Below are 144,179 nucleotides of genomic sequence, written 5' to 3'. Positions count from 1 at the left end.
TAACAGTTTAGGGCAAGGGCTGCATGGACATCACTAACAATGTCTGTGCAGCCCTTGCCAAATGATCATCGAGTCATGTAATAGGCTCAGTAAACGAGCGCATATCTGCTAGATTGTTTACAATATTGAATGGGCCACAATTGGCCTGTCTAAAAAGCCTTATACTGGTGTCCAAGCCATCCCTCCTACAATTAATGCTTGATGGATGTTTTCAGTCTGGACACTTCCTCTGTAAAGTCCCTATTACAGGGGGCAATGCAGAGGAGCAAGCGAGCGCTATCAGCGCTCACTTGCTCCTTGTTCCCCACTTGCTATTACACACATTGGCAGTGAGTGGGTGACCGCAGGGGGGGCTGCTCGGGTGATCGCTAGAGCAGTCCATAGAAGATAGCAGCTGTCTGCTGCTGTCGCTCCTATTTCACGGAGTGCTGACAGCATATCACTGCTATCTAGGTCATTTGTTAAAAGACAACGACAGACAACAATCAGCCGACATCGTTCTTCGTGGTCTTCTATTACACGTGACGATGATTGGCCGAATATGTGGTGGGAGTCTGCGGGGCTCCAAATTATGGTTCAGGGATGATTGCTTTAATATTTCAAAGAATGTACAAAAAAGACCAAAATGTTTTTGTTATTAAATGGTACATACTGTGGAAGTAAAAGGATTACGATTGAGATGACAATGTAATAAAGTATTAGACTTTGCAACATTTTTAAATCTGTTATTTTTTCCTCCTCGGGAACCTGCTGCGATCTGCTTTGAATGCCGTCTTTCAAATATCGTTGGAGACTTTCATGCTGGGTGTATGTGGAAACACTTTAACAGGCTGTATGGGTTTGTTTCTTTCTAGTGATGTTTAATGAGCCAATAAAGCTGAGTGTCTGCACCAAAGAAATTACCAGCTTCCCCGCGGCTGTCTGTCAGGGGAGACATGTCAGACTATTGCAAGGACACCACAATAAACCAAATAAATTTGATAAACTGTGCGTAGGCAAGGTTCATAAAAGGTAGTTGATGTATCTAAATTATGAGCACTTGTTACATTCTTATTGCTGCTCTTGTTTCAAGTGAATTTTGTCTTTTTTGGCCTGATGCGATTATTAGACTAGAACAACTAACATACAGTAAGTTACTTATCTGTTCCCTCTTCATATATCATGACATCATGACTACGAATATAACTTGTTAAAGAAAGAAAATCATTGAGGCTGGTTATATATAAAATCATTGAGGCTGGTTAATTATATTTTGGGATCTTTTCTAGAGTAAACGCTTTGAAATGTATGGCTTCAGGCTGAATGCCATATTTATGATGCCCGTGTGCTTTCTTCCAGTAACACTGCAACATTGAGCAAAATACTACGTACAGGTTGGACTATTTTTAAAGAAAACAACTAAATTCTTCCATCTTGGAAAATGTTTTTTTATTTCATTTTTCAGCCGAGCCACTTAGGTGCCCCTCCAATTCTGACTTCCTGTCCCATCCAACACCAGGCTTGACATTATTGTAAGCTTGGCAACTATACCAGCTTTAGCATTAGCTAACACATTTCCATGACTGATGTCAGAAGGGTTGGGAGATGAGAATTAGGACCCACAGTAATCTCAAGCATAGAGGTTCTTGAATGCCCTCTGTGAAAGAAGTGGCAGTCCTTGGACACCGCTCCAATCCTTGCTATGGAACTTCATCGAGAATAAATAGAGCCACTGGTTGTATCAAAACAAAGGAGCCTGGGGCCAATCTGGAGAAATGGATAGGGATAAGTAAGTTAATCGGAGAACCTCGTTAAAGGGGTTATCCAGTGCTACAAAAACATGGCCACTTTCTTCCAATTCCCCTTAGACACTTGATAAAGAGACCGGACCGGTCTCGAAACGCGTTGTGTCGCTGGCATTATTCTTTTAATAAATTTTATGATATTTTATATCACTATTACCTCTTGGACCTGCGCCGGTTTTAGCCGCCTTGGAGTGGAGGAGGATACTGACTTTATTCCAGAGACAGCCCCACTCTTGTCTCCAGCTTGGGCTAGGTTTTGTTGCTCAGTTCCATTGAAGTGAATGGAGCTTAATTGCAAACCGCACCTAAACTGGAGACAAAAGTCGTGTTGTCTCTGAAAGAAAGTGGCCATGTTTTTGTAGCACTGGATAACCCCTTTAAGCTTTTCCTGATATGTTTTATGCTTCAAATTGTCCCTTAATCATCTTTATATAGATGAGGTCCCCAAAACTGGACATAGTATTCCATATATATTCCATATGGTCCCACAAGAGCTCTATACAGCGGTATCACAATCTCCCTCTTCCTGTTGGTTATACCTCTAGCTATACAGCCCAGCATATGAGTTGCTTTCCCTATTTCTGGTTGCACTTGTGACTTATTTTAAGGGGGTTAGAACTCACTAACTCTAAATGCTTCTCTTCTAAAGTCTTTGCTAACACAGAACTGCTAGTATGATACTCTGATAGAGGATTCCTCCTCCCCAAGTGCATTTATTGGCAACATAGAACAGCAGTTTCCATTGTTTTGACCTTTTATTTAGTAAAGCTAAATGATTTTCCACATTATAGACACCTCCAGGAATATCAAGCCTTTTGTACACTTTTGTGTCATTAGCAAAGAGACAAACCTTACTAGAGATGAGTGAACCGGGTTGGAGTCCATCCGAACCCGAACGATCGGCATTTAATTAGCGGTGGCTCCTGACCTTGAATAAAGCCCTAAGGCTATGTGGAAAACATGGATATAGTCATTGGCTGTATCCATGTTTTGCAGAAAACCTTAGAGCTTTATGCAAGTTCAGCAGCCCCCGCTAATCAAATGCTGACCGGTTTGCTCATCTCTAAACCTTACCTTCCAAACCTTTTCCAATGTCACTAACAAACATATTAAAAAGACCTGGACCCAGAACAGGTCTTTGTGGCACACCACACTGCTACAGGCAGTGATTGGCAGAGCAGGCAGTTCCTGTGTGCGGAGACCTGTAGCGTAAGGGGCCTATTCCACGGAGCGATAATCGCCCGAATCGGAGTGATTTGGCCTCTTATCGCTCCGTGGAATAGTGACAACGATCAGCCGATGATCGTGTCATCGGCTATTGTTTATTTAGGTCAAACCTAAAATCATCGGGCACCCACCGCGCATCGCCGCATGGACTAGTGATGCGTGGTGGGTGACCGACCATTCCACAAGCACCATGCTTTACCTAAACATGTTGCAGGTCTTCTCCTGCGCTCTTCTTCCTCCCGGTCCCGCACACAGCAGCAGCTTCGATGCGACCTGTCTGAGCTGACAGACCGATCAGCCAATCACTGGCCAGGACCGCACAGGGAGGACAGGGAGGAAGAGGAGCACAGGAGAACACCTGCAACATATTTAGGTAATGTATGGTGTTTAACCTTCCTAAATAATTATCTAGCAGATCGGCGCTCGTTTACATTAGTGATCGGGCACTGGTTGGCCCGTGGAATAGTTCACTAATTTGGACCAGGCACAACAACACACTGTGGGGAATTGGGCAATATGTGGGGGATTAAGAAAGCCCGAGCTCCTTTGAGAAATGTTCTCTTGTTCTGGACAACGTCTTGGGGAAGCAAACTAAAAATGGATTTATATAGCTTCCACTGAAGTAAAAGAGCTTGTAAAAAATATCAGTAACCAGTGTGCTTCTTGTAGTGATGTAGATGAACATACTTAGGACATATAGTAATAGTCTCTGTATCAAAGAAACAGAGCTGAGAATTCAACTACCATATAGTATCACATAAATTAGCATAGACTGGGGCATTCATTTCTTTAATAAAAAATGTAATGAAATGTAATGTATGGATCTTCAGTGGAGCAACAACTTCAAAGGATCAATGAATTCCGGCTAACTCATACATTACATTTTAAATTCATTTTTTCCCCTTGCTTTCTTTTGGGAATGTCGAAGCTTCTCAACTATCTGACATTTATTTCTGACTTTTCTTCTAAAAATGCAAGGTGAAACTGCAATATAAAACATAGCACGTGAACAAGCCTGGGAAATCAGGACCAATAGCATGGGAATTAATGCGCACTAAATGATCGGATATTAACATGCATTATATGACATTTATAGCAAGTTGGCTACACGAGGAATGTTATTCCGTTTACTGCAATCTGGAAACAATCATAAAAAAGTTCCAGTTTATTTCAGTTTCTGAGAATCGTTGCCTATATATAGAAAATTGTGAATATCAGACAACTCATGAGGAGTGAAGCTTTAAAAATTGTTCTTCATGAATTATTCTAAAGGCTGAGAAATGGCCAAGTACGGGGTGTAGTGGAGGCAGTGAAATCATAAACACCGCATTTTATTTCTGGAATTTCTGAAATATTAAACTTGAACAATCATGATATTGCTTCATTTTATATCTCTAACTAAAAGTAGGAGAGCAACCTAAGCACCAAAGTTCATAAACTTGGTGAAGGTACTTTCAAGGTAAGGTAAAAAATAATCGAACACTTCAAAGGTCAGTAAAATAAGATCTCTGCTAAAGGATATTTCCATATCTACTAATAAAGTATAGTTATACTTGTAGGACTTAAATATTTTTGCAAATACATTCATTTAGAAAACTTTTTTTTCCCTCATATGCGGCTCTTCCCTGCCCATTGTTGACAGCTCATTGTCTAGGTTACCACCCACCTCTCTGCTCTAAAAGCAGAGTACTTGCTGATACATATAGCTATAGTATACATAAATTATAGAGTGTAAATGCACTATGAAGAACAGTTATCAAGACTGGTGTAACTGTGCCCGGTCTTATAAAGTCCCACCCCCACTCACCCTGCCGAATTCACTAAGAGGTGCACACCTGCAATTGGGCAATTTACACGGCATAGACCTTGATAAATGAGGTGTGGGAGGAGGCCGTGCTACCTCACTGCCTTGCCACACAGCCCCTGCCCATCCAAGAGGCGATCAGGTTATGGCAGGTGTACGCCATGGAGAAGGCCACAATATGTGCCTTCTCCGTGGCTTAAGCCAGGGGCGTGTGTTTGTTTTACATCATGATAACAAGAACAAAAAATATTGAATGTATATTGCAAACTTGCTTCATATCAAATTTACTGTTGTTTTAGATTTTGAGAGTTATGACGACGGGTACACTTTAAGCACTGTGTTAAAATACTAGGGCTTCTTCTTGATTTTGATACCGCACATGTCTTCTGATGCCACACAGCGCCTGGAATCGCCATTCATTTTCTTGGGTTCTCCTTCTTCATTTAGACATCCTCATCTCTGCAGACTGGAAATAATACATTTCCTGCACGACATACAGCAGCTGAAAGGTACTAGAAGACTTGATGTTTTTAAATAGAAGTAATTATCAAATCTGTATAACTTTCTAACAGCAGTTGATAAAAAAAAAATTCTTCGGGCATTTGATGTCATGACATCCAGTGAATTCTTTATAGATGGGTTACTTTTTTAGTTGCAGCCTAAGGAATCAATATGCCTAGCCACAGTGATGTGCAGTATAATTATATATAATATATGGCATGGTAAATATAAAAACACAATTAGAGGGGATGTACATACTCATTTTTCATTTGCCCCAGGTGAGTTCTGTTTCTTCTCCTTGGATAAAGTGCATAGATCAATGATCTCAACAGAGTAATAAGCAGACAAAAAAACTATGTATACAAAGCAATCTGGAAAAATCTATTATTTTGTCACTTTCATCATGCTCATGATATGAGCTACATCATGATCAATAAAGCAGAAGCAATGAGAAAGAAGAACACAGCACTGTGAAATAAGATTTTTCACAATGAATAGTTTCTGATCTTTACATGAGATGTAAAATAAGGTAAATGGAACCGGAGTAAACAGAGTCTAGGAAATTATTCCTGATCTAAGGCTAGGGCTTCACGTAGACATCTTATCATCTGAAAGCTGCTGTAAAATCACAATATTACCTTAACCTGCTAAACCTAAGTGCTTCCTATTGTGAATTTATATTGAACCTTACCAGAAAAATATGAAATTATTTTCATCAAAATATCATTATGTCTTGATTAATGAAAATCCTCAAAAAGGGAAGGAAAAAGATGTTCAAATATATGAACCTTGTAATGACTACAAAACCAATTCTAAAGGTCTCGATACACTTTCAATAACTGTTGGCTCAATGATTGACCTCCATACATGAGTGCTCGATGCGGCCATACGTTCATGTGGTCTTTATAGGGAGGGCTAAAGCGTCGCCAGTGGCTTATCTCTCCAAGGACAAAGGGCAGTAAAAGTTCATCACGCCCCACCTCTATTTTCACCAATATCATCTTTTGTTGCAGGCACCCATACACTTTATACTAATGTCTAACTTCAGTAATAAGTGTATGGGGAAGTCCAGTGTCAGATATTTTGTATTCAAAAAAGCCATAGAGGAGGTAGTGGCTGAACATAACAACATGCACTTACCTCTCCGGCTCCAGCGCAGGGGTCTGCTGTCTCCCACTCCGGTTCCCAGACCCCTGGCCGGACCTGGATCATGATGTGTCAGCCCCGCTCAGAACAGGACAGGGGTCTGGGAACTGGAGCAGGAGACCCCTGTGCTGGAGCCGGAGAGGTAAGTGCATGTTGTTATGTTCAGCCACCTCCTCCTCTATGGCTCTTTTGAATCAGTCAGCCAGTCCTCTACACTTCCACTGATTTGCCAAAGTGGCCAGTGACTAGCTAGGTGTGCAGGATCAATCCATTACAGAAAGTGGGAAACAGCGGTGGGGGATCAGAGCAGGTGAGTATGCTTTAAAAAAAAAAAAAAAAAAAAAAATTAAAGGACAACTCCGGCGGGACCCCCCCAAAAAAAAAAAAAACACAGACACACACAGACACCATACTCACCATCCCTCCGGTGACGATCGCCACTCCATTCGGCCGCCGGCCGCCTCACCGTCACCTGCGTCCGCCGTCCAGCGATGTCTCCTTCTTCCGGGTCCATGAGAGAGAAAAGGCTGCCAGCGCGCTTGCGCACCGGCAGCCTTTTCATTGGCTGGAGCGCATCACATGGCTTCCAGCAAGCTCAGCCAATCAGGGCTGAGCAAGCTGGAAGCCATGTGATGCGCTCCAGCCAATGAAAAGGCTGCTGGTGCGCATGTTTCACCACACTTTGAATTTTTTTCTGGTTTCGCAGTGTACTTTATGCAAAAATTCAGCCTGTAATTGCAAAGTACAATTAGTGACGCAAGAAATAAGGGGTCATGTGGGTTTCTAGGTGGAAAAATGCAAGTGCTATGACCTTTTAAACACAAGGAGGAAAAACCGAAAACGTAAAAACGAAAATAGGCCATGTCCTTAAAGGGTTAAAGCATTCCAACCTCTTTATAAAATATGATCATCTTAACAGAAGTAGCTGTCTAAAAAGTTATCAAATTGCAATGTAAACAATTGCAGGTGCTTAAATCTTCTCGCAGATAACAAACTCGAGTATGTGCAGTATGACTGACAAAATGTTTACATGTTTAGGCAAATTAATAATAATCATGACCATCATTAGAAGCAATTACTGTGGAATAGTAACTCAGAAAACAAAACCTTAATTAGTATTGGATGTCATTATATCCAAATTCTATAAATAAGTTTCAAAGGATCTTTACATACGTATCACGGTGACAGCGGGCGCTCCTAGGAATAGCTAACAGACAGCATCTATCTGGATTAATTCCCCTAATTAAAAATAAGTTAATGGGTTTTGTAGCATAAATATTACATTTAATATTTTTGCCAAACCTTACAGAGTTCTATTGGACTAAAAGAAGCTGGTTGACAACCACCAATGGCAGCTTTCCATAAGCCCTAATGGCGTATAATTCTGACTTGTGCACAGTACATCAACTACTGTATTTGGCCAACACAGTAGTGTTTGATACAGTGCTGCGGGGTATGGAATTGTAGCTGGACACATAAAGATAACATATTGTAAATCCAAGGACCTGACAATGAGAGACAAAAGAACACAGGAAAATAAAATGTGCACGTGTAGACCAGTCTAGCACAGATCACGCTCAGTATCTGTACTGTAAGTGTCAATCACAGATCACGCTCAGTATCTGTACTGTAAGTGTCAATCACAGATCATGTTCAGTATCTGTACTGGGTTAATCAGATGCTTTATATACAGTCATCATCTCCTTGAAAATTTTCACAAGGTCATGATATATTGACCTGATCTGGGTATACAACCTAATACAAGTGTAATTCTTTACATAGGTGTTTTGGTTTCTGACATATATTGCCTAGCTATAAAATGAATAGATACTTTCTTTACTCCCATACTTATGATTAAATTTTATCCACACATACACAATTTTAGGAAGGCCCATTGTGTTATAAAAGTGTACTGTCAGGATTGTGCTGTAACCTGGTGTGAACCAAACCTGTTTTTGCTCCCCACTCCTAATCCCTCTGTTTTGCTCGACTTGATACCTGACCTCCTGCCTGACTTTTTGACTACCCGTTTGCTTGCTGATTTTGTACTGCGCTGCCTGTTTGGATTTTTTGACCGGGCTTGTTTGACTATTCTTTTGTGTTGTTTGTCCGTCTTGTTCCGTGTGCACGTATTTAGCGCAGGGAACGTCAACGTGGTGGTCCACAGCCGCCTAGGGCCGACTGAGGCAAGCAGGTAGGGACAGTGGGTGGGTTCAGACCTAGGGCCCACTGTCTTGTCGTGTCTGTACCTCCCTGTCCTGACAGAATAACCAGCCCAAACTGCCTTGGGGTCATGGACGCCCTGACAATGATAGTGGACCGTATGCAGCAACTCAATACCTCAGTCCAGGAGCTTGCTGAACGGGTCCAGGTACAAGAGACGGTTCCCCGAAAAAATAACCATGACCTCCCCGGTACCTCCTGAGCCTCCCGTCCAGCTCCCGGAAAAATTCCAGGGGGACAGGAGAAGCTTCCACGCCTTCCGGGAAGGTTGTACACTATTTTTTACACTGCGTCCTCGCTCCTCAGGTAAAGAGGCTCAGAGAGTGGGTATTATGTCCCTTCTCCTGGGACCCCCCCCCAGGAGTGGGCTTTTTCTTTGTCACCTGACTCCCCTGACTTGCAGACAGTCGACCGGTTCTTCTCTGCATTGGGACTGCTTTATGATAGTGACGGACAGTGCAGCCAATGCTGAGCGACACCTGACTATGCTAGGGCAAGGTGACCGACCGGTTGGGGACTATCCATGTCGAACGACTCTGCCCTCCGGTTCCAATTCCGGGCCGGGTTGAGCGACCGACTTAAAGACATGTTAGTGGCCTACCCGACGCCTGGCACCCTTGAGGAAAGCATGACCCTGGCCATTAGGGTAGACAGACGATTGAGGGACCGACAGCAGGAAAGGGGTACTTTAGACCATACCAGAACCTCCTTCCCTAAACCTTTCCCACCTGTGATACCCACTCTAGGAGAAACCATGCAAGCAGACACCAAGACCAGACGAGCTCACCGTCTTCTGAGCAACCTCTGCCTATACTGTGGCAAGGCTGGACATCGTGTAAGAGGATGTCCTTCCAGGCCGGTGCCACCACCAGAAAACTCCAGGCGCCTGAGTGACTATCGAGGGGGTCACTCAGGCGCACAGGTAATCTTCACCAAAAAGAACAAGCTCTTATTGCCTATTTCTCTGATGTTTGGGGGAAGATGTATTTCTGGGTATGCCCAGGTCGATTCTGGGTCTTCTGCAAATTTTATTAACCCCATTTTCTGGTCAGGTTTAGAGGTATGTCCCCTGCTGCTCAAGTGTCCAGTAAATGTCACTGGAGCAGACTCTGCCCCGTTTGCTCAAGGGAATGTACAGTATGTTACCCCCTGCCTTGAAGTTAAGGTGGGGTCTGTGAAACCCTGGATTTTCTTCTCATGCAAAATCTTTCTTCTGATGTGATTTTAGGTTTACCCTGGCTGGAAGCACATAATCCTGTATTCGATTGGTCCAGCAAGGAACTTGTTCGATGGGAGCCTAAGTGTGCCTCCCATTGCGTTGCTGTGTCTCTTGCAGAATGTTCCCCTGGGGAGGGAGAAATTCCTGAGTTCTTGTCTGATTATGTGGATGTGTTTGATGAAAGTGCAGTAGACGGATTGCCTCCCCACAGACCATATGACTGTTCGATTGATTTAATTCCTGATGCCAAATATCCCAAGGGTCGTATCTTCAATCTGTCTTGTCCTGAGAGGGAGGTCATGAATGAGTATATTAAGGATAGTCTCCGTAAGGGCCACATTCACCCATCCTCCTCTCCTCTGGGGGCGGGATTCTTTTTTGTGGGTAAAAAGGATGGTGGGCTTCGGCCCTGTATAGACTACCGGGAGTTGAACAAGATCACTGTTAAGAACCAACACCCGCTACCCCTAATTCCTGACTTGTTCAACCAGATAGTGGGTGCTAAATGGTTCTCCAAGATTGACTTGCGGGGAGCATACAACTTGATAAGGATCAAGGAGGGTGATGAATGGAAGACTGCTTTCAATACCCCTGAAGGGCATTTCGAATACCTTGTTATGCCTTTCGGCTTATGCAATGCCCCAGCAGTCTTCCAGCACTTCGTAAATGATGGATTTTGAGAGTATCTGGGTCGTTTTCTAGTTGTGTATCTTGATGATATTTTAACTTTTTCTCCCAATTGGTCCTCACACATCCTACATGTCCGTACAGTCATGGAGCTTCTGAGAGCCAATAACCTTTGTGCAAAGCTGTCGAAATGTCAGTTTGGTATACAGGGAGTTTCATTTTTGGGGTACAAAAATAACTTCAAACTCGTTTGGTATGGACCCCCTTAAGGTCATAGCCATCGAAAACTGGGACCGACCCAATAACCTGAAGGCTCTGCAGAGGTTTTTGGGGTTTGCCAATTATTATAGAAAATTCATTAAGGGGTTTTCGCTTATAGCCAAACCCCTCACTGATTTAACCAGGAAGGGAGCGGATCTGGTAAACTGGACCCCAGACGCTATGAGGGCATTCAACAAACTAAGACAATGTTTCTCAGAGGCTCCAGTACTGGCACAACCGGACTTTGAGCGTCCTTTTATTGTGGAGGTGGACGCATCTGAGGTGGGGGTAGGAGCAGTCCTGTCTCAAGGGTCAGCTAATCTTACCAACCTCCGGCCCATTGCTTTCTTCTCTAGGAAGTTCTCTAAGGCAGAGTGTAACTACGATATTGGGAACAGAGTTACTAGCTATAAAAATGGCATTTGACTAATGGAGACGCTTCCTAGAGGGGGCAAAACATAAGGTGGTTGTGCTTACCGATCACAAAAATCTAGTATACTTAGATAAAGCTAAACTTCTCACACCAAGGCAGGCTAGATGGGCCCTGTTTTTTACTCGCTTCAACTTCAAGATCACTTTTAGGCCTGGCACCAAAAATGTCAAAGCTGATGCTTTGTCTCGCAGCTTTCACCTCGAGAGCACTCATAGGGACCAGCCCGATACTATTCTGAACCCTGGTGTAGTAGTGGCCGTCTTACAACCTGACCTGGTGATTGCAGAGTCTCAGTCCCTTGCACCCCAGAATACTCCAGAAACTCTATTGTTTGTACCCCCGAACCTTCGTCTCCGGGTCTTCGAGGAGATTCATGGTTCAGTGTTGGCTGGTCACCCAGGGGTGGCAGGAACTAAGTATTTGCTCGCGCGTCATTACTGGTGGCCTTCCTGGGCCCGAGACGTAAAGTCTTTTGTTGACGCTTGTGACACCTGTGCTTGGTCTAAGGTTCCCCGTAGGCCACCTGAGGGTCTCTTACGTCCTCTGCCGGTGCCTACGAGACCTTGGACACACATTTCAATGGATTTTATCACTGACCTGCCGCTGTCTAAGGGAAAAACTGTAATTTGGGTTGTTGTGGATAGATTTTCTAAGATGTGCCATCTCATCCCACTGTGTAAACTGCATAATGCGCGCACCTTAGCTACATTGTTTGATAACCACATTTTGCGCCTTCATGGTATCCCTGAAAATATTGTGTCTGACCAGGGCGTTCAGTTTGTAGCAAAATTTTGGAGAGAGTTCTGTGGGCGGTTGGGAATCTCCTTGTCCTTCTCGTCAGCCTTCCATCCACAGACAAATGGGCAGACCGAGAGAATCAACCAGTCTCTAGAGCAATTTTTGAGATGTTTTGTGGTTGATGCCCAAGACAAATGGAGGGACTTTATCTCTTTGGCAGAGTTTGCCTTAAACAATCAGGAACAACGTTCAATTAAAATGTCGCCGTTCTTTTGCAATTACGGGTTTAACCCTAGGTACTCTTCTACTCACTCCGCAGATTCAGTTAACCCTTCGGTTGAAGCCTTGTTCACGAAACTGTACATAGTTTGGACCCAAGCTCATCAGAGCTTGGTTAAAGCCCAAGAGTTATATCAAAAACATGCTAATAAAAGACGCATACCTGGCCATCAATACGTATTGGGTGAAAAGGTCTGGCTCTCTACCAGGAATCTAAGGTTAAGAGTACAGTCTGCTAAACTAGCACCCAAATATATCGGTCCGTATACCATTGTGGAAGTTATTAATCCTGTGACTTTTAGATTAAAACTGCCTGCATCGCTTCAAATTCACAATGTGTTTCATAAGGCTCTCCTAAAAAAGTATGTTCCTCCAGTGTCTCCGTCATCCCCCCCTGCTCCACTTATCATCCAGGGTGAGTTGGAGTATGAGGTGGAGAAGATTCTGAATATTCGTTGGGTACAAGGTTCACTGCAATATCTAGTCCACTGGAAGGGCTTTGGGCCAGAGGAACGAACGTCGGTTTCTGTCAAAGACATGCATGCTCCTCGCTTGGTTCGGCGATACCACGTACTAAATCCTTCCAAGCCTGCTCCATTGGATAAGGGTCCTGAGGCCCCTCGTAAGAGGGGGGGGGGGGGTACTGTCAGGATTGTGCTGTAACCTGGTGTGAACTGAACCTGTTTTTGCTTCTGTGTGCCACACCCGCTTGCTTCTCAGCTATCTGGCAATGCAGGAGTTAATCTGATTTTCTATGAGACTTGATCTTTCCAGCTGAGCAGGTCATTAGACTGACAGGAATCTCTGCCTATCTGGAACCTGGAAGATCTGAGCGCCGGTCCAATGGGGATTCGGACTGGGCTCTGGTTCAGTATAAGAAGAAAGCTAAGACAGAGTTCCAGTGCTGGTTATTAGCTTAATACCCTAATCCCAGCTTCCCTTGTCTACTCCTGCGATCCCCACTCCTAATCCCTCTGTTTTGCTCGACTTGATACCTGACCTCCTGCCTGACTTTTTGGCTACACGTTTGCTTGCTGATTTTGTACTGCGCTGCCTGTTTGGATTTTTTGACCCGGCTTGTTTGACTATTCTTTTGTGTTGTTTGTCTGTCTTGTTCCGTGTGCACGTATTTAGCGCAGGGAACGTCAACGTGGTTGTCCATGGCCGCCTAGGGCCGACTGAGGCAAGCAGGTAGGGACAGTGAGTGGGTTCAGACCTAGGGCCCACTGTCTTGTCGTGTCTGTACCTCCCTGTCCTGACATGTACACTGTATCAGGGCTGAGCGATATTGCCAAGAAATTTAATTTTTTTTAACATTATGGATGTTTCCTGATTTAAAACTTGTGTTTGAGGCAGCAATGTTATTGCTTTACACAGTACCAGTGTCCCCATATAGGCAGTTATATCCAATATGTGCCTCCAAATAGTATTCACAACATTCTGTGCCCCCATATAGTATAGGTGCCCTCTGTGTCTCTATTTAATGTAGGAGTTCTTCTCTGTGCATCTTTATAGTAGTTGGGCCTTCTCTGTGCATACATATAGGTAGCCCCCTGTGTATTCCCCGGGCAGGTATTCCCCCTGTTGATCCCTTCTGTAGGCAATTCCTCCTGTAGCTAATCCTCCCTTTGGGGTGGTGGACAACTAATGGTTGTGGAAGGAACATACAGTACTTGGTATCAATAAGCAGGATATTCTATATACAAAATGCATGCTGAAAAGTGAAAGTACACCACCTGCATTACAGAATCGACAACCCAAAGTGGTCTGTCCAAAGCCCAACTTGCCGAACTTCAGAGACTTCAAAGTTGCCCTTTGACTCTCGCACACTTCCTTAAAGATATAAAGGGTAGCGCACATTTAGGCCTGAAGCCCGAGGTTCCCTCATTGATGACATAGACCACAGTTATACTGTGGTTAGTAGTAAGGGGTGTCCCAGCCAAGGTAAAGCCCTTAGCACACCGGCCTGCAACGCCTCCTAGCCAGCAGAATGTAATTCAGTTGCTAGAATCCTGACACCACTGCAGGGTGCTGCGGGTGCCGGTCCCCAGCATGGAAAGTAATAGAAGGAAGGGAAAATGCAAGTTCCTCTGTCAGAATGAGCATAGCCCTTGGTCTAGATAACATCCTCCAGTCTGGTCCAGGCCATGCATGTCCCGCCTCTGTCCATGTCCTTTGCATCGGTGCACACACCAGCCCGCTACTACATTGGGCAGCATACGGTCTATTGAACCAAATACTTGGACAGTACTTGCCCTCCCGCTCCTTCTAGCATCCTGCTCTGTAACCCTTTTTGTGCTGGAGGATTAGTAAGTGATCTCTACTGTAAGAGAGGCATGGTTTGGGAGCACACATATCTGCCACTGAAGTGGTTAAACTGTGTCTGGTAAGCCCTGTTTGTCTGCCACATATCTGCCACTGAAGTGGTTAAACTGTGTCTGGTAAGCCCTGGTTGTCTGTGTTGGCCATAGCTAACATAGACTGATTGTTAAAATACGTACAGGGACCTGCTTTTTCTGGAGTGAGTGAGGTTGGCAGTGGGACGCTCACTCCACCCGGGCTTCGGTCCTGGGCTTCCATAGCCCACAGCTGGGGGTCATCAGGGCCTTAAAAAGAAGCTCACTGCAGTGCTGAGTGTGGCCATACCTGGAGAACTGTCTGCTGGAATACTGAAGGTATTGCATGGGGCACACCATACTTTGTTATTTGTACCCGTGGGCTGGATAGCTGGTCCCACGTATAGTCAGGGATTGGTTATGTACTAGTAAGTGCTCAGCCGAGCAGGGTTGGTTTGTGTTTAAGCCTTTGTTAAGGTTTGCTTTGTGTTTTGACGCTAAGTGTGAAATAAAAACAATTAAATTGGACGTTATCCTGTCTGTGTCCCTGCTTACTGCACTGCTACCTAGGATCGACCAGAGCTATTCCCCACACTACTTACAGAAAAGGTTAAAAGCCAGGATGCTACATTTATGTCCAATGGCTCCTGTCGTACTCCCCGCACGATCCTGATCCTCCTAAGGGCAAATTATTTGGAATAATTAGATTAATCACCCAGCCCTACACTGTATAAGCAAAGAATTCTTCCATATTGTAGCTGCCTCATCTAAAAGTTCATCATACAATGTCTCTCTGCAGGAAGTACTTGTTTTTTTTTTTAGCTGTGGAGGAACTTCAATGTCATTGTCAGGACTTAGCTCCCACTAAAATTAAGTGGCCATTTTTTTCCCCATAAAGAAATATATATATGACATTATAGCAACTGGTTGGGGTCTCAGCACCCAGACATCCTGCAATTAGACATGCCACTATGAAGTCAAAAGTTTTATATATACTTTAACTGACAGCATCTAGTGGAGTCCTTCTTGGCAATACACAGGGGGTTAGTATTGTTTCTGTTGAACAGAACCCCAAATTTCTGTTTCAGATACAGAGTTGCTGACAGGCACCATATGGCCATGGATATCTATCACATTGCTCCGGCTTCTAGAGGTAGTAAGCAAATATTACTGAATTTCTGCAAATATTCCTGTGCCGAAACCGCAACTTTATCTTTCAGCTTCATGTTCCTGTTCTGCAATCTTATGTTTCCTAGTAAACTATATCTGAAGAAGGCTCTACCTCCTCAGTGAAAATGACATAAACAGAATAAATTTCATTTTGCTGTTGGCAGAAGCCTTGTTTATGACCAATAGCCCTGTTACTCCATGATACATGAATCGAGTTACCAGAGCAGTTGCCTCGGGGCTTCCTAATGAATGTGTCACACAAGCAGCAGTTCATATATTAAGTTGCTGGAAGCCGCAGCATTTGGGCAGAATGAGGGAATTTCATTGCTGTTAAATGACTGCAGAGCTCCCACCAAGCCCGAGTTACCCAGCAGGAAGCTGCAATTATTTAAATAACGCACAAATGACTTGTATGGCAACCAACAAATGGAATATTTAATATTACTATGGAAAATAAAATGATATGACTACGTTTTTACAACTGTCTGGTTTAACTAGGAAGGAAAACCTTGACTGATTTATTTTTAGGTGATATAGGACTAGGGCTATAGAGGAAAAAGAGGGGGGAGAAGGGGGCTTCCTCGTGTATTATCGCTAGCACAATAATTATCCGCTGGAGAAGTTCTTCACCATAAATCGCACTCACCGGGTATGGCTGTACAATGTGAGTAGGCACAACTTTATGTAGCATTTGTCTTAGTATATACCGCTGCTCAACCAAGTACCGACAGCATTTAACTCTCCAATGCCTGGAGCAGGGGCGTAACTACCACTAAAGCAGCCATAGCAGCTGCTATGGGGCCCACCGCATCAGGGGGGCCTGTTGCCTGCTCCTGCAATACACTGAGCCCCCTGAGTTGTCATCATATGCAGCATTAAGTGGCCAAGTTGGCCTCCAAGGTTCTGCAAATGCCCCTTTAACTGCAAGCACTCCTGATAAGCCCTTGCAATTTTTACTAAACTTGACGACTTAGTGGTCAGTCAGGAAGGGGGGGGGGCAATCAAAAGTTTGCTATGGGGCCCAGCCATTTCTAGTTATTCCTCAGGCCTGGAGAGATACAAAAAGTCTTTCAGGGGGTCAGCGCAGGTACAAGGCACACTAACCAACAGCTACTTGGAGACGTGTAGCAAAAGTAAGCATGGCTTGAATCCAATGAATGGCATAAAAATGTATTAAAATATAAACAAAGTAAATGTGTTTCAGCAATAAATTGCGAGGAAGCCTTTCTCAAGCGATAAACACTACCAGCACATAGCAGCTTAAATAGTAACATGTGGGAGAGGAGTTCCGCTACGTCCGCACCCTCCATGCTTTGAACTACTCACATCCCAGGTTAACAATCCAGTATCCAAACCATTTTAGGGTGCGTTCACACCTACAGGATCTGCAGCTGATTTTCTGCAGCAGATTTCAGTTAAATAACTGAACACAGCATCAAATCTGATGCTGTGTTCAGTTATTTAACTGAAATCTGCTGCAGAAAATCAGCTGCAGATCCTGTAGGTGTGAACGCACCATAAATAAATTTTTATGGCATTCATTGGGCTCAAGCTATGCTTCCTTGTGCTACATGTATCCAAATAGCTGTTGGTTAGTGTGGCTTTGAATATTAGTGCCCTGTACCTGTGCTGACTCCCTGGAGGACTTTTTGTATCTCAATGGTCCTTCGAGAGTTAAATGTTGTCAGGAATAGGGCTATGAAATGAAAAGAGAATATGGTTGTATTTCAATGTAATAATGTGCTGCATTTAAATATATAGGGCATTGATCATCAGTGCACACACAGTAAAGTAAAACAACCGTAATTGAGTTCAGGCACACACACAAACACACACACACACACACACACACACACACACAAAAAGAATTTGTGAGGAATGAAAGGTAGAATCTGATTAGTTTCTAGGGACAACTAAGACAATTCTACTTTACACCAGTTTAATAAATCTCCCCCTAAGTGTTTAGTGGGTTTAACAGCGTAGTCTTCTATAGTATTCTACCCACTGAGAAGAAAGAAAACCATGGACGAAAATCCATTTAAAATGGACCCAGTGTGAATCTGTAAAACACAAATGTGGATAGAGTCCTTGATGTACAGTAAGAACATATGCAGTTTATTTAATATACTCCTTCAGCACCTGGACAGCTCATGCAATATTCAGCCGAGGACAAAGAGGCCAAGAACTAAATACACATAGAAAACAACATGGGGAGTGGTATCACCTTATGGGAATGGCAAACAACTTTTTATAAATCATTTAACATTTTCTTATTCCCAGCATCTCTGTGTGGTCAGATAGACCAGAATTGTTCCTTCTATTTAAAGACCCAGCATAAGTGCATAAGCAACCTCTCAAATTATTAGGAGTCTGTATAAGGAGGTGATGTGTCTTCTTGGGAAGACCACCAAGCTTACATAGGGAGCATTATATGCCCTGAAATTCTTCCTCTAGAAAATTTGGGGCAAAATTGGGGGCAGCTTCCCTGTAAGTCAGTGCTTGACTAACCTTGAAACACAATTAGGGATCATCAGCCATAGTAGAATCTTTAAATGGAGAGTATGCATAAACAGCTTTTTGGGGTTCATGCCATAGTCAATACAGAGCAGGGTGTTATCTGAAAGGAAAGGAGGCATTTCAGCTGGACTGTATAATATACAGTACTCTGAAATATTAAGAGCCTTATTTCTGAGTGGCACAATGTTTATGGGGTTGTCCACTTTGAACAACACTTTTTTGTGAAAATTAAACCTTGCAGAAAGTGGTCATTTACCCTAGGTACATAAAACATTAAATAGTACTCATTTAGATCAGTAGGTTGTCCATGTAATGCGTAGAGGTGCTGAACCCTACATAGAGAGAGATGCTCTTTGTATCGCCTCTTTGTTCTAAATAATTGATGGAGCTCCAGAATAGTATTTAAAATCTGCATGTTCAGGTGCTGTGCACCCAGGTCAAGGAATGTTCACTGAGTGTATGCCTCCTGCGCTGTATGTACTGCCACATCACAATGCATTACTGATTACTCTTCTTATAAAGGGATGTGACAATGCAATTTATTGCTACTTAACTCCTCACACTCGCTGGGCTGAGTGCTCTGCCAAGTGGGTGTATGGTGAAATACAAACCTCCTGAAACAAATTTTGGGATGTTCACTAGAGATGAGCGAATCCGCGAATCCGCTCTATACAAAGCGAATTGCTTTGTTTAATCAGCACTCATCAAGTCGGCAGCGCTGCTCCGTTCCCTGCCACTCCATCCTGGGTGCCAGGGAAAAGCTGGATCGAATCCTGGGAAACTGGGAGAAGTTTTCCAGGATTGGATCCAGCTTTTCCCAGCATCCTGGGAGGATTGGCAGGGAGCAGAGTAGCACTGACAGGCAGCCAACTTGATGAGCACTTCTAATGTTCACTCATCATGAATTGTAACTAGAGATGAATCGCTCATGTAAACAAAGGTAAGCGCTTCATTTGATCTGTGCTCCACTCATGAAGGCGACGGCCTTTAAGCTCTGCTCCACTCCCTGCCACTGCTCCCAGGATGGCGGGGAATCGCTGAAACCAATCCTGGGAAACTCTTCCAGTGTCCCAGGATTTGATCCAGCTTTTCCCCGGCACCCAGGGTGCAGTGGCAGGGAACGGAGAAGCTTCAAGAGGCCGGCGGCTTCATGAGCAGAGCGCAGATTAACCCCTTAAGGACCAGGCCTGAAATGGCCTTAAGGACCAGGCCAATTGTCACTTTTAAGTTTTCGTTTTTTCCTCCTTGCCTTCTAAGACTCATAACTCTTTCATTTTTCCACCTACAGGGCCATGTGGGGGCTTGTTTTTTTCAGGAGCAGGTGTTCTTTGTAATGGCATCTTTCAATCAGCCATAAAATAAATGACGGAACCCCCAAAATATCATTTATGGGGTGAATTTGGGTCAAAGAATGCGATTCTGCAAATTTTGGGAGATTCCGTGTTTACGTAATGCACTTTATGGTAAAGCTGGCATTTTTCCTTTATTCTATAGGTCAGTCTAAACACAGCGATATGCATGGTTACTAGGTTTCATCATTTTACCATTTTTATTAGCAGTAAAAAAAAAATTTTGCAAATAGATATATTTAAAATGGCCCTATTGTAACTCCTATACCGCTTCTATTTTTTTACCTACGGGGTCGTATGGGGTGTCATTTTTTGCATTATGATCTCTTGTTTTTATTAATAAAAAATTTTTCTAGATCAAACTTATTGATCGTTTTTTATTAATTTTTCTATACATAAAATGTCATTTAAAAAAAGCAATCTCTGCGGGGTTTTTTACCGCTTTTTGTTCACGCCGTCCACCGTGTGGGAATAGCATTGTTTTATTTTAATAGATCGGGCGATTATGCACACTACGGTATATAATATGTTAATTAACTTTATTACTTTTTTGTGTTTAATGTATGATACGGGAAGGGGGCTAATTTTCACTTTTATAGGCTTTGGGGCATTTTGTAAAACATTTATTTATTTATTTGTTTACACTTTTATAGTCCCCTTAGGGAACTATCACATACATACATTAGATCAGTAACACTGATCCCTGCTATGCCATAGCATTGCAGGGATCAGTGTTATCTGTGATCTTCTGATTCAGCCTGCCTGTGGCAGGCTGAATCAGAAGACCGATCCGAGGACTGCACGGAGGTAAGGAGAAGACCTCCGGCAGTCAGGAAATGCGATTGGGACCCCCTCAGATACGCTGCGGGGGTCCCGATCGCTAAGTGACCGGAGATGCTCTGGTCACTTATACTTAAACGCTGCCTAGCTGCAGATAGCCGCCGGTCCTCACCCACTATGGGGCGGGCTCAGTCCATGAGCCCGCTCCATAGCCCGGGACTGTGGCAGGGCGTACATTTACGTCTTCCTGCCTTAAGGCCCAAGCAGTGGCGGCGTAAATGTACGCCCGTGGTCCTTAAAGGGTTAAACGGAGCACTTTTTTTCCTTTAGATGAGTGATTTGCTCATCTCCAATTGTAACAAATAACCAGCTCTTGTTTATTATAAAGCATTTTCTATTTTCTATATTCCTCATTGGCCATTGGAACCGGCTGGCCGAAAGGTCTAGACCCCACCCCCTTTACGTCGGCCAACCAATGGGTGTCAAGGGGGCAGGCCAACGATTCCATTGAGGGCGGGGCTAAGTGGTGCTAATGATGCGAGGACACGCCCACTTAATACAATCTGCAGTTGATAAAAGAACACTTTTTACTTGAACAAACACCATGACGTATGATATGAAATAAGGTATGAAAAACGCTAAATTTGCCCTTTACACCTGTGTAGAGATGTCAGAATGCATAAAGGGGGTGACAGTGTCACTTTAAGAACAGCTGTAATGTTAGACACTAGAGATGAACATAACTCAAGCATGCTCAGGTCTGTCCGAACCGAAGCATGCGTCATTTAATTACCGGTGGTTCAAGAAGTTGGATGCAGCTTTAAGGCTTCCTGGAAAACATGGATACAGCCATAGGCCACCTTCATTTTTTTCAGGAATCCCTAGGGCTATATCCACCACGGGCAATTAAATGGCACATGCTTAGGTTCGCATGCTCGAATTGTGCTCATCTCTATCAAACAAGAGGTAAACCATTGACTAGTAAACCGTAACATGAGAAATGCCACTTCGAGAGATAAAGGGCCCTATTAATGAGTCTTTCTATGTCCACAGGATACAACTGCAATTGGACAAATGTTTATGTGACTAGTATGTACAGACCTGACTGGGGCACCACACACACATAGTAAGGCTTACCGTGCAGGTATTTATGTAACAAGGGCTTCCCAAACGATGGGCTTAATTATTTTTACTCTAAATTAATTGCAAATATTTATTCCCTTTAGTGATGTACTTGTGGTTGCTTAGGCAACATCTCATGTAACTTTTAGTAGGTCTATCTACGGTTCTGTATAATTAAACAGGCTTTATATGTGAGTGTATGTGTGCGGAGGGGGGAAGAAAATCTTGGTGGCATAAATAACATACCAGATGTTTTCACCATATGGAACAAATTTATGCTTTTGACATTAAAATTATCGGCTCAATAGGTCATAATTTTGCACGTTGCATTTTTGGAAGTAAAAACGCGGAACACAATAAGTGTTTTCTAAGGGAGAAGAAATTCAGTAGCAAGTTCACTGCACAATGAACAATGGTTATAATTTTTTTATTTTTTTTTGGCAGCGGAGATGGCCTAATCCATAGACTGTAGCATTTCTGTGGAGATGAAACAACTTGCATTACATCAGTACAATTTAAGCTCTCAAGGGCTACACATCATGGATATTAAACCAAAGAAAAGGAAGCGCTTGGCACAAATTGATTCTAAATGACTTATAAAAACTGTAAACGTAGCGTCTGGGTTTTTCTATCTCCTCTTGCATTGTAGCGCAACGTCGAAAACTTTTTCTTGTAATGAAGTATATACAAAACAATGATTTATTAAATCAACCATAGGCATAATGTAGAGAGAACGACAAGTGTTAGTGATGCTAAGATGCTAAAATTTCGATTTCAATTTATTCACCATGTTAAGTGGATCGCTGACGATCACAGAGAGATGTAGCTGAATTGGGTTGAGTTTTTCTGGTATTATAAGGCAAATAAGCTTCTATGCAAAATCCCCAGCAAATCAGTGGAAAAGCCACATCAACATCCACATAAAAGCCATGTAGATTTGGTGGTGTTAAGGCTCACCAACCCGTTAAGTCTTTCACCAACCCTTTAGTATATAGCATTTCTGCACTCCTAGATTCTGTGCAACTATGAGATTTCAGAAGGCTGGGAGCAGCAGAGCCCATCATAAATATGTATGGTGAGGCTGGAATTGTGGGCAGATGCACCAAGGACACCAATAAGCTCACAAGCATATTTTTTTTACCACATTTAAATAACAAAAGCACAGCTGGGGTTAGCATTGCAGCAGGTATCAGGTGTGTGCAATGTTGGTGGTAAATTCCCTTTAAATTTTATATGTGTGTGTGTGTGTGTGTGTGTGTGTGTGTGTGTGTGTGTGTGTGTGTAAAACCATCCAATAAAAGAGCAGTTGATAAAACAATGGGGTTATAACAACATATGGGGTTGTAATGCAGTCACTTAAGGACAGTGGCATAATAATAATATTATTATTATTATTATTATTATTATTATGGATTCAGTAAGGAGAGGGTGGGGGTGTAGATGTGATAGTGCAGTCAGCGGAACATTAAGGTATATTTAAAGGTGTTAGTGAAGTCAGAAGTCAGTCAGATAGTTGTGTGGTATGAAGGTGATGAAGGGCACAGCCAACGTGGAATGCAGTCTATGGCTATGTTCACACAAGGTATAACACCGGCTGTTCTGTGACCCGGCCGGGTTACAGAACAGCCGGTGTTACTAAGGATCATCCCAGCCAGTACTGCAGTACCGGACGGATTAGGCTGGGTTCACACTGCGTTTTTGCAATCCGGTTTTTTTCATCCGTTTTTTTTTTTTTTTTAATAAGCGGATGAAAAACAGATTGCAAAAACGGATGCAGGTGCATCAGTGTGCGCCCATATCCCAATTCCCCGCTGCACACAATGCTGGAGCCGCACGCTCCATTTTGTGAACTGACAGGTTCTGATATGTCAGTTTTTACGGGGCTGCTAGCGATCCCGGCCGGAATGTAACAAAGTAAGTTTCATATTAACCATGGTCATTGTTGCAAATCCGCAACAATGGCCATGAATAATATGAAACTTACGTTGTGTGAACATAGTCTATATGTGTATGTGTATATGTGCAGTGAGTTGAGAATAGGGGTTCAGGTGCGGTAGATGACTATAATAACAGTGATCAAAAAACAGTAATAGTATCTCCATTGGCCCTGCGGCCGTTCCTGTGGCTCACTGCCGGCATGGGGAGAGGTAAGTTAGTATTTGTAATCAATTTGCCCCTGACGGCTGCCAGAGTTTATAATCCGCCGGACTTCTCCTTTAAACCTCCTCTGTGCCCTGCAAAGTATCCTGACACCTTTTTTTCTCCCCAAAGTACTTAGCTCCCTTAGTGTCTCCAAACAGTAGTTAGCCCCACCCATAATTGTCCCCAAACTGTAGATAATCCCCACTGGTCCCCATCTATACTATCTATCCCCCACTGATTTGAATGTTATGGGATATTCTAGTAAACTTTCATAACATTCTATAATTGGAACACTCTTTTTAGGTTTCTATACACTAATCAGTAATTTATCAAAGCTTTTACTTTAACACTGGTATAAAAAGTGCAATGCCCTAAATTTTGTGCAAAACACAGCAAAGTCAATTTTTTTTTTGCACAAATAACCAACCAAAACATTTTTGATAAATTCCCCCTTAAGTTTTGATTAACTTAATGACAGATCTATAAACTGAGATTATTACTGCTGTTAATTCATCAGTTACATGTCCTAAAGTAGTTTCATCATAGGCAACAAATGCAACATTTCATTTCCATATGTATTAAACTAATGCTCCGGCTCCTTTGATCTCTTTTAAATAGGTATCTACTTTGGTACATTTTACGGCACAAAAAAGTACTTAGCTTTTACGAAACTGTGTCCAAAAAGCTTTTCCCTCACTTACCCTCCAAGAAGAATTGTGATGTCTTGCAATCAGCTTAATCCTTCACTTTTTAATGGTTTTCTGATTAGCGGGCCGAAGTCTTACTTAGCATTCTAAAGCCGACTTCAATGATGGGGCTGAATGAATCAGCACAAAGTGGGAATGCTACTAAAGCAACTTCTCAAGTTTAAAACTAGTAAAATGCTTAACGTGCATAAAGCAAGGTAATTTAAAGAGCATTTCCATTTATAAAAAAATCACCTGTGAGACAGCTTTTCAGTCAAGTTTTTAGTAAAAATCATTTTCGTGTTTTAATAAAGTTGATTGAAAACCAATGACTTTTTGTCCAGCTTTCTCAGTGCCCTGAGTAAGCAGTGGTAAACTTCAGCGCTCACTCCCTTCTGTACAAAGAATACATATGTCTGATTCACAGATCGTTACATTTGTATGCAATGGGCAATGGTTGTACAGAAGACCTGCTGTGCCACCCAAACCATTTGGCTTTGGGCCACACAAGGGTGTTGTCTAAGTAGCCCACCTGGTTTTCACCCTTTAACCCCCATATGAGGATGGTGACTTCACTGCAGATAGCTACCAGGTCACTAGCACCGAGAGTGATCCAACAGACTGTGGTAGCTAGCCCAGCAGATCAATAGTAACCAGTTCGAGGACAGACAGAAGCAAAGCAGAGAAGAGAGTGTTCATAGCCAGAGATGGACAGACTGGTCAGGGCAGGGAGCAACAGGTTTGGGTTTTACACTGGAGAGTCAAACTAGGCATAAAGGAGTAGGCAAAAACAGGTAATGCACTGAAACTAATCCACAATCAGAGATGCACTGTGGAACACAATGGAACTTTTAGTCAGTGGAGTAGGTGTGACTGCATGATGTAGCATGTGATTGGAAAAGCAAAAATCTCAATGCACACCTACTGGCCCTTTAAGAATCAAGAAGGAAGTATATGCACACCCTGCAGGTGAGGCCGGAAGCAGCAGAGAAAGGAGCAGATGCACAGCAGTGGAGAGGAGCACGGGCCGGGCAACACCACTGGCATTGCACTCTGATTATACCCTGATATATGTTTTATTGTTATTTTGTACATATAATTTATTTGTAAAACATTTTGCAAGTAAGCTGAAGGTTTTTTTTTTCCTTCAACTAAATGATATTCATGTCCAATGAAAGGCTTTAAAAAAAAAAAAACTCAGGTTCCCTATTGTTTTCGTCCAAGGGGCTGTTTTTATTTTCTTCTTGGAAAAGAAGAAAAATAAATTAAGTCAATGTTTTGCCCTTTTTCCATTGGCTTTTTCATAGCCAGGAGCCTGGCTTGTTTAAAGTTATGTATTTAGACACTGAGTTTAAGTGGCTACAGTAAATAAGAGGAAGTCTTTGTATATGAAGAGACATATCTGTACTAGTTATGTCCAAACCATGTCGTTGCAGTTGGGTTAATATTGTAGACAAATGCATTCATGCCCAATTTACCTAATAAAGCATAATAAACATCTCATTGTTGAACTGCTGATATTCCTGGAATAACAGAAGTGGTCAATCTGAAGGATGTGGCAATGTCAGGACCTCTATTACACGGGCGATTATCTGCTGAATCAGGCAGAATCAGGCAGATATCATTGTTGTCTTCAAACATGTTAAAAAAATCAGCGGCCAGCTGCCATGCTCCATGTAATGGCTGATTGCTGAGACCAGTGCGGGTGATTGTTTGCTGGCGGAAGGGCTGTCAACCAATCCAGAACCAATCCAATCTTGCCCCCAGCGTACCAGATCTACACCTGCTTCCAGCAGGCGTAGATCTGGATCATGTATTATGCCTGTGAGCAATAAATGCGGTGCGGGAGGAGGCCCCCCCACCCATCGGGCAAGTGGGGGATATGGCAGGTGTTCGTCAGGGAGAAGGGGTGAATCTGTATTACATACAATTCAGATAAAAAAAAAAAAAAAAAAAAAAAACACGTAAGGTAACAAAATAGGTAAAAAGCCAAGAGGGGTGAATACTTTCACAAGCCACTGTATATGACCAGTACCAAGTGTCTTCTGGACATAATAGCAATCTAACAGTTTGGAACATAACTTGCAGATGACAGATTCACAGGGTCCATTTACATGTACACAACAATACAGCATGTACTAGGCCTTACTGGTTGTTTTTGGACTTCAAACTAATAACAAAAGACAAAACATGCAGCATGCAGCTAAAAACACTGTACCTGGGAGTGGAGCTTAAAGCGACTCTGTACCCACAATCTGCCCCCCCCCCCCCAAACCACTTGTACCTTCACATAGCTGCTTTTAATCCAAGATCTGTCCTGCGGTCCGTTTGGCAGGTGATGCAGTTATTGTCCTAAAAAACAACTTTTAAACTGGCAGCCCCGTGCCCAAGGGGCATGGCCTAGGTTGTGTATGCATTAGGCTAGCAGAAGCTCTCTGTCCCTCCTCCCCACCCTCATCATCATTAGGATTGCTCCAGGCAGATTGTCTCCTATTCGTCAGCCGTGTGAATACTGAACATGGGCTGGATCGTTAAGGCACCTGTGCAATGTTCAGACCAGAGAAAATGTTCCAGTGGCATTCCTAATGATAAAGAGGGTTGGGAGGAGGGACGGATGGGTGGTGCAAAGTTAGGGCACAGATACTCCCTGGGCACAGGCTGCAAGCTTGAAAGTTGTTTTTTAGGACAATAACTGCATCACCTGCCGAACCGACCGCAGGACAGATCTTGGATTAAGCCACTTGTACCTATCCGAAGGTACAAGTGGTTTGGGGGGGGGGGGGGCGGTCAGATTGTGGGTACAGAGTCGCTTTAACCTCTTAAGGACATATGACGTACCCCTACGTCATATGTCCTCACTTGCACTTCAAAGCGGGGCCGCGCGGCGGCCCCGCTTTGAAGTGCCGCGATCCCGGGTGCCGCGAGTAGCCCGGGACCGCTGCTATTAGCGGGCACGGTCTGATCGCCGTGCCCGCTAATTAGCTAATCGGAGGCAGCTGTCAAAGTTGACAGCTGCCTCCGATTACCGGAGGCAAAGTTTCCCTGGGGTCTAGTGGGGGAGATCGCTCCTCCGGGACCTTGTCCCGGAGGAGCGATCTCCGTTACTGATGCCGGCCGGGGACGCGTCCAAGATGGCGCCGTCCTCGGCTCGGCACTCGTTCGTTTTCGGCTGCAGCAGCCGAAAGCAAACGAGTGCCGATCTCATGGATCTCTGCAGCATATCTATGCTGCAGAGATCTCAATGAGAGATCACAGTGTATATACTAGAAGTCCCCCAGGGGGGCTTCTAGTATATGTGTAAAAAAAAAAAAAAATAAAGTGTTGTTAATAGTAAAAAGCCCCCTCCCCTAATAAAAGTCTGAATCCCCCCCCTTTTCCCAGGTTTTAAATAAAAGTAAACAAATGAATAAATAAACATGTTTGCTAACGCCGCGTGCGTAATCGCCCAAACTATTAATTAATCACAATACTGATCTTGTACGGTAAACGGCGTCAGCGCAAAAAAATCCCAAAGTGCAAAATTGCGCATTTTTGGTCGCATCAAATCCAGAAAAAATTTAATAAAAAGCGATCAAAAAGACATATATGGGCAATCAAGATACCGATAGAAAGATCACATCATGGCGCAAAAAATAACACCTCGCACAGCCCCATAGACCAAAGGATAAAAGCACTATAAGGCTGCATTCACACTATGTATATTTCAGTCAGTATATGTATATTTCAGTCAGTATATTCCAGTCAGTATTGCAACCAAAACCAGGAGTGGATTAAAAACACAGAAAGGATCTGATCACAAAATGTTGAAATTGAGTGGATGGTCGCCATTTAATGCCAAATATTTGCTGTTATTTTAGAACAACGGCTGTTGTATTGAAATAATGGCAGTTATTTACTGTTATATGGCGGCCATCCACTCAATTTCAACATTGTGTGAACAGATCCTTTCTGTGTTTTTAATCCACTCCTGGTTTTGGTTGCAATACTGACTGAAATATACTGACTGAAATATACGTAGTGTGAACGCAGCCTAAGCCTGGGAATGGAGCGATTTTAAGGAACCTATATTGGTTAACAACGGTTTGAATTTTTTATAGGCCATCAGATACAATATAAGTTATACATGTTATATATCGTTTTAATCGTAACAACTTGAGGAACATGCATAATAAGTCAGTTTTACCCCAGGGCGAATGGCGTAAAAACACATTTCCCCCAAATAAAAGAAATGCGTTTTTTTTTTCAATTTCACCACACATTAAATTTTTTTCTGGTTTCGCAGTGTACTTTATGCAAAAATTCAGCCTGTAATTGCAAAGTACAATTAGTGACGCAAAAAATAAGGGGTCATGTGGGTTTCTAGGTGGAAAAATGCAAGTGCTATGACCTTTTAAACACAAGGAGGAAAAACCGAAAACGTAAAAACGAAAATGGGCCCCGTCCTTAAAGGGTTAAGGAGGTTATTATCATCTTGAGGTGATGACATCACTAGGACATGTGATTAAGTTATTATTGGTGGTGGACTGGTCTCTGTGATCCCCATCAATCCTGGCAGTGAAATATTTGCAGCATTGATTTAGCGCTGTGACATCTTCACTGGCTTCCCAGCCAGGCACCTAGCCTACAGTTCCTTTACATAGCGAGTGGCTGTATGCGCTAGCTTCTTCATTCTCTGGATTTGTGGGGGTTGCAATATGCCATTATTGTAGGAGATGGAACTACCGATTTAATGTTCACAAACTTTGGTAATACTGCCAATAAAAAAAAATCTTGTCTGATACTAGGTAGGTTGCTGTATGCCACACAGCTGGCACATAGGATCAGCTGAAGTGATACTTGCCTATAAATTTTTTTGTTTTTTGCTGATTGTTCTTACCCGTCTGCCCTACCATAAGTCCCGTAGGGATCATAGTGCTGAGTGCTTGTGAGGACCTAGGATAGGTAACTGCTATAACAAAAGGGATCATTTATTCCCAAATATTATAAAATGCCCAAACTATTTTCAGTGTTCCTATCTTCATTGTGTGAGATTACCACATCCCATAATAAATCCGTGTGAATCTTTATAAGTAACAGATGGAACTGAATTATATTATACATATTTAGCGATACATTTGTTCAGGAATATGGTGAAATTACTTAATCTTAAAAGCACTAAGAATGCTTAGTAACATAGCAGCTGTAAAGTGCAATATTATAATCAATATGATCAGTTTTCACAAAAGGAAATAGTTCATACACCTAAACTGCCCACATGGCTGTGACTATTGATTATGGTTACACTTTGAAACGGAATGCATTTAGGTGTATTAATAATGAATGTAGAACTGACATCATAATGGTAGTGATTACATGCTTAGCCCAAGAGTATGTAACTAATATGGTGGAATGGGCTCTAGCACACTTGACATGATATTTGTAGTAACTAAGCATGTTGAAAGCAATAAAGCTCCTAAACTGTTCCGTAATGTCAGCACTAATATGCGGTTTAGTGTATAGTGTAATAAATCTTCAGGGACTGATAACTGATTGAAATAATTGATTGGGTGGATGTTTTACATTTTCTTCTAGTCTCCAGACACCATCCATATGGGGAGATCAGTATAGGGAACCTCGGAAATACCCTCAGGTTAAGAGAGAACAGGTGGCGATTGGCACACGCTGTGAATATCCGGCCTTTCCGTGACTTCTACCGGGTCACAGAACAGCTGGTCTTTGCCCGGATCATCCCGGCCGGTACTTAAGTACGGGCATCAGCGCGTGCCCGCATCAGAGCTTCCCATAGCGCACAGCGAAGCAAGCGGCCAGAGCCGCTCGCTTCACTGTGTAATCTGACAGGGTTTCCTACGGCCGCAATTCATTGTCAGTTATTTGCGGCCCCGTGCGGGATCTGGGTCAGAGCGCATATGATGTGTATACGCTCCGGCCGGGATCCCATAGCTGAATAGGCTATGTTGCACTCCGCACAAAGTATGTACTTATACGTAGTGTGAACATAGCCATATAGTGATATAACAGCATGTGTAGTTCAGCAAAAAAAAACCAAAAAAAAAAACCAACAACAACTCTTTCAAATCAACTGGTGCCAGAGATCTGTAATTTACTAAATCTTAAGTCTTCCAGTACTTATCAGCTGCTGTATGTCCTGCACGAGGTGGTATTCTTTTCAGTCTGGAGAGCAGGAAAGGTTTTCTAGGGGTATGTTCTACTAATCTGGACAGTGCAGAGAGCACTGTGTCAGACTGGAAAGAATATACCACTTCCTGCAGGACATACAGCAGCTGGAAGTACTGGAAGACTTGAGATTTTTTTAATAGAAGTAAGTTACAAATCTCTGTCACTTTCTGGCACCAGTTGATTTTAAAGAAATTTTCTTTTGCCGAACTACTCCTTTAAAGTGACATGAGTCCTTTGCTAGAACACACATTGCCCTACCAATATGCCATGGGGGAGATTTATCAAAAGGTGTAAAATTTAGACTAGTGCAAACTGCCCACAGCAACCAATCACAGCTCCTTTTTCCTTTCAGCACTGCCTAAAGCTGAGCTGTGATTGGTTGCTGTGGGTAGTTTGCACCAGTCTAAATTTTACACCCTTTGATTAATCTCCCCCCCCCCCCATGACTTCTGTTATGTGACATTTTCAGTTAATATAACAATTGTGAATGTCAATACTTCCCGACTGAAATGTAATTGTGTCATTCAGCAGATATTTTTTTGGGTGGGTTACAAAAACACCAAGGCAGGAAAGGAGGAGAGAATAATTAGTGATTTCCAATAAAGTCTATCATGTAATATCCTAGCTATACAATAGGAGCCCTGGGAATTGGTAGAGAACGACTTCCTACTATTCACCTCAGCACTAAAAGCATATTACAACAGTCAGTTCTTTTTTTTCCCACAGACAGATCAGATTCTGAACCGGAATGAGAACATATTAATCTCACCCTGGGAGACTTCTGTGCCGGAGTTTGGAAATATAATTATTATTATGTTAAGCTCTGATATAGAATCGCTAACCTCAGGCATTATCAAAGCAAAGGGGAAGATTGACATTTGCCTGCTAAAATGAAGTTGCAAAGTTCAGTGATTTCACAAATGAACTGTGTGTTGTGAGTGGACTTGTCTCACAGATTATCTCAGTGGGAGGCTGGGAGAAATGTGCAGCACTGAGCCATGTTTCCTGGATAAAATCAAAGGCTCTTGTGATAAATAAAAGTTTTGAAGTCAAATTCACAAAGTAAACAGAGCGTGTTTTCCCGTCAGCAAATTGTAAATTTGTGCAACACATTTTTTTTAATCACACACATCTCTCCTAGAATCCTGAACAGCACCTTTCACATTCATTTAATATTACCAGATGTAAACCTCTACCTATATATTATATACAAAAGTACTATATACAAAAGAATCTGTCACTAGGTTTATTTCACCTTAAATGAGGGCAGAAATGCTGAACAGATCGGTGTATTACTTCCATCATTCTGTTCAGACGTTCTCCTAATGTGTAGGAGAATAGGATTATTGCCACACCCCACCCTCCAGCTGCTGATTGCCAGTTATCTATCCATGCTGTGTGGTAACCACTGGGAGAAGGATGTTATCAGTGGTATGATACAGCTCAGCCAGAGATGGTAATTGTCATGACGCCAGTGCTAGTCCAGCACGCTGGTGTGATGTTGGTACCTGCTTTGTAGAGTGGCTGACTGTATTCCCCTAAACGATCGGTGACTTGCTGAGCTGTGATTAGTCCCTTGGGCTCCCGTCACGTTAGTCCTGAGTAGCAATCGACCCACTCGGACTATTGGTACCACCACCCACAGAAAGGGGAAAACGACCCAAGGAGTGTGGCGAGTGTGTATAGGTGCTGGTGCGGATAAAGAGATGTGTCCCAGTGATAAAAATAGAACAGCTTTTACTGTGCAGTCTTTGAATAACATAAAACAATTTGGCAGCAAATAGATACTCTGGACACAGACTTTAGTACTCAACTTGGTTTGTGCTGTGGAGATACGAGGAAGAGCAGAATATAGTAGAGGTAGTTGTAGCGGTGCTTGTAGAGTTGAGAGTAGAGTGAAGCAGTGTAGAGGAGAGTAGTTTGTCAAGGGAGTCCCAACCTAATATAGTACTTGTGCTTTGCTGGAACTTTAGAGAAATACTTGAGAGTGAGAGATATACCTGTACCCGTCGTGTTTAGACTAATGTCTGACCACCCTCTGCCCCACAGTGTCGAGGTACTCATCCTGCTAGGGTGGTACAAGCCCCAGCTGTGGTTACCTGGGTGAAGCTAATTGTCCAAGACTTCCCGGTTTCACCTGCACTGCGAGATAGAATACGTAGAACTTCTGGTAGCTTTGTTCTATCCAGGCTAGTTCCTCTTGTGTTGTAGGACACTGCCCTGCACTTTGTAGAGTGGTTCTCAGCATGGGCTGGGTTTATAGTAGTGCCTAAAAGCTACACCTCCTCCTACACAGTGGCTACTTTCTAAAGGGATGTGCATGAGTGGTGGAAAACAATGTGTGCAAGAAAAAAAGAGAAAGTGATAGGTTATAGAGAGAAAGAGCATCTCTGTTGGACAATAAAAGTACATAAGACATAGGAAATAGTAACCCTTCATTGGCTTCAGCTGTGCAATACATAAAAGCATATATATATATATATCTCTGAAATCTTGTGGTGAAACCATAAAATACCTTCATGGCCACTTAACTTTGTGGAAACGCGACACCACATATGTATATGAAGTCAATCAGCAGCTGGTGGGCGGAGAGAAATTGGAAAAATTTGCATATTTCAAAAATTCACTGGTTGTAAGAGAAATAGTCATGCCACATAAATTAGTATTAATTCACATCTACAGTATGTCTACCTTGAGATGGCATTATTTGTTAAATGCACTTACTTTTTCAGGACATTTGAAGGTTCACCAGTTTAGCAGCAATTTGGCAAATTTTCGAGAAAATGTCTATATCAGATAAAGTAGTTAGTAAAAGCTAAAAGAGATGAGGGAACTTGCCACACAAACCCAAACGCTCTGCATTTGAATCCTGCTGCCTGAAGAAGGTGGATGCAGCCTGAGGACTGCCTGGAAGACATAGATAGAAGCTAGGCTTTCTCTATATAGGCTATGATAGAGAGATAGAGAGAGTCCTCGGGGTGCAACCCCCTTCTCAAGGCAATAGGATTCAAATGATGATTTTCGACAAGTTCACTCATTTCTTTTAGTTCTTTAGGTGATTTCCAGTAATAAAAGCAAAAGGAAGAATTTTAAAATTTTATTTTTCTAGCTATTCCTTTTTAGTTTTTTTTTTTTTTTGTAACAGTGGGTGTAAAGAGAGAAATAGGATAATTATTGACCTAATGAAGACTTTTTAGAAATATCCCATATGGCCATAGAGTGTAACATGAGTCACACACAGACCCCAGATATTAAGGAGCAACTACATACTTCATTTTGGGGCCTCCTATTACTTAGGATATATTATAGACATCAATTATTAAGGCATTGGGGTGACACTCTGATGGCATTTTATTTAACTTTTATTTTTATAACCTGCTATTTTTTACGTTCATGTTTTTGTGGTAACGTTTTTAAGGAGGAAGGACTGACCAATTAGGGTAAAAAAATGTTATGATATTCACTGTGTGGTATAAATAATGTGTTCATTTTCATGTCTACCTGGCAGTTCTACTGATATCTTTATCTGGTAGTCTATGGATGACTGCCTGCCACCACACAAGCAGAGGCTTAGGATGTTACTGCATAATTTCATACTCACCTCTTTTGGCTCCAGCGTATGGTCTTTGCTGGCGATTGTTGTCCAGGTTGTCATTTGTAACCTGACACTTTTCCTTCTATTCTAACCTACCTCTTCAATGTGGATCTGCAAGTCCTGGGCATCCTCTTAGCTCCCCCAAGAATTGCAGCTTCAACTATTTGAATCAGGGCAGAATGCTGAAGGTAAGTATGAAACAATATTAAAAGCCGAATAATCTCTTTAAGCATCCCCTTCATAATGCAGTGAATATAGAAAGACTCACAAAAGGCTAGGACATCTGTTATATTCCAGAGCTCTAGGTAGATAACTTATTCCCCCATAGAAGGCAGCAGAAAAATCTAGAAAACAATGATTTACAAGTCATCTTATTATTATTATGATAGACACAGGAGATGTACATGAAAACAATGTATCTCAAATGAAATTCACTATAAGTCTACAGGCTACAGGAATGCTTCTACTTTTTTAAGAAGCATCTTATATAAGCTTAACTACTGACAGATAGGGAGATGCTACAGACAGTAATAACTGAGATGTGCCTGAGGGCAGGAAAAACAGAGCTGAAACCGATAAGTGAAGGAAGAACAGCAGAGAGAAGTCAAGGGCAGCCTAACACAGTAACTCATCCAGCTTCACCTCAGACAATTGATTTGCAGACCCTCAAAGTCTATACAATAGCAAGGGAATGGAGAACATTAAATAATCACCAACAAGTGCACCTAGGGATATACAGGAGGGATGGTGTAGGGAGAAAGGTCATATGGAAGAAGCATATCCTGACATGTATTTTGCAGGTTTATGCTTTTAAATGGCTTTTAAATAAAAGAATCAAATGGGACTGTCTCACATACTTGGTGCAAAAATATCATTGTCAAGAGGGAATATGAAAGCATCTGACCTGATTAGGCTTCCAACATGGACTATACTTGATCTTAAATCATATACACACACAATCGGACCAGTGCTGATCTGATAGTTGCTGCCACTGTAGGTTTTACAGTCAATTACGTCCAATAGGAGGAATTTTCTCAAAGTAAAATTTTCCTTTGTCTTGTTACGCTAGTGTTATACAGCGACTTTGGCCCTGACGTGAATCATGCAGCCAGTGATTGCTACATTGGACTGCAAGGATTATGTGGTATCATAGCTAATGTAAGAAAATGGGGTCACAAATGGCAGTAACAGTGACTCATCAGGCAATGAGATTGAGACCTCCCTTACTTACAATAGCTGCAATGCCACAGGAAAATGGCAGTGGTAATCTATGACCACACAATGCCTGTCATAGTCACCATGTAGCCCTGGTCTTATATAAATTAGTTAGAAAAATTGACACTGATCACATAGTTCACGTTATGAATTTTGTTCAAATGTGTGTCCAAAATGGGACTGTCCAAGAAAACATTTTCAGGTGTAAAAGTGTTCAGGGTTGGGGGGCCAAAATAAAAAAAAAAATCACTTGCTGCCAATCCCTTACTGGTGCGGTCCCCGCTGCTCAGATCTCTGTTTCCATCCAAAAACTGGGGAAATGGCTGCTCAGCTAATCACTGGCTGCAGCGAGACCCACCCTAACCAGAAATTGGTTCAGCATGCGTTTTATGTGCTTAGAGAGAGAACAGAAAGGTCCAAGCATCAAGGATCAAGTGGTGGCATGTGAGTATATGTCTGTTTTTTTTTCTTTTGGCCCCTCATCCTGAGTACTTTTACAAATAAAAAATACTTACTTGGACAACCCCTTTAAAAGTTGTATTGCTCCACTGTAGTGGTGAAATCTCCACTCTGAAGAGTGCCACTTCCTATCAATGTTATGGGATTCCCCGTGCCTCTTTTGTAATAAAACTAATAGTTTGCAAAAGTGAAAAAAAGAAATGAAACATTGCCAAGAAAATTGCATTTATAAAAGAGTCAATTCAGACTGTGCAAGTGGACATGTGTTGGGAAGTTCCACTGAAACAACTAAAAAGAGGAGCTAAGCTTGATGCTTGCATACAGTCCATTCTGTTATCATTCTGTTCATACCAAAAGCAGTTTAGTCAGTTGCATTAATCTTGTTAAGCTGTGCATTATAATGGAAAGCATTACATAATGGTCATATCAGACACGGCTCAGCTGGAATGACAGCTATAGTGTAAGGGAACCTCGTGAGCGCTCGCACTAGGCCCTCCAAGACTGTCCCTGCCTACTTGCCAGACCCACTTTCCTAATTGGCAACAATTGGGCAATGATCTCTACACTCGGTAAGTAGAATGCAGAATGAAACAAGACAGACAAAAAGAAAAATAGTCAAGCAGATACAGGAGAAAGCACAACAGTCCAAAATGCCAGCTCAAGCTACAAGAGACTTTTTGCATGAGCTATTACATTAAATGACTATCAGCCGGAACGCTAAAAAATATGCACATGAATCACAACCAAAAGAGCAGTCTCGGCTGTCTAGAGGTCTGAACAGGCACGGACATAACACATAGTACCAGCAGGAACCAACAAATGTCAGTGGATTATCTACAAAGTTGATGAAGAGAAAAATAACTGATGCCAACAAATGATTAGTTTCAGCAAAAGAAAAAAAAAAAAGAGAAACCCAAGTGTGAACCCAACTTCACAATCACATTACCCTGTGATGGGTAAAGTTCAATATCACAATGTTAACCTAATTCGTAAAAGTGTGAAATGAAGCCTGGAATCAGCTTAATATTTCAATGCACTTCTCTATCTTCTAATTTCTTTAGCTTTAGGCAACAAATATGTAAATCTTGCCTTGACTGGCAGAGCTCCACGGAGTTAAAGCTCGGTGGATTACTTGTAAAAATTGTTTTACATATAATGTTAACAGGCTGCTCCAGTTTCCTCTCTGCTCGGGCTGATTGAGAAGTCAATAAAATGCATATTTTTTTGCTAATTAGACTCCCTGAGACTCTTAGCCCAAAAAAAGACTTTGTTCTTAATTTATCTTTAGATGTACTTTCATGAGGCTGCAAAATGATAAAGAAATCCAGCACTTAATTAGTATAAATGTAACACAAGGAACAGGAAGCTTCGGTAATTACCTTTAAAGTGATCATTCCTTTATTTATCCCAATATCATGGAATAGTTACTCTCCTGAGCAAGTCTGCAATATACTTCTTTAGCTATCTCTGCTTTGTTTCTGTACTTGGATGATTGCCTCCCCTAGGTTGCCATCTCTGTGGGGGTGTAACTAGCGGAACGGACTTATCTACATACTACTCCTACTTGGCCAGAGTATTCAGATGCAGGGATAGTGCAATGAATGTAATATCTTTCCAAGATGAAAGATGGCCTTGATGTTCTTATGCTTTCTTTACCCACTCACCATATGACTTCTATTAACTTACAAGTAATATAATATAGGACAAACTGCACTACCAGGTACAGCCACTGCCTGCTGTATGGCGCTGTGCCTCGTAAGCAGTGGCAAGATCGTAGCTAGTGCTCGCATGAGTGCCATAGCCTCTTCAATCAGCTTATCAGTGATGACATCAGGTATCAGACCAGAACTTCTCTCATATTGACATTTTATTAAAGGATAACAATTAGCATGTAAGATGCAAGTTACAGAAGGGCGCTGTCAGGGAGTCCTGGGGTCCGGGAAGATGGCAGTCCCTTCTCGTGACCCGCAACCCCTGTCCCTACCTGCTTGCCCCCTAGGCTAAACCCTAGGGCAGCAACTGGGCGACAGTCCCTAGCCTAACTAGGGACACAGGGAGGTAAACAGAACACACAGACAGGTATATACAAACAGGTCAGGCAGTCCTAGTCGGCAACAGGAGGTAATACCAAATCAGCAAGCAATGGGTTAACAGAGTCCAGTCCAAGGTCGAGCACAGGAGGTATCACAGTACAAAAGGATAAGGCAGAGGCAAAGTCCAACTCACAGTAACACAATAGACCGCTGGTGTAGCTGGAGACCAAACATACACTGGCAACTCTAAGGAGTAAACCACCAGCTTAAATGTTGCCAGAGCTCCTGCCCCAGCTGCTGATAGGAGCAAGGAGTCTGACAGCTGTGATGGAGACCAATGGCAGCCAGGGAGCCCTCCCCTGTCCTAATAGAGCAAGCCTCAGGAGGCAGTTAGCAACACCTGAAAGCTTAACCCTAAGCGCACCGGAGAAGAGGAATCAGGAGAAGGCATGAGACTGGGTGTCGGCTCCCTGGCAGCAGAGCATGAAGTGTGAACAGGTCAGAGAGAAATCGGGCGTCGGCTGATTCTTCCAGCCGAATTCACACACACAGACTGAACTCTAACAGGAGCTTTGTCAAATTGTAGCCAGAAAACTGATACGGCTGCCTATTCACTGGCAATGATATCATTAAATATGTATTTAGCTGTCCAAGTAATAAGACTACTAATAGTTATATAAGCTACGTGATGTGAAGCAGGTGTGTCACGCAAATGTAAAAAAAGGGGAGGCTCTAGATATTTTATTGAACCTTTGTATTGTTACCCTGTCCATAAACCGTCTGCTGCTGTACAGATCTGTAGCCTATTTGTTGCAGTTAAAATAGTGCGGACCCCTTGTTGCTGGGGACCACGTTGGTGCATCTCTCAACCTGCTTAAGTGGGAATTTTCAGCAACATCAATAGACTTTTATTTACCATTCACATAGGTTTCCTACGATTTGTAAGTAATTATGGAATAAAATAACAGAGAGTAATGACATTCGTCGCACTCGGACAAGACCCGACAGCTTTTTATTTAATTAATCCCCTTTTTTAGCCAGAGGGCAGGAAGACAGATTTTCAGAGAACCAAAAGCTATTAAATCTGTTCTGAAACTTGTAGAAACAAAAAAGATTCCTGTTATTTGATTTAGACAAAGAGTTCATATCCAGATGTAAGAAGGCCTGGAAGCATTTCAGGGACAATAGCATATTCTTCTAAAATGATAATCATAAAATATACCTTGTTGGGAAATCTCTTCTATTGGCCAAGCTCTGGACAATATGGTTATTATTACACTTCTTAATACCCCTGTGGGCTAGGTTCACACTATGTAACTGTGCGGCTGTATTTTTTATGCGGCTGTAAATGTGCGGACGAAACTACGGCCGTGGGAAAAAACAGACATGCGGCTCAAAACATACGGTCATTTACTTGGAAATCTGGTTCAACTAAAAATAACAAATAAAATCTTAAGAAAGTGATGCAAACACCTCTGGATGCATCTGGGAAAGCAGGGAACACAGTTTACATGAATCGCTATTACCGGGGTTTGCGATCCTCTGCACTAATGCCGATGTCTCTCATGGTTAATATATTAAAATAATAAAACACATTTTCGTTGTAATAAAGTCCCTTTCGTTGTTCAATAATTAAATTTAAACTAATCCATCATTTTGCAATTAAATATACTGTTAAAATAAATATATATATATAAATAAATGTATATTTATATATATAATTATTTTTTGACAGTATATTTAATTGCACAATGATGGATTCGTTAGAATTAAATTATTGAATAACGAAACTGAATTTATTTAAACGAAAATGTGTTTTATTAATTAAATATTAATTAGTACAGGAAGCTCCATAAGCCGTTAATTCATATTGCCGGCAAAAGAGCATTCTGTACTAATCATCACTTTACTTTAATGAAAACATCAAATGTTTCTTCTAATTATGTTATCACAATAGCATTATTAGAGGAAACATTTAGAATTATATGTGCGCTCAGCTGATTGGCTGATCGGCTGAGCGCACATATAAAGAGCCGGTCCGCAGTACAGTGACTTTATTGTGCTGCGGACCAGCGAAGAGGACACATCGGGGTGAGTATAGAGCTCTCCCCACCCCCTCCCCAGCACTGCACCCCTCCCAGCAAGGAAGGGGGGGTCACTTAACCCCTTCCTTGCTGGGATGGGTGCAGTCTGACATCAGTCTGGCCCCCAAGGGGTTAAGGGGGATGCAATACATCCTCCCTTAACCTCTTGGGGGCCAGACTGTAAGCAGCGATCTGTAAAGATGCTGCATACTGTAAGGAGCACAACACCGCTCACAATGATGGGTGTTGTGCTCCTGTTTGTGTGTTTTTTGTGTGTTTCTCCCTTTTTGTTTTTCAGATATCGGTATCCAGTGGATTACGTCGGATTCCGTGGACTATGTCGATGACCAGCGTTTTTTTTTTTTTTAATAAAATGGTCAATGAGGGGTGTGGGGGTGTTTTTATTTGAATAAAAAAATTTTTTAACTTGTGTCTTCTCTTTATTTCTTTACTTTATAGACTTAGTAGTGGAAGCCGTCTAATAGACGGAATCCATTACTAAGTTGGGGCCTAGTGTTAGCCGGTATAAAATGGCTAACACTAACCCCCTATTATTACCCCAGTACCCAATGCCACCAGGGGTACTGGGAAGAGCCGGGTGCCAGTGGTCCCGGAGCGTCAATATTGGCGCTCCTGGACCGGGCGGCAGCAGGCTGGTAAGATTTAGGCTGGGGAGGGCCTAAACCAATGGCTCTTCCCACCCTGGTGTTACCAGGCTGCTGTCGTTTGGTTTTTAACCCGGCTGGTTATAAAAATAGGGGGGACCCTATGCGTTTTTTTTTAATTATTTATTTATTTTTTTAAAAAAATGCATAGGGTCCCCCCTATTTTTATAACCAGCCGGGTTAAAAACCAAACGACAGCAGCCTGGTAACACCAGGGTGGGAAGAGCCATTGGTTTAGGCCCTCCCCAGCCTAAATCTTACCAGCCTGCTGCCGCCCGGTCCAGGAGCGCCAATTTTGATGCTCCGGGACCACTGGCACCCGGCTCTTCCCAGTACCCCTGGTGGCATTGGGTACTGGGGTAATAATGGGGGGTTAGTGTTAGCCATTTTATACCGGCTAACACTAGGCCCCAACTTAGTAATGGATTCCGTCTATTAGACGGCTTCCACTACTAAGTCTATAAAGTAAAGAAATAAAAAGAAGACACAAGTTAAAAAAATTTTTTATTCAAATAAAAACACCCCTACACCCCTCATTGACCATTTTATTAAAAAAAAAAACAAAAAAAAACGCTGGTCATCGACGTAGTCCACGGAATCCGACGTAATCCCCAGGATACCGATATCTGAAAAACAAAAAGGGAGAAACACACAAAAAACACACAAACAGGAGCACAACACCCATCATTGTGAGCGGTGTTGTGCTCCTTACAGTATGCAGCATCTTTACAGATCGCTGCTTACAGTCTGGCCCCCAAGGGGTTAAGGGAGGATGTATTGCATCCCCCTTAACCCCTTGGGGGCCAGACTGATGTCAGACTGCACCCATCCCAGCAAGGAAGGGGTTAAGTGACCCCCCTTCCTTGCTGGGAGGGGTGCAGTGCTGGGGAGGGGGTGGGGAGAGCTCTATACTCTCCCCGATGTGTCTTCTTCGCTGGTCCGCAGCACAATGAAGTCACTGTGCTGCGGACCCGCTAATTATATGTGCGCTCAGCCGATCAACCAATCAGCTGAGCGCACATATAATTCTAAATGTTTCTTCTAATAATGCTATTGTGATAACATAATTAGAAGAAACATTTGATGTTTTCATTAAAGTAAAGTGATGATTAGTACAGAAAGCTCTTTTGCCGGCAATATGAATTAACGGCTTATAGAGCTTCCTGTACTAATTAATATTTAATGAATAAAACACATTTTCGTTGAAATAAATTCAGTTTCGTTATTCAATAATTTAATTCTAACGAATCCATCATTGTGCAATTAAATATACTGTCAAAAAATAAATATATATATAAATATACATTTATTTATATATATATTTATTTTAACAGTATATTTAATTGCAAAATGATGGATTCGTTAGAATTAAATTATTGAACAACGAAAGGGACTTTATTACAACGAAAATGTGTTTTATTAATTTAATATATTAACTATTAGAGGCATCGGCATTCGGCATCATTGCGGGCTATTTTTGACGTACTCCGTACGGACCGCCTGTCAATCCACGGCCGCGTTTCCAGCCGCAAACAATGGTCTTGTTCATTTTTTACGGGTCCGTTTACGACAGGGCCATAGATTCATACATAGTGTGCACTGTGCAGCCGTATATCCTATACTTTCCAGCGTACGCATGAACCACCAAAAATACCGCCGCACAATTACAGCCGCAAATACAGCCGCACACTTACATAGTCTGAACCTAGCCTTAAAGTGAATGTACCACTAGGTACACCGTTTTTTTAACAGGCCAGCATTGGCAAGGGGTAGCCAGTGTCACAGTCCTTCTTTTGAACCACCGCCTGATTCCAGCACAAGACACTGGACGTGGCTCCATAGGAGGGGTCTCCCAGTGCTTGCTGGCCAGCCGCCGCTCGGTAATAGACCAGGGCAATGTATGGGAACCAGGTGGTTCAAAAAAGGACCGCTACACTGGCATCCCCGAGCCGGCACCAGTCTGTTCATGTACAAAAAGCCTAGTGGTATACCTAGTGGTATATTTGCTTTAATGATTTTGTGCTATCATAACAACTATTTTGAAACAGAAGGCTCATGTAAATCTTCACCTCCCCCATTTCTCATTTCTTGCAGATAAGAAGGTTCAGCCCATAGATTCTGCCTTCAATGTTTATTAATGTTGCCTACAGAAAGGCCTAACAGATTTTTGAAGCCAAAGCCAGGAATAGATTTGAAAAGAGGAGAAATCTCAGTCCTTTATGATCTGTTCCCTATTTATAGTCTGTTCCTGGCTTTGGCTTCAAAAATCTGTCAGATAAATCTTTCTGTGTAAACGCACCGATAGGCAGGTTGATTTTTCCAGAGAGATCTAGAGTGTCACCTCCACATCTTGCAAAATGTCTGCCTTTATAACATGTGCATGCCCTTGCTAATGCAAATAGATAATTGCATTAACATTACCCGGTTTAAACGCATTGTATCTGGTTAGGTATGTAGAAGCTGGGGGGGGGGGGGGGGTTCATCTTCTTTGTTGAAGGAGGGGAGAGTAATAAGGACAAAAGGCCAGATAAGAGGGAGGAAAAGTCCCAGCAAACAGAGGAATAGCCATATGAATAACAATCTATTCATTTCTTGAACACAATAATAACTGATGCTAGTCACTGCACAGTGGGGGCCCCTTAACAAAGTTTGCTTTGGGCCCCATGGTTGCTTATTACTTCTAGTTAGAATTTATCCATACTATTTTCTTCTACTGTTTTCTCTACTGGGAAAGGTTCTGCTATGCTGCGGAAATTACTTATATTTATCACGCTGACTTTGATCACCGGTGCATCCAGACAAACCAATTGTTTTGCTTGCAGCTGAATAAATAATTGCTGAAATGTTAGTCGTCTTATGAATATAATTATTAATGGAAATTATACTCTCAGTCAAGTTTATAATCTCATTATAGGTACATTTACAGTTTAAATGAAATGTAAGCGAGTCTGATTTACAGTCATTGCACTTTTCTATCAGTCGGTGCAGGCTCATTGTGCCCTTGAACAGTGTATTTATATTGTATAATTGCCACACGTGTGAGTCTAAGTTAGAAGTTTATGCCGTGATCATGATTGTTATGCGGAGCTGCATGGCTTACTGACTATAGGGAACATTTACTGAGAATATTGATGCAGCCATTTATGCAGTTTCATTTGTTTTCATGGTGTTTTTATACAATTGGCTTTCGGTGATGGGATTCATATTTCTTACGGCAAAGGTTTAACTTTCTGAGTAAATATTCCAGAAGTGTACACATGCCGACAAATACACAAAAAAAATTAGGCTTTACTCCTGCAGCGACCCAGCGGGATCAGGTGTTATGTGGCTGGGTTAGTTGTTGTAGTGTTGACGTTGAAGTGTTTACTGAAGAAAACTTTGTAGTTTTGTACAGATATCTATCTATCTATCTATCTATCTATCTATCTATCTATCTATCTATCTATCAAATACAGCCTCAAATATACGTAGTGTGAACATAGCCATAAGGTGCAAATCACAGTGACACCTGGTGGCAGGAGCAGCATTCTACAGGCTTCATTTCCCGGGCCTATAACACATAGTACCAACCTGTACGTGCTGCTACAATAGTAGTGGACACCAGCTCTGGGACACTACACTCCTCACTGCTGCCCCCTGCTGTCAGTTCTTGCCTACATGCCTAGGTCTGCAAACCTACATCTATGGATGCAACCAAATCTAGTTAAAAAAAAGAATACTGAAGCAAAAATATAGATAGTAACAGTATCTGACAATATACATTTTACATAAAAAAAAAATATCTGAATATCTTCCCACGATCCAGTGATTAAATACAGATCTCACTTGAGCGTTTAAACTATACAAAGGTCACTTTTCTTTCCTGTGTCACACCCAACACATGAATATTCCATTGTCTATATAGCCTTGGGAACAGTAGTATACTTCATTGACACTAGTAGGAAAATGCACTCATTTCCCTGCCTCTAATGAAGTCATCAATGAAAGCTATAGGGTATGTGCACGCTGAGATTTTTATGTCAAAATATCTAATGTTAAAATTCACAGAAATTCTGCCTCTAAAGTCTAGGCAGAAACATGGGAATTTTACATACACATTTCAAGCTGATTTAGTCTCCAATTTTTCAATCCGCTCGCAATGTGCACGAAAAAGTGACATGACAATTCTTGACACAGACTGTGTGCAAGTGGTCATAGAGTTCCCATCTATGCCATGTTCACACATTGTCTGAACATTGGCCGTTGTTTGACAAAGCCATGTCAAACAACGGCCGCTGTCTGACATGTTCACCACGCCGATACTGCAGTATCAGCCAGATGAACATCACTTGATTTTAATTGGAATGCGGGCACATTTGGGTGTGCCCGCACTCCAATTTGGCATTGAGCACAGTGTAAAGTACGGTCATGAGCCATATTCACACTGCGAGCACAGCCTATTTTGTACGGCCGCTCTTTACCGAACTGCGGCTGTACAAAATAGACATGTCAATTGTTGTGTTCGGCCGTGGAGAACAATGGCCGTAGTGTTTACAGAGTGTATACACTATGGCTGTTGTTCCATAAACTACTATGTATTTGAGCAGTGTTGTTAAACAACATCTGTTGTTGCAACCTGCAACAACGTCCGTAGTTTAATTACAAAATACAGTGTGTGAATGTGGCCTTAAAGTAAATGTTCCAATTCCAGTAGTAAAAATTTTTATATGACCTGTTAGGACAATTTTGAACAGAATAAATAGTTTTGTGGAGATTTCAATGCAGGGTTGGCATCAGCATATATGTAAAACAAACTCTGCATACACAAGCCCATTGTTCAATATTTTTTTATTCATAAATATTTATCTATATATTGGAATCTGTGATTATTGTAATAATAATAATAATAATAATAATAATCTGAATAATTTTTATGGCTAGGGCAATGAGAATTTGTCCCATAGGTCTATGTACAGAATGTTCAGAGCATTTAATAAGCTGTTGGAGGAGAACATACACACACAACAATGCACATAAACAATATTTGCAGAGCTGAAAACTTTTTTATGCATACAGAGTCATTCCCACTGTTGCAAAGATTTGCTTTAACAACCTGTCCTAATAGAGAAAAATATGCAAACATTAATAGGATCTATGGTCGGCTATAACCTGAATGTAAAATTATGCAAATAACGTTGACACTTTTACATCTTTTCATATCATACCATATTTTACTGTTATAAGGATCTAATTTTCTAAACTATCCTTGAATTTACAAATATATATATATATATATTTCACCCATCAGTGTTTTGATATAATTGTCATGTATAAAAATTGCTTGTAAATCTACAAAATGATGCAAGCTGTGTTATAAATTGTACTGCGATGAGGCTAATGTCTCTTTAGTCTGATAGTCTATCCTATTCTACAGCAACTCCTGGCATCAACTTTAAACCTTTAATACATATATTTTATTAACCCCTTAATGACCATGGGTACATTAACGCCCCCTCTGCCTGGGCCTTAACACAGGAGGGCATAAATGTACGCCCTGCCAGGGTCCCCGGCTATGGAGCAGGCTCAGGAGCTAAGCTCGCTCCGTAGCCGGTGAGGGCCGGCTGCTATCTGCAGCCAGGCCCTAAACCTCAATGGCGAGCAATTTAAGTGTAAGTGACAGGAGCATCTCCTGTCATCTATTGCAACTTCCTGGCCAGCACCCCTGCCTGGGTGTTTCCAAGTGCCAATGCCCTTTGAGCAGCTTTGTTAAGTGGCTGGGAAAGGGGCATGAATTTGCTCAAAGGGGTGTGTGACCCCTATATGTACCATATATAATTTAAGACTATGTTCACTCTTTGTTAAAACAGTGTCCGTTGTTTGGCATGGCCGTTGTTTGACACTGTAAACAAAGGCTGTGTCAAACAATGGAAACTGTTTAACATGTTCCTCTGACCGGTACTGCATTATGAGGAACAGCCAGAAAGTGTGGGAACTGTCAATTATTTGTGGCCAATGTGGCTGTTGTTTGCTACGGCTGTCGAAGTAATGATGATGTCAATTATTTCCGGCTCTGGTCTATAGACTTCAAGGCAATTTGCATTTAAAACAACGGCCGTTGTTTATACAGTGTGTAAACATAGGCTAAACCTGCACACAGGAGTCAATGGTAGTTTAAACCTATGCCAGCTCCAAGCTGACTTTGCATTCATATTTCATCAATATTTGTGCCTGCATCCATTTTTCCAAAGTATAATTCAATATCCTGACAGTACAGAAACGCAGATGCAATACTGATGAAAGGGAGTATATCCTTACAGCCATGTGACAAAGGTCTGAAAATATGTTCACATACAGTTGTGCTCAAAAGTTTACATACCCCAGCAGAATTTGCTTTCTTGTCCTTTTTTCAGAGAGTATAAATGGTAACACGAAAACTTTTTTTTTCCCATTCATGGTTAGTGGTTGGATGAAGCCATTTATTGTCAAACTACTGTGTGTTCTCTCTTTAAATCATAATGACGACCAAAAACATCCAAATGACCCTGATCAAAAGTTTACATACCCCAGTTCTTCATACCTTTTTATTGCCACCTCTAACATCAATGACAGCTTGAAGTCTTTTGTCCTAGTTGTGGATGAGGTTCTTTATTTTCTCACATGGTAAAGCTGCCCATTCTTACTGGCAAAAAGCCTCCCGCTCCTGTAAATTTCTGGGCTGTCTTGCATGAATTGCGCACTTAAGATCTCCCCAGAGTGGCTCAATGATATTGAGGTCAGGAGACTCAGATGGCCACTCTAGAATCTTCACTTTGTTCTGCTGTAGCCAATGACAGGTCGACTTGGCCTTGTGTTTTGGATGGGTGTCATGTTGGAACGTCCAAGTACGTCCCATGAGCAGCCTCTGGGCTGATGAGGGCAAATTTGCCTCCAGTATGGAATATTCAAGTAGCTTGCTGCAACTGCTGTCTGCCAATTCAGAGCCACCTATACCTATTTAAACTAGCTCCACCTACTCCTCCCTGCCTGAGCATTGTTGCATTCCAGCACACATAGCAAAGGTTTTCGTCTGCTCTTCCTGCTGAATTCATGTATATACCGGCCTGTTCTTTGGTTTACACTTTCTGCTTGACCCTTGTCTGTGCCGAATGCCTCTCCCGTTGCCGACATAGATCTCCTGTCTTAAGCCACCTGTCCTAACCTTTTGTCTGTCTGACTACAATTCCTGTCTACCCTGGTACTACGCTAACTCTCACATTGACTAATTGCTGACCAGTTTGCTGACCACCCTTTTCCCCGGTGCCTTGCTGCTCACACCGGGACCAGGCTTGTAGAGCAACCTGGTGTCCTCTAGCTGCAGAAGTCCAGCTTAGAAAGCACTTAGACTCCACTCCCTAGTGTGGCCCAAAGCCAAACTGGTTGAGCAGGTTTATTATTTGGACAGTTCTAATCCGTTACGACTGTTATTCTATGTAGTGTGTGCACTACCAGACCATTCCCCATTGACTTCAATAGAGCGTGTTATTATAGTGAAAAATACGGATGTATTTTTACCTCAAAACTATGGTTGTATTTTATCTTTATTTTACAGTGTGTGAACATAACCTTAGTCTTCTATACTTGTGTGATTTTATTTTCCTAGGGCTTCTGAAATCCCTTCAAGACCAAATTAGAAGGGAAATTAGACTGCAAACTCCAATGGACCATAGACAGGTGCTTTGATGACACTATATAAAGTGTCATTAAGTAGTAATAATAATAATGAAGACTAAAATGAAAAGATTGCCTATATAATAGAGATACCATAGTCCATGCATATATATTGCGGTTCTCAGTCTATTCTCTCCATAGTCGAGTAACTTGCCTGTGTGAATTATATAAGCATTACAATACCCAGACTATTACGGTGTATAGGATAGCTCAATTGCTTTGCAGCAATGCTGTGTTCATTCCTCCTCATAACATCTGGGAGCCATGGGAAGCACACAGTGTCTGCATACATTAGAATTTCAAGCAAGCTACGCCTGAACTTTTTACATCTCTACACTACGAAACCTTGAAAAACCAATGACTGCAACGTTCTAAGCACCTTGTAATTGAAGTGCTCGAAAATGGACTCCGAACTATTATATTGTCATATAATAAGAAGAGTTGGGTTCTGTTTCCTGCAGTATCTTCGCTTCTTATGCATATATGACATCGCCATAATGTCAATTTGCACAGGACAGATGTAGCATTGGTCTTATGGGTTAGGACAGGTCGGGTCAGGGCTGCACACTCACTTTGCACAAAGTAATTGCAATAACCTTGCAATGGACTTTTTTGTGTTCATCTATTTTCATCATTTGTTTTTCCTGTTTTTTTTTTTTTTCTATAGGAGTAAAGAAGAAAAAGACAGGTGCTTACACTCCAGTCTTGATCCAAGTAAGGCTACTCTCATACACAGTAAAAAATTGTCCGTTCCATGTACTCTATGGAGCATGTGACCGGAGCCGCTCGCACCATTGTGTGCACTGACAGGGTTTTCTGCTATTCAATGAATTGCGGCCGTAGAAAACTGGCATGTCAGTTGTTTGCGGCGCCACTAGGGATACCAGCCGGAGCATATACCATGTGTATATGCTCCACGCGGCCCCGCTCTGAACGCCCCCACCCACACGAGGACGTACAGGGAAAGGGGTTGTCCAGCAAAAATCTTTTTCTTTCAGATCAACTGGTTTCAGAAAGTTATATAGATTTGTAATTTACCTCTATTTAAAAATCTGAAGACTTCACATACTTATCAGCTGCTGTATGTCCTGCAGGAAATATTTTCTATTTAGTCTGACACAGTGCTCTCTGCTGTCACCTCTTTCCATGTCAGGAACTGTCCAGAGCAGCAGCCTATCCTCATAGAAAACCTTTCCTGCTCCAGCCAGTTTCTGTCTCAGACAGAGATGTCAGCAGAGAGCACTGTGTCAGACTGAAAAGAAAACATTTCCTGTAGGGCATACAGCAGCTGATAAGCATAGGAAGTATTTTTCATTAAAGTTAATTACAAATCTACATAACTTTTTAACACCAGTTGATTTGAAAGAAAAAGATCTCTGTTGGACAATCCCTTTAAAGAGGTTATTCAGGATCGGAAAATACACAGCTACTTTCTTGCAAAAACAGCCTCCTCTCTCCCCCAGTTCTCATGTGGTATGTGGTATTACTATTCAGCTCAATTCACTTCAATGGAACTGAGTTGCAGTCCCGCCCCCAGTGCACCAAAGGGTTAAACTGCTAATAGCATGAAGACTGCTCAGAGGATGAAGGTGAGAAACTTACCTTCATCCTTAGCAATAGGGACATGTTTCATCTTAACAGAAAGTAACTCATACACAAAGTGAACTCCATCATAAATGCTTCATCCATCTTGCTGTCGATGTACCTTGCTAGATTATTTACAGCTCTGACCTTAACCAGATTAAACTACTTTGTAAAGGATTGTATCATCGAACAGCAATGTTCACATCTATGCTCAGTGGATAGAACTGACAGGACATACTCTTTATAAATTATTTCAGATTAAGAAGTTTAGTAATTACATATGGATGTAGTGTTCAGTGTGTTAGAAGATCAGTGGTCATATAGTGTATTAGTCATAAAATTATGTAAACAGCTCCATCTAGTGGTAAGAAGTCATATTACATGTTAAACTACAATAAAGGGAATCTGTCAGCTGCAATCCATGTTTCAAATTGATGACACTGTTAAATAGCTGTTACATCAAGAATAGACATGAAACCATTCACATATCTGTCTGTGCTTCCAGAAAAATGTTTTTATTCTATAGTACAAACAGTCAAAGAAGCTTTTCTGAACTTGTGCAGCAAACTGTAACACCTCCCTACTCCATCTCCCATACCTAACCCTGCTTGGCACTTCTAGGCGTGATTCAAGCAGGGAAGGAAGAGAGGAAGCATTTCAGATAACAGATTTTCAGGGCCTTGGAAAAGAATCTTTGTACCAGAGAATAAAAGCATTTTTTTCTCTACATCCTGGAAGCAGGATCCGTGCAAAGCCGTCCGTGTTGTCATCCGTTTTGCATTCAAAGCATTTTAAATTACATTGATAACATGTTTTTCACGGATATCACATCCGTGTACATCCGCAAAAAACACGGATCTCATTGATTTCTATAGGGGAATCTGTTCCCTGCTTCCGTTCCGAGTTATGACATGTCTTATTTTTAAACGGAACGGATTGGAAATCTGTGAAAACGCTGAACATGTAAATAGCCCAATCCAAAGCAATGAGCTATACATTTATCCATGCACACGGAACGTGTAAATGCAGCCAGGGTGTGTTAACACACAGAGATATATCTGACAGATTATTGAAGCCAAAGCCAGGAACAGACTGTAAACAGAGAACAGGTCATAAAGGAAAGATTAAAATTTCTCCTATTTTCAAATCAGGTGTAAACACAACATAACTGATTTATACAGACACCCTAGAGGTCCCAATGATTTCAATGGACTTGAGCTGACTTCCATCTGGTGTCCATTTATTTTGCAAGATTTGGCAGACAAGAAAAATTAACGGTGCCTTCACACAGAGAGATTTATCTGATAGATTTTTTATGCCAAAGCCAGGAATGGATTTGAAAAGAGGAGAAATCTCAGTTTTTTCTTTATGACCTTCTCTATGTTTATAGTCTGTTCCTAGCTTTGGCTTCAAAAATCTGTCTAATAAATCTGTCTGTGTAATATCACCTTAAGGCATTTTTTCATTTTCTGTCTGCTCAGATCCAGCAAAAAAAAATAAAAATTAGCAAAAAAACAGAAATTTGGATGATGCACTGTGAACTGCGCCCCAGTGGAAATGTGAACCCAGCCTAAGGGGGTGAATTTTGGTCTCTAACTCTGCAGCACAAGTGGGCCTCCCTGAGATACATACGTATACCAGGCACATTCAACCACATATGTAAGAATGATGAAAAACATGTACAGATACAGAAACACCTGCGTAGGGTGAAACCCTGGCCTGTTTACAGGTGCCACACAGACTAGAAGCCAAGTGAGGGTTGTACTCAGTGTAATGTAAGGTAATAGACAGGTAATGCAGTTTAATGATACTAAATATAATTTGTCTTATAGGTTGGCAGTAAGAGTGAATAGAGGTGCATGCTTAACCCCTTCCTGTCGCAGCTAATTTTGGCCTTAGTAACACAGTCCCATTTTTCAAATACTGTGACGTTTTCAAGCATGTCTGAAACCATTTTTATGTGACACATTTTTAAATTTAGTTCATATATTCTCAGTCTAATTTTCAAGCCACAATTTATAAAAAAATCTTTATTTTTGAAAATCTTATTTCTCTGAGTCATAAGGCCGCATTCTGAGTTTCACGCCAAACATGGGCAGAACAGTGTGTTGTGTCCCGCCCCCCGGCATGGGCCGCATTTGTGATATGATGCTGGGAGCAGGGGACTGTATGAATATGCGCCGCGCTGTAATGACAGAGCCACGCAGCTGCTTCTTACAGAGCAAGGGGAGGGGGACCCCATTACACGCTTTCCACGCACATATTCTGTGTGAAGCACGGAACATGTGAATGCAGCCTTAGTTAGGGTGCCCCCAGACACAGTTTTTTTCTTTTGGCATTTTTGTGGCCTCCAAAAAACGCCAGAAAAAGTGCTGAAGATTATCCTGGCATTTTTTCAGGTGTTTATGACTTTAGGTAAAATTTGCCTTTTTTTTGCCGTTGGCGTTTTTGAGATGAACAAGAGAAATTCTATTGAACTCTATGGGAGATAAATGCCACAGGTTGCAAAAAACACCAAACTCTCACCATCCTGCGTTTTGGTAAAACTGCCACGGAGCAAAGGAACCCCCCCCCCCCCCAAAAAAAAAGCCACAAGTATGGCATGTCATAAAATTCAATTGACTCACAGCTACACGGGACGAGGAATGCCTGTAACAGAGTCTCCCCCCGCCCGGACAGCATCTGTAATTAGATGCTGAAAGCGTGGGGAACTGTACAGATATGCGCCGCGCTGTAATGACAGACCCGAGGTTTGATCAACTCTAGTAGTGACCCTTACGGATTATAGGAACCGCTACTAACAGAAAGGGGAATTGTCCCAAGGTTGCGGTGTGTGCTGTGTCGGTGGATAACGGGAAAAATCACACAGTCTCTTTCACATAAGTCTACTAAGTTTACTAATTGCAAATGTGCAACAGGTAATACAGAGTCGACAGTATGAGGTTTCTCTGGATAAAGCACTGGATCATACACTTGACAATAGTTCCGAATAAATACTTGACAATACAGCAACCTGATCTGTAAAGGTCCAATGTAGGATATAGTTGTGTTGACTGAGTAGTGCTGAGAAACAGAGTAGCAGAGAGGAGGATGCCGTGAGAGTCCCAACCCATGTAGTACTGTGCTCTGCTGGCATGTTGGAGGATGAGTTTGAATACTTAGAAGAAGAAGAACACCTGTGCCGGACTTTGAGTTAGTCTTCACACTACCTTATGCCCAATAGACTCGGCTGAACCTTCCTAGAGGGTGACACAGGCCCCAGATCTTGTTACCTGGGATCCCGCGCTGCGAGATAGAGTTCATAGGCTTACTGCAACTTTGCTCTATCTAGATCAGTTCCTAGCTCTTTGGCTTTTGTGGATACTGTCCTGCTCTGTTATGTCTCCTTGTCCTTGGCGTGGGTTGAGGTTGTCTCTGGCTAGTCCTCTCCTAAGAGGGGTTTAACAGTGCACAGCGCTGTATAGTGTTACTTGTAAGAAAGTTGTTAGAGGTGTACTGTATTGCGTCCTTCCCATACGGGGTTCTGACTAAGACTGACCTGAGGTACGGGGACCTGGCAGAGGGCCAGGGCCCAGATAGGACCACTGTGGAGAGCTATCTAGCTTGTGTGCTTCCTCCACAATGCCCAAAACGAAAGACCTTTGCTCCTCCTCCACCCATGTGACTTACTTCCTCCCAGCATGTAAGGTGCGCTCTAAGTGGCTGAAGATTGCAACAGAAGAAATAAAGGAGAGAGGTGATAGGACAGAAGAAAACAAGACTCCTACTGGTCTACAGATTCAGGTGACACATAAAGAAAAAATAACCCTTTACATCCTTGAGCTGTGCGGCTTCCAAATACACATATGCAATACAGCGACATCTAGTGGCGAACTTTAGTACTGCTTTCATCACCACACAAGTACAATAAATACAGACTTTTGCAAAGGGTGTATCTAACTATAACACCTGCGGTAGGACACCACAATAAGAATAGATGAGGTCACATGTACCAGGGTGAATGGAGCAACAATGCACATGCTTGACCACCACTCCATTCACTGTCTGTGGAAGCCTTGAAAATAGGCAAGCTTGCATTCTGCAATCCATTAGAGAATTTATGGAGCAATGGCTTTGCATGTGTGCTTATAAAGGTTTGTTAGCAATTTATCTAATTTTCTAGAAAAATTCAGGACTACTTCAGTATTGTAGTGGTTTTAAGACCTATATGTTACAAAGTTTCTCATAAACCACCTTATCATAACATGGGAGTTAAAGAAAAGTGGAAGTGGAGGAGGAGCTGTGGCGTGGCCCTTTACATGGGCGTGCCTTGTGCCAGTGTCAGCTCACTCTTAAGGCCCTATTCCACTAACAGATCTGATGATAGATTATCTGCCAAAGATTTGAAGCCAAACCCAGGAGTGGATTTGAAAAGAGGGGAAATCCAGTCTTTCCTTTATGACCTGTTCTCTGATTATAGTCTGTTCCTGGGTTTCGCTTCAAATCTTTGGCAGATAATCTGTCGTCAGATCTGTTGGTGGAATAGGGCCTGAAGGCTCTTTTCACATTGAGATCATGGCTTAAGATTATAAATTCAAGGTGTTTTTAAACCTTTTTTAAATTCTAAACCAAACTCCAAGGGATCCCATCAGGATTTCATTGGCATTTCCGCATTGTGCTGAAGACAATCATTGTGCTGAAGATTATCCTCTTCTTTCTGTAACACAACAACAAAGCCAAAAGAAAGGGAACAAAACCAATGAGAGAAGAGATAAGAAGTTATTAGCCAATATAAAACCAATGCTATTGAAAATATTTACCACCTCTCTTCCCTGGACTCATCCGCAGATAAGGATCGGCCAATCACTGTGACTCCATAACTCTCTGTACACTGTAGCTGTGGAGATGCCATACTGTATATATGGGCCTGAGACTCTGTGATAACATCTCTGTCAGCGATGCATGGCACAGGAATAATGCCTAATGCACAATATAATGAAAAAAACATTGCCATTGTGCAGTAAGTGATATTGATCGCATTTCTGTTTGATATTTTATGGGAAGATTAGAAGACTTTTCCGGCATCAATGTTGGATGTAAAACCTGCTTAGAGAGCCTTGGCTCGCAGAGGTACATCAGACATGCACTTCAGTTACTTATTTATAAGGGTGAGAGTAGAAAATAAATGCAGCTGCCTAGTGCACAAGCACATGAGAACTGCCTGGTGTGGTAGGCCCATTTTTCTTAGCTCTTGTTCACATCTCGTTTCCTTGTCTCTGTTTAGACTAAATGTGGAGAAAAGCTGCAGGAGTATATATGTTTACCGAGGCTGTGATGGACGCCATTAACTTACATTTGTGACTCATACAGTAGGCACTAATTCAAAGCATATGTCATATGAGGTATCCATTCAATTGAACTCTTTACAGGGGACAGATGCTGCTGTGTGGCATACATTACAGGCATCCATCAATCAAGTTATTGTGGCCTACATCTTTGGCCTCTTGCACACAGCCATGTTAAACAGTTCATAGTTTACCCTATGACACTCCGTGGACCATCCATACCCACTGATTTGTGGTTTTGCTGACCATGAAAACAATACGTTCATGTTCAGGATGCTTAATGAGTACATTTATAAAAACCACATGATTTAGGCCTTATCCCTGTGTTCTGTGCACCGTCCGTGCATGTGCTATGGGATGGAGTAAGGAGCTCTTGGCATCATCATTGATTATGATTAGAGATGAGCGAGCTTAGTGAATTTTGGGACAAAATCGTTAAGATTCGCTAATCGAATCTTAATGAATTTCTAAAAAACAGCTAAACTATAGTAGTTACAGTACTGGGACTCTTACAGAAGGACGAATTTGTTAATGTATGTTCTTGTAAAAGTGTCCTTTTCCAAACATATTTGTGTTTTTACCTAGCCCATAAAGTGTGGTTTGTTGCAATGCAGTACTTCAGGATCCTAGTAAAAAACATCTATACGCTGAGAGAAAAAGGTCCAAATGTAGTCACTAGCTGACTATGTCTGAATAATTGAAGAAAATGGGGCCCATACTTGTCTGTGCACAGATATGCTTGCATCCTATTTTGACAGAATGCCGACACGTACATGACATGGGAGGCACAAAAGATTGTGATCGGTTCCTGTTCGACGAACATTCACGACCGAATAACGAACGCACAGTAGAAGTGCAAGTTTCTGTGCCTACAGATGCAAAGCGTAAAATATGTAATAGCGGAGCAGTTACAAGGTGTGTATCATTATCGTATCTATTATTCGCCTGTGCATATATACGCAATGACATGCATACACATATCACGCGCAAGGAATGCTAGGCCACAGCGTATAGTCAGCTCAGCAAGTCAAGATGTCCCAGCGAGCCTTTTGGCCTTGGAGAACTCAAATACATTATGAAGATAATGGACAGGATGGACTATGATGGACGCCTGGTCACTACAGGGTTAAGAAATTAACCCTTATAGTGCTGAAACACTGGATTCTGTCGCTCTCCTTGCACTGACAATTTCACAACCTTCTAAGCCCTACTCGGTCAGCTCTCCCTCCCTACACTGACTAACTACCACTGGGAATATTTCTGCCTAACTAAATTCAGATGCTGTCCCTACTTGTGTCACTCTCCCTACCAAACGGCACAAGAATCAGGAAAGACTGTGAGAAAATTTGCCTCAGCATCACATTTTTTATTGCATGTACGGAATGTACTGTATGTAATGACGCTAATCGTACAGCTATTCCAAGTAAAGACAGTAGTGAACATGGCTACTACATTACCTGATGTGCCCTTCCTTCCCCACACGTTCATTGGCTCTTTTAAATTGGTGGGAGGAAACTTACACAGTTGTGTACTGGCAAGATAAACGTTCGCATGTTCGAATATGTTCAAAAATTATTATAAGCATTCCGATCATCGAATAAACTGTTCGTGATCGGCGAACACAATTGGTGTCATACGAACAATTATGAACATGTTCGCTCATCACTAGTAATGTGAACGCACCCTACTACATTGGTTTCCTGATAATCTGCAATGGCACAAATTTTTGTTCTCCGAAGGGTCAGAGAGTTTTGAGTTATGAACTATGGTTTCTGTCAATGATGTATTAGGAATAATTTGGCTGCATGCTGAATTGGTGGGAATACCAGACTATAGTGTAAGAGCTGACATGTCTCTCTGCAGAAGGACTCACACTAGGAGAAGGGCCACACTTTCATCTGTTAAACACTGTTGATCAAGGACTTGTCCGATATAGAAAAGAAACCATTAATGGAGTAAAAATTTCCTTCTCCCAGAACTCCCTCAAGACTGTATTAGAGGAAGATGATTCCCCAGGCTGCACTATTGATCTTGTAACATCCATATTTATGTAGTATGGCATACACAAACAAAAAAAAACTTTTGATCTTTCTGTTTTAACTTACAGTCCAAAAAGGCTCCAAGATAAGAAGGAATGTTATTCAGAACACACTTTATTATTGCTACTTTGAACCAAAGAAACAAAGAAACTTGTTTGTTTACTTTATTCTCTCTTCAAAAACATCTAAGGATGTACGAAACATAAAATAAGTAAAGAATATGGAGATAGAGGAGGGGGCTGGGGCATAAGGGGTTAATAGATAAATCTCACTATAAAGTTGGGGGGGGGGGCTGACCTTTCTAACTCCGAAGGGTCAGTTCTTAGTAAGCTCTGAGTAACTTCGACAATTCATTGGCATTATAGGTGCCTCTTTATAATAGCAGAGAATGAATACCACAAGCCCCGTGAAGATGTAATAAAAGTTATAGGTAAACGGGACTAGATGCTTGCTGGGGCTTATTTGGCTTGGTGGACCTCAAGGCAAATCAGCAATCCAGGTAAATATGGTCTATGATTGTCAGGATGAAGCAGATGTAGATAAGTGATCCATGGCGATTCTCTTGCTCAAGGGCCCAAATACACCTAGTAATGGCCCTGATGTAACGTACACAACAGCCTGAGTATGCTTAGCCATCAACACGATAGAGGATGCCCATTTCAATTAACATACCATAGTCATACTTGTAGGGCTTAATCGTTTATAGTTAAAAAAAATTTTTGTCTAATACTTCCTTAAAGGGGTTATCCAGCGCTACAAAAACATGGCCAATTTTCCCCCTACTGTTGTCTCCAGTTCAGGTGCGGTTTGCAATTAAACTCCATTTACTTCAATGGAACTGAGTTTCAAAACCCCACCCAAACTGGAGACAACAGTAGGGGGAAAGTGGCCATGTTTTCGTACCGCTGGATAACCCCTTTAAGTAAAATATTTTTGCAAATACATTTATATAGCACACTTGTTGACAGCTTGCTGACTTTCGTTGTCTAGTTTACCAACCACCGCTCTTCTCTAAACATGATGGTCTGGCTGGTATATATAGCTATAATGTATTCTCCACCGGTAGGAACAGCGGAATCCCCACGTTGACTGCACAGTCCCCGCAGGTCGGCCACCACCTGATTAACAGTTCAGCAAAAAATGGGGTTTGGAGACAGCATCTGTGCAGCGAAAAAAAATTTCTTTATTTTGCCATTTGCATATAAGAAGACAACGTTTCGGCTCTAAACAGTCCTGAGCCTTTCTCAAGAAAGGACTGTTTAGAGCTAAAACGTCGTCTTTTTATATGCAAATGGAAAAATTTTCACTGCGCGGATGCTGTCTCCAAACCCCATTTTTTGCTGAACTATAGCTATAATGTAGATATATAAGGATATAGGGGGATATTTACTTCATGGTGCAGATGGGCCAGATGCGCCAGGGGGAAGAGAGGGTCTGGCCTCTGCATGCACCACATTGGCTCTGAGCTAGCGTAGGTTTCCGGTGCACACAGGATATATGTGGAGGCATTGAGCCTCTACATAAATCCTCAGAGCCTCGGCACTGTGGGGACATTTTTAAGCCCAGTGCGAAAAATGTTGGACTTATATAAGTAAGTTGAAAGTAAAGATTGTGATCAAAACTCCTTAAAAATCCTACATTACATAGAGGGGGTTTTATTAGTTGCTGCATTTGACTTTCCTTATGGAGTGCTGCAAGTTCTTTATTCCTAAACAGTGGCTGTATTGGTTATTACACAACTCTCCTGTAATAGATGTTATAAATGATAGATTTAATCCTGGCAGCAGAGTTAAATTTACTGGAAGTTTTTGGACTAAAGCTCTCTTTTTCTCCCTCTAGAGGGCACCAAAGCTTAAAAGTCAATTCAAAGTTTTTGAAAGCATTGCGGAAGAAAGGTGATATCAGCACATGATGTGACATTGGTTAAAGGGATCTACCAGAGCATTTTCACTGGCTTTTCTTATAAGACACAGGTATGATGGGTTAGTGCTCTTCTCCCTGAGTAAAGCCGTCATATTACAGCTTTTACACTGAGGTATTGGATTGGCTAAGCATCCCACACACCGTGATGTCAGCAGGGTGGGATCGGCCATGATGTGTGCGGCAGCCTCAGGGTCCAAGACTCTCTGCACTAGGCAATCAAGCAACATCCGCTACTGTCCAAAACCAATGTTTCCTTAATGTTCCTTTTTGCCTACTTGTTTTTAAACAAGTTGGAAAAAAAAGGAAAATGTTTATGGGAAAACAGGGTTTGGAACACAAGGAAACACTTGTTGCCAAACAAGTTAAGATCCATAGCTACAGGCCATCCTGTTAGATAACTGGCAGAGCAAAAGCATCAAGTTCCAACGTTATATACTTCATCTGGCAGCAACTTAAAACAGATGAAATAATTACCACCTATCTGCATCCGCGGGTACATTCCAAATTTTATTACAAAGCCTGAACGAATGCTGTCAGGTAATTTGCACTAACTTTGGTCATGATGTTGAAATTAACCCATAAAACTGCCAGCAGGAATAGGAAATGCACTGCAAACAGGAAGTCTCTGTTTCTTTTTGTTTTTATTTATATTTTTTGCAAATTAAGCGTATTCAATAATTACTGAAAAGTTATGTATTTTTCTAATATACATTGTGTTGTAATTACTGGACATCTGTGTTGTACCAGCTGGTGGGCTCTGGTGTTTCGGGGGCAACTTGTCACAGTGGCCAGCAGTGGTAATACCCACCCCCGGACACACGGGCACTGGACCTTTGGTAGAACTGGTGTGAGGTGCACGTGTAGGTGCAAGGTGCAGCAACAGAGAGTCCCACTTAAACAAGTGCTTGAAGTTTACCTAAAGTCTTCAGTACTTTAGGTAATCAATGCAACAATACAATCAGTATCTCAAAAGCCAACTTGAGGTAGAGATGGAGTAGAAGTAGAGTGAAGAAGAAGTAGTAGATAGGTGCTGGATAAGATCTCTTGCCTAGTTATTGTAGTACTCTGCCGGGATGTGTGTGAAGTGTATCTTTAAGAAATCCCCATACTCATATTTAGATAAATCTGAGTTATCTGACCACCTTCTGCCTACACAGTATCAGAGACCGCCCTGTGAGGTAGTACAAGTCCCAGGCCTCTCTGGGTGGGGCTTACTAGTTAAAGTTTTCCCACATAGTCGAGCGTTGTCACAGATTGCAACTTGCAATCTGTGCTCTACTGCAGATCATTCCCTCTTCCTCTCTTCTTAGGGGGTGACTGTCCTGAAGTTAAGATCCTTAGCATAGGCAAAGGTGTTTCCTATTTATATGGTTACTCCAAGTCTAGGTTTAGTAGCACATAGCTACTAGTGTGAGTCTCTTAATAAAACAGGTGTTGCCTCTTGTCTAGCCAAACTGCAACTGAACTACTTAGGAGGTGTGTGGAAGAGAGAGAGGGTGGTGTACAGAGTGAAAAAACAGGCTAAACCTTTCTATATCTATGGCAGCTGTCCATGGGGAGTGAGACACCTGGTGGCCAGAGTAGGGCACAGCAACTAACTGCACTAGCTGTGGCCCCTGAGTGAACTAATTTTTCCTTGGTGTGTAAAGACAAGAAGAACCACCCGTAGTGGGACACTACAAATACCTTGTGCCACAGCTGTTTTCCAGAGCCTGGGCCCATATACAGAGTGGACAGAGCCGGAAGAAGACTGTGGCTGTGCTGGGTTAGTGCAGCACTAAAGTAAATGGGATCTGAGGTGCAGTAACGCAGCACAGACAATACATGATATCACCTATCACCCCTCCCCCTTCCCTGTATCCATCCCCTCCTTGGTTGAACTTGATGGACATGTGTCTTTTTTCAACCGTATTAACTATGTAACTATGTAACCATGTTCCTAGATTTCTGTAGCTCCCAGTGCCAACTTTCTAATAAATGGGGACGCAACTACATTTACTGGTCTGGTGGCAGGTCTAAGCTGCCAGACATACAGTGACATGACGTGTAAGCATTTAAAGTAGACACAAAGTTGTGGAATTTAAAAAATACTTAAAAAAAAAAATAATTTCTCTAATTCTCTTGTATCTCTTCAAGCATCAGGAAACAGTGGTTTTCCTTAGAGACATAACTTTACAGGATAGCTACCTGTAGGTGGCACTATATATTTTTTTTACTTCTACCAAAGAGCTCATTTACATAAATTTCCCAGGAAGCATTGCTTGTAAAGACTCCCTACACCGATACTATCTGAAAGCAGCATCAAAGCGATGTCACCTAGCTAGCCGGTATCCATCCATGTACTGATGAGGGGCAAGAACCGTCTATATGTGTAGTTATAATCTGGCCATTAATTTTCAGGGTAACTACCTATAGGTGGCACTACAGAGACAGTTTTTTCTCCTTGTGGAGCAGAGCTGATTTGCCTCACACAGAGTTGCCTGTTTCTGCAGATTATTACATCTATAAATATTCAAAACATTTCAGGAACAAATCAAGACAAGTAAGTGGAAGGAGAAGAAGAGCTTTTTTGTTTCCAGCTACACACAATTCCAAAAAAAATTGGTGCGTGAGAAAATTCAGGATTATCCACCCACACACAAGTATAGTGCATGTGTCAACTAATCATGATGTACTTAATAAAGTACTTCTAGTGTGTACCAGTGTGTATACAGCGAGGATTGTGCTTTTTATATTGCCATATTTTATATTCACTGTACTGGATTTCGTAAAATTCCTTTTGAAACAAACATCCCCAACAGTTTCATTTATACTTTTTATTACGATTTTCCCTCTGTTGTAGTGGGACAGTACGATAGTTAGCCAAGTTATGTTGTTGCCGAAGGCAAAGCTGTCAAGATTTAACTCTTCTTTTCACCATCACTAAGCTGATCTATCATTTACACTACACTTACCAATTATTCATAATAGAGTGGCACCACATAGGCACTATTCAAGGAATCCATCCTTACTACAGATAAGCGAATGTTAAGCATGTGCAAGTTCGTCCTAACCAAAGTGTTATGCTGTTTGCACTACTCCCATTAAGGGTGCGTTCACGCGTAAAGGATCTGCAGCAGATTTGATGGCCCAGAATTGATTTACTTTGAATATGCAGCTTCAAATCTGCGCCATCAAATCTGCTGCAGATCCTGTATGTGTAAACGCACCCTAAACGGGTACTCCAGCGAAAAGCTTTGTCCCAGTAATTGAAACACATTACAAAGTTATATAACTTTGTAATATGCTTCAATCAGCTATCTGCCCTCCTTTCCTATCTTTCCCCCCCTCAACCCCCCACCAGGAAGTCAAGTAAACTCATTCTTACCTAATGACTGTTGACCCCAGGCTGCTCTGTGGAAGCCATCTTGTGACAATGACATCATCAAGAGCGAGGTCTAAGCCCTGTTAAGCCAGCCTCTCTTTGTCAGATGAGTCAGGTTGCTTAGCTCTGATTGGCTGAACAAGCTGTAGGCAAAACAGTTTTACAGAGTCAGACATCACCGGAGACAAAGTGCATTATGGAAAAGCCCAAACCAGGAAGCAAAGAAAAAATTAAGCCACCAACTGGAGCTTCAGGGACCTGCAAACAGCGGGAAATTCAAACGGAAACAGACTCAGGAGGGAGGGTAAATGTAAAAACTATGTTTGATTGATTGATTTTTTTTTTTTTAATCAGTGCCGGAGTACTCCTTTAACGTTAATTCATGTGATACCATGTAAATGTGAACACATATGGTATCACTCTTCAAGGATAAACATTTAATTTAATATAAAATGCAGAATCCCATGGGAATATGAACCTACAGTTACAATTCTGGTTACATCAATGATTTTAAAAGATCCCTCAGGGACAAATGTTACAGAACAAACACAGACTGAGCCGCAGAGCTGCCTCTCTAAATAAAGGATCATAGGAAGTCAAAGCAGCGTATGGGCCGTTCCAGTGTTATACCTTATAAAATGAGTTTACCTGTGTAACCGACTACAGATGTGCAAACAGAATGAGAAGTCAGATCTGGGAACATTTGCCTCTTCAAATAATACCTCCATATAACCATATGGGATGCGAGCTAAGATACAAGTAGAACAAGTGTTAGGTAAACTGTAACTAAAGTTCACAAGCCTTTCTCCTAGAATAGCCTCGGATACATTTGGATACAATGGGTTTCTGTGCTTTGGCCATTCTGAGGCCTCCTTACACACTCACACTCCTTTTTTTCTTTTTTTCTTTTTGGTTGCCAAAAAAAAGGAGAGTGAAGAATTTTTTTTCCTGTAAATAAATAAAGAAATGAATACACATTTAAAGGAGAAGCCTGGATTTTTCTGAAAGCCGGTAGCCTGGAAGTAATTTTCCCCCGAGTTGTGATGACAGGAAAATGCCTGTCCCGGCTGATGGACTGGCTGCTCTGCCAATAAGTCGCTAGATTGGTTTTGGTGCATTTTGGTGCAAAATTGGTTGGTTATCAATAAGCCTGAAACACTTTGATAAATCTGGCTCATTTGAAAACTATCCATCTAAGTTTGCACTGTCTAAAGGTCATCATACACCTTCAATAACTGATGACTGTAAGTCCTCTCTCATCTGGCCCCCATCCTCCCCATACACAGGGCCGAGCTTTCCAGTGTCCTCTACAGGGAGGGTTAAGTCGATTATCTCTCACAAAACAAAGTCGGCCATAAATTTCCCATCACATCCGACCCCTATCTCCACCAACCTCTATCCCCATAGTGGTGGGTATAGCCGACAAAAGTATAAGGTTTATTGAAAATGAAAAAGCTTTAGTATATCTGGGCCACAGGGCTACGTATCAGGGTGTTGTAACAGGTTTCCTTCCCTGGAGGGATATCTGGCTATTCATGCGTTTTGAGACTCGTAAATGAGGCTCCACGGACCCCTTTCTTACATATTCAAATTTTACAGGGGGCAATGTATCAATGGAGACTCTTGAATATGTACTCAATTGGATTTTTTTTTGTTGCGTATCTCCCTGAACTCAGTGATTGTTGTGTTTTGTTAGTCTATTTTCAATGCCAGAATTCGTTTCCACACTGATGAGGGGCAATACCCCAAAACAGCTGTCTATGGATGGATGCCTGGCTTTGGTAAACCCTTGTCATGCTACAATACTTGCAACTGAGTTTTAGACTTTGACCCAAAAAGATCCACCTTGGTATTTCCCTTTTTGTGTCTCAATACTCGCAACCGAGTGGGACTTAAGGGGCTACTTATCAGGGTAGTTTGGTGATCTTCCCACAGGGAGGCACCCCTTGGCCACAGGTTTCCTTCCCTGTAGGGATATCTGGCTATTCCTGTGTTTTGAGACTCGCAACTAAGGTTCCACGAACCCCTTCTATGGATCTTGTTGTTGCTGACCTGTGTTCTGTTGTTCCACAGTGTTCATAGCCACTTTAGTAACAACAGGCAGGCCTTATAGTTTAATGACTAGTAACCTATATGCATTATGCTGCATAAATGCCAGTTGCAGATTTCACTGTTTCCTCCATGAACTCCATTTTCAATACACATTGTTAGAGTGCAGAATCTGTACCAGAAATCTGCAACAAATGCTTAGACGTGTAAACTTGCCTGACTGCATAGATCTGGTTATGTGTAACCCCAGTGACCCATAATGTGCTGTCTCATTGTGTCACCTTTCTGTGATGAACTATACACTGCTCTTTTGTTTACTGCTATAATACATAAACTCCTGCTACGGATCCTAAATGTATCCCAAATGACTAGCTGATCCCAACAACACACAACAAGAGATCTATGTGAATGTAATCATGATAATAGTGGTTATTAGATGTCTGTTTCCAAGCAGCAAATACTGATATATAAACAAGCCTTGATAGGGTCTTTTTGGATGATGTTACATTTTACCATGGTTTGAATAAAGAAAAGCTTTGTTCTGTGCATGATATTGCTGGAAGTCCTATGAATATTGTAGGTGATAAAATAATTCTATATGCATGGGCCTCCTGTTTTGAACTCTTATTGGTGACCCAGAGCAGACAGCTGCACAAGTCAGTGTTTAAGAAGCCTTAGAATAGGGATGGGGAATCTTAGGCTCTCCTGTTGTTGAAAAACTACAATTTCCATCATGCATGAACAGCCAAAGCAACGGCTGGAGGGCCGAAGGTTCCCCATCCCTGCCTTAGAACATAACTGTAGATTTAAGCCATTCCAGACACACAATAAATTTGTCACAGGCCCTGGGCTGTTCACCAAGCTTGGGCCCCGCCACCCCACTGTAACTATGGCAGCGCTAGTGTGATGCTATAGATACAGGATAGATTTTTTGCAAATTATGTCAGAACTGTAGCCAGGAGACAATACACCACTGAAAGTGTAAGTCTGTTTGGGAGTCCATGGGCCGCTAGGAGCTCAGGGCCTCAGGCTACTGCCCAAAAAAGACCTATTATAATCTGCTTCTACTTGAAACCCTGTTCCTTGCATCATGATTTGGACAAGGTTTACGGATGATACACGCTGCTTTGTATCAATAGCCTTTGATCAGAGCCTTTGGTGGTAGCGGAGGGGCCCTTGTCGCCACAGCTGTAACTTAAAGTGACTCTTTTCCCACAATCTGCCCTACCAAACTTGTACCATCGGATTGCTGCTTTTAATCCATGATCTGTCCTGAGGGCCTGTTCAGCAAGTGATGGAGTTTAAAACAACTTGTAACCTTACAGCCCTGTGTCAAATTGGCCTTTCCTAGAATACTCATGCCCTAGGCCTGCGCCGCCTCTTTGTCCCTCCTCCCTACTCTCTTCACCATTAAGAATGCCCTAGGCAGGATTTCTCCTTATCATCACTTGTATGAACACTGCACATGGGCCTTACCCATCCAGCACATGTGCAGTGTTCAAACAAGTGGTGATTAGGAGAGATCCTACCCAGGGGCATTCCTAATGATGAAGAGGGCGGGGGGAAGGACTGAGAGCACAGGCACTCTAGGCCACGCCAATTCAACACAGGGCTGCAAGTTTAAAAGTTGTTTTTTTAGGACAATAAGAGCATCACCTGCTGAGCGGACCCCAGGACAGATCTTGGATCGAAAGTGGCTTTCCGAAGGTACAAGCGGTTTTAGGGGGGCAGATTGTGGGTAGAGTCGCAGAGTTACTTTAACATAAAGTCATGTAAAAAAAAAACCATGACTATATATATATATATATATATATATATATATATATATATATATATATGAGTACCTTCCAAGATATGCATTCACATAGACATAGTGTTTTTCTCTCCCATGCAATAAATGAAAGTACATTTCATGTTTACCCTCTTGTTATGAAACTCCTATTGCTTGAAAGAAAAGATCTTCGACAAAAGCCGGGTCCTGCCATATAGTGTAATTATGAAGGAGAGCAGTTAAGGTTCTTGCACTTAATCTCCATTACAAGGTAGATTAAACCTGGCTTACTGCAATTTACTGTATTCATCTTTCTGCAAGTTGTCCTCTAGAGTTCGTAGAGCGGCACAATGCTTCATGTAAAGTGTGGGCACAGCTACTGGAAATGCCCCATGGAGAGACAATGGATCTCTTTGATATAGACGTTCCATAGACATGGTTCACCGGTATCTCACCTATGTGGAACGTGTTCTACTCTATACTGGCAAAGGTAGTAAACAAGTGAAATAAAAAGTGCTGTTTATTTAGAGAGGAGTGGAGACTTCTTTCAATAGAGCGGTTACACACATCTCAACTACTTGGATACATACTAGGTTCCTTTTTACTTAATTCATACACTAAATGACACATCAGCCTCACTATACATGTATAGTCACCGAGCTGCGAGGACTGCGAGCTGTAACACAGCCCCATTCACTTGAATAGAGTTTTGCCACAGTTCCGTGCACAGTAGATGGATGAGACCCTTAGACCCCTATATTTTTATCATGTGATATCTTATCCTCTTCAAAGATGGAAATCCTTGTAAAAATAAAAAACAATGACGTTCATAAATTTCACATAAAAGTATTGCATAGCTATGCAGTGATACATCCGCGCTTCCTTGTATAGCTGCATGACTAGGCAAGTTTGCTTTACAAATGCTGACATCTTTTATAGAAGATGTAATGACTCCTGTAAGTGAATTTCTGAATTAGTTTGAAAGTGAGTTACATTGAAAATAAAGTTAAAAAAAAAAACATCAGATAAATGGTTGAAAAGATTTTTTTTTTACCAACTTGACAGAAAAAAGGCTCACCCAATGCTCCACCCAAGGGGATCATGTTCTCATGATCCTGGGCGTTCAGGTGGTCAAATCACCAATGTCTAATGCTTATCACTAGAGATGAGGGAAACTCCAGCATGGTCGAGTCCAATTGTTCGGCATTTGAACACCGGTGGCTTAAGAAGTTGGATGCAGCCCTAGGCAGTCTTGGAAAACATGGGTACAGCCTGGCTTCCCTATTGAACATCTGCAACAAATCTGTATTGTGTCATCAGGCAATCAAGAGGGTTTACACGCCTTTATGGGCTATTTTTTCTGGAAGTAAATTTTTGATGAAGACTGTTTAGAAAGTTGCTTGGTTTTCAATTTCAAACAAATTGACACTTAAAAAATTATAGCAGTTGTAGTGTCCTTTGTCTTTAATAATACTGATAATCCTCAACGATATTTGATTGGTAGAGGTCAGAACACTGGGACCCCTGCCAATCAGAGCGGTAGGACGCTGCCAGACAGCTGTTGGTGGCTAATCTCTCTGAGAACTAACAGGTCGGAAAGTTGTAATCAAACCTTCGCCTAGATGCGTTGCTTCTAGAAGAGAATATGGTGCCTAAGGCTGGGTTCACTCGTTTTTGGAATCCGTTGTTTTTTTTTTTGGGGGGGGGGGGGATTTCATTATTTCTTTTGCAAAAAACGGATGGAAAACAAATGCTTTTGAGTGCATTTGTTTTAATCAGTTTTTCCATTGACTTCCATAATAAAAAGAAAATGTAAATGTTTAATGTATACAAAAACATACTTGACCACAAACACATTTGATACACATTTTTGTGTACCTTTAATAAAAAAAATGTGTTTTCATCCGTTTTTAGAAGAATAGAAGTCAATGGGAAAATGGATCAAAACGGATGCACACATAAACATCCGTTTTTTGCAAAAACAGATGAAAAAAAAAAAAACGAATTGCAAAAATGCAGTGTGAACAAACCCAGCCTAAAAGAGCCACATGGTGCCTCAGAATCCCATAGGGATTTTGTGTGCTGCCATACATGGCCCATGCACATAGCTTCACATAAGGGCACCATATGTGCTCATACACACAAGGTATTTCGATATGGATTATATCATCACAGTGTAACAAACGGTCATCGTGGTGGATTCACATTATGTCACTAAACCAAACAAATGTTCGCATTTCACCTTTAGCTGCTTTTGTCAACAGCACAAGGTAATAATCCATCTAATCTTACTTCTGTTGTATTACATTTATTGTGTGCTTGGCTTAAAGCGGCTCGATGGCTAACGTCCACTAATGATTATCTCCGGTACACATGAGTGGGTATTCCATTACACGTATTATATAAGAGCTAGGTCACTCCTCTCCAGAAAGAAGACTATACTATGGGAGCTTGTAGAATATGGATGACCATGTTAGTGCATTGAATGTCACTATAAAGGGCTGTGAGTGGCATGTCAGGTAAACAGAACAGCTTCACACAAAAGCACTTCATTCTTGCTAGGACACATGTCAGTTCCTAAACAAACCATGTAAAGAGATCCTTATACCTATACTGGGCTCATATTACCTGCACTGCAACCTTCATTTCCATGCTGCTATGTTGTGTTAGGATAATCAATAGCTGCGATATTGAAGCCGAACAGAAACGAACAACATCTCACCAATACAGCAGGGGTGGACACACACAATAGAGTGCCCATGCACATGAGCATTGTCCATCATAGAGCGTTCTTTATGTCACTCTAACCAGTAGTTGTGAGACATGAAATTCATTGGCTCTGCTCCTTATATGCAATCTAATAAACAGCAGGATCGGGCAGTTGGCAGGGTATTGACTGTCAGCGAATTTACCAGAAACTAATATAACTGTGAATGTAGAATAGCTGCAATATCATATACAACCTGGGGAAGGCTGTGGAGCTGTTTTTGGAAAATGCAGCTATGTTTTTCTAACCCTGTACAATCTCATTGGACTATGCTCACATATAGCAAAAAAAAAAAAAAAAAAGTACATGATGGGCCTAAAATCTGCACTGAAATTCCTTAACATATTGGTGTGAAATTTTTAAGGATTTCTCTCAATGAATGAAATTCACACGTGAAAAGCTGCCACGTTTTCACGACAGATGCAGCATTTTCAGATTCGTAGTGTAATCTGCTATGAGTAAATGCAGGGCCGTATTAACAGCTGCTGCTGCCCTAGGCACTAAACCTGAAGACGCCCCATCTTCACTCCCCATCACATTGATATCTGATCAGTCTTAGGCTGCGTTCACACATTTACTGTACATCACCACATGCAGCAGATACCAGACACTCATGCGGTAACCAATAGGTGTATGGTCAACAATTCTAATAACAACACATGACTAGTGGGGAAGAAATGGGAGCGTGGTTTCCGCCACATGCATACCCCCAACACCTCACCACCACCTTGAAAATACACCAGATTTACTGGCAAGCCTGAAGGGGAGGTGGGAGAGTAAAAAAACTAAACAAAAAGCATGTTTTTTCTTCCCCCTGCTCCCTGGTGCTGCACCCCCCTGAAAGCTGCTGACCTAGGCACCGGACCACGCGTGCCTAGTGGTAAAGGAAGGAGCACCAAGGAAGATGCCCTTCTTTTCTTAGAGCTTCTAAATCAAAACAGATGGGGTATAAAATTCACCTTGAATTATGGTGATACCTGTCTGGAATTTTTAGATCTACTGATTAGTAAAGGTCCTGATTCTTCCATTATCACTTCTACTTTTTTTTAAAAAAAGTGGACGTCAATAGTTTTTTGGACTACAGCAGTTGCCACCTTCCCAACTGGCTTAAAAACGTACCTTTTGGGCAATACCAGCGCATTAGGAAGAACTGCACGAGGGACTCTGATTTTAAAGAACAGTCTAAAATTTTATATAACCGCTTTGTAGAAAAAGGTTACCCGAAACGATTATTGTCCAATGCATATAATAAAAATAAAGACATTACACAGAAAAGTATTTTAGATAATATGGATAAAAAACAGAAGGACCGCGGTAGCGTGAAGAAAAATAATAAATATGGGGTATTATTTATCACTGAATATAACTGTGGCACACAAGAAATAAAAAAGTGCTAATGAAACATTGGAAGATTATTTTAGGTGATCCTGTTTTAAAATCTATTCTCCCCAAACAACCTTCCGTTATTTTCCGCAGAACAAGAACCCTACGTAGTCAATTAGCGCCAAGCAGACTTCGCAAATTAACTTCTGATACAGATTCTAGTATGCACAACCATGGCCCTATTGGCACCTCACGGTGCAATGTGGCAAGGTGTTTATGTTGTAACTGGATAGCGGATTCACCATCAGCCACTGCTACTAATGAAATATTCCAGACTCGGGGGGTGTACTGCTGTTCATCACAGTATGTGATATACCTTCTTGAGTGCCTTTGTGGATTACAATACGTGGGCCGCACTGTTTAGACAGTGCGGTCCCGTATGAACAAACATAGAGCCAATATCAAGAATGCTTTTTTATTACACAGCGTCTCTAGACACTACTTTTTGAAACATGATGCGGATCCAGGTAGTTTGAGATTGACTATTCTGGAACAGATTGTAGAACATACATCCGATAGATACAGACAGCTTATCAATAGAAAGTCCTATTGGATATTTAGAATGGGTACTCTATTTCCAAGGGGGACTTAATGAGATGCTAGAAAACACCAGAGTCAGAACTGTGTCTTATTTGCTGATAGGTCATGTTCATATGGTATAGATATTTGATTTCATGTACCTTTTATTATTCATTTTTTATTTGATTTATTTATATTAATATTTTTATATATATTTCTTCATATATATATATATATATATATATTTTTTTTTTTTTTTCAAAAAACATTTTCATATATTTTTTTACATTTTTTTTTGTTTTGTCATTTTTATAATAAGTTATAACTTTAGTGTCATTGATACATATATGTTGTGATATTGGTTTATGTATATGCCTAGAATATTTTGATGTAATTCTTATGTCTTAAGGGTTAAATCTCCTTCTTCGTCCAACCCCCTCTGACATCATGGACTATTTTTTGTATAAATTGATTGTTTCTTAGTTCAATCTCCATGACTCTTGAGAAAGGAACCAAAGCGGTTCCGAAATGAGTCTTTTAATACATTTTATATATATATTTTATACATATTTTTTAGTATTATTATATTTTTTTTGTTGGACCTGTGCCCTCACACCCGTGTGTTTGTGGTTGGAGGAATCGTTGCTCTATTGATCCCTGGAGGATATCGGAGCGCTGTCTCCTTCTTCTTTTTTTTGTCTATAGTGGTAAATACGGCCCTGAGTAAATGGGGATTCTGTATGAAAATTTCAGCAACATGTACATAAATTGGGAATCCACCCTCAAAGCTTTGTTGTCACTGAAAAAGAAAACTATTCAAGTGTCACACACTTGGTCGCAGTCTCAGCTCTGAGACCCCAACCAATCAAAACTTTTCACATATCAAGTTTTCAAAATGACAGTAACACATTAATCTGTTGATCAGTTTCGAAAGTCACATTATAGAAGTGAATAGGTGAAGGCCTATTGGTATGTAACCAATATGGCATGACGATAGCAAGTGACACATAAATTGACAATCAGTAAGCGCATATAACACTGGTGCATTGTTACAGCATCATTTTAGATAGTATGATATAACGTTTTTTTATTAGTTAAGATGACCCGTGCCTATATAAGTGCAGATCTTCACTGCCGCTGCTGTACCCGCTCGATACCACATTTGGAGTTATACAAAGCTTATGAATAGGATATGTGCATTGTATTAGGGAGTACAGGAAGTAATGATCACATGCAAACAAAATGAGCCACTGTTTGCCGCACATATCAGGTTCTCAGCAGAAGCCGCTCCGCCGTTGTATTTTGGTAGCACCTGTACTTAAATAGCAATATCAGTTCCCACTTTTTGTTTCAGCTTATTCAGGAGGTTGTCATAATGTAATGGGGCCTTTGAAGCACGAGAGATTATTACAACTGTCAGCAGCCCAAGGTCTCATTCCACAACAGCTCTCTGTGTGCGGTTTTATTTCACAAAAGCAAAAAGGCCGGGGCAGGCATCCCATTTATGCTGCGCAAACGTGGAGATCTTCAATTATTTATGTGTGATTTTATATTCTGGATTTGCTAAATAACAGGGGCAGCGAAAGCAGGAACACATTCTATGCCGGGGAGTCACTAGAATCCTTAGAGGACGTTCACATAGGATGGGAAAATTAGTAAATTTTCGTGGGTATCAGTCCTCCACAGTGAAAGGTGTGAAACCCACTGGAAGGCTATGTTCCCACTACTTGAAAATGACGGCCGCCTCTACTGACAGCCATCATTTTAGAGTGAGAATCATGGACATTATTTGCAGCAGTCATTACCTATAGTGATCTTTATACACTAAAATGATTGCCGTTCTCGCGGGTAGAGTTGAAACACATAGTAGAACCATTTACCCAATCCAGCGCTTGTTTACTGGGCCTGTTACATGGCCCTATGATCATTTAGCAAGGGTTGCACAGACATCATTAGTGATTTCCGTGCAGCCCTTGGCCTAAACTGTTCTTCATTACCTGTCCACACCTCTGGTCTTCTCTGCTTCTCTGCTCTCTGCTTTCACTCCTGACACGCGGATGCAACTTCAAAACACCCTGTCCGAGCTGACAGGCAGCTGAGGGTTCTACAACCAGACACCTTTATCTCCCATCCTCTGAATAGGGGATAAGTGTTTGATCACAGGAGGTCCAACCAGTAGGAACCCTGCAATCTCAGACGCAGGCCTCCTGAACAGAACACTAAATAAAGTGACTATGCTGCTAGAAACCCTTTAATAAAGTAGACATATCAGCATAGCTGACACATTGGCATAATATTTCCATGGAAGAGACAGATAGGTGTTGTTCCTGCTGTTATTACATAAATGCTAAAACTTCACAACAACATGCGTATTTGGAAACTTGTGATAAAATTTCAAAAACAAAACTTTTTGTTCCCCTAGAAACACAGCATGACGGCTCCTTATCAGATACACTGATCACAGCCTCTATTAATAACAGAGTGTTACAACATGTATTTCATCCGTTTGTTTTATGTAGAATATTTTCATTCTGATAATATTGATAAGGCACCAAGGATCATAAGTGGTGTATTGATTCTCTCCTGACATGTAATTACAATTCTGGAGCAAATGAGTGCTACCATTCCCCTAGTCAATGGGGTGTGCCCTACATACTATGAGAATGTGAAAGGAAACACTATATTGTTATTAACACTTCTTTGACTAATATAGTGCAAAAGGGCCTAATTCGTAAGTAAAATGAGGCTTGCACAGGATATTGCTACTTTTTTTTTCACACCAGAAAACTGGCGTGCAAGCCTAGATGAATTCCCCCTATACCTACAAAAGATCAAGTGAGGATGTCTACCCAACTGAATAAGTTAAGACTATGTTCTCTTTAAAGATGAGCTCTAGAGATGAGCGAACCTCAAGCATGCTCGAGTCCATCCGAACCCGAACTTTCGGCATTTGATTAGCGGTGGCTGCTGAAGTTGGATAAAGCCCTAAGGCTATGTGGAAAACATGGATATAGTCATTGGCTGTATCCATGTTTTCCAGACAACCTTAGAGCTTTATCCAAGTTCAGCAGCCCCAGCTAATCAAATGCCGAACGTTCGGGTTCGGATGGACTCGAACCCGAACCCGGTTCGCTTATCTCTAATGAGCTCACATCGAGCACTCCCGGGTTCGTTCAAACCCAAGCATGCAACATTTAAATACCGGTGCCTCAAGAAGTTGGATGCAGTCCAAGACTATGTTCACACTACGTAAGTTTCTTAATACTACGGAACTTACATAGTGCTGCCTTCTAAGGAATCCTGGCTGGAGTGTATACACATGGTATACACTCCGGCCGGAATCTCTAGCGGCGCCGCAAGTAAGTGATATGTCAGTTTTCTGCGGCCGTTATTCACTGAATAGCGGCCGCAGAAAACCATCAGTGCACACAATGGAGCATGCGGCTCCAGGCACACGCTCCATTGTGTGCAGCGGGGAATTCGGATGCAAACGCACACGGATGCGCCTGCATCCGAATTCAGCGGCAGTGAAGATGATCTTCTCTGACACCAGCCATTCCGTGACCCGGCTGGGTCATGGAACGGCCGGGGTCTTACTGCGTGGAAAAATGGCCCTAAGCTGTATCTATGTTTTTCAGGCAACCTTAGGGCTGCATCTAACTTCTTTAGCCACCAATAATCAAATGCCGCACGCTTGGGTTATGAATTAACCCTAGTGGGCTTGAATTTCGCTCATCTCTAGTCCCCTTGTTCCTCACTAGGGGTTAGGCTGTGTTTACACATATGCATTTAGAACATGATTCAATTTCTGTAGAAACCATGCCCCCAGTTGTCCTCCAACAACCACATATGCCCCCAGTTGTCCTCATAAAAGCCGCATGATATAGCCAGGACCCCAGATTATATGCAACATCAGACAGCTATTGGGGAGAAAACTGAGGTATGGTTTTCAGAGCAGTCACATATGCAGTGTTGGACTGGGGTACCTGGGGCCCACCAGAGGAAATGATCCTTGGGGCCCACCAAAGAAGAATCGGTAAAAAGCGACATACTGGCCCGGCCCTGTCCTGGATTCATCTGGATCTGCGACAACTCCCTTGTGAATGACATGTTTTCAGTCGAACTATAACTCTCAGAATACCCTACATTTATGAAGCTTTAATGATGGGTATGTTGGGAGTTGTAGTTTCAGACAGAACAAACCTTTAATAATTGATTGTTGTGCAGAAGCTTCTGGTGGCCGTAATCTGTTACAACCATCAGCCCTGAAGGTCCAGCACTGTATCTTTCTACAGTGGCAGCTCATATGTACTACAACTCCAAGCATATACTGAGGGATGTAGACTATCGGTGAATGCTGGGAGTTGTAGTGCTTGCAGCTGTTGTACCTGGAGGATTCTTGGTATATTATACACTGAATGCTTTGTGGGAGATCAGAATACAGAGTTATGTGGTGGCTCAGTGTGTGGAAGTGACCCCAGAACAGCACTAAGATATGTATTATAACTATACTGTACCTCTCAACATACCATCACACTGTTACTGACCAAATCATCCATCATCATAGATCATACTACTACTCCTTCATCCTCCTGCACCTCCATCATCATACTACTACCTCCTTCATCCTCCTGCTCCTCCATCATCATACTACTACCCCTCTCATCCTCCTGCTCCTCCATCATCACAATACTACCTCCTTCATCCTCCTGCTCCTCCATCATCATACTACTACCTCCTTCATCCTCCTGCTCCTCCATCATCATACTACTACCCCTCTCATCCTCCTGCCCTTCCATCATCATACTACTACCTCCTTCATCCTCCTGCTCCTCCATCATCATACAACTACCTCCTTCATCCTCCTGCACCTCCATCATCATACTACTACCTCCTTCATCCTCCTGCTCCTCCATCATCATACTACTAGATCCTTCATCCTCCTGCTCCTCCATCATCATACTACCTCCTTCACCATCATCCTCCTGTCCCTCCATCATCATAGTATAACCCCTCTCATCCTCCTGCTCCTCCATCATAATACTACTACCTCCGTCATCCTCCTGCTCCTCCATCATCATGCTACTACCCCTCTCATCCTCCTGCCCTTCCATCATCATAGTACTACCTCTCATCCTCCTGCCCTTCCATCATCATACTACTACCTCCTTCATCCTCCTGCACCTCCATCATCATACTACCTCCTTCATCCTTCTGCTCCTCCATCATCATACTACTACCCCTCTTATACCCCTGCTCCTCCATCATCATACTACTACCTCCTTCATCATCCTCCTGCACCTCCATCATCATACTACTACCCCTCTCACCCTCCTGCTCCTCCATCATATTACTACCCATTCATCTTTCTACCCCTCCATCATCATAATACTACGCCCTTTATCATCATACTACTACCCCCTTCATCCTCCTGCCCCTCCATATTACTACCCCTCCATCATGCTCCTTCCCCCTTCATCCTTCTGCCCTTCCATCAACATAGTAATACCCCTCTCATCCTCCTGCCCTTCCATCATCATAGTAGTACTCCCTTCATCCTCCTGCCCCTCCATATTGCTACCTATCCATCATCCTCATACCCCATCATACTACTACCCCCTTCATCCTTCTGCCCCTCCATCATATTACTACCCCTCCATTATCCTCCTTCCCCCTTCATCCTCCTGCCCTTCCATCATCATAGTAGTACCCCTCTCATCCTTTTGCCCCTCATCAGCATACCAGTACCTCCCTTATCATTCTTCAGCCCCCTCCATTTGTATTTAAAACAAAAACAGCTATATTTACCTCACCTGTATGGTTCCTCTAGTGCCCCAGCGGCTCTTCTCACTGCTCTGCTTGAGTAAGAATGCGACCGCCGGAAGGGGGTGGGGCTTCCCAGGACTACCCAGGACATGGTTTTGCCAGGGCTGTCTCCTCAGAGTCGGGCAGACCCGGCAAAACCATGTATTTATCCTGCTGCAGCTGGGGGCCCACTGAGGACAGGAAGCATCACCCTATGGCTGTCCCGGGGGCCCCAGCTGCTGGAAAATCAGTAGGAGTGGAGGAGGGTGGCCCAGTCCGACACTACACATGTGTAAACCCATGATGCATTTTTTTTACCCTCTTACTGGTGTTTTTTTTATCATACACCTTTAGGTTGTATGGGGAGTTTCTTGGTTTGTATTGTCTTGTGATGTTTTTTCCCATAAGGAATTCATAAGAAACCAAACACAAAAACGGCATTTCATATTTCCCTACTGACTCTCAGCCAACATCTGGCTGTGGTGTTTTTGAACCAAATAAACTCCATTTGGCAATTAAGGTGTTTTTATCAAAAACGCCAAATGTGAATTGAGCCTAAAACAGCTTTCTGTTAAAGGAGATATAATAGAGGTCATATGGCAGTCATACCACTTTTCTCAGCAAATAGATTTCTTGAAATGCCAGAAGGATATAACTCAATACCTTCTGTTTATCATACATAAATATTTATATTTTTAATGAGGGAAGACAAGTGAAATGCCCCATACAATGTTTGGTTAAACACAGATTATTTTGCCTGTTTTGGGGGGGTCATAAAACAGACACGTTCTCTGGTGACCACCGGATAGTGTTGTAGCAGTGAGGTGGCTGGTCACTATAGTCTTCCCACCACCTTATGTTTACTAGCTTTGGTGGAACCGTACCAATGGGTGACTAATGGGAGCCCGAGAGCTCTTTACCTGGAATGAGCAAAATGGTCAGAATTTTCTGGGTACAACCAGGCTGCGAGATGGAATTCATGGACTAGTAACTTTTCACCACCCGGATTAGTTCCTAGCTCTTTGTCTCTTTCGTGAATACTGTCCTGCACTGTAGTTACTCCTAGTCCTTGGCGTGGGTTGAGATGATCTGTTGGCTAGTCCTCTCTTGAAGGGTTTAGCAGTGCATCACACAGCATGTTTGATGCTTCAAGAAAGAAGGGTGTAAGCGGGCACTGTCCTGCGTCCTACCCATGCGGGGTACTGACTAAGATTAGGACTGTAGAGGGGACCTGGAAGAGGGCCAGGGCCCAGGTAGAACTACGGTGGAGAGCTATCTGAGCTGCGTCCTTTCTCCACCGAAGCTCAACTAAGACTCCTCCTTCACCCAAGGGACTAACTTCCTAACCAGCGTGTAAGGTATGCTGTGGTTGGGTGGAAGGAGCGCAACAGAAGAGTGGAAAGGAAAGAGGTGACAGGACAGAAGAAAGGAAAGATCCTACTGGTTTACAGAATCTGTTACATACACATACAGTGCAGCTTCCATACTTTAGTTATACAATACAGCAACATCTTACCGGTCATCTTTAGTAATATTGTAGCTGCAATAAGACCACAAAAAAGCACAGACTTTTACGAAGGGTGTGAATAGAAGCAACACCCGTAGTGGGACACCGCATTTATAACTCAAAAAACAGGTAAATAAACGGCTGTATTGTCCCCCATTGTATTATATTGCTTCCAATGGTATAAAATGATAAAATGATGGTTCGAAAAAAAACTTTTTTTTTTTACTTATAAAGTTATATTTCAAAAAAGATTGCAAGTAATATTTTCTTTCTGCTGTTCACCAGTTACCATACAAGGACAATGTGTGTCTGTGGCTATGACTTCACTTTGTTTCCTACATCAAGCTTCAAGACAAACAGGAAGATGAATATATCTGCTTTCCAGAAATGAAAGCAAACATCTTGTCTGACCTAATGGGCAAAATTAATGTTTTAACCCCTTCTTTTATAATGTCAGGAAAACAATAAAAATAAATTGTGTATATATAATGAAGGGAAACCACCTATTTATTTAAAAAAAAAAAAAGTCCTGTAGGATTGTAGGATATGTTTTAACGGCTTTATAGCATGACGCTGGTTTATGCCGAGGTGACTAATGACTCAGTCAACATTTTTTATCATAGGTGGTATCAGCTTAAACAGCTGGCGTAGCCTTTCTACTTAAAAAGCCGATGTCGGAATTGAATAACATATTGTTTTGTTTGACTCTTGTTTGTTCAAAAAAAAAAAAAACCAATCGCTCATAAAAATGTAATTTCCTGCCTATGTTATAATGGCGAAGAACATTGTCAGGAAGCTGCTAAAAGCCGACTGAAGCCGAGAGATATGCAATGGTTTGACTGCCAGTAGCTCCCGGTATTATGTCTGATTGCACTTTTACAGAAAGGCACACCAACACTATTATAAACACATTTGGCTGTGGCTCAGAGCAATATATGCAATGACAATAATGTGGGACTGAATGCTACATAAAAATATGGATAACTTACACATTTAAATAGGAAAAATAGGCAGATTATAATAATGTTGTTTACTTTGGCAATTGAAAATATCTTGGAACCGCTATAAAGACTATATTTAGAAGTCATATTATCAGCAATAATATTTCATAATATAATGTTGTTATTGGAATTGCTGCCTTTACAAACAGGAGCATTTTTGATAACAGAGCAATGCAGCAGCAACAATATCAAGGGCCCGCAGCTGCTATGGAGTGGCACCAAACAGCTTCTCATCAGCAGTATGCAGACCCCATATAGGGGACACATGTGGGGAAGAATAAACTACAAAATCAGACACAGATTTGTGCAGCCAAAAACAATAGATTTTACCACTAGTCCAAAAAATCAAATTAGCTGACTGGCTGATCACTGGCACTTTTACACTGGCTGATTATTGACCAAAGGAGCGTTTCTAGGACCACTCATTGCCAATAATCAGCTCGTGTTCCTCCTTGTTCAATAAAGGGGCATGGCTAATAGTCCAGGTTTACTAAAACAAAAATCTTAGGCAGTATAAACTCAGACTGGACAGTCAGAGTATGCGCCAGATTTTGCAGAGTGACTCTCAGGCCCAGATTTATCAAGCTGCCCAAAATCCATACTATCTGTTTTTTTTACACAGCAACCAATCACAGCTCAGGTTCCATTTTATCAGAGCTTGTTAAGATATAAAACAGTAGTAATTGGTTGCTATGGGGAAAACCAGACAGTGCAGGGTTGAGGCAGGAGTAAGTCTGTAGGTGATATAGATAGAAGCAGTTCTTGGTATTGTCCAGGACCAGTGTGGGCGAGCAGGGCTACCCTCTAAAAGCCACGTACTAGGTACCTGAGGAGCAACAACTTGTGAGTACTGTGGCCTATTGCCTATGAGAGGCTAGAACAATGTTCCTTTATAAGAGAGGTCCACTTTGAGACTGTTTATAAGTTAAAGTTGCAAACATGGACTCTTGGACTGGTGTTACCCTTTTGGCTGACATACCTGTGAATTATGTTAGACTGTTACAGTATTATTCAAGTAAGAAGAGTCCTCTTGTGAGATTAAAGGGGTACTCTGTCCGGGACTCCTTTGGGGTAGGGGATGGGTGAAAACAATAACATCCACTTACGTCCCAGGCTCCAGTGCTGCCAACCACATTTTATTGCTCTGGTTCAGGTGCTTCCTGGTCTTGAGACAGAATTTTAGATGTGAAGTGGCAGGCCCACTCAACCATTCAGTGGCTGCAGCTGTGTCCCGCCTCTGCTGCTGAATGGCTGAGCAGGTACAGTATGCTATGTCATGTCTCAACACCAGGAAGCGGCAATTGTGACCCATCCCGACTAGCGGTACCGCCACCCATAGAAATAGGTGCTGGTGCATATAAAGGATGACAGAGTCCCAGTGATATCAAAAATAGAACAGCTTTACTGTGCAGTCTTTTAGTCACACAATACTCTTCAGCAGAATAGATAAATCTTGGCATAAATGTTAGTGCTTGGATTGTTTGTGCTTGCGGAGGTGCTGGAGAAGTTGAATAGTAGAGAGGCAGTTGTAGCGGTGCTTAGAAAGTTGAGAGAAGCAGAGTACAGTAGAGGAGAAGAATTTGTAGAGGGAGTCCTAACCCAATGTAGCAATGTACTCTGCCGGAACTTTGAAGAAATACTTGTAGAGTGAGAAGTTACTTGTACCTGTGTATAGACTTTGGTCTCACAACCTTCTGCCCTACAGTGTTGAGTGACCCGTCCTAATAGGGTGATACAAGCCCCAGCATGGTTATCTGGGTGAAGTTAAGTTTCCAAGGGTGTTCCAGTTACCTGCACTGCAAGATAGGATACGTAGACCTTCCTCGGTAGCTTTGTCCTATCCAGGCTAGTATATCTTGTGTCTCAAGATATTGCACTGCACTTTTTAGACGTGTTCTCGGAATGGGCTAGGACGTTCCTAGACTCTTCTCCCTAGCACTGCATAGTAGATATGGTAGAACTGGTTGTTTCTAGCTGCATCTGTATACACGTGTCTTAGACCCGACTAGACGAGACTAAAACCTGACTACTCCCTTCTCTGAGAATCTGGTAAGAACTGGCTTGCACTTCCTCCACCCAATAACTAACTTCATAGAGGGGCTTAGCAATCTACCCTGTGAGTGGTGAGTGTGGGATGAGTGTGGTGGAATGAGTGTGTGCAAAAGAAAGAAAGAAAGAGATTGGTTAGTAGTAAAGAGCACCCGCTATAGGTCAATAAAAGCACATGGTACACATAAAACAGTAACCCATTACTTATCTCAGCTGTGCAATACATGACAATACTGACATCAAGTGGCGAAACGTTAAAAATACCTTCATCACCACTTAATCTAAAGTGAGAAGCTTTTTGAAAGGTGCACAGGAGAGACACAAAACACCCGTGGTGGGACACCACACATGCTCCTGTACTCCTTCCCTACCATCAGTCAGCAGTCAGCGGCGACCTTCTCTGAGGGTTAGCGACCTGGGAGTTTCCTGCAGCGCAGACTATCCCACCTTGCAGTGGGCTCTGGTCAAAACTGGGGACTCCTTAGACTTTGTTCCTTGGAGAAGGTACATCACCACTCCTTGGTGATCCAGGGGATCCACCTCCTTGTGCAAGGTCCATCCATTACAGCGCTAATCGACAACAAGCCTTTGGCTGACATTGGCCTGTGTAAAATTGACAGCAATCAGCCAAGGAGCAGGCAAATTACTACATGTTTACATGCCTCTAAAAATGTATTGCTATCAGTCGCACATCTCTCATTGTAAACAGAAGATGAGCGGCTGATAGCAATGAAATGAAATGGCCGCACAAACGGTGCAGTGGTTATTTGTGCAGCCTGGCCATCGATTGATTGTTTCTTGTATCTCACTGATTTACGGCCACTAGCGGCCAAAGATCTTTTAATGTAAGAGGACCCTAACATAGAACTCTCTTATAGATAGCTGAATAAATCAGACCACCTCTACAAAGAAATAAACATTTCCGCTATTGCTACAGGCTTATCCGTACTAGATAATAAAAAATATTCTTAAGCCACTGCTTTTTTACAGATTTCCCAATCTGATGGAGTTGGCCAACACAAATGACATAGTAATAAAACATTCTGTATGAAGCAATAGAAAAATATTTCAGATGAAATAATTCATGCATCATAATAAACACATACCAACTTTGTATCCTGGCACTCTGTCCATACACATCTGTTTTCCACATTCCCGCCTTACCTCTAGGCACCAGAATTATACTTGCAATAGTCACATTATTCAATTGTACAGTTATTATTGAATAGCTTAAAAGTATGAAGTGCCAGTAAGCCAATTGGTTTATCACACAGGAAAGCTACAGCTGCTCAAGTTATAGAAAATCAAGGCACATAATGATTTAGTTGATTTTTCTTTTTTATTATTCAGCCACAGCTAAAAATATTTGACAATTACAAGTTTGGGGACAAGGTGTTACCGAGCCAGGGTCAATGGGAAAAATGGCTTTCTACCGTATCTGCAGTGTTTATTTTGTCTCTAGGCACAAGCTAAGTTCAGTCCTGAGAAATCAGCGAGCAAGAGGGGTGTATGGAGCCAGGCAGTCTACGAGATAAAGAGTGGTATTGTGTACAGTCATCTACAGAACTCTGAGATCTTGAGATTGAATTTATTAACAAAGTATGGAAAATGTTTAAAAAATCTTTCCCGAAGCCTACACCCCTTATTTCCTTGTGAACAACGGAGCTGTATCAGGAACATCAGATAATCCATTTTATGAGCCGCTTTTCCCTGAAGGAGGAGGCTTGTTTTAATAGACTTCTGTACCTTTCTTTTTGCATGTAGATTGTTAAATGTTAGATTTTTATGTTTTAGTGCTCAACATGTTTGTATTATATAGGTGAAGTCTACTTACTCACCATATCCAAGAACATCTACCACCCAACAAGGCAATATACTGTACTATACCTTGAGATTTGGTGTGCCAGTTTATTCTACAGACGACTTACCTTACAGCTGAGGTGATGGCTGGTGAAACAAGCAGCAATACTTGTGCTTAGTCTAAAATTTAAAGGGAAACTATTAGCAGGAAAGAAGCCTGCTGATATCTACCTATAGCGCACAGGGCGGTAATTTTCTTACCTTCATCCTCAGTACCGTTTTCAGGATATTTGTAGGGTATTTCATATGCTAATAAGGCATTTTGGTGTCACCCTCAGTGCACTGATCCACCTTGACCAGCCCTTCCCTACTAACGGATATTGGGGCAGCGCTCTGCGCAAAGCGAATTCAATGCCCCATTCGTTGCAAATCAGAATACGTCAGATTCGCTTTGCTCTTCTCTATTGCTGGCCCATATGTCAACTTGAAGGTTTTCCTGTCCATGAGATGGCATCCTATGCAGGAGCATTTGAAGATACATATCACTCTGCCTCCTCCGAGCATTGGTGGCTGCATAATTACAGAGAAGCGGGCCGCAGTGAAAATAAAACAATGTGTGAACAGGTGAAAAAACTGTTGGATTTCGCAAAAACAGGTGGTAAATAATGAGCATGTTCATTATTTGGTCGGTCGTAATTAATTACGGTCATTATTCTTTTTTTTCTCTTCAGTTCAACTTTTTATTGATTTTTAAACGAGGAGATACAAAAGACAAGCCAAGCCTATAAATGCAGACAATGAGGAGTGCAAGTTAATAGGGTCATAATACTTCTCTAAAGCACATCAAAAATTCGGATCCACCGTTCTGGAGTCGGAACCCCGCAATGTAGAATAAGTGCAAAGATAAGGCATCTGCTACTGAGACACATAATGAAAAGACACATAAAAAAACAAGAAACTGGGAAAAACAGGGGGAGGGGAGGGAGGGAGGAAGGGTAGAGGACTGGGGCAGTCCAAAGCAATAAAAGGGCCTAGAGGGAAAAAGAGGGAGAGGGTGGATGGGGAGGAGAAGTAGCATGGGGATGGGAAGGGAAGAGAATAAGAGGAGGTCAATCGAGCAAGACCAGTAGGCATATCTTCTGCAGGTGCGCATCTCTCTATGGCCACAGTGTTTTTACACTGCCGGCCAATTTCCCATTGACATAAATGGAGTGCATTTTTATATCTAAAATACGGCTGTACTTTTAATTCAAAATTATGGCCATATTTTACCTTTATTTTATGTTGTGTGAACATTGCCTAAAGGTGACCAACCCCTTCAAAACTGTAAATCAGGGTAAACCTTATTACAAATTGACAGCAACCCTTTTGACCCCTGTAAGTAAACTCCATATTCTTAGAAAGCAATCTGTATTACAGTAGCTAGCACGAATCGGCTGATCTGCTCGCCATTTGTATCCCGATTATAATTACATATGATAAATTCCCCATATTTATTATGTGCTATAGCAGTAATGATAAACATGATAAATCAAACCTGCAAGCATATTATATTTCAAAGGGTTAGCAAGTATTTATGGACATACATATCAGCACAATCGACGTTTGTATTTTCTGGTTGGCATGAATCCAATGTTTGAGTTTACCACTTGGGTTCTCTTACATTCTTGCTGATCAAGCTAACACCCGAGCTTTTATATTAATATTAATCCCTTCTTTTTACGGACACATACTAATCACAGGGTTTGTAATAGACAGCTGTCGTTTGAAATTGTAGACTTACAGAAATAGGTAATGATGACACGCTAAATCATATACAGCATTCCACTTTCTTTTTAATTATCTACATAATGACATTTGCAGAAATGATACTTTGATGTATATGTATACTGCAACATAAATAGTGATTAAATAATTGTTACATTATACTGCGGAATGGTGAAAATATTTTACACTGTCGGGTGTCCATCAAGCTTCCCCTGATTTGTGATACACTTGAGTGTGTTAGGGCCCTATTACACAAAACGATTATCGTCCGTATTCGGATGATATCGGCTGTTACTCGTCTTGAGTATTAGAAGATAACGATCAGCCGACATGAACTATGTCAGCTGATCATTGCAAATAACTTAGATAGCAGCGATCTGCTGCCATTGCTCCGTGGTAGAGGAGCAACAGCAGACCGCTATTATCTGCTATGGGCTGCCTGGACAATCTAGTGATCACCCAGGCAGCCACCCTCCCACCCCCACGACCGTAGCTCCCCGCGGCCTCCTCTGCAATTTGCACTTACCCGCTCGCTGACGACATGTGTAATAGCGGCTGCAACGAGTGGGAAACAAGGTGCCAACAAGCACTAACAGCGCTCGTTTGCTCCTCTCCGTTGCCCCGTGTAATAGGGGCTTTAGGGTGTCCTCACACATCCTTATTGTGTGGCATTTTTCAGGCCTCCAAAAAACTGCCAGAAAAACTTCCATGCATTTCTATTTTTTCTGGCATTTTGTTTCTCTTTTGTGTGAATGATCTTTTTTGTGGTTTAGGCTTTTTTGTGTGCTGAACTTTTCCTCTGCCATCAGGTACTGGACCACAAAAGGTGACAAAAAAAGCCAGAAAAAAAGACAGCACCATATGCACAGCAATGGTGTTCATTGAATAGCGGCGGCAGAAAACTGACATGTCAGTTCATCGTGTGGCCGTATGAAATCCTAGCTAAAGCGTATACTATGTGTATGCGCTCCGGCCAGGATTCCATTCATTCACATATAACGTATGTTTTGTATAAATCACGGTCGTTGTTGCAAATTGCTTTTATACAGTGATTTATACAAAACATACATTGTGTGAACATAGCCATAGGCTGTATCCATGTTTTCCAGGCAGACTTATGGTGCGTTTGCACAGGCAGATTTTTCTGACAGAATTTGAAAGCCAAAGCCACGGATGGATTTGAAAAAAAGCAGAAATCTCAGTCTTTCCTTTATGACCCGTTCCCTGTTTATGGTCTGTTCCTGGCTTTGGCTTAAAAAATCTGTCAGATAAATCTGCCTGTGTAAACGCACCATTAGGGCTTCATCCAACTTTTTCCAAGGACTTGATCCAACTTTTCCGGGCACCCAGGAGATCAAAGACAGCCTAGTGATAATGACTAGAGATGAGCAAATCACTCATTCGTTTCGCAACTGCGTAATTTTGGCAACTGCGTAAGTACAAGCTAATGTGAGGTCAATATTGCGTCCGCCATGTTTACCGAATTTGCGAAGAGAATCTTGCGAATTCATGAATTTCAATGAGGCGAATTAAGCGCCCGATTCCCTGCCAATTGGAATTTGTCATCTCTAATAATGACACTGAAGTAAAACTTCACCCAAGCTAATTATTAAAACCTTTCAGTGTATACCAATACAGCGATCACTCTAAAGACCATTCTTACTGTACATGGTATTTGTACAAGGTCTGTACATATCTGTCACTATAGCACATTTCAAATGCCACTGAAAAATGTATGCTAAAAATGAGGAAATGCCTTTTTAAACTAGGAACATTTTTCAGTACAATTCTGTCATAGGAGGAGACACTTTCAGGAGATTTTTGTAAGAAAACAAAGACAGGATAAGGAGGTTTCCACAACAAAATGCAATAGGCAATCACCGCAGTAAAAACAAAAGCAGTAACATTTCTATAGTCCATCAAAATCTTATCAACATCTACAAACCTGTGAATCATTTGCTGTGCAAGTTCCTGGGGAGTTTTTAAGAACCGTTGCAGACTTCAGCAGGCGGTCAGTCGTGGGTTCTCCTCATGGGCGTTATCTTGTCAGCGCCCATGAGGAGAACCCATGACTGACCGTCTGCTGAAGGTTCTTATAAACTCCCCAAGAACCTACGCAGCAAATAATCCACAGATTTGTAGAGGAAAAAAACTTTAATGTCCCTTCCATTCGAATTTTCAAAATCTAAAGTAGATGTGATATAAAGCAGTTTTGCAATTTAAATTAATTATTTTTTAGCTATTATGGAAAACATGGCACTTCCTGTCTTTAGACTTTTTAAAGAGTCTAAATACAGGAAGTCCCATGTATCCCAGGCCATCTGAGCGCTCACAGAGAGAAGGCAGTCATGTGACTGATGGACATATTGAGCCGTGACTCTCTGTACTGGCCGGAATTCCTGTGTTTAGTCTGTTTTTTTCAACCAGCGCAAGTTAGAAAATCTGTCTTCAGGAGACTGGACCTGGATTTCTGGTAAGTTCAGCTTTGTTTTAAAGCATGATAACAACAAAAAAAAAATGAATGTAAATTGAAAACTTACAACAGTGACACTTTAATTAATCACCAAAACAGAGTTTCACTAGCCCTAATACAAGAGCCTCAACTCATGGCCAATAAGAGTGTAGAGTGGTTACAAATAGTGATGAGCGAATACTGTTCGATCAAATAGATATTCGATCGAATAGTAAGGTATTCGATCTATTGAATATTATATAATAGTTCGCCGAATATTCGATAAATATTCGATAAGCGTTCAAATACCCCAGCTTCCGGTTTTTAGCTCCAAGTAATCGAATACTTGTTCCCAAAGACTTTAATGGGATCGAATATTTGATCGAATATTCGAATATTCGGGAGATATTCGTAGGAATATCAATGATTCGAATATTTCACTATTCGCTCATCACTAGTTACAAAGTGTTATACTTTTAGACACTATTTTCCCTGACTCGGCTTTATGTAATGGTAAGTGTCCCCTTGCGGTGGTACTGCAGAGAGCCTGAACACAAAAAAATCTACATGATGTGGTGTGAACAATCTGTGGATTGTTTGTAGATTTGCTGCAGATAGTTTTATGTGAATTTATCCTAAGACCAGATTTATGCATTGCATCTATTATGGTTGCAAGTCACAGCCCAAATGACAGCACTAAGATTGCTAAGATGCCATCTGTTTCGGCTATTACATCAGTGGTTGAGCAAGGACTTGGGGACGGGAACAGGATTCAAACATGCAGCGTTATTACACTTGTTCAGACCAATAATCATTTTGTGTAATAGAACATGTTAAAAGATCATGATCAGGCGGCATGCACAAAGTCAGATAATTGTGGTCTTTCAATATGTTGAAAAAGCACAATTTGTACAGTGATGGTCTGCTGTGCATTTTGCCATGTAATAGGAGTGGTGGCAGTAGAGCGTTGCTGACTTCAATGGGCAGCCTAATGGTCGTTCAGGCGGCCCCTGCCGCTGCTCCACACTCACAGTCTGTGCGTGTAATAGCATAGGCAGTGAGCGGGGATCCGTTTTCCTCGGATTATCGGGCCATGTTTCGGCCTTAACTCTATACTATCATAAATGCTTTGATTGGCATCAGCTAAAACTGGGATGGAGAACCTGTGGCACTGCAGCTACTGCAAAATTACAATGCCCATCATGCCTGGACAGCCAGAGATAAAGCTTTGGCTGTCCAGGCATGATGGGCATTGTAGTTTTGTAGCAGCTGGAAGGCCACAGATTCCCCCTCAATGAGCTAAAAGAACAGTCAGATGACAGACTGGTTAAAAATTTTATGTCTACGACCCTGCTTTAAAGGGGTTATCCGACCAGTCAAAAATATGATCATATCTGCCAGGGTCCGACACCTGTCACATCTTGTCAATCAGCTGCTTAAAGCTGTTCACTTGTGAGGGTGCCGCAGCCTCTTCAATGCTTTCTGCTTCTGATCCTGCACTTTGCTTCTAGTAGCAGCGGTGCAGGTTACCAGTGCATTATCTCATTAACTTAAATGGGACGGCAACATTAGGAGGAGTAGCAGTAAACAATGGCTCTTGTCTTGCATAGAGATGATTGATGGGGGTCGGACCCCCCCCCCCCCCCCTCTGCCCCGGTGATCTGATATCTCAAGAATAGGCCATCAATTTTAAAAGCTTGTATAAAATATTACTAGAGTACATCTAATAGGATGTTTATTTCAATCGTGTTATTTTGGAATTTAGAGGAAAAGGGAAAACTGTCAATCTTGGAGAATATTTTGTCTATAAAATGATAAATTATATATTCTGCAGATTTTTTTTTTTAGCTTTTCTTCCCTGCAACAGACAACGCTAAGGCACGGGGACCGGTCTTTACACCAGACAAAGGACTACATAACTGCCAGTAATGTGTCACTACTGTTTCCATGGAGACAAACAGCTTAATGAATACACATTTACCAGCGAGCAGGTAGTACAACTATCCTGTTCCTTATTATCTACAACTCTTAAATAATATGTGAGCATATCCCCTTTCCAAGTAAATATAAAGAAGCACAATAAGGAATAATTACAGAGCTGCAAGAAAAAACATTTAAAAGAATATTCATCATAAAATCAGCCCGTTCACGTGTAATGTTCCCTTTTGAATCTTTCTAGCGCTGAAGTGTGCAAATTATGTGTGGGAGAATGGTGATGTAAAGATTAATAGGTACACTTAGCTATGATCCAGGACTTAAAGGATAGAAAAAAGAAAAAAATAAATAAATAAATATATAGTATATATATGGTACTGTATATATATATATATATATATATATATATATATATATATATATATATGTGTGTGTGTGTGTATACGGTACTGTATATATGATATAATTATAGTTTCTTTCACTGCTCCTGTGTCGTTGCATAAAATTTACAAATCTGGCAACACGGTGCACTAATAATGGCTGCCACTTTGGTTGTCATTATAGATGAACGAACTTACAGTAAGTTTGGGTACACAAAAACCAAACCTGCTGCCTGGAAAAGATGGAGGCAAACACAAACTTACTGTAACTTCGCTCATCTCTAGCTTTCACCTAATTTATCAAACATACAGAACTAAGAAATGGTCAGAGGTGAGTGTACAATACCTACAAAAGGGTTGCTGCTCATATAGTATCAGGGGCTTAAAGGGGAACTCTCATGAAATAAAAAAAAAATAATAAACAAAGTATACTTACCTATCCTTGTGCCCCATAGTGCCGTGCCCAGGTCCATCTGACCAAGACAAATTACTTAGAGGGCCTTCAGCTCCATCTTGCTTGATTTGCCAATAAAACATTGATTTGGGGACATTTTTTCTTATAACTCTGCATTGTGCAGTTCCTTGGTTATTGTATGAATTAATTAACAACTAGGTGTCACCATCCCACTTGTCAATGGGATTGGGGTCTGGAAATAATGTGTATTCTGATAGGTTCATTCTGTGCTAATAATGAAGAGAATGGTTCATTCATATTTCAAGGAGGAACAGCAGAGGAACAACTCAGTTCAGAGAAAAGGTTCTGTACTATAAGAGGCATGTCAGGGGAGGTGGCTTGCTTCAAGTCATCTTCACTGTTTAAAAACCCATCCTTGTCATGTCAAGTCAGTCAGCTGTGTGATTATCTCACAACCAGCGTAGACTGCTTTAAGTAAACAATGAAGGTTCCTATTCAATAACAGCAAGTGGAGATCACAAATCAATACATGTAGGTAAAAAACCCCTCCATCGCTTTTTACACAGTTTATATATTTTTCGAATATAATGAGAAGACCCATTCAAGGGCCCCCTTATAGGAAGAAAAAAAAAATATGTTTCCCAAGACTTATCAGCTGCTGTATGTACTGCAGGAAGTGGGGTATTGTTTCCAGCCTGACACACTGCTCTCTGCTGCCACCTCTGTCAAGGAAAGGAGCTGTCTAAACAGTAGCAAATCCCCTTAGAAAACTTCACCTGCTATGGACAGTTTCTGCTGCCACCTCTAGATAGAGGTGGCAGCTGAGAGCACAGTGTCAAACTGTAAAGAATACACCACTTCCTGCAGGACTTACAGCAGCTGATAAGTACTGAAAGGGTTGATATAAAAAAATCTATATAACTTTCTGACACCAATTGATTTAAAAACTTTTTTTCCCACCAGAATACCCTTTTAGGCTATGTTCACACAGTATTTCCATCAGTCATTTGGTCAGTCTTTTTTCAACCTGTCAGTTCCACTCCTTGGTTTAAAAAAAAAAAAAAAACCTGACGTAAATGCTATGTGTAAACATGGCCTTAAAGGAATATTCCAGCAGCAATTTTGTTATATTTGGTTTTATGCTGCCAATTTTATTCTGTTGATCTTCTTGCAGTTTTTCTGCCCCTAAACATATCTGGGTAGTTATCCAGTGACAGAATTATGCTAGAACTCCTTATCAGCTGCTGTATGTCCTGCAGGAAGTGGTGTATTCTTTCCAGCCTGACACTAGTTGCTTTTGGTTATGGATTCATTGGTTTATTTGCACTATTCAAACCAAAACTTGTGACATTTGCTGCATGGTGGAGAGAAAGCGGAAAGTCACATTCCAGCATATACTGAATTCTTACACTCAGTGAGGTTTGTAGTAAAGAAAACATACCTGAAAGTCTTCTCTTAATACACAGCCAAATAGATAGTACACAACGAAATTGTCAACCGCTGCTATATAGACGTGATCGATGGGGTAAGTCTTCATTCTGAAACCAAGGTAAACACAGATGAAAAAGTAAACCTCAGCAGTGGCCTATGTACATATTGGGGTTTTCAGGTAATTTATACTTCCTAATGTCAGAGAACAGTGTTTGTGCTTCTTATCAGCTCTGCTGGGTCATTTTTTAGCTCTTTATACATCGCTATATACTGGATCCAGACGATTTTGGAGCGTTTATCTAAAAAAAAAAAAACACAAAAATGATCAGGAAATTTAAAGGGGTTGTCCAGGCTTAGAACAACATGGCCCCATTGTTCTAAAAACAACATCTTTTCTGTATTCCGTTTGGGTGTGGGTTTGCGGTTTAGTTCTAGTGAAGTGAATGGTGCTAAACTGCAATACCACAGACAGCCTGAGGATAAGGGTGGTGCTGTTTTTTTTAGTTCACATGCGGTAGAGCTTTTGGTGAAAATCCACTGGCATTGGACTGAGTACTTCTTAATTTTCCTGGAGGAGAACCCCCTTGGCATATGGTGCCACACAGAGCACTTTGGGGGTGGCACAGCCCCATAGCCACAAGGACTCAGTGTCCTGCCATACAGTTCACTGCACACAGCTCTGGTATCCCAGGACACCAGCACAGAGGACAATGGTGCCCTATAGCTATGGCTGGCGGATGTGCCGGGAGAGGTGAATACAATGAGTGCAGTGCAGAAACAATACGCGAATAGAACCCAATGTGTGACCTAAAAAGGTTCTTATCCCTAACAGAAATGGAAGATACACCAAAGAGTGCACCATTTCAGCAGATCTGCAGAAGTTCCACCAATGCTTTGGGCTGTGCACTGCTGAGATGGTGTCATGTGGAGGAACATGTGACATACACGTCAATCTGCCTCTGGTACCGTGCCTTGCTTGAGAACAGCGTAATGCTATTGAGAATTCAGAGTAACGTGCATTAGTGAAGTGACCATCTGATCATACACAGCAATACATATGTATCACTGTCAAAGTAACAAAAGGGGGACTTAATGCAAAGCTGCCAATCAAGCATAAGTGGCTGGGAAGAGAGCAGAGGCAGCAGACTACATGCCGCTGTGGCTCTGGCCTTATGCCTAGTCACCAGGACAAAGGATTAAAGAGTGATATATTGAAATTGCTGCGGCGGAGAGCTGTACTGGGCAGCTATAAGGTACTAGGGCCTCCCTCAGGGAGGTGATTGGTTTCCTTTAAAGGAGACGTTCAAAGAAAGCAAAAAATACAGTGCAGGCAGGGAGGTGCAACAATATAATAAAGAATCTATGCTTTCTATGCCTGCCCCTTTGCCCCCCCAGTGCCGCATCACCACTCACAGATGCAGACGCATCCTGCTTTGTCAAGGCCCAGCTGAGGAATGCCCGCTCAGCCAGTCAGTGACTTCCCGCGGGTCGTGACAACACCGGAACACGAGAAAAATTTAGAGCAAGGAGGGTGAAAGAGAGGTGATACTTTGCTGTGGAAACACGGAGATAGGTAAGTATAGATTTTTTTCTTATGTTCTAAACTTAAAAAGGATGTACCATCAGGTACACGCTCTTTAAAATTTTACATGAATTGGACGGTGACGGCACGGGGAAGCTAGTGGCGCGGCCATTTTTTTAAACCGTGGCTGGTTCACGCATACAACGCTGCTCTATTCATGGTTACCGGGCCGGGGGCAAAGCACTGGAGGCGGGCCGGCCTGTGCCCAGTGGGAGGAAACCCCCACCCCTCCATGACGCGGCTCCTTTGTTTCTAATGGACCAAATGGTTCAAAAAAGGACCGCAGCACTGGCTTCCCCCTGCCGGCGCTGTTCTATTCATGTGTAATTTTAAAGAGAGTGTACCTGATGGTACATCCTCTTTAATGTACACATTTATTAGGTTCCTGAAATGTACACCAGCTCAGTGAGGGCAACTCTACATAAATCCAGAGGGCACTAGCGAGGAATAGAGATCAAAGTATTAGGTTTCTATTGGGTACACATATACTCTAAAATTGGCATGGTTCTTAAAGGGGTGGGCCACTTCGTAGTAAAATTGTTCATTTTACAGTATTAGTAAGTGTACTCACTGTATATACTGACAGCAGCTCCCTGTGTACCTCATAGAGCTAAAATCAGACTCACCTCTTCCAGGCTGGGCTGTCCTGCTCTGTGGTGAGTCTGTCCATAAGATGTCCGACATGGAGGAGCATGTGACCATGCCCTGCCCCCTGTGTCCTCCATAGGCATATACAGGCTCAGTGGTGGATACTGAGGGCAGAGCATGGTCACATGCTCCTCCATGTCAGCCATCTTATGGACAGAAACACCACAGAGCAGGGCAGCCGAGCCTGGAGGAGGGAGTCTGACTTTAGCTATATGAGGTACACAGGCAGCTGCTGTCAGTAAGGGCTGTGAGTACACTTACTAATACTGTACACTGAACTATTTTGGCCAACCCCTTTAAGAGGTTGAAGTTCCCATTGATTTCATGCAGTATAGGGACAAGTCTTTTTTTCTTCTGCACAGAACCGATTGCTTTTTCTCTCATTGAGGGACAGGACACATTGCTTTTTTCCATGCAAAACCAGGCTGATTAAGTTGAGGGCGCTGGTGCGTATTTTAGCCATCTTGTGTGTGCAGTACAAAGACGTTTATAAGGTATTATGCGACAGTAACACTATCACAGCTGGATGGATCCGGTGCTCGTGTGTCAGGCTTTTCTATAGCACAATGTAAATACATTAGACCACAATTCAATATTGACTCTTTTTGCAAAAAAAAAAAAAAGCTCCTTCTGCCCAGGGTTTCCCTTCCCTGACAGGCTGTGTGCTCAGTAAATAAAGGCGTCTATGTGAGGTGCAGGTCACACCATCCGCTCCTCCTCCATGCATTGTGCTGCATCTTTAGCGCCGGCGCTCACCTAGATTAGCGGGAAAAGTGACAGTGAAGTGACTGCACGAGCGGGAATCTCCTCAGCACTGCGTGTCCGGAGTGAATGATAACATGGTGTATTGTGTGTATACAGGCATGTACCTGGCTATAACACTGTCTGATAGAGATACAAAGCATACCATGCCATGTCAGTAAAGGGTTCCTCAGTTGCAAAATTAGGGGGGCGAACCCGGGCTCACTGAACATTGCGCTGGTTAGCAGACAGCTGGTTGCAGACAGCATTAACACGTACACTCACCGGCCACTTTATTAGGTACACCATGCTAGTAACGGGTTGGACTGTTACTCAATTCTTGGTGGCATAGATACAACAAGGTGCTGGAAGCATTCCTCAGAGATTTTGGTCCATATTGACATGATGGCATCACACAGTGGCCGCAGATTTGTCGGCTGCACATCCATGATGCGAATCTCCCGTTCCACCACATCCCAAAGATGCTCTATTGGATTGAGATCTGGTGACTGTGGAGGCCATTTGAGTACAGTGAACTCATTGTCATGTTCAAGAAACCAGTCTGAGATGATTCTAGCTTTATGACATGGCGCATTATCCTGCTGAAAGTAGCCATCAGATGTTGGGTACATTGTGGTCATAAAGGGATGGACATGGTCAGCAACAATACTCAGGTAGGCTGTGGCATTGCAACGATGCTCAATTGGTACCAAGGGGCCCAAAGAGTGCCAAGAAAATATTCCCCACACCATGACACCACCACCACCAGCCTGAACCGTTGATACAAGGCAGGATGGATCCATGCTTTCATGTTGTTGACGCCAAATTCTGACTCTACCATCCGAATGTCGCAGCACAAATCGAGACTCATCAGACCAGGCAAGGTTTTTCCAATCTTCTACTGTCCAATTTCGATGAGCTTGTGCAAATTGTAGCCTCAGTTTCCTGTTCTTAGCTGAAAGGAGTGGCACCCGGTGTGGTCTTCTGCTGCTGTAGCCCATCTGCCTCAAAGTTGGCCGTACTGTGCGTTCAGAGATGCTCTTCTGCCTACCTTGGTTGTAACAGTTGGCTATTTGAGTCACTGTTGCCTTTCTATCAGCTCGAACCAGTCTGCCCATTCTCCTCTGACCTCTGGCATCAACAAGGCATTTCCGCCCACAGAACTGCTGCTCACTGGATGTTTTTTCTTTTTCAGACCATTCTCTGTAAACCCTAGAGATGGTTGTGCGTGAAAATCTCAGTAGATCAGCAGTTTCTGAAATACTCAGACCAGCCCTTCTGGCACCAACAACCATGCCACGTTCAAAGGCACTCAAATCACCTTTCTTCTCCATACTGATGCTCGGTTTGAACTGCAGGAGATTGTCTTGACCATGTCTACATGCCTAAATGCACTGTGTTGCTGCCATGTGATTGGCTGATTAGAAATTAAGTGGTAACGTGCAGTTGGACAGGTGTACCTAATAAAGTGGCCGGTGAGTGTATGTATTGGCTCTAGTAGGCCACTTGTCGGTGTCAGCATCTGTATGCTTTTATGAGCCACACATATAGTTAAATGCGGCACTATGATTGACAAGGCGAAGAGCCAATGACTTCCTATCCTGTTAATCAATCTTGTGTTTAGAGGCAGAAGCATTCTGCCTCCAGTCACAAGAGGCCACTGTATGCCTTAGTGCTCCAGGGGGCGTTTAAGGGGATGCCTATATGAATTGGGGGTGCAGCCTACCAGGGGGATGCCTACATGAATGGGAAGGGGGTAGCTGACTACCAGGGGGATGCCTGCTGACTTAGCCCCCCCTCCCCCAGGTAGTCAACACCCCTCCCCATTCATGTAGGCATTCTGATGGTAGCCAGAACCCCCCCCCCCCATTCATGTCGGCATCACCCTGCTAGGCAGCACTCCCCAATCATACAGGCATCCCCTCAAGCGCCCCGGATCGCTGAGGGAGACAGCAGCCTCTCATAAATAGGAGTTGCTGACTACCATGGGGGTGCCGACATGAATTTGGGGTTGCTCACTGCCAGGGGGTTGCCTACATAAATGAGAGAGGGGTGCCGACTATGGTAATGCCTACATTGGCGGGGGTGGGGGGGTGATTACCAAAAGGACACCTATATGGGGAGAGGGAGGGGTTCTTGGAGGTCAGCTGCAATACCACAGACAAACTAAGGAGAGGGGCGATGCTGTTTCTGGAAGAGAGCAGCCATGTTTTTCTAATTTTGAATAACCCCTTTAATTTTTATGTGGTTATAAATGTGAATTGTAGAAAGCCTTTTACGCGGCTCTCAATCCATATTTACTCTCAGTAATGTCACAGACTTTACCCTTTTTTATTTGGCAAGCACTGCTGTCGGCTGAGGTTCATATAGGTAACATAATTGGTTGGGAAAACAACTTTTTTGGTACTCTAAAAGTCAGCGCTGTCCCAAACAAGTGTCCCAAACCAGCGCTGTCCCAAACGAGTGTCCAATATTGTACTAATGTTAAAGGAATTTATTAAGTAAATAAAATAATGCATCTACTATGGGGAAAGGGGTGCTACCACAGAGGTAGGGGCCCTCTACTATAGGGGATGCATGGGGGGGGGGTCATGGACTAAACAGGGACTAAACAGAGGGGGATCATATAATATAAGCAGGACTACACAGAAGAGAGCCATCTACTATAAGAAGGGAGGGGGGACTACTAAAGGGGAACTACACAGAACAGGGCATATAGTATAAGGGGGACTACACAAAAGGGGGACCATCTACCATTAGAGTGACAACACAGGGGGGCTATCTACTGTAAGGGGACAACACGGGGGGGGGGGGCATTAACTATGGGGGATGCAGGGGGGAGGCATCAAAAAGCAGTTCAATGTTATATGGGGGCTGCATACACAGGACTTTTACTATAAAGGGTTGTACAAAGGCACCTAATACTATATAGAAGCTGCAAAGAGGCCTAATACTATATGAGGACTGCACAGGAAGGCCTAATATTATAGGGGGGTGTAGTAAGGGGCATATTATTATATGGGAAAGGTATAAAGGGGGCCTAATAATATATAGGGGGGAAAAGTTGGGTCTACCCACTATATGTGAAGTTTGTAAAGAGGATATGTGATGAGAATGAGAGACAAGGATAAAGTGAGAGTGAGGAGCCTAAAACGTTTGTCCTCATGATGGCCCACGCTCGATGGAGAAGAAAAGGAAAAGTGAGTAACTTGGTACTGTTGATTTTATTGGTCTTAGTATATTTGGTTGGTAACAGTATGGTAGTTACAGTAGTGGTCATGGTGTGGCAGTAATATTCAGGGAATAAATTTTTTTTAACCCTAATTTTTTGAGGCTGCACAATAACTTTGTCCATAACACAAGTTGCATGAAGATCGCCACGCTCCTTGAATTGTACTGCATTACAGTTAATGGAAGAGAATGGTGTCGCATTCTGACTTACAAGCGGCTGCGACTAGATTTATGTTGATGATCACTGCCACTTGCAGGTCACAATGTGACCCCATTCTCTTACATTAGATATGATGCCGCGGGATTCACGGCCCTCTTTGGCTATGCATTGTGTGTCACATCCAAATTCATTATGAAGCCCTAGTGTTAATGAAATCTATGCTCAAAATCCACAATAGAAGTTACAATCTACACTAGAGGTTGATTTCTGTACAGAAAATTTCTGCGACGCGTGGAGTGAACTTGTAAAATCTGATCCACACGCTTAGTACTGCAGGTAAAATTTGTGGTAATTCTGCCTTGTGTAGAATTATGTCTTTATGTCTGTTACATCAAGAAGACACATGGTACCTTAACAATATTTGTCTGTGCTTCCATTGCATAGAAAATGTTTTTGTTCTAGGGTAGAAAGAGTCTAAGAGGCTTCTCCCTGCTTAAATGACACTTGGACGCTGAGTCCCCAGCAGGTTTAGGTATGGGAGGGGGAGTCACAAATCAGTGAACATAACATGTATATACATATTTCAAACAAATATGCACAATATATACACACATCATACACAGATATAAAGGAATGCACATTACCTATATGCATACATAGTACACACACACACACGATATGTACGTCAAATCCTTAGGGATTTTATCAAATCCCTGATTTTATCATTTCCCTGCAACATATATATGATGTGTATTTATGGTAATGTCCATGTTGCTATTATATGCTATAATTAGTGTGACCCTGTCACTTTAAAAAACCTTTTGACAAGTGCAGATATAGGTATAAACCTTGCAATGTGTGTTTTTTCTTCAAGATTTGTGTGCCCCTTTAGTCCAGGGATATGCACATACATGCAGGAGTTCTACCATCCACTGCTCCACCCTACTTGCGCTCATTATGCAGGTGTTAGATCTGTGTAGCAGGCAGGTGTCCAGCTTTATGACTCTGCTGTATGTGATGGATCCACAACTCCCAAGCATAATAAGTTACACCAAAGAACACAAAATAAAGACACAACACATTGTAATCAGGTGTCAAAGGCTCCCAATTTTATTTAAAATTACATGACACTGAAAATGGCAGACCCCCGACTCATGAAGAGTCACCCTCCAGCACTCAGGCGAGGAAAACCCCCCTGTGGGGGAAACCTCGAGGGAGCCGTGGCTGGAGAATTGCCCCTCCCCTGGGCTTAAAGGGTAATACCATACTATAAATATAATAAACTGGATGTGAGAGAGATGAGGCTGCAATATCTGTCACCTTATTGATGGCTAGGCGGCTGTATCTCTTCTCCTTCACAGATCCAGGTCCACTGCTCAAAAAGATGGAGACTTGATGAAGGGGTAGTCTAAAGCAGACCACCCCTTTTCCCCTGCTAGAACCTCCAAATTACATCAAGGGTAGGGGGCAGTAAAGTAGTCAAGCTCAAGGTCCTCTGGCGCATCCAAGATGGCACTGATCAGGGCCAGTGCATTGCTTTATGGAATCTATGACATAAGCGCTTGTCATCACAGTGCCTGGTTGCCATGGTTACTGCAGGCAAACACATCTGAAGCATTAACCCATTAATGGCTGGCAATGTGCTTACTGGTAATACTGCAGAGGTCACTAAACACACTTGTGACCAAGCTTATGGTTAGGCCACACTAAGAACATGGTTTGATGTTTCCCATAGCAACCAATCGCAACTCAGCTTTCGTTTCTCAAATTACTCTGGTAAAATAAAAGCTGAACTGTGATTGGTTGCTGTGCGCAACTTAGACAGTCTAACTTGCCCATAGCAACCAATCAAAGCTTAGCTTTAACTTTATAAGAGATTGTTAACATATGAAAGGTGAGCTGTGATTGGTTGCTATAGGCGAATCAGACATGTTTTGTCTCTGGCAGATTGATAAAGCTGCCCCATTCCTGTAAAGCTTATGATGAAGATGATGAAGATGATGGTGATGGTGATGATGATGAGAGGCAGTAAGTGACCAGGTGAAAGGCATGTGCAGCAGTGTTGGATGATTATATGTCATTCTGGAGCTGCCAAACAGGGAGGCCCACCTCCTGTTTGGGGGCCCACCAAAGAGTAGGGCCCACCGGGGGATTCCCCTGCTCCCCTGTGGGCCAGTCAGAGCCTGTATGGGTTTCCAAATAAAATGGTATGCCTGCAGCAAATGCTTTCAAGTGCATAGCCAAGCCTAAAGCCAGCTAGTTTAATTTACAAAGTTCTTTGAAAAATGACAAGGTGTCATGACCTGGTAATATTCACTTCCCCTGAAAATTTAGTGACATGCCAGTTCCCCTTGTTCTAAAGATTGCAGGGGGCTTCATCAGTTGGACCCCCTACAATCTCTTAATTATGCTCTATCCAGTGCATACTTTGGATATCTAACTAAGGGTATGTCCACATTGCGTTATCCCAGCAGATTACTCGCTGCCGTCTTTGGGCAAATGGGGGATTTTGCCAAACCATGGAATGAAGCCTACGGGACGAGCGGCGGTGAGCAGGGGCGAGCTGCGGAATCTGCGGCGGGTGATCCGCCGGGATTCCATAGTGTGGACATACCCCAAGGTGGCAATGCCTCTTACAGGAGACACATAAATTCATTGTTCGAATTTAAACGATAATCGGTCTGGGTAATTGCAGACAACAATCAAAAAATCATTCGTATGTCGTGGATCGTTGATTTAGATCTGAACCTAGAATTATCTTTAATCGTTCGCTGTTATTCCACATTCATTCGCTCAAGTTCCACATTTGTTTACTAATCGTTCAGTGTAATTGCACATTGTTTATTGTTTCGCTGGGATCAGAAGGATAACCGATCATTGTAACGATCGCAATAACAATCGTAGTAACGATCGTAACTAACGACTATCGTTCTGTGTAATATGTGAACGGTTTTAGGTTAACAATGAACAATCTCGTTTGCGATCGTTTATCGTTAGTTATTAAAAGTTAAAAATCGCTCCGTGTAATGGGACCCTAGAGGAAAGAGGATTTCGCCTTCATCACAGATAGGAATTATTTACTGTAAGAGCAGTGAGAATATGGAGTTCTCGTCATATTGTGATGGCTGATTTATTGGGAACTGGATGCCTGGATGCATTTCTTCTAAATATAATATTACCCACAAGTATGGTTACTAGATCTCTGAAGGTGGGGGGTGTTGATGCAGGGATTTATTCTGATTGTCAGCTTTAGGCTATGTGCACTCCATGTAAAAACAACGGGCCTATTTCATAACTTACTTATTTTACTTAAATAACGGCTTTTGTTTGCGCAACAACGACCGTCGTTATGAAGTATGCCGTTGTTTTTACATAGTGTGAACCTAGCCTTAGAGTCGGGAAGGATTTTCTCTCTAATACTGTATGTTGGCAGTTTTCCCTTCCACTGGATCAACACAGTAGAGTTAAAAGTAGTGTTGAGCAGACTTGACAAAGTGGGTTGGTCTAGATTCTTCAAACCAGAACACACAGCATTTTGCTCCCGGCGGCTGGAGAAGTTTGATACAACCCTGGGGTATCCAGCAATAGGCTATGTTCCCAAACAGTATTTTTGCTCAGTATTTTGGTCAGTGGATTAAAAACACAGAAAGGCTATGCCCCGGGGCAGCATTCAACTTCTCCAGCGGCCAGGAGTCAATTGCAAAACCTGAACAGTTCAGCAAGTCTTCTCAACACTAGTTATAGGCCGAACATGATGGTCACTTGTCTTTTCTCTATCAGTCATGTAACATTTTCTTCTTTTTCACATGGATTGAAAGAATAACAAGCTACTATGTCAGACACTGTAATGATGTTAACACCAATTCTTCTAATGGGTAACATATAGCACAAATAGCTTGTGATCTTTACCTGTATGGTGTTAAAATTACACAAACTAAATAGAAAGTGTGGTTAATATTATCAGAGGTTAATGGACATCTGTGGTATCTCCTGTGGTTGACTGCGGTCCCACAGATGGACTGATCATAGGGAGACATTAATTATTACTAGACCTCTTGTAGTAGTTGGTAGAGGAAACTTTTTTTTTTCAATTTTTTTTTTTTCTAGTACAAAGCTAGGAGATACGTTGGGTGCCTGTGACACAGCAGCTGGCCTGGACACGGGCTGACGCACCAGTTGACAAGTTGCTAGATTAGAATGAATATTAAAAGGCAGCAAGTGTAAGATTAGGGGTAAATGAGCATCTGACAGCAGTCTGTAGCAGGAGAGAGCAGATGATAGACAATGAGAGCCGTGCACTTCAGGGGGAGGTTTAGAGGTGATGAGGGCATGGGAAAAGTGTGTCAGTAATCAGTCAAGCTCCAGGTTGCTGATCTTCATGAATAGGGCAGGAAATAGGATTTTAGATGTGATGAGCAATGAAGACTACATTGCAACCAGCAAAGGAAAAACAAGTCCTGATGCCGTGATTTAAAAATAAAAAAAATGTATATTTTTTAAGCATTTTCTTCTGAATTATTATTTCCCGTATGAAGTGTCTTTTATATAACTACTCCTGTTATATTTTCCGATACTTTACTAGGTGATGTGAAATCTTCTGCTGAGCTCAAGCTTCAACAAATCTCGCAAATGTTCGCGAACCTGCAGATTTTCTAATGGTTTTCACAGCAAGTGAGAAGCAGCGTGTAGGAAATAGTCTCTCTGTGGGGATCAGTGCATTGCAGTATATGTTTTGCAAGGTTTGATATAAAAGCATTTTTCCATTATTAGAATACATTGGGAAGGTGTAAAAGGCAAATCGACTGCTTCTTCTGTATCTGTAGAGTTTTACTACCCATCAGTTTTCTAGGTACATATTTTACAAGATTATGAATAATGTTTATATATCCGGTTAGGTTGCTGTTTTTCTCGCTGATTGATGTGTTATGGTACATTTTTTTGAATGTAAATAGAAGTATATGTTACTATTAGTGTTGAGAGAGCATTGGGGTTGTCAATCGAGCTTGATGCTCAACTGAGCACCTTGTGGTACTTGCATAAAGGTGGCCATACATCTTCAATAACTGATGGCCATAGGATCTCCTGCCTGCCGTACTAAACTATTTTATTTTTTCATTCTTTTTCTTTTTGTATTTCATCCCGTGGACAGATGTTTAAAGGGAAAGTCCAAGGGACTTTTTAAAAAAAGCAGGGGGTAGCATCAAAAACCAGGCTGAACTCACCTCTCCCCATGCCTCTCCAGCGTCAGATCACCGCTCCGGGACCCCTGCCAGGCTCCAGGATTTTCTCCCAGCCCACGTCACGACCCAGTTGATTGACTGCCCACTCAGCCAATCAGTAAATGGGGTGGGACACATACACATAACCAATAGCTTTATAGAATGTTTGTATGGGAGAAAACTGGAATATCGGCACCCAATGGAAGAACCAAAAGAACATATCTGCATCGAATGCCACATAACACATGCTGATTTTTTTTGAGGATCCACTGCACATTTCCGTTCAGATCTGCAGCAAAAAGATTTCACCCTGTGTAGACTCAGCCTTGGGCTATGTTCACACTATTTATGTGTGCGGCTGTATTTTTTATGCAGCTGGAAATGTGCGGCTGAAACTACGGCTGTGGGAAAAAATAGACATGCGGCTGAAAACATACGGTCATTTACTTGGAAATCTGGTTCAACTAAAAATAACAAATAAAATCTTAAGAAAGTGATGCAAACACCTCTGGATGCATCTGGGAAAGCAGGGAAATAGTTTACATGAATTGCTATTACCGGGGTTTGCGATCCTCTGCAGTAATGCCGATGCCGATGCCTCTCATGGTTAATATATTTAATTAAAAAAACACATTTTCGTTGTAATAAAGTCCCTTTCATTGTTCAATAATTAAATTTAAACGAATCCATCATTTTGCAATTAAATATACTGTTAAAATAAATATATATATATATATAAATAAATGTATATTTATATATATATTTATTTTTGGACAGTATATTTAATTGCACAATAATGGATTTGTTTAAATTAAATTATTGAACAACAAAATGATTTTATTACAACGAAAATGTGTTTTATTAATTAAGTATTAATTAGTACAGGAAGCTCCAGTAAGCCGTTAATTCATATTGCCGGCAATAGAGCATTCTGTACTAATCATCACTTTGCTTTAATTAAAATATCAAATGTTTCTTCTAATTATGTTATCACAATAGCATTATTAGAAGAAACATTTAGAATTATATGTGAGCTCAGCTGATTGGCTGATCGGCTGAGCGCACATATAATTAGCGGGTCCGCAGTACAGTGACTTCATTGTGCTGCGGACCAGCGAAGAGGACACATCGGGGTGAGTATAAAGCTCTCCCCACCCCCTCCCCAGCACTGCACCCATCCCAGTAAGGAAGGGGGGTCACTTAACGCCTTCCTTGCTGGGATGGGTGCAGTCTGACATCAGTCTGGCCCCCAAGGGGTTAAGGGGGATGCAATACATCCTCCTTTAACCCCTTGGGGGCCAGACTGTAAGCAGCGATCTGTAAAGATGCTGCATACTGTAAGGTGCACAACACCGCTCACAATGATGGGTGTTGTGCTCCTGTTTGTGTGTTTTTTGTGTGTTTCTCCCTTTTTGTTTTTCAGATATCGGTATCCTGTGGATTACGTCGGATTCGGTGGACTACGTCGATGACCAGTGGTTGTTTGTTGTTTTTTTTTTTTTAATAAAATGGTCAATGAGGGGTGTCGGGGTGTTTTTATTTGAATAAAAAAAATTTTTAACTTGTGTCTTCTCTTTATTTCTTTACTTTATAGACTTAGTAGTGGAAGCCGTCTAATAGACAGAATCCATTACTAAGTCTGGGCCTAGTGTTAGCCAGTATAAAATGGCTAACACTAACCATCCATTATTACCCCAGTACCCAATGCCACCAGGGGTACTGGGAAGAGCCGGGTGCCAGTGGTCCCGGAGCGTCAAAATTGGCGCTCCTGGACCGGGCGGCAGCAGGCTGGTAAGATTTAGGCTGGGGAGGGCCTAAACCAATGGCTCTTCCCACCCTGGTGTTACCAGGCTGCTGTCGTTTGGTTTTTAACCCAGCTGGTTATAAAAATAGGGGGGACCCTATGCGTTTTTTTTTATTATTTATTTTATTTTTTTTAAAAACGCATAGGGTCCCCCCTATTTTTATAACCAGCCGGGTTAAAAACCAAACGACAGCAGCCTGATAAGTAAAGTGATGATTAGTACAGAATGCTCTATTGCCGGCAATATGAATTAACGGCTTTCTGGAGCTTCCTGTACTAATTAATATTTAATTAATAAAACACATTTTCGTTGTAATAAAATCAGTTTCGTTGTTCAATAATTTAATTTAAACGAATCCATCATTGTGCAATTAAATATACTGTCAAAAAATAAATATATATATAAATAATAATATTTATTTTAACAGTATATTTAATTGCACAATGATGGATTCGTTAGAATTAAATTATTGAACAACGAAAGGGACTTTTTTACAAAGAAAATGTGTTTTATTAATTTAATATATTAACTATTAGAGGCATCGGCATTCGACATCATTGCCGGCTATTTTTTAAGTTCTCCGTACGGACCGCCTGTCAATCCACGGCCGCATTTCCAGCCGCAAACAATGGTCTTGTTCATTTTTTACGGGTCCGTTTACGATCGGGCCGTAGATTCATACATAGTGTGCACTGTGCAGCCGTATATCGTATACTTTCCAGCGTACGCATGAACCGGAAAAATCCGGCCGATGATTTACCGCCCGCGATACAGCCGCACAGATACATAGTGTGAACCTAGCCTTAGGGTGCTTTTACACAGACAGATTTATCATACAGATTTTTTAAGCTAAAGCCAGGAACAGACTATAAACACAGAACAGGCCATAAAGGAAAGACTGAGATTTCTCCTCTTTTCCGATCCATTCCTGGCTTTGGCTTCAAAAATCTTTCGGATAAATCTCTCTGTGTAAAGTCACCCCTACTGAGCATCTCATTGTTTTCTTCAAGCAGAGAACATTAAGAGTAGCTTCACACATAACAGAATCGCAGTGGATTTCGCAGTCAAATTTTCCTGTTTCCCGTACTGTCCCGTTTCCCGTTTCAGAATTGTGGCAGTCCCCTTAACCCCCCATGGCCCGATGCATACATAACCTGGTCTGCGCTTGCTTGCTTGCTTCTAGGGCTCCCAGCGTCTGGACGGCCTGCTCAGCCAATCAGTGTGCTGTCCCACCACAGCCACTGGCTGGCTGAGCGAAACGTCCAGACACCAGGAGCCACAGAAGAAGCCAGAGCGCGGACTGGGTAATGTATGCACCCGGCCGTGGGGGTAGGGTCTGCCTCTTACATACTTGCAGCGGGATGATAATTCCGCTACAAATATGTCATCCTATTGAAACTGACAGGAGGGGAATCGCTTTGGATTTCGCTGCGAACTTGCTGTGTGAAATCTGCTGCCGTTTCGTTATGTGCGAACCCACCCTTGGGTCTCATTCACACCTCTGCAAATAATGTCCAAATTTGCGGAGCCACATTTTTTTTAGAGAGTTATATCCCACTGTTTGGAATGTGGCTATTCACACATCCACATTGATCCTGCTGTAGTGCGGATCAGCAATTGTGGAAAGGGTCACTGTCTATAATTTAATGTTCCATGAATTGTGGACCACTACACTGCTGTCCACAATCGCGACCACTACACTGCTGTCCACAATCGCGATTGTACACAGCATTTGCAGACGTGTGAATGAGACCTTATAGCTATTGGTGCAAAGCTGCATCCACTTACAAGTAGAGGTGTTGATTCTTCCGAAATGATTTTTGCATTTTAGGTGAGATATTTCCAAGACCTTTCAAGAATTCCTACAGCCCGAAAACTATTTTAGGTACGATAGTGATCATATGGACAACTAATGCACACCACAAGGAGACACTGTAGAGCTGTGGGACAGAAAAGGCAGATGCTAGGTTAGAATAATATGTAGGCCTGACATGTGGCATTCATCTGAAAGAACTCCGTATTGTTACATTGCAGTGATAGAACTTTCCTGCATGTTCTTATCATTCTGCTGCTTATCTCTTATCTCTATATATTGTGATCCTGCATGCACTACCCTTATAATTTATGTTTTGTGTTTGCAGTTTGCATTGACATTACATTATGTTTTTATTTTATACTGTAAGAAAAATGCCTTTTAGAGAAGTTGCAGAGCATGAGAGGTATGTGGTGACTCGGAGGACTGAACTGTGATGTATCCCTTTTTTAGGTGTGCCTTATATACGACATGTATGCATTCCTAATCTTATGTGCCTTTTACATTATACCTTATATATAGTATCATGACTAATTGAAGAATCACAAGACAGAGAATGATCTGGTCACTTTTCAAACATTGGGGGTTTCTAACTTATCTTTAAAAAAATTTAATAAAATAAACAGTATGTAGATTTTCATATAGAGTATTTAAAAATAGCTGCATTTCTGCTTTCTTTAATTTTTGGTCATATTCATCTGATATCTATTACTCTTGTGTGAAAAAGCAATTGTCCCTAGCTAGATTAACTCGTGAGCAAAACTGCTCTGAAACATAAAATCTGATAGCAGCTGAATACAGTAGCAGTGCTGTCAGGCCCGTTTCCAGGCTTTCTGCCGCCTGAGGAGAACCTGAGCTGTCGCCCCTGAGCTGCTCATAGGGCAGAATACAGTGTGTCTTCATGCTCATGATACCTATAAAGAACCATAGGGGCTGTACAGACAAACAATCAGGGAGGCGATCAGTGACCTGTCAGTTCATTGTCCGCTTCCCTCTTGCCCCCCACTTGCTGCCAGTGCTAATATATGCACAGATAGTGGTATGCAGCGGGAGGGGCCGCCCAATCAATCCTAAGATCATTTGGGCAGCCTATTGAAGTTAGCAGCAGTTGCTGTTGCTGCTCCTATTACATGGAATGAAACACAGAAGACCGTCAAATCGTGTCCTTTAAGCATGTTAAAAGACTACCATCAGCAGATATCGTAAATGTTTGGGTGATTCTGGTCTTTCAACATGTGATATTACAATAAAGGATTATTGGCCTGATTATCAATGGAGCGGGCTGGCTGGATGACGATGTGGGGGCGGGGCAGGGCTCCTAACTGTGCTCCAAGTCCAAAGCCCCCATTACACGGGGCGACTAGAGGAGCAAATGCTGTCAGCGCTTGTTTGCTCCTCGTTCTCCACCCTCTGCTGCCGCTATTACACGTGTGATCGCTAGATCGTCAGGGCAGCCCATAAAGGATAGCGGCAGTCTGCTGCCGCCGCTCCTATTCGACGGAGCAATGGCAGCATGTTGAAAGACAAAAGACTGCAACGATTAGCCGACATCATTCGTGTCAGCTGATCGTTGTCTTTAATTACACAGGACGATTATTGTCCATAACGGCCGATATCGGCCGAACACAGACAAAAATCGTTCCGTGTAATAGGGTCTTAAGAGACATACCTTCCTCCTCAGTGTCCCGGGAGCTATAGGGGGCTATCAGCAGGTTTGATTCGTCTTACCTGCTGATAGTTCCCATTTAAAGGGGTTATTCAGCTTTAGAAAAACATGGCCGTTTTCTTTCAGAGATTCTTGTCTCCAGTTTGGGTGGGCTTTTGCAACTCAGTTCCATTGAAGTGAATGGTGCTTAATTGCAAGCAATACCTGAACTGGAGACAAGAGTTGTGCTGTCTCTGGAAGAAAGTGGCCATGTTTTTCTAATGCTGGATAACCCTTTAAAGGGTTGTTCGCATCTCTTTAATTTTTTTAAATTGTTTATTTTTCAATTTTTATAATAAAAACAACTCAACGCACAGAAAAATCTGGGCTCATTGGCACATAAACAGTAGAGCATCGTATATTCCATTTCTAGTAATGACTCAAAAAGAAACATGGGGCCAAGGACCTAAACGTATCAACAAAATATCTTACTTTGACCAAAGATCTGACAAGGAGAGAAAGAGCAATGCGCATACATAGGTCAACTTCTGTAGTCAAAATATCCGCGCTAATGGCCCTATTCCACGGGACGATTATCGTTCGCATGATCATTAACGATAAATGATCCAAATGACAGCTACTGCGAAAGACCTGAAATCGTTCACCCATTTACATGGAACGATAATCGTTACTTATGATCGTTCTTGCAGTCGTCTTGTCGTTGCTATTGCATTCGTCACTACTGCGAACGACCGAACGACGTCTTATTCAATCCGAACGATTTGCGAACGAGCAACAATAAAAATAGGTCCAGGTCTTATTAAACGATCAACGATTTCTCGTTCGGACGTTTATCGTTAACTGTTATTCAACCGAGCGATTATCGCTTAGATTCAAATGACTTAACGATAATCTGAACAATAATCGTCCCGTGGAATAGGGCCCTAACTGTTACCTTTATGTAGTTCTCATCTTTCTGCCATTAGGTCTCTATAACCAACCAGATAACTTCATGGCCTAACATGGACCTAATTAAGGAACAACCAAGAACCGTTTTCCCGATCAGGTGCAGAGACCTTCACAACAACAAATAAGACACAAGACCAACATAAAAAGGGCAATAAAAGAGGGGGTTGCTCCCATCTCAACTAATATACACTACCGTTCAAAAGTTTGGGGTCACCCAAACAATTTTGTGTTTTCCATGAAAAGTCAAACTTATTCACCACCATACGTTGTGAAATGAATAGAAAATAGAGTCAAGACATTGACAAGGTTAGAAATAATGATTTGTATTTGAAATAACATTGTTTTTACATCAAACTTTGCTTTCGTCAAAGAATCCACCTTTTGCAGCAATTACAGCATTGCACACCTTTGGCATTCTAGCTGTTAATCTGTTGAGGTAAGCTGGAGAAATTGCACCCCACGCTTCTAGAAGCAGCTCCCACAAGTTGGATTGGTTGGATGGGCACTTCTGGCGTACCATACGGTCAAGCTGCTCCTACAACAGCTCAATGGGGTTCAGATCTGGTGACTGCGTTGGCCACTCCATTACCGACAGAATACCAGCTGCCTGCTTCTGCTGTAATTAGTTCTTGTACAATTTGTAGGTGTGTTTAGGGTCATTGTCCAGTTGTAGGATGAAACTGACTCCAATCAAGCGCTGTCCACTGGGTATGACATGGCGTTGCAAAATTGAGTGATAGCCTTCCTTATTCAGAATCTTATTCAGAATCTTATTCCTGTACAAATCTCCCACCTTACCAGCACCAAAGCAACCCCAGACCATCACATTACCTCCACCATGCTTAACAGATGGCGTCAGGCATTCTTCCAGCATCTTTTCATTTGTTCTGCGTCTCACAAACGTTCTTCTTTGTGATCCAAACACCTCAAACTTGGATTCATCCGTCCACAACACTTTTTTCCAGTCTTCCTCTGTCCAATGTCTGTGTTATTTTGCCCATCTTAATCTTTTTCTTTTATTGGCCAGTCTCAGATATGGCTTTTTCTTTGCCACTCTGCCCTGAAGCCCAAAATCCCGCAGCCGCCTCTTCACTGTAGATGTTGACACTGGTGTTTTGCGGGTACTATTTAATGAAGATGCCAGTTGGAGACCTGTGAGGCGTCTGTTTCTCAAACTAGAGACTCTAATGTGCTTATCTTCTTGCTTAGTTGTACAACGCGGCCTCCCACTTGTTTTTCTACTCTGGTTAGAGCCTGTTTGTGCTTTCCTCTGAAGGGAGTAGTACACACCGTTGTAGGAAATCTTCAGTTTCTTAGCAATTTCTCACATGGAATAGCCTTCATTTCTAAGAACAAGAATAGACTGTCGAGTTTCAGATGAAAGTTCTCTTTTTCTGGCCATTTTGAGCGTTTAATTGACCCTACAAATGTGATGCTCCAGAAACACAATCTGCTCAAAGGAAGGTCAGTTTTGTAGCTTCTGTAACGAACTAGACTATTTTCAGATGTGTGAGCATGATTGCACAAGGGTTTTCTAATCATCAATTAGCCTTCTGAGCCAATGAGCAAACACATTGTACCATTAGAACACTGTAGTGATAGTTGCTGGAAATGGGCCTGTATACACCTATGTAGATATTGCACCAAAAAACAGACATTTGCAGCTAGAATAGTCCTTTACCACATTAGCAATGTATAGAGTGTATTTGTTTAAAGTTAGGACTAGTTTAAAGTTATCTTCATTAAAAAGTACAGTGCTTTTCCTTCAAAAATAAGGACATTTCAAACTTTTGAACGGTAGTGTAGTTAATCTTGCAGGGTTCACCAAGTTAAAGGGTTATCCAGTGCTACAAAAACATGGCTCTTGTCTCCAGCTCAGGTGCGGTTTGCAATTAAAGGGGTGCTCCAGCGTAGGGCACTTTTTTGGGGGGACCGGAGAGGAGGTGGCTGAAATAAAAGACGTCCACTTACCTCCCTGGTTCCAGCGGCGGGTCCCGCATCACGGCGCTCCGGTCCTCAGTTCCCGGCCACTTCCGGGTGTCTGACGCGGGCCCGAGACGTGATGTCTCAGGGCCGCTCAGCCACCCAGTGAAGGAGGCGGGATCCGTTTGAAGTCCTCTCGGATCCCGCCTCCTTCACTGAGTTGCTGAGCGGCCCTGAGACGTAGCGTCTCGGGCGGCGTCAGACACCCGGAAGCAGCCGGGAACCGGGGACCGGAGCGCCGTGATGAGTAACCCTCCGCTGAAACCGGGGAGGTAAGTAGTCGTCTTTTATTTCAGCCACCTCCTCCCCGGTCCCCCCCACAAAGTGCCCCCAAGCTGGAGCACCCCTTTAAGCTCCATTCACTTCAATGGAACTGAGCAGCAAAACACCGCCCAAGCTGGAGACAAGATCGGGGCCAGGGCCATCTTAACAGCATTATGGGCCCCTGGGCAGAGGTGCGAATTGGGCCCTCCCCCCAACCGCCGCCATCAAATCCCCCACATCTTTGCATATAGTGCCACACATAGTAGCCAATGCCCACATATAGTGCCCCCCATAGTAGCCAATCACCCCATATAGTGCCCCCCATAGTAGCAAATCCCCCCATATAGTGCCCACCATAGTAGCCAATCCCCCCATAGTAGCCAGTGCCCCCATAGTAGCCAGTGCCCCCCATATTAGCCAGTGCCCCCCATAGTAGCCAGAGCCCCCATAGTAGTCAGTGCCCCCCATAGTAGCCAGTGCCCCCCATAGTAGCCAGTGCCCTCGTAGTAGCCAGTGCCCCCCATAGTAGCCAGTGCCCCCAATAGTAGCCAGTGCCCCCAATAGTAGCCAGTGCCCCCATAGTAGCCAGTGCCCCCCATAGTAGCCAATGCCCCCCATAGTAGCCAGTGCCCCCATAGTAGCCAGTGCCCCCCATAGTAGCCAGTGCCCCCATAGTAGCCAGTGCCCCCCATAGTAGCCAGTGCCCCCATAAAAGCCAGTGCCCCCCATAGTATCCAGTGCCCCCCATAGTTGCCAGTGCCCCCCATAGTTGCCAGTGCCCCCCATAGTAGCCAGTGCCCCCATAGTAGCCAGTGCCCCCCATAGTAGCCAGTGCCCCCCAAAACAACAAACCAGTTACTCACCTGTCGGGCACTCCCAACATCCTCCGGCACAGGCCAGTGCCCCCATAGTAGCCAGTGCCCCCCAAAACAACAAACCAGTTACTCACCTGTCCGCCACCCACGACATCCTCCGGCACAGGCAGCGGGGTACAGAGAGACTGCCTGTGCCGGAAGTGTCCAGCTGCACGACACATCCAGGACACAGGCAGCGGGTGGGCGGAGGGGGTCGCTCAGAGCCGCTCACTATACATATGCATAGTGAGCGGCAATACAGGGGGCGGGACGGCTTCCTTGCGGTGCTCAGCACTGCTTGGGAGCCGTCTTCGCTTTATAGGACGCACTTAGTTTTATAAGTGCGTCTTATAAAGCAAAAAATACAGATATGTCACAGAGGGCAGGGGCCCCCTAGGACGCAAGGGCCCCCGGGCAGCCGCCTACCATGCCCAATGGCTAAGACGGCCCTGATCGGGGCTGTCTCTGGAAGAAAGTGGCCATGTTTTTGTAGCACTGGATAACCCCTTTAAATAAGTTGCAGATATTTAGCAAACTAGTTTCCTTCTCCTGACATGCTGCTTTACTCTCCCGTTTTCCCAAGTTCTGCTTAAAAAACAGGGGTCAGCCTAATAAATATAAATATAGTGTAGCTGTATAATTTATAGTAGTATGTATATATAGTAGTATGTATACTATAGCTACCGTATATATTGCAGCCAGACCACTGCTTTTAGAGCAGAGTGGTGGTCGGTTACCTAGACAGTAAGCTGTCAACAATGGGAGGGAAAGTGCAGCATATCAGGAGAACGTGACAAGTTTGCAAAATAATATTATATGCAAAAATATTGAACTTAACAAGTCCTACAAGTATAACTATGTTAGTTTCGATGTCTGCCTTAGGCTGTGTTCACACATAGGGGGAGATTTATCTACCATGGTGTAAAGTGAAACTGGCTCAGTTGCCCCTAGCAACCAATCAGATTCCACTTTTCATTTTCCAAAGAGTCTGTGAGGAATGAAAGGTGGAATCTGATTGGTTGCTAGGGGCGACTGAGCCAGTTAAGTCTGATAAATCTCCCCCACAATACTTCTGTCAGTCTTTTGGTCTGTCTTTTTTCCAACCAAAAACAGGAGTGGAACTGACAGGGCAAAATTATAATTGAAAGATTTGCTCCCCTGCCAAAAAGCTGCCTATGATGCTCTTGAAAGCGCTACAGGTTCTACAATGTTTATCAGCACTTGCACATGCATATTTAGTAGCAGAAGTGTGAGGTCCTGAGTTTTGCCCCATTCACTAGAAAGCAGAGCCATAGATACTGATGGTAATGCAGGTACCAGTTGCAAAATAGGCCATCAATTTCATAAAACTGGATGACTCCTTTAAAGACCTCTCAGTGAAGCCATTAATCGATACAATCATACCAGAAATCTATACAGATTAGTGATGAGCGAATACTGTTCGATCGAATAGATATTCGAACGAATAGTGAAATATTTGAATATTCGATAAATATTCGATAAGCGTTCAAATACCCCAGCTTCTGGTTTCACCCCCCAAATGGTCAAAAAGATGTTTTTCACTAATCGAATACTTGTTCCCATAGACTTTAATGGGATCGAATATTCGATCAAATATTCGAATATTTGCGGGATATTCGTACGAATATCGAATATCTCACTATTCGCTCATCACTAATACAGATGTAAATTAATTCTACTTTTAAAAAAACTAAAACTCAAGTCTTCCAGTACTTACCAGCTGCTGTATGTCCTGCAGGAAGTAGTGTATACTTGCAGTCTGACACAGTGCTCTCTGCTTCTACCTCTGTCCATGACATGAACTGTCCAAAGAAAGTTTTCTATGGGGTTTTGCTACTGCTCTGCACAGTTATTGACACAAACTGAGGTAGCAGCAGAAAGCACTGTGTCAGACTGAAAAGAATACACCACATCCTGCGGGACATACATCAGCTGATAAGTAATTTAAAAAGACATAACTTGTATAATATGTATAATTTTCTGGCATGAGTTGATTTAAAAAAAAAATCTCCAGAATACCCCTTTAAGACAACAGAGTACCCCTTTAAGACAACTTTTTGCAATGATATCCATGTTTGATAAGAAATTCCATAAACTCCAGTGATACAGTGTACATTATACCAAGCCGTTCATAAAATATCCCCAGTATGAGAAGACGTGCTATGCTTTAGGGAAGGTCATTTTTGTAATGTTGTGTCCTTTCATACATATCATTACTAATCTTCCACCAGGCAAAATTTACCAGATGTCTCAGTGACATATGAATACGCAGGTCTGTGTTTGTTTTACCTCCTAGAGTGAAGGCACAAACCTTCAAGAACCTTAAGACCTGTACATCAACCTTCTTATAACTGTGTCAGAACAGTTTCTTAACAGAGCCCTGGAAGGACACGGCAATGCCTGCTGTGGAGCAAGGATGTGGTTAAAAAAAAAAAACTGTACAATGAAGAAATGGCATTCAACATGTTTGTTGTTTTTTAGTTATATCAGCATTGTTAATTGTAAAAAATGTCAAGCATTTAAGAAATTCTTGCATTGTGTATTTATATTATAGGTATCGCAGAAAAATGTGAGGAAGCGGGTTTCCTTTACATTGCTTTATCTAAAATTGTAAGCCAAATAAAAGGCTGTTATGTAGAAGAGGATGTCAGCAGACCTTCAGACACGTCATTAATAATCACCTGTATGTATTGGGCCATACTCAAGACTAGCCGCCATTGCTGACCTATCTGCCTCTGCAGTGTTCTGGGTGATAATAACTCCAGAACATCAACTTTTTGTGTCACGTTAATGTAAACCTATGACAAGAGGCCCCAATGTTTGTTTTTTTTCCACTTTCATTTCCAACCCTTCTAGTAAAGATGTGTTATGATACTATAGGTGGCCGTAGACATGGGATAGCTGTCGGCTGAATGTTTGTTTGGCTAGCTCTCGTGTATTCAAAATGGAGAGAGGAGGGGTAAGCCGCTGACAAACTCCTCTGGCAGTGGCTTATCTCTCTTGGGAAGAAAAGTAGAGATAAGCGTGGCTCGAGCATGCCCAAGTCCATCCGAACTCCGATGTCTCTGCATTTGATTACCCGTACTATGGCCTATGGCTATTACCCATGGCTGTATCTATGTTTTGCAGGCAGCTTTAGGGCTGCGTCCAACTTTTTCAACCACCGGTAATCAAATCCCAAGACTTCTTGATGTGGTCGGACCTGAGCATGCTCGAACTGCACTCATCTCTAAATACAGGGATTGGGCAGTTAAAATCCAACATGCCTGATCCTTCCTTATATGGAGCTTTAAGAGGGTTGGGGGAAGCAGAAAAGAAATTATCTATCCTTAGGGCCAGTGCACACTGAGCACGGAGAGGGGAGGTGCACAAGCCCTCCTATAGACATGGTGTTAGACCCTGATTCAGGCGGGAATCACAACAAATTTGCTCAGTGAGAACGTACCCTTACTGTCAATAGCTCCACTCCTGCTGTCATGCGCACTTCATGTGGTCTCCCTCTTCATCAGCTCAACCTTTTGGACCTGATGAAGAGAGAGACCCCTTGAAACACGTTGTCCATACCAACAAATTGTCATTTACGGTACAACGGCTCCTAATATCTGTGATGCTGTACCACTTCTATTATATGGATCAGTGCCAGATTCTTTCCTGTATCATCCAGTGAAGAGTTGTATTATTTATTTACATAGTAAAGGGCACGTCGACCTAAAGTGTGGAATGATGGGGGACACACATGCTCAGTCACTCTATCTACAGCTGGGGGGGGGGGGGGGTACTTTGGGTTTGGAGAACACAGCCACCTCATTTTCAGTTTTCGGTTGCGGTTATCCAGGCTTGGAAAAACATGGCTGCTTTCTTCCACAAACAGCACCAATCTTTTTCTCAGTTTGAGTGTAGGTTTTGCAGATCAGTTCCATTAAAATGAATGGAAGGGAATTGTAATACCACACACATCCTGAAGACAGAGGTCGTGCTGTTTTTGCAAGTAGCTGTGTTTTTTCTAATCTTGGATAACCCCAAGAATGAATGAAAGGACCTATATTGCACCTATAGATAAACAAATATACAAAAACAGAGGTGCACTATAGTGTAGTATCTTTAGTGGATCAAGAGACAGGTGTCGTTCATTAAATAAAAACTAACCTTGTTAGGTTTTGCTGAACTAGACACAACGCTATGAAGGATTTGCATAGTATATTGCACCTATATAATACCCACAGCCGCAAAAGTATCCATGGAATAAAAAAAAATAAAAAATCCCATGTCTTTGTGCTGACTGGGTCAGTTAGTAAATCACTGAAGATTTCCTCCATGGACGTGTGTGAGTTTAAAGGCAGCTTTATTATCTTTGTAGCACTCCAGTGGCCTTTATGGACAGACTAGTTAAAAAGTGACTTTTCCTGTCTGTTGTTTCAGTAGATTCTGTTCTAGAGATGAGCTTCATTAGACTCGAACAAATAACTATTTTTTCTACAGTTATAATTAACTTCATGTTTCCCAAGGCAGCGACACCCATGTGTCATAACTGGGAAATGTAACATACACTGCTCTATAGAGCGCATAAACAATAGGGGCGGAATTCATCACTTACAACTATTTTCCAGGAACTAGAATTTTTTTTTTGTTTCTAGGTAATATGTTCTTTATGTAATAACCGCAAGAATACCTTCATTTTGTCTGCTATGGTTTAATGTCACTAGACCTATGAGTGAAGTATAGGGCTTGTCATTATTTGAAGATGGTATTCCAACTATATGGCCACAGGGTACCCTGACCAGGGACAAGCAAGTGTTTCATTTTATTTTTTTGCAGCACCTCCACTGGGGAAATGAAATATTACACAGTTCCATTTGGAACAAATTGGTTGGGAGCCAGCACGGCTCATCCAGGGCAAGAGATCCTTTTTGTTACTGATTTTCATTTACACACATATAAACAGAATTTCCTAATGATTTAGACAACCCTTTAGTTAGAAATACTTGTAGCTAAGCCACACATTGGTGGTATCGAAGGGTCCTTTTACACGGCCCGACATGGGGCCGCACAAGGATCCAAATGAGCGCCGATCAGCAAGATTATTGCTTGTTTGTGCTGCACAGTTAATCGAGTGGCTGCATATATCCATTCTGTCAGTAGTTTCCACATCACAAAAGCAATATATACCTGGTGCGCCGCTGTGCGATCTGGCATCCCTTTCTCCGGCTCCCCTGTCCTTTATCTTCAGGATGCTGCTCCACTATCAATCATTCTGGAGGGGGTGGCAGCTTGAAGATACAGCGACACAAGGCAGGACCAGAGAGCCGGATGCCAGATCACACAGCAGTGCACTAGGTATGTAAGTACTGCTTGTGTGATGTGAAAACTGACAGCATGGATATGTTTCTCTTTGCTATTAGCTGCACGTCTCCTGTTCACACAGGAAGATGTGCAGCCGATAATAAATTTAAAAACCTGCTGTAAGGATGCGATCAGTCGAGGATCGGGTGTTTTCCTGCTTCTCAGCTAATCGCTTTTACTCATGCCGATTACTGTCCAAAGAAGCATTTCTACCAACGCTCCTGGGCGATAAGTGGCCTGTGTAAAAGGCCCTTAATTCGTATCACTAGCCACATGTGATACCAACCCAAGTGTGACAAAGTGCATCACTACTATTGAGATCAGTCGTCTACCATATATGATGATAAAAGCTGCATTATGAAAGCCGAGACTATGAAAACTACAACGTGACCTTTCCATTGCATTTTTTTTCACCACCTCCTGCAGACTGACAGGTGAGTTTTTGTACGCTGTAACATAAAGGCACTTCTAAGAACATTTCCTAGAATTGTCTCTTACTTTGCCGGCCTATGCCAATCACAGCTGATATGTTCCAAAATACATCTAATATAAAGGATTTGCAAACAGCTTTGATTAAAAATATTGTACATTGTGTGTTTATAGCTCTTATGCTAAGCGATCTCCATGTGTAGTCTGATCTTGCAACTGTGTGAAGCTCCCCTTGTCTGTCCACTCATGTAATTACGATTGCAGGATCAGACAAAAGATAGGGTTTGTGGTCTGTAATCCTAGAGACACATAAATCTGCAGAGCTCAACAAAAAACAAATTTGTAATTTTTTTTTTTTGTTATTTTAGATGCTTGTAAATAGTGTTGAGCAGGCACTGTTCAGGTTCGGCAATGTTCTGTTCTCTAAACCCAAACACACGGCTGCAGAAGTTGGATGCCATCATATGGAGTCCTGGAAAGCATGGATACAGCCATCAGTGTTAACCATGTTTTCCTAGCAGTTTTAGGGCGACATCCAACCTCTGCAGCGTTTGGGTTCAGAGAACATTGCCAAACCTCAACAGTTCGGCATGTCCGCCCAACACTAATAACCAATACTAAGCAATAACAAAGTGCCTGTCACCTTTAAGGATGTCCCTTAGCATATACATGTTGTTTAAATAATGCGAATAGTGGAGCCAAATCAGAAGAAAAATATGCAAGCATAGTTGTAAAGATTTACGATTTAAAGCACGCGTTATCAAGATCAGGGGACATCCGCTTTAAAGGGCTGCAAAATAGCTGAAGAGGAATGAAATGTGTACTGTGCATAATGTGAAAGAAATGGCACGTAACTATTCATGCAACAAAAGGAGACGGGAAGGAAACGTTCTACTTTGTTGGACAAGTCTAGGCTTGAGCAAGTCATTCAATACATCATTCTGTACTGTTCCAGTTGCACAACATAGTGTGGAAAATCTGCAGTGTGTCCTCGCCTCAGCTTTTTTCTTTACTTTTTTTTTTTATCTCATAAGGTTATGCAAAAACTAAATATTGTTTGCATATGGTATGCACATATGTCCTGCACATCACTGTGTGCATGGGAGACAGTAATAGGCAGTCTACAGTATGCCTTGCATTTTCACTTCATATACCTGATTTAATAATAAACTATTTTAAATGAGTTACCTCTTCTTTCCAGGCCTCAATCTAAGAATGAGTGTAGGATGTGCTATAGGCACTTGGTAACTTTGCCATACTGCAGGATTAGCAAAAAAATCGCCTTGTGCACCCAGTGTGCTACTGAATAGCGTTGAGTGAACTTGCCGGACTGTTTGGGTTCAGAAGCGTTCTCAGAACCCGAGCTCTTGGCATTTCACTCTCGCCATCAGAAGTTGAATGCAGCCCTAGGGAGTCCTGGAAAATATGAATACAGCCAAAGGCCAAGTTCACACAGTGTATGACAGCGGCCATTCTGTGACACTGCCGTGTCACAGAACGGCCACTGTCTGAAGTTTAACTGCAGTACCAGCCGGATGAACTTCATTTCTTTTTAATTGGAATGCGGGCACATACAGGTGTGCCCGCATTCCAATTAGCCATTGCAGACAATGCAAAGTCTGGCCAGAGCCGGACTTTACAATATCTGCATTGATAGCTTTGTGTGACCACTATTCGATGAATAGCCACCACACAAAACTGACATGTCAGTTTTCTGTGCGGCTGCATGGAATCCCGTTCAGAGTGTATACAGAGTGTATACACTCTGGCCGGGATTCCATAGAAAACAATGCAATGTATTTTTTTTTTTAATAAATAGCGGCCAGTGTTGCAATCTGCAACAACGGCCGTTAGTCATTGAAAAAATATGTTGTGTGAACCCGGCCATAGGCTTTATCAGGGTTTTCTTGGCAGCCTTTGGACTGCATCCAACTTCTTCTGATGCCAGATGTCAAATGTCGATCGTTCAGGTTCTGAAAATGTTGCCGAACCTGAACATTTTGACAAATTCGCTCAACTCTACTACTGAATAATTGTGCTAACCACCAAAGGTACCACTATCACTTAGGTACCACATTTTACATCAATTGTGGATAAGTGCCCTTTACATGGTTTTATTTGTAATGAAATGTATTTTTTCTTATTATATCATTGTCAGGGGAGAGTTAGGAGACCTCCATACACATTAGACACTTAGCAGGTCCTGCTGAAATTTGGCTGACTTTTCAATAATGTATAATGTATAAGCCACATACTGTACATTGAGTAACTATTTTTACTGGATCTATAGTAGATGACTTTTCATTATAGAGCCCACTTCCTACTATTGGCCCATGTTGTACATTTAACTTCAATTCTACATGAAACTGGTGGCCTTTGGAATCTAAATGCCACATAGTGGAGGTGTTTTCTCTTAGTAGTGTTGGTTCTAGGGGAGAAAGTGGTGTTGTCTCACTTAAGGTCCTATTACATAGCCCACAGGCTATGTCCACACAACGTTATATTTCAGTAAAGAACGCACGCTTTTTGCAATGGAATCAGCGTCTGTTCTTTACTGCAGGTGCGGCATTGCATTGAAGTCAATGAAATGCCACCCGCTGTGTTCACACATCGTTATTTTAACGCCCGTTCTTTAGAATAAGCGCTGTTTTTAATGAACAGCATCTGGAAATAATAGCTGTTCACTCAATGTAAAGGCGGCCGCACTTTACATTGTAGTGAACGGTTAACTGATTTGTGGCCACACCCGACCATGCCCGCAAGTCAATTGTAAGGAACGTCCTGCAGGAACATCCTAAATGCAGCCCGGCGGCCGGCAGTTTAACAGCATCTGTTGCTATGCAATGGACGTTATTGAACGCAGTGTGAACATAGCCTATTATTGTAAACGAGTTGATCGGCGCTTGTTTACAGAGTATATTACAGGGCTCCTCCATCAGCCATACAAACCATCGCTTTGCCTTTGCTGCCATTACTCGTCCTCTACACCCCCCCTACTACACACAGAGATGTTTTTCTGCTCACTAGGGCTACTACGTGGTTTCCATGATATATATGGCACTGTTATTTATATCTTTAGTTATGGCTATTTATGCTTCTGTTTCATTTTCCAGTCTTCAGGCGGTCGAGGCCCATCTCATTTTGCAGTGGAGCTAATAAAACCCCTGCTGTGAACCCATAGTCTTGTTAACTCTTAATGACAATTCTACAGGATTCGTTAATATCAGACATAACTAAATAATTATACGGCCACTCTTGATGACATATGTCTTGAATATATCCTATTTATCTACCTATTGAGGAATTCCTTTATCCCTAAACAAAGACAAGCTGGTGGAGCACATTACGGAGGAGGCCTGAAGGTTAGTCACACCGAGTGTGGCCTTTGGGAAGTCTGCATTTGGAGTGACCTTGTAAACCTCTTACAGATAATGACACGGCCGTTTAGGAACTGTTGTCACATCCTATTCAAGGCAAAAACAACACACGACATCCAAACAGGATTCCCACGTGTGGATTGTTGCTTCTTGGTCATAATGTGTGAAATCTGGTGAGCAGCCATGTGTAACTGTATCCAGTGGAAGTAATGTGATATTATTGTAATTAAACTTTGAAGTGGTTCTTGTTTTATGTTGTCTTTGTCACATCTTACTGTCAGCACTCCGTTTTAATTGGAATTTAAATCTCCCTTAGGGTTGTCATTCTTTTACCTACAGAGTTGCTGCGGCTTATATGACGGGGATATTTACATTTTTAGGCAAGGAGTGGTTTGCTGTTATCACACTGACTTGTATACCTGAACTGATACGTACATAAAGTCTACATTGGGATACATACATGCATAGTAGGCCTAAGGTATATATAAAAAGCAGTGCTGTTAACAAACATGCTTTTATTATGACTTGAAAAAATATATTGATATTCTATTGGGTGTCCTACTTCAGTGGTTTCCACCTTTGGTTAGAACAGTAATGTGAATCTGCAGGACTTCAGTGTAAAATCTGTAATCGAGTACCCCATCTATCATGTGCCACACCTTATACTGATACTTTTGTATTGGACAGTGAGCTCTTATGCTAGTATTCTGTCAGTATTCGATCAGTATTTTTGGCCAAATGCAAAGGGAAACCAAAACACAGAAAAAGGTGTAAATCTCTCCAAGATAGTTTTAGGCTATGTTCACACACCGTCAAAATGATGTCCGTTCTTATAGGAAAGCTGTCCTCTAACAATGAAAAACGGGCATTATTTTAAAACATCGTCCTTTATTTGTATAATAATGGCCGTTATTTTGAGTGTGATAATTGCCTAAGAGCTCTATTACACGGAGCGATCAGGATGGTTCAGCCGCTCATTGCTCTGTGTAATAGGGAGAAGGATTAGCCGCTGAAACGATCATCGGCTAATCGTTTCTTTAGGTCCTGACCTAAAATCATCAGTTGTTAGGCGCACATCACTACATGCAATAGCGATGAGTGGCCGACGGCTGATGGTTGTAGTATAAAATAATAAAGTATTGACTTAGCATACCACATTCCCTGGTGTCCTCGGAGGTCTTCCCCGGTGTCTGCAGCTCTGCCTTCTCTGCACTGATAGGCCACCGGCCGCTCAGCCTATCACTGGCTGAGACAGACTGCCGGCTGCTTAGTCTATCACTGGCCAAGACCGCGGCCAGTGACTAGCTGAATGGCCGCCGGCCAAAAGAGTTGCAGACACTGGGGAAGGCCTCTGAGGACACCAGAGAAGGCCCGAGGACAACAAGGAACATGGTAAGGTAAGTTAACACTTTATTATTTCATACTAAAGACAAGGGCTGCACGGACATTGCTAACGATGTCCGTGCAGCCCTTGCTGCCCGATAGTCGGCCTTTCTAATTGCTCAGTAAACGAGCGCCTATCTAGCAGATTAGCGCTTGTTTACCATTTTTCGGGCCGTGTAGTAGGATCCTAACATTGTGTCAGATTTACTTTTGTTTTAAATAAAAATACTGGCCAAAATCCTAGTCTGTATGCATTGCTTAATGGTTACATAGCTGATGTGTTTGTCCCCTTCCATGGTTGAACTTGAAGGATATACATTCTTTTTACAGTCATGACATGTTGGGATTTTATAGTTTTATACAAATTGGACAGCCATAGGTTTGGCACCACTGTTCTAAGCAATATCTCATCTTTAACCAAAAAGAACCATTACAAATTAATGGGGTCTATGCCTTTCCATAGTATAGCATTGTTATTAGTAGTAGAGATGAGCGAATCACTCGGAAATTTTTTTCGCGAACATTTGTGAATCGCATACAAACGAATCTCATTAAAACAGGTAAACTATAGTAGCTACAATAGTGGGACTATTACACAGTAGCAATTTTTTTCAATAGCTGTTGCTGTGACAGTGTCAAAATTGGAAAATGTTAATTAAAAAAAATGTCAATCAGCCTGACAATCATTCCGTTTCCGCCATGGACAGCAGTGGATGTTGGTGGATCAGCGGCATAATATCAATATTCTCCCAGGACAGTAGTGGACGTTGGTGAATAAGCACCCAGTGAGTTATTAAGATGGACACTGTGTTCACTGTGACTTCCTATAATACACACCTAGCACCCAGTAACTTGGCATACTGGGCAATGGCTTCTCTGCTCCCACAGAAAACCACCCACAATCCACCCTCCTCCCCTCTCTGTCCCTATCTCTCTGTATTTCTCTGCCTGCTCTAACTGCCTGCTGCAACCTCCTCTTTACTATACACAGCCAACTGGCCGCCTCCAGGAAGCCAATCACCTTATATAGAGAAGGGGGTGTTGCTGACATCACATTGTGTTTGCAGATGATTGAATGGGCGCTAGGGATTATGAATAATCCCTTGTTCCAGACAAAAGACAGTTCTGTGAGCTAACATGTGGGGCTGCCATGTTTACCAAATTTGCGTATTGCTACAAAGCAAATTTAATGCCCAATTCACTGCGAATCGGAATTTGTCAGAATCGCTCAGCTCACCTTCAATGATTGTTCCCTTGGCTGTGGTGGACTTAGGGTGGTATTACACGGAACGATAATCGGCCGAATTGGCTCGATTCGGCCGATTATCGCTCCGTGTAATAAATGCAACGATCAGCCGATGACAACGATCATCGGCTGATCGTTGATATAATTTAGAACCTATTTTCGTCGGGCGCCGACCGCGCACCGCTGCGTGTAATAGCGGTGCGTGGCCGGCGACTAACGATATACATTACCCATCCACGTTCCAGGGCTGCTCCTGCCGTCCGCTTCTCCTTGCGTCCCGCGCGCGCTCTAGCGTCACAGCGGCCTGTCAGCTGATAGGCCGCTCAGCCAATCACAGGCCGCGGCGGTCCCGGCCTATGATTGGCTGAGCGGCCTACCAGCTGACAGGCTGCTGTGACACTAGAGAGCGCGCGGGACCCCCGGGAGAAGCTGACGCAGGAGCAGCCCTGGAACGTGGATGGGTAATGTATGCCAGTTTAGCAAGGGCTGCAAGGACATCGGTAACGATGTCCTTGCAGCTCTTGTCAAACGATTATCGGGCCGTGTAATCGGTCCAGTAAACGAGCAACGATCTAGCAGATCGCTGCTCGTTTACAGGTATTATCGGGCCCTGCTCGGCCCGTGTAATACCACCCTTACTCACTTTTGAGTCATACGTTGAATCTTCTTTGTGGTTTTTGATTGGTAAGGAGGGGACGGAAAAAAAGCAAATATAGCACATAATAAATGAATGCTGTGCAAATGTCATCTGACTTGCAATGAACCATGTTGAAATATTGTACATGTATTTTTATTAGTGATGAAATTCATTCATACACTGGGTCTAGGCATGCTTTATATTATTTGTATAAAGCACTAGGGAAACCCTTAGTAACTATTTACATTGCTATTAATAATTATCAATCTGTATTCATGCCACACGGTATAAAGTAAGGCATTTTGCTCACGTTAAGTTAGGCTGTGTTCATATTGCATTTCTACTTCTATATATAATGCATATGCTTACCACCCACGTGGAAAACCAATGCAAACAGATATCTGTTTGGGTTTCCGTTTTCATTTTTTTGTTCATACAGTAGATGGATAGTTTTATGTTTGCATTCGATTTTACCTGTCTTTTATCGTAAAGAAGCAGTTCACAAAACATTCTTACCTGCCCCCCCCACTGCGCGTGGGCACGTCTGCTCACCACAGGAGATCAGTGTCCCGTAGTGCAGCTTTGTTACTGTCCAGCGGCGCTCACGTGACCCACTCCTGTCTCCTCTATCTCCTGTGATTGAAGGCTGGAACTCTCTCATAGAGAATGCATTGAAAAGCTTGACTTCTGCCATTTAATCACAGGAGACAGAAGAGGGGTCACAGGAGTGGGTCACGTGAGCGAGCGCCAGATTTGAACTGCGCTGCGGGACCGGAACAAAGCTGTTCTGCGGGACACTGATCACCTGTAGTGAGTATTCCTGCCAGCGTGCTGAACTGCTACTTTAACCCCTAGACGACCAAGGACGTACCGGTACGCCCTGGAAGCCTGTCCCCAGACGACCCGGTACCGGTACGTCCTTTCCTATGAAGCATGCTCAGGAGCGGAGTGCACTTCATAGAAGGTGGGGGCCTGCTGCAGTGAGCAGTCTGGCCCTCACCGTTAATGACAGGCTGCAGAGATCGAGCTGCAGCGTGTCATTAACCCCCTAAAAGCCGCAATGGCGGCGTGACCGCAGCGTTTGAGTGTAAGTGACAGGGGCAGCCCCCTGTCACTTACCAATCGTTTTAACGGACCGCCGGAAGTCTCTCACCTTCCTCCGTGCGGTCTGATCGGCGATCTGCTTACTGAGCCTGCACAGGCAGGCTCAATGAGCAGATCGCCTATTACACTGATCAATAATATGCCTATGGCATAGCAATGATCAGTGTGTATAATGTAAAAAATGTATGTAAAAGTCCCGCAAGGGGACTTAAAATTTGTATTAAAAAAAAGTAAAAATGTCTTTATAAATACCCCAAAGCCCCTCCCCCAATAAAAGTTTAAATCACCCCCTTTCCCATTATATACAGTAAATAAAACATATAAAAATAAATAAATAAACAAACATATAATATATGTTTGCGTGCGTAATTGTCCGATCTATTAGCGTGCGTAATTGTCCGATCTATTAAAATATAACAAGCGTCATAACTAACTGCGAACGGCGTAGATGAAAAGAGTGCCAGGATTACCAATTTTTTGTTACATTATATATATAAAAAAAAAATTATAAAAAGAGATAAAAACGTCCGAGCTACACAAATAAATTAATATTAATAAAAACTAGAGATCATGGCGGAAAAATGACACCCCATACAGCCCCATAGGTGAAAAAATAAAAACTTTATAAGCGTCACAATAGGCCCATTTTATTAATAATTGCAAAAAAGAAGGATTTTATTAAAAAAATCTATATAACATTAAATAATATGTGTAAACCTTCATATGGTTGTGGTCAGGCTGACCTATAGGATAATGGTATCATGTCCCTTTTACCATATAGAGCATTTCGAAGACACAGGAAGGGTTAAAGAATACTTTTTTATTGTCAATATGTACATTGTGAAATAAAGTTTCTTCAAACATAGGTAATAGGGTATGGTTTTTGTTACTTTTGTAGTGAGGTTCTATTATTTGACTTGTTTTTGTTTTTATTCTGTTGGATCTACTAAACTGGACGCTGGTGGACACATGCTCAGTTACTCTCCCTACAGCCAAGACTCTGCATAGTGATCCTTAGGTCACCGCAGACCAGCTATAGAAATAATTTACTACACTGTTTGCCAGGAAAGGACCATAGACTCTGTGTGACATGGCAGTATAGCTGAGAAAGCTCCTGCAAGGGAAGTAGGAAGTGATTATATTACCAGTGGCCAGAGAGGGAAAGAGGGGGATCCGCTCAATGCCTGACCTAAAAGCACAGGTTACCAGTAGCAACATGAGGACACATGGACTATCTGTACTATCTGTCAATACATGGTGATAGACAAAAAAAGGCAATGAACAATATAAAAGTAATATACAGTCAATATTTTAGAACCACTTAGTTGAATCAGACTGACTAGTCAGGTGATGCTCTGTCAAACCATACAAAACACCAGTAGTAGGACACTGCATTATAGCTATCAAGAATAAATTTTGGTATGAACATGATTCATGGGATAGAATAACCACTTTAAAGGTTATATGCAGCTAATAACCAATTCTACTGATCTACAGTAAAAAAAAATTTGTGTGTAATCATGATATAAAAAAAGTCTTTGCATTTTGACTATACAGCTTCTATGCAAACTTATGTATCTCCATAGTTCCAGACTACAAATAAGCCCGCTGTAGTCAGATCATGTAATTGTAATCAAAATGTCCCCTACCTCCTACTAACCTACTAAATATATATTTTTAAAAGCTTCAGGGCAGATGGAAGAGAGTAACATCATGAGACACAGGGCTTATTTGTATTTTGTTACCATGGAGACACATATATCTGCATAGGAGCTGTATTGTATTGCACTGGACAATGACATTTATTTGGTTGTGAAGGTGAACATAGCCTTTACAATAACATGGAGGGGTGGGGAAGCTTTCACTGCTGCCTCCCGGGCTTTGTTTAGATCGTTATACCCACCTCAATTGTAGGGATGTCTTCCATCATAATAAGTTTATTTGATACTTGGTGTCAGGTGAAACAACACTATTGTTTCACACCCCATGGGACAGTACCGATTACTCTATCACACCTTTATAAATGTGTTAGCTTGGTTATTTAGTATTGAGCAGCTCCCATCACGCTATAGAAACGTTCTTCAGACACATAAAACAATATTATTTCTAGCTGCCTTGACAAACTCCGCACCATTAGTACTTCCTACACTGTCTGTAACGGATAATCACTCTTAATTCATGTATACTCTAAAGGTCAACAATTAAATCTGACATGGGGCTTGTCCAACCACAAGGCTTGATGACAAGTACTTTGTAGAGCTGTCAGAGGGATATCATTTCTATATGTATGAGTCAGTACACTGGGGACTTATGCCAACGCAAGCTTAATGCCAGTGCTATAACAAACAGTATGACGGCTTCTATTGTAGAATATTCACTTCTGGCACTTCAGCAAAGAGTAGGGCTCTGTTCACTTTGGTTTTTAGGGTTTCCTATAGGATGCCTAGTATTGTTGATGGCAGACATAGAGCAGTCGCAGTGCTCTTGCTAGCACTGTCCCACATTGGAATAGGTAGAAATGCAGGATACCACATACTAAATCTTTTGTATCTAATGTCCTTCTCCTTTTCCTCGAAAGGCTGAAAAGGGGCAGGACGCCCAACTTGTTGATCTTGATCTTTGAGCTCAGACCCCAAATAGCTTCGAGAATATAAGAATCATGGCCCCTGGTAATGGGTCAATCCTAATATTATGGGGCAATTGGCATCTACCTCATTTGGCTTTCTCTGGATCAACACAGTAGGGTTGTAGGTCGAACCTGATGGGCTCTTGTCTTTTTTTTTTAACTATGTTACTTTGTAAAGTCCCACATATTTGGCCAGTATCAGCACGAACATTTGCCTTAAAAGAGCTTGCATGCTTATTTCAGTGTAGAGGTGGGAATATGCAGGAGTCAGTGGCAGTGGCTTAAGGCCCTATTACATGAAGCGATACGGCTGATTATGGTCTCGTGTAATAGAAGACAACGATCAGCTGACATGCACAATATTGGCTGATCGTTGTGTTTCAACATGTTAAAAAATAAATCAGGATAGCAGCGATATGCAGTGGTCGCTCCGTGCAATAGGAGCGGCGGCAGCAGACCGCTGCTATCTTCTATGGACTAGCGATCATCCAGGCAGCCCCCCCCCCCAGCTCCCCACGGCCCCCCAGATTATCATCCACCAAAACATATAAGTTCAGTTCCTTAGCAGTATACATTTACGATAAACTACTATTTGATGGCCCTGATATGAAAACAGATGGTATAGAGTTTTATTCTGGCAAGTACAGCAATTGTTACAGCACGAAAATTTATTCTTTTAACAACTAGACTCAAACATTGCTTGTCAATAGGTCAGACATTATTATCAATCTTTAACCACAGTGGACTGACTTGAATCCTCTTGCTTTGGTTATTCTGCTCTTGCCATTCTAGTGAGAACAGCATGGTACAAATTTTAGTTTTCGTAATTGCGGTCCCAAAGGATGGTGCTCTTTTACTTAGTTGTAACATTTGCAGAAGAGGGTAACTAAAACAATAGTCCTGTTGTCCTACAGTGGATGATTCCTCCTAATTATTTAATCAAGCTCCTGTTGGAGAAGACCAACTTTTCTAGGAAAAAAGTTATAACAAGATGTCGGTTATAAATGAGGTGATGCAGGGTCGGAGGCATGGTACTTGGATCTTCAAGTTATAAAGTGGACCTCATACTTTAGGCAAAGATGGGTGGTTATACGGTTGAAAAACAAACAGTTGCCATTTCTTACATTGATTTTGGTATATTAGCCACATGAATCATAAAAAATAACAAGGTCTTGTTCACATGGAAGAATGTCTGTAATGAGCAACATGGACCTGCTGTGCCCATCATCTGGTTTGGTGTTGGGACCCTCTTAAGGGCATTGTCTAGGTAGCCCATTTACTTTAATTTAGATATATTAGGAAGTCATAAAAGAGTCATTAGGAAGAAGCAACAATGCCTTTTTCACACGATAGATGGAAGAATACAAGATTAACTTTGGGCCCTATTACACAAAGCGATTGTCGGCCGTATTTGGCCGATTATCGGTCATTTCGGCCAATAATCGATTTGTGTAATATAAGGCAACTATCAGCGGAAATGCACGATCGGCAGCTGATCGTTGTCTTTTTTTCTCTTTCAATATGTAAGCTCCATGTAACAGGAGCGACGACAGCAGACCGCTGTTATCTCAGCTCCCCGCCCCCGCACTTACCCGTGTAATAGGGGAATTAAGTTTTCTATTTTTAACCTTTTCCCATAAGGATATGGTCTTCAGTATCAGGATCTACCAGGTCACAATCTCTGAGAGTGATAGTGGTGTTGGACCAAGAGACACTGGTGTGAAGCACCAAGAAGGCAGTCTGCGTACTCATTGAGGTTTTCAGCTGGTAACAGAGCAACTTAATCATCAACAGGAAAACACGTTGGGGCAGGCAGCACAGGTTTGTGCTCTGTGTGCTGGAAGCACTAGTATCCTGATAGGAGAGGACCACTGGCATTATAATACCAGTGCTTGTCAAACTAAAGGACGACACAATACAACCTGAAGTACCCCATAATAAATCCTTGGGATCTGTCAGGGCACTGTTAGCGTACAAAGTCAGAATTCTAGAAAGGCCAAGCCTGTCCAGTAATACAAAGATGCATGTAAATTAAAGTAAAATCATGACGTGACTACACTTGCAACTTTCGTTTTCCCATAGGGAACAATTGAAGTTATTTTGGGACTACCACTTCAAGTCCCGAAGGGCAAAAATGTCTAGCACTGCTATATTTCATTTGTTTTGCTACATTTTACTACAGTTATCAGGTGTCAAATAAGTATACATTTTGCTCTGACAGGTAAAAATGCTCATTCACACCTGTCAAACTTGCTGGGACATTTACCTAATGCTTTGCATGCATTGATGCCCTTTATTGTAACTCTTTGTATCCTTCAGATACAGATTTTTGTTGGGTCTTCACCAGTCTATTATATGCCAGCAAATTTTGCCAAAATGTGCACCGTTTCCTATAAAAATGATGCCGAATTATTTTACTTTGAATTTTGCTTTAACGGTAGCTGTAAAATGCGTTTAATTTCTACAAATGTTGACATTACGACTGGTGTGTTGTCTAGTTTCAGTTGTTAGACAGCGGTTTCCATAAGGGGTCGTGCCACATGTCATGCCATTTATCTCCGGTCTTACAACATTTGTCACTTGAAGTTTAGAATCTCCAACAGCTGCTCTCTTCGTTTCTTTCGGACTGCAGACCTGAACATTTCCCTGGAATGTGTGATGACTTCATACTGGATTTCAACTGGAAGTATTGCTTTCTTACTGTAAATGAATCTGTACAAGCGGAGATAGAGACACATTTTACCATCCATCACACAGACATGTCAAAAGTTTTGATCGGTCAAGGTCTCAGTACTGAGACCTCCACTGATCAATACTAGGTCAGTCCTAGTCCTATCAATACTGGTCAGTCCAAATGACTGCAGAAGACACTTATTATGAAGCCTGACTTGTTTTTATACTTTTCCTGTTTTTATCTAAAGATTGGATTAAAAGGAAGGGAGCCACCGACCAAAGGGGTACTTCAGCGAAAATATTTATTTTTCAAATCAAATGGTTTCACAAAGTTACAGTATATAGATTTATAATTTACTTCTATTTAAAAATCTCAAGTCTTTCCATACTTATTAGCTGCTGTATATCCTACAGGAAGTGGTGTATTTTTTCCAGTCTGACACAGTGCTCTCTGCTGACATCTCTGTCTGAGAAAGGAACTGTCCAGAGTAGTAGCAAATCCCCATAGAACACCTCTCCTGCTCTGGACAGTTCCTGTCTCAGACAGAGGTGGCAGCAGAAAGCACCGTGTCAGAATGAACGTAGCACATACAGCAGCAGTATGGGAAGACTTGAGATTTTTAAATAGAAGTAAGTTATAAATCTATATAACTTTCTGAAACCAGCTGATTTGAAAGAAAAATATTTTCGCTGGATAACCCCTTTAAAACTTTTTACATGTCTGTTTGACATGTGAAAAGTTTATTTAAATTATAGTAATGCTTTAATATGCAAATCTGGCCAAAACAAACTTGTATAAAACGTTTGACAGGTACTGGATTCTCTTCTTCAAGGGTATATCGCTTGCTATAACTACAAAGAGTCATATTTATCAACTGTCTGCATAGAAAATACCCAAGATAACCCAGCTCAACTGCACAATGTTTGGGACCATTGTAAAACTTTAAATGGGTATTTCCGTCATTTAATGTTATGGTATATTGCTAGGATACGCCATAACATGATCTCTGGGGACTAACCTCTATGACCTAGGCCTTATGGGAAAAGAACAAACCACCACAATTTTCCTGGCCACCACTATGCATTGAACTTTAACACAGCTCCATTCAAATAATGGCCTTTTACATGGGATTATCATCAGGTCTGTATTGGATAACTGCAATTATACACCTGAACATGTGAACTCACTGTCAAAGCACCAGTGATCAGCTGACAAAGAAAACTTGTTATAGGCCTCACCCAATGTAAATGGGTAAAAAAAAAAATTCTTAGTTAGGGACCCATTAAGGATCCTTGAAGCTGTGTGTAAGCTTCTGCACTTTGATCACAACTGTAACTAACACCTGAAGTTAGTAGTATATAGTGCTGAGAAACAAAACAATCAGTGATAAGTACATGTATGTGCTACCATGTCTGTTTTTCTCCCTAGAGTAGTAAATGGGTGATGCGCAACCAACACTGATGAAATTATAGAGCCACACAAACAATCAAGTGATTGTTCAAGCAGCCCAGCTGGTGTTTGAGTCTCGCTAAGGCTCAAGTACCATTCATTAATATTGGTGCTCGTTATTGTGCCTTCAACAGCCTGTGTAAAAGATCCTTAAATGGGTATTGTTACTTTAAAGGGAATCAATTGCTACAAAATTATATGGCCCTGAGCACTGTTTTATATAAGCAATAGCTATGAGCGTTACTTACATGGCTCGAAAATGTACTTTGTAAGTTTTACCTATGTAGGCAATGGGGGTGGTCCTCAGCTGATAACTAATCACGGCTGGTAGGAGCCCATGGCGTCACAGAGGGGTCCAACGATACCAGGGAGGCATGGTTGCCAAAGAGTTTCACCACCAGCCACCACTAGTCAGCAGCATGCCTGCATGGGTAAGATTAAGGGTCCTATTCCACGGCCCGATAATCGTTTAGCGAGAGCTGCAGGGACATAGTTACCGATGTCCTTGCAGCCCTTGTTTAAACAGCATACTTTACCTAACCATGCTGCAGGGCTTCTCCTGTGAGCCAGTCATTGGCTGAGCGGTCTGTCAGCTCAGAAAGGCCGCAGCTGCTCCGTGCGGGACCAGGAGAAGAAGCGCAGGAGAAGCCCTGCAGCCTGGATAGTAAAGATCATCGGCTGATCGTTGTCTCTATTCCACGGAGCGAATCAGCTGAATCGGGCCGATTTGGCTGATTTTCTGCCCAAGGAATAGGCCCCTAAGGGTCCATTTACACAGGAAAATTATCTGGCAGATCATCTGCCGAAGATTTGAAGCCAAAGCCAGAAACAGACTATAAACAGAGATCAGGTCATAAAGGAAAGACTAAGATTTCTCCTCTTTACAAATCCATTCCTGGCTTTGGCTTCAAATCTTTGGCAGATAATCTGTCAGATAATCTTTCTGTGTAAATGGACCCTTACAAAGTACACTTTTGGGCCATTTAAGTAACACTTATAGCGATTAATTATATGGTTGCAAACAGTACTTGGGGCCATATATTCATGTATTTATAGCTGTGGGGCCAGTTTTTAAGTGATTGGTTCCCTTTAACAAAACTTGTCAAATGTTTTCATCAATTGGAGTCTGTTCAGACCATGATTGATCGTTAGAAGTAGCTGGGAGAAGTGCATGCTAAGCGTTTTCTTACCAGCTTTTTGTCACGTGACTGAGATGAACTCTTAGAGGTCTGGAGAAAATTTTTATTAAAGTATTGTATTGCCCCCCAAAAGTTATACAAATCACCAATATACACTTATTACGGGAAATGCTTATAAAGTGTTTTTTATCCTGCACTTACTACTGCATCAAGGCTTCACTTCCTGGATAAAATGGTGATGTCACTTTCTGGATAAAATGGTGATGTCACGACCCGACTCCCAGAGCTGTGCGGGCTGTGGCTGCTGGAGAGGATGATGGCAGAGGCATGCTCAGTGTCCCTCCAGTGCCCTGTGTCCCTCAGTGTCCCCCTGCCATCATCCTCTCCAGCAGCCACAGCCCGCACAGCTCTGGGAGTCGGGTCGTGACATCACCATTTTATCCAGAAAGTGAAGCCTTGATGCAGTAGTAAGTGCAGGGAAAACTTTATAAGCATTTCCCGTAATAAGTGTATATAGGTGATTTGTATAACTTTTGTGGGGCAATACAATACTTTAATAAAAATTTTAGGCGGACTTCTCCTTTAAGTCTAAGTCTTGGTTCCACACACAGAGGGTGGGGAAAGAAGTGCTCAGCCTTGTTCTTTTCTCCCTACTCGCTCTAGTGATCAGTGGGGGTTTCAGAGTTTCAGAGTGCCGTTTCAGAGGTTTTTTTAGAGTAACATGTACCTTTAATTTGTCTTGTAGTTCTCTAAACAGCTTAACATGAGCTCTAGGAATTGACAGTTATAAAAATATATGAATCCAGATATTTTACTTAATGAAAAGTACGATTTAGAAATTCAATATTACTTTACTATATTTTTAGGAAATAGTGGGTATCCAAATAATATAATTTTGGAAGAATACACTGAAGAGCATATGTATGATGTATGTATGATGGGGCTTATGAGAAGAGGGGGAGGGGACAGTCAAGCTTCCTTTATTCACATTTACACACTTTATTCCTATTGGTTGTGTAAGCAAATAAGTGAGAAAGAAATGGAAGTTCACACTCAATTGAGAGCACTAACCAGCACTAATAGCAAGTCATTGCTCAACATCTACTTTGTCAACCTGACTAGAGAGTCTATGGACCTCTGATGAAGGAAAGCTATGCTTTTCAGTATGTGACACAAGTTGCCATCACAGCTGTATGAGTGCAGGCCAGAGCTGTCAAAGGGATGTTGTTTGATGACTCTATAGCAAGTGGAAGACAGAAGGCACAAGACATCCAATACATCTAATCCAAGAGTCTCATTGCCAGTCAACTGCTGCAGGAAGTCAATGGACAAAATATCAATTGAGGCTGCAGTTGTCTGGTGGGACTATTGACAGAAGTACCACTATGATATAAACTAAGGATGAATGAAATATTCCTGTAGTTGCTATGAGCTACATGACGATGATTGCAGATGTTCTAGAACTGAGATGTAATCATCTTATGCAGATAGTGATACTTATAAATAATTTTTATATAATCAATGTCACTATTATTAGTCCATTCTAATCTGTAATCTGTTCTAATCATTAGAAAAAGGTAGAAAATATTCCACTATATGGGGGCTGCACATGGGGCCATTACTTTAGGGGGAATGCGCAGAGGGGGGGGGACATATACTATATGGGCTTAATACTATATTAAGCTTAGATAAGGGCTTAATACTATTTTAGAGCCGCACAAAGAAGCTATATACGATATGGGGTAACACTGAGGGGTATATTACTATATGAAGGCAGCACAGGAGGGCCTAATAGTATATGGGGGTTGCAAAGAGACTATATAAATGCTTCACAGAGAGGCTTTAAGTGTACTGTACCTGTCGTTATAAATTTAAAAATCTAAATCAACAGTAAATGCGATACAAAGCAAGTTTGTTGTTATCATGCTGTAAAACAAAGCTATACTTACCAGAAATCCAGATCCAGTCTCTGGAAGGCAGATTTTCTGACTTGTGCTGGTTGAAACAGAGAGTCACTGCTCAATGTGTCCGACAATCACATGACTGCCTTCTCTCTGTGAGCGCTCAGATGGCCTGAAAACAGGAAGTGCTGTGTTTTCCATGATAACTAAAAAAAACAAACTATAATAATTAATGTAAATTGCAAACTTGCTTTTTATTACATCTACTGTTGATGGAGTTAATATGTATGGTCATAATATCTGAACTTTGTATACTGGTTATGATTATTGTATTTAAATCACCTAAACTTTTGTTAGGTTATAGGGAATGCAAAAGAAAGCAATTTTGCAAATACACTACATTAGCAAAATTGCTTTCTTTTTAACTTAGGTCCCATTGTGTCCCTGATGACAGCTCGTTGCCTAGGTTCCCAGCTATGAGTGATGTGGCCGGGGTGAGATGCCAGTTGGGTGGTCAGGACCTCGGGGAGCAGTAAGTAAGGGCTTGGATTGTTCCTGGAGACGTGGAACCTCTTTGGGAGGTACATCAAAACAGATAATTCAGATTGGCACTAGTGTGTCCTGACATATGAGATGGGACACAGCAGTAGTAGTCTAAATTATTGGAAGATGGGACAACCCCTTTAAGTATACAAGTTTTTTTACATAATTTTTTTTGGGGAAAGGGGAGGCATCAGAGCAACCTACCATTACAGGTAATCAGGCAGTTAATTGCTGACCACTGGGGAGTAATTTTTTCACCACCTGGGCCGGGCTCGGATGCTGCCACAGACTGCTCCAGTTTAGTTGTCCAGGAAGTATCTACGTAAGTAAGGCCTTATGCACACGTTCAGTATTTCCGAAGATTCCTCCCGCTATCTGCTAAAAATTACGAATTGGGAATATGTAGTGCATCCGTATTTCTGTAAATCCTTTTTTTTCCCCCAACATGTCAATTATAGCTCATCCATATTTTTTTTTCCCGGAAATACAGATGCCAAACAGGTTACAATCCGTAAAAGAATAGCGGATCTCTTGATTGATTTCTGTGAGAGGATCTGTAAAAACAAAAAAAAAGTGGGTCTGCACTAGGACATGTCCTGTTTTTTTCAGCATTGCTTTGTGTCCTTGTAATATACTCATCATGTGAATAGCCCAATAGACAACAATGTGCACTAACTCGAATATGGAAATACGGATCCGTAGATTACGGGATGTGTGAATAAGGCCTTAGTCTGGGGGTTATTTACCCTCCTGTGTAAACATGTAGATTGGGCAAGACAAATGGTTTGCTATCAGCCATGCAGAGGAGGCTTCTGAGTTAGGCGCATGTATTACCTGTTTGTCAGTACAGCATATAAGGTAGTTGCTGTACATGCAACCCCATAATATAAAAGTGTAGGCATACCTTGGGTTTTCATAAGATAGTAAGCTCCTGTCAATATAGCATCTTTGTAAGATATTTTCACGACCAGTTTGATGTTAGTAGAAAAATGTTGCTCCACTCTTTGCTGTTGACAGATCTGTCATTCTTGCTATGTGTCACTATTCAGTTATTGGAGTACATACGGTTGCTTTACTGTAAATGGACTAAATGACTCATGAAGACATTAATATCCACTGGAGCCAGGCACAAGAACACCTGAATACTTTGTATATGTGCATATGCATATGTTTATCAGCCTATCTGGATGTGAATGAAATGGAATTGTGTGTGTATTAAAGTGAAAGATAAAGCCATAATAAGATCTGTCATTAGCAGCTAACTTTCTTGTTGAATGTTTGCTAATAGCAACAGATACACCGCGAAACAGGAAAGAATTAGGCTGCAACTCCATGGTATTGCCCAAGAGCAGGATTAGTCCAGCACAGCAGAGAATAGCTGACATGGTCGAAATTTTTGCAGTGACTAAAAGGTCACCATAGAGTGTTTGCACCACAGAGTGGGAAAAATTAAAGTTACAACACCATCATGGTAATCCAGCAATTTTGACTGTTGGCAAATTTATACTACTGTGATCCCCCTAGATTAAATGGATTATCCCAAGATTAAAACTTATGGGTGCTAAGTATCTGATTGGCAAGGACCTGACCACTGGGATCCCCACCGATCACAAAAACGGTGGTCCCTGGTCCTCTGAGTGAATGAAGCAGCAACACACATGCTAAACTACCACTCGGTTAATTTGCTATGGGACTATGTTTTGTAATAGGGGTGGTGCATGTGAGCTGATGCAAAATTTTAGGGGTCCTCGTGATCAGTCTGACACTATTAGATACTTCAGTAGATAGACAGCACTCCATAGTGCAGAGGGGTTTGTAGAATTAGAATCACGCAACCACCACCAAGAGTATGGCTTACCAAAGCAGTCTGTAGAGATCAGGCACAACTTTAAGAAGCATTTAAAAACACCAAGATGAAGGCAGACGAACCGTTGCTGCTCCATCCGCTCCTAACCCAGGGGAGAAACCGAGAATATCCAAGCCCAGACCGGACCGACTCTGAAATGTGTCGCATTTGAAATATAAGAAAACTTTTATACCATACCCCCCTTTCTTCAGTCCAATTTGCGCTCATCGTTTCCCACTTGCTTGGTGCTGGAAGACTATTAGATATTACTTATTAATATTCCTGTGGGTAGGCAATAAGTTTTAAAGGAGAAGTCCGACGAAAATTTTTATCAAAGTATTGTATTGCCCCCAAAAAGTTATACAAATCACCAATATACACTTATTACAGGAAAAGCTTATAAAGTGCTTTTTTCCCTGCTCTTACTACTGCATCAAGGCTTCACTACCTGGATAACATGGTGATGTCACTTCCTGGATAACATGGTGATGTCACGCCCCGACTCCCAGAGCTGTGCGGGCTGTGGCTGCTGGAAAGGATGATGGCAGAGGGATGCTCAGTGTCCCTCCAGTGCCCTGTGTCCCTCAGTGTCCCCCTGCCATCATCCTCTCCAGCAGCCACAGCCCGCACAGCTCTGGGAGTCGGGGCATGACATCACCATTTTATCCAGGAAGTGACATCACCATTTTATCCAGGAAGTGAAGCCTTGATGCAGTAGAAGTGCTGGGGAAAAAAGAACTTTATAAGCATTTTCTGTAATAAGTGTATATTGGTGATTTGTATAACTTTAAGGGGGCAATACAATACAAAAATTTAGCTGGACTTCTCCTTTAATAATGGAATAACCCATTTAAAGAGGCATCCCAATAAAACAATTTTACAGCATATCTAAAATATATCCCATAACATTAACATTGGTGGTGGTTTTACCTCTGGAACTTCCTAGACCAAGTGGAAAGAAGCCAATGCAGGTCCTTGCACAGTGGGTGACAAGAACCATTGATGTCTAAGCAAAAAACACTTGTAACAATGGAAACAGTTTTGAGTTTGAACAGCAAAAGTATTGAATAAAGATAAAAAGGATGCTAGATTTATTAAGTGAGAGTTACTGTATGTGATAATATTCAGGAAATCACCTATTTTCATGAAGCTATTTACTGTTGCCAAAAAGAATTTTATCGAGTTTTGTAGCATTTTAAAATATATGTTGCAGGGGTTTTCCTGTTTATTCTTTCTTTCTTTCTTATTCTTTATTCTTTCTTTCTTTCTTTTTTTTTTTTTTCAACACACAATTTATTTGAGAATATTGTCCAATTTTTTTAAGGATACCAGAATTGCTGTATTTTTGTTAATATGCCCCCCCCCCCCATATATATTGAAAAAGTGATCAAAAACTCATATAGTATGAACCCCAAAATGTGATCAATAAAAACTACAAATATTTTTTCTAAGGGAAAAGGTTTTTTTTTTGCACCAAAGTATAATATAAGTATAGGTATAATATAAAAAACTATATCAACGATATCAACATGTGGCGTTACTGTAATTATACTGACCCCACTCGGGGTATACTGTTTATGTGTCATGCTGTACTATTGGGATAGCACTTAAAGGGAATCTGTCAGCTCCTGGGCCCTACCTAAGGTGCTAACATTGTGCTGTAGCTGGCAGTCCCCTAGTGAACATGGTGAATTTTGGTAATTTGTTTGTGCAACGGATTATGCACAATCCTACTGTAATGAAGTGTTTGTGGTGCACTCTTTCCGCCTCACCACTCCTCCCTTCTCCCTCTTCTTCATAAATAATCAATGTTGCCTGGCCTCCTGCTCACTCAACTGTCAGCCAGTGTCTCTGATTGCAGATCAGTCCTCTGTAGGTAGGTCATGTTTAAAAGAAACACTCAGATATAGTTTAATCTATGAGCCCAAATGTGTTGGAGCTGTGGTCTAGGGGTAACTCACCTGACAGCAGTTCATTCTTGGGTTCAAATCCCCTGATGTAAATGAAATATAGGCCTTTATTTTTTCTTTTTTTTCTCTCATTATTGTATAATTTTTAAGGCTATGTTCACACATAGTATTTTTGGTCCGTATTTTGCTCAGTATTTTGTAACCAAAACCAGAAGTGGGTTAAAAACACAGAAAGGCTATGTTCACACAGTTTTGATATTGATAAAAAAAAAATTGATATATACTTTTGAAATTGAGTTGATGGCCATCATTTAACCCTTTCACGACCTGGGGTCATTGATTCATCAATGTCCAGGTTGTTTTTGGACATCAGCTTTTGGGATCATTATGATCCCATAAGCTGATGTCCCTATGTCTGCCCCCTCTCCTCTGTCCCCTGCCACTGTTACAATCTTGTAACAGTGGCAGGGGAGAGAGGGGAGGTGGCTGAACGCACAAGAGCACGACCAAGCACCTGGCAAGCACCCTGCCTTCCCTCTCTCCCTCCCCCTGCTGGCCTCTGTAGCCAGGAAACCGGAAGCCTAAGGCTTCCGGTTATCATGGCTACCGTCAGGGCTCTGCGATCACTTCGCAGAGCACCGATGAACACCGGACAAAGAATTTTCCCTCTCTTGAGCCCTATGCTGCGGCTGTCCTGACCACGGTATCTTTAGGGTTAACTCTCAGCATGGCTCCGGGGCTGAGCGTTGCGGCGGGTCCGCAGCTATCACCAATAGCCGGGACCCGACACGGATGACAGAGGCGCAGCTTTTGCACCTGTGTTATCCTTGATCGTAAATTAACGTCGCTGCAGCATCAGACATAGGCTACAGCGACGTTAATTTACAGTTCAGCGGCGGGAGGAGGTCAATGGAAAATAATTGCTGTTATTTTAAAACAATAGCTGTTGTTTTGAAATAATGGCCGTTATTTGCCACTTGTTAACTTTGTTCACTTTCAGATAAGCTCTTTCTTTGATGCTCTTGCTGGAACTGTCAGGTCTTGCCCCTCTCTATAGCAGCTATGACCTTCCTCTATAGTAAGTTTGCCATCTTTAAGGCCCTATTACACAGAGTGATAAATACCGGAATCAGGCAGATATCGCCCCACGTAATAGAGTCGGGGATCAGCTGAGGAGCGAGAAATTGTTCGCTTGTCAACTGATTGTGGTCTTTCAACAAATCAGGCAGCCACGCATTGCTCTGTGTAACAGGGGCTGCATAACCGACAACTGATGAAAGCAAGGCTGCATGGACATCACTAACGATGTCTGTGCAGCTCAGCTGCACAATTATCGAGTTGTCTAATAGGCTGTGTAAGCAAGGGCCAATCTCACAAATCAGCACTCTTACATTGCACATCCAGCTGTCTAATATAGCCTAGGTTCATAACCTTATCGGTATTCCTTCTTCCCATTATTTTTCTGCACAAGAGTTTGTTCGCTAGAGTCGCTAGGTAACTTTTTCATTTCACCTTATCCCTCACTGTGTACAGTTACACAGCGGCAGACCAACAAAATCTGTCCTGGTAATCGAGTAAAAGCATAAATATTTACTTTATTCTTTAGCTCCTGCGCTGCTCCTTTCTATTCTGTGTGCTACGTAATTTAACCAGTCATTACCAATTCAGATCATACCACATTTACAATATCCACAGCCTGATATGGCCCAGGTACTAAGGCTGGTCATACACATAACATAGCTGTGCCAGCTATGTCTCTAGATCCATCTATGCACATGCTTGTTTGGCTCAGCCCTTAATCATGTGTTCTAAATCGGGAGAGGCAAGAAAGCTGCTGCCAGACTCCTCAGGTGGAAGCTTATCTCCCCAAGACCAAATGAAACTCTGCTATTCTCCCTACTGCTGGGGGAGAATCAGGAGGTCTTATATACATAACATGGTCGGCCCACTAATATGGAAGAATATACCAGAACAAGTCTAATATGTATGGCCAAGTTTAAGACGGACAGAACGGCAGCTGACAAGAGAGCAATGAGCCTAGTCAGACAACTCCTGTACATCTGCTGGAATGCACATAAACCCCACAAAATGGATATGTTAAATGGGCTGCAGAGAAAAAAAAGAAATTTTACCGGACTTCTCCTTTAAGGGTTTTTGCCCCTATTAACGCATTTTCTCTGTCACCTTTTTAAGGAAGGCCTTTCCAAACTCGCATCTGAATAGAAAGGCAGTGTGCATGCCACTCCATTGCCTTTCCATTTATTGTCTATGGCAGGGCTGAAGGTAGTAGAGTATAGCACAGGACAATTTTTCGCCAATTAACAGTAAACAACCCCAAACAACCGCTATGACAAACGATCCTAAAGTGACTGTACCACCAGGCCCAGGCTGAAGCACTGGAGGCGGCCGACCCACCCCCAGTGGGAAGAAACCCCAGCCCCTCCATGATGTGACTCCATTAGAATCATAGAGGTGCTAGGGTTTCCTCCCACTAAGGGTGGGTTGGCCCGCCTCCAGTGCTTCAGCCTGGGCCTGGTGGTACAGTCACTTTAATCGTTTACCCTATTACACAGGACGATGATCGTTACTTGCTGTCATTCTTGCGCTCGTCCTTTCCTGGCTGATAGACTAGGGAACAAGCAAATGACACATTATTACACCGAACGCTAGGTCCAGATTCTATGAAACGATCGACGATTTCTCGTTGGTCGTTTAATTGTTGCCTGCTATTACACGTAACGATTATCATTCAATTCCGAATGACCTAACGCTTTTTTGAACGATAATCGCCCCGTGTAATGGTGCGTTTACACAGAGAGATTTATCAGATAGATTTTTGAAGCCAAACCCAGGAACAGACTATAAACAGGGGGCAGTTTATAGTTCCTGTCTTTTCAAGCCCATTCCTGACTTTGGCTTCCAAAATTGGTCAGATAAATCTGCCTGTGTAAACGCACTATATTAAGGCCCTATTTTTGAAACTCCTATAGACAATAAATTAAGCAGTAATTGGGTATTGAATTAGCGAACTTGCCTCCTTCTCCTGATATGCCATCTATTTTCATCCCATTGTTAACTCCGATCGTTTAGGTTACCAACCTCTGCTGTGCTGTAAAAGCAGTGGTCTGCTGGTGTACATACAGTATAGCTATATATAGCTATAGTGTAGATGTACAGAGATATAAGGGGGAATTTATCATCTGCACAAATTTGTTGAGCTGGTGGTAACTTTTACGGGCTGCGCAAAACTTTAGGTAGCTTTAGGTCTAATTCTTATATTTTTGGAAATTTTTGTCTAAAACTGCTTGGCTAAAAAACCTACGCTAGGGTAGGTGCAAATAACTGCTGTGCAATTTTTTTTTTAAATTGAATCTAATGAAAAAATAGTTAATAGAAAACTATGCCCCCTTCCCAGCCCAAAAATTCAAAAATAAAGCAAAGCCCTAATAAATCTTTTGCAGGTTTTTACAAGGTGCACAAAATCTCATTATTAGCCAAAACATTGCGCAAACGCAATGTTAAATGTTTCCTATAGAGCATACATACTGTGTAATATATATTAATGGATATGCTATAATATCTATATATATTGCTTTGGCCAGCAAGATTCGGTAAGTTCTGCTGTTATAGATTACAAAGAGTGTGCAACACTGAGGGCTTTTTGATCTGCAGCTGCAGTGAAGGGGCGTGAAAGTTTTTTCTTGGTAGTGCCAAGATCTCCAGATCTGCTGTGAGTTCTACCAGTATAACTATATTAGTTGAGAAGGAAAAATCCTTTTAGGCTATGTTCCACGTCATCTTCTCTCCCCCTTACAGTCGGGGTTCCTCAGGAATCAGTCCTGGGCCCTCTCCTTTTCTCACTTTACACTTTACCCATCGGACAAATCATCAGTAAGTTTGGTTTTCAGTACCATCTCTATGCTGATGATACCCAGCTATATACCTCCTCCCGTGATATCACCCCCGCACTTCTACAGAACACCAGTAACTGTCTGTCTGCCGTCTCTAACGCTATGTCCTCCCTATTGCTAAAACTAAACCTTGCTAAGACTGAGCTTATTCCCTCCCTCTGCTAAACACCCTCCACCTGACATCTCCATCTCTGTCTGTGGTGCAA

This window comes from Dendropsophus ebraccatus, chromosome 13, assembly GCF_027789765.1.
Source record: "Dendropsophus ebraccatus isolate aDenEbr1 chromosome 13, aDenEbr1.pat, whole genome shotgun sequence".
Classification (NCBI taxonomy): Eukaryota; Metazoa; Chordata; class Amphibia; order Anura; family Hylidae; genus Dendropsophus; species Dendropsophus ebraccatus.
Note: the sequence above shows the minus strand (reverse complement) of the source record.